The sequence below is a fragment of the Pteropus medius genome, unplaced genomic scaffold (genome assembly GCF_902729225.1).
Source record: "Pteropus medius unplaced genomic scaffold, Ma_sr-lr_union100, whole genome shotgun sequence".
Classification (NCBI taxonomy): Eukaryota; Metazoa; Chordata; class Mammalia; order Chiroptera; family Pteropodidae; genus Pteropus; species Pteropus medius.
In genome coordinates this window covers 1,226,377-1,357,599 of record NW_024349798.1, presented here as the reverse complement: position 1 = coordinate 1,357,599, position 131,223 = coordinate 1,226,377, and the positions used below count along the sequence as shown (strand labels likewise).

Sequence of the window (131,223 nt, the reverse complement as noted above, 5' to 3'; positions counted from 1 at the left end):
ATCCAGAGTTGCTACAATATATTACCTAAAATGTCCAGTTTTCAACAAAAATTATGAGGCATACAAAGAAAGGAAAGAAAAGAGACTCATACACAGGCAAAAAGCAGGCAACAGAAACTGCCAGTGAGAGGGACTAGATGTCAATTTAACAAAGATTTCTATGCATCCATTATAAATATGTTTAAATAACTAACCATGCTTAAAGAAATAAAGGAAGGCATGATGATAATTTCCTATCAAACAGAAAATATCAACAAAGAGATAGAAATTATTTAATAAAACAAAACAAAATAAAAAGAATCAAAAAGAAATTCTGGAGTAGAAAAGTACATCAACCAAAAGTAAGTATTCATTATATGGGCTCAATATAGGTATGAACTGGCAGAAGAAAAAATCAACCAACTTGATAAATCAAGATTGCGGAATCCAAAGAACAGAGAGAAAATAGAATCAAGAAAAATGAACAGATTCAGAGAAATGTGGGACAGCTTTAAACACACCAACCTAAGTGTAAGAGAAGGGAGGAGAAAAGCGTTTAAAGAAAACTTGACTAAAGACTTCCCAGATTTGCTGGAAAATGTTAATCTATATATCTAAGAAGCTCAATGAACTCCAATAAGATAAATTCAAAGAGATCCATAGCAAGACACAGAGTAAAAGTGCTGAAAGACAAAGAGAAATCTTGAAAGCAGCAAAAAAAAAAAAAAAAAGACGCATCATATGCAAGGGGATTACAATAAGATTAACAGCTAATTTCTACTCCTGAATAATGGAAACCAGAAGGCAGTGGAATGACATATTCAAAGTACAGAAGATTTTCATCATTCATGGTAGTTATATTCCATAAAATCACTGCAAACACTGAGTTAGCTAATACTGAACTATTGCTCTCAGGGGGAAATACAGGTACGTATATCTTAATTACTTGCACTCAGCTTGACACAGCCTCTAGTCACAATATTTTGGTCAACCACAATATATAACCTTGTTTTATGTGTGTTTCTGTTTAAAGACACTTCATTTAATAATATATTATTGATTCATTAACACTGAACTCATGGCCAACAGTACTATAACTCATGCCTGAACAAAGCTTACCTAGCACGTGCATTTTCTCTGTAAGGCACATCATGGCCTTCTTGCATTTGGGACAACCAGATAGCACTTCAGCACAATGCTTGGGGGCCATTTTAAACAGCAAAAGCACCAATAGAAAGCACCAAAATGCAAATTTGTGGTACTAAACAGACCATGACAAGGATACTTTATAGTGTAAGAGCTGAAAAAAGGAAGAAGAACATCACCCTGTTCAACTTCAGCTGGGAACAGGCATACGTGGTGACCTAAATTTCTGCTGCTCTGCACATGTCCACAAATGACTGTGAAAGCACTATGAGCCACGACTTGGGGGTTACAAATAAAATTTAGTGAGTAAGAATATTCACAAATATGGAATCAGTGAATAATGAGGGTCAACTGTACTAAAAAAATAAACAAAACTGTCAACTGAGAAATCTTATCTCCAACAAAACTACCTTTCAAAAATAAGGTGAAATAAAGACATTCTCAGATAAACTAAATTGAATCTGTTGCTAGCAGACTTGCCTTACAAGAAACACTAAGAAATGTGTCAAGCAGAATGCGAGTAAACCCAGCTGGAAATTCAAATCCACATGAAAAAACAAAGAGCACCAGTAAAGGTGATCATGTCATTATGTCAGTATAAATGCTTATATTTCTTTTCTTCTCTTAAATGATTTTTTAAAGAAATTGTATAAAATTATATATATATTATATATATGTATACACACACACACACACACATATAATTGTATCGTTGGGCCTATAATATATAAAAATGTATAGATTTGACAACAACAGCACAAAGGAGGTGGGTGGGACCAAAAGTTGTATTGGTGTAAGAAAATCACACCAGATGATAACCTGAACTTATAGAAAAAAACTAAGAGAAACAGAAATGGTGAAATAAATTAAGAATGTCTATAAATATATACTTGTTTTCTTTATTTTTGCAGCTTTAATAGACATAAAATTATATAGATGTATTGTTGGGTTTCTAACATGTAGTAATATGCATAACAATAATAGAACAAAAAAGGGGAGGAGGGACTACAGCTATATAAGCATAACATTCTATATATCAATGGAATTGTCATTATATATTTGAAGTAGATTCTAATAAGTTAATATGTATTTGGTAAGCCCTAGAGCAATCACTAAGGAAAAAGCTCAAAAAATGCAGTAAAAAAAACTAGTTAAGAGAAAATATAACGCAAGAAAATATGTACTTAAAGCAAAAGAAATCAATAAAAAAGACAGAAAAAAGAGATGAGACATGTATGAAAACAAAAATTTAAATGGCAGAAATTCAACTATATTAATAATATTGTATGTAAATGGATTAAAAATGCAATGAAAAGGCAGAGATTGTCAGACTAGACACTCTATAGGAGACACACTTTAGTTTGAAACATACAAATAGGTTTAAAGTAACAGGATGGAAAAAATATATCATGCAAAAATCAACGCTAAGAAAACTGAATTAGTTATACTAATATCAGACAAAATGGACTTTAAAAACGAAAAGTGTTACTTCAGATAAAAAGGGACATTTGAAAATAAAAAGATCAACCCATCAGGAAGATATAACAATTATAAACGTATATACACCTAACAACAAAGCCCCAAAATATATGAAGTGAAGTCTGACAGAATTGAAGAGGAAAATATTAAATTCTACAATAATAGTTGGATATTTCCATACTTCATTTTCAATAATGGATAGAATGACTAGGCAGTAGAGCAATAAAGAAATAAAAAACTTGAACAACACTAAACATGAAATAGAGCTAACAGACATCTACAGAATGCTCTACCTATCCTCCTCAAGTGCACATGGAACATTCTCCAGGATAGACCACAAAACAAGCCTCAGTAAGTTTAAAAGAATTGAAATCATACAAAATACATTCTCTGATTACAATTAAATTGGAAATTAATAACAGAAAGAAATTGAGGGAATTCACAAATAGAGGAAATTAAACAATACACTATTTTAATAACCAGTGAGTCAAAGAAGAAATCACATGGGAAATTAGAAAATACTTTGAGATGAATGAAAATGAAGATACAACACACCAAAACTTATGGGATGTAGCCGAGCAGTGCTTAGAAGGGAAATTTATAATTATAATAGCTATAAATTTGAGCCTATATAAGAAATGCCCATATTAGAAAAAAGGAAATATTTCAAATCAATGACCTAATCATCCATCCTAAGCACTAGAAAAAGAAGCTCAAGCTAAATCCAAAACAAGCAGAAAATAAATAATTATTAGATTGATAGAATACAAATGAGAGTCAAAAAATAAACCCATATATCTATGGTCAGTTGATTTTCTTTCTTTTTTCTTTTTTTGCTTTCCAAGGTGATATTTATTACCCTGACTATGGTGAACTGAGCACATTAAATATGTGCAGTGTTTTGTAAAAACTACACTTCAATAAAGCTGTTAAAAATATTTCTACCCCTTGTTTTTACTTTAATGTGGACATAAGAAAATACAAAATCACACACGTGGCTTGTGTGACATTTGTACTAGACTGCTCTGCTCTGCTCTAGATGGGCAATAAATGACAGCCACTGCCTGTTGAAAGCAGCATACAAACAACCTGGGGTTGGAAAATTTCCCCTGTGTTTCCTCCTGCTTATCAATGTGCTTTTTAAGAGGATACTTGTGGAATTTTTTAACAAATACAGTGAAAATCAACTTCAGTAGCAGTTATACCAGAGAGACTCAAAACCTTGAACCTTGGTTGTCAGGTCTTGGTTGAGAGCTCTAACAACCTTGCAAAAACTTCAGAGTAACCTTGTCACACCTTCACCGAACTAAAGTATATAAAGTTACATTTAGATCTCCTGTTAGATTTCCTGACCCCAAAAGCCTATAAAACAGTTTCACTTTGATGTTCAGAGCTGCCAGTTCTACTGTAAAATACCAAAAAACGTAAGGCACGGAAACAGTGCCAATAGTGTCACTGAGATGACGGTACAATTGCACTTTCTGTTGAGCATGGCTGACCACAAAGGGGTGGCCTCCCCAGCAGCAGAAAGAACAAACTGCCACACTTCACACACACCAATGGTCAGGTGATTTTCAAGAAAGGTGCAAGACAGTTCAATGGGGAAAGAATAATCTTGTCAACAAATGGAGCTATGATAGCTGGATAGCCACATACTAATTCATACCATATATAAAATAACTCAAAATGAATCAAAAACCTAAATGTGAGAACTGAAACTATAAAACTATTAAAAGAAAACATAGGCATAACCTTCACGCATTGCAGTAAGCAACAGTTTCTTAGATATGAAACCTAAGCACAAGCAACAAAAGAAAAAAATAGGTAAATTGGACTTCATCAAAATTAAAACATTTTGTGCTTCAAGTAAATGAAAAGACAATCCACTGAATGGGAGAAAATATTTGCAAATCAGATATCTGAGAAAGGTCTAATAATCTGAATATATAAAGAACTTTTACAATCCAACAATAAAAAGACTAACATCCCAATTTTAAATTGGGCAATGGACTCGAATAGACATTTCTCTAAAGAAGATATACAAATGGCCAATAAGCACATAGCCATCAGGAAAATGCAAATAAAAAGTACAAGATACCACTTCATATGCACATACTAGGATTGATATAATTTAAAAAGACAGATAATAAAAAGTGTCAGTGACGATGTAGAGAAATTGAAACCTTCATACACTGCTGGTGGAAATGTGCAGGCACTGTGGAAAACAGTATGGGAGTTCCTCAAAAGGTTAAACAGAGTTACCAAATAATCCAGCAATTCTACTCCTAGGTATATACCCAAGACAATGGAAGATATATATTCGCATAGAAACTTGTAGATGAAAGTTTATAACAGCATTATTCATAATAGTCAAAAAGTGGAAACAACTCAAGTGTCCACCAACTGATGAGTGAATATATAATGCGGTATCTTTACACAACCAAATATTATTCCAGCATAAAAAATAATAATAAAATACTGACGCATGCTACAACCTGGGTGAATCTTGAAAACATGCTAAGTAAAAGAAGCTAGATGCAAAGGGCCACAGATTATATGATTCTACTTATATGAAATGTCCAAAACAGGCAAATCCATAGCGATGAAAAGCAGATTAATGATTACTAGGGCTAGAGGGATGGGGGAATGGGCAATGACTGTTAATGAGCACAGGTTTCTTTTCAGGTGATTGAAAATGTTTTGGAATTAGACGGTAGAGATGGTGGAACAACTTTGTAAATATACTAAATATCACTGACCAGTTTACTGCCATGCTACCCTGAACAAGCCCGATCCCATCTGATCTTGGAAGCTAAGCACAGTTTGGCCTGGTTAGTGCTTAGATGGCAGGCCACCTAGGAAGACCAGGTGCTGTAGGCGTAAAAAATAAAAAAAATAAGGATTGTAAGCTGACAAGGTCTTTGCAATCTGTGAGGTCAACCAAGGGTTGCCTTGCCTAAAAATAAAAATAAATAAATAAATAAATAAATAAATAAATGAATGAATGAATAAATAAATAAATAAATAAATAAATGTCACTGACCTGTAAAATGGTGATTTTTGGTATATAAATTATATCTCAATTAAAAAGTTGACTGTATGATTTCATTTATATGAAATCCTAGAAAAAGCAAAACTAGAGTGACAGAAAGTAGCTCAATCATTGCCTGGAAGACAGAATCACTGGAAGGTGGATTTTTATTTTTATTTTAAATTAATTTATTTTTTATGGAGACATTGGTTAATGAAATCTGGTAAGTTTCAGCTGTGCATTTTAACAGCAAGGCTTATATACATTTATATTGTGGGTTCACCTCCCATAGTTAGATTTCTTTCTGTCACCACATATTTGACTCCTTTTATCCTACCTACCTACCTCCTCCCCACTATTCTCTGGTAACCACTAATATTGTCCATGTACACGAGTCTCTGTTTGTCCTGTTCGTTTGTTGCTTTTAGGTTTATATTCTACATATAAGTGATATCATATGGTTTTCAACTTTTTCTATCTGGCTCATTTCACTTAGCATGATTATCTTGAGGTCCATTCATGTTGTCACAAATGGCAGTATTTCATCTCATCTTATGGCTGAGTAATATTCCACTATATATATATACAGCTTCTTTACCAATCATCCATTTTAGTTTGATGTAGTCCCATTCATTTATTTTTGCTTTGACTTCCTGTGCCTTTGAGGTCAAATTCATAAAATCCTCTTTAAGTCCAAGGTCCTTCGGTTTAGTTCCTATGTTTGGAAGAGGGTTTTTTAGTTTGAAGAAATTGTTCTATATCCTGATTGAAGTAATTATTACATGATTGTATCCAATTACCAAAATTCATCAGGCTGTTTAAAATGGATGGATTTTTATTGAATATAAATATTATCTTAATTTTAAAAACAATAGAAATTTGATGTCAATTTAGGGAGGTATCTTTAATGATAAGAAACACGAATATCTGTATCTTTTGAAGTTTTAAGGCCTACATATTAAAAATCTCCAAAACTGTCTATGGCTATGCCACCCTGAGTGTGCCTGATCTTGTCTGATCTCAGAAGCTAAGCAGGGTCAGGCCTGGTTAGTATTTGGATGGGAGACCACCTAGGAATACCAGGTGCTGTAGGCATTAAAAATAAAAAAAATCTCCAAAACTTTTCTACATCTACCAACTTTGTGAAGCAAACAGAATCAGTTTTATTATCACAAATTTACATTTGATAAAACTAAAGTTTAGAAAAGGTATGCCACACACCCGGGTTCACATATAAAAGCTTTTAAATTTTAACATCCCTAGGAAGTTAGTACTATATCTTCTTTTTCAGATAAGAAAACTAAAGAAGTTAAACAACTGATAAGTGGTGACAGGGTTCAAACTCAGGCAGTCTGATTCCAGAGCTCGTATTTGTTTTGCTTGAAAGCGAAATGGTGTGGTCAAAGCAATATACATCTATAGGTTGAATATGGCTTTAGGCAACCTGTTTTCAGCCTCCCTGGAGGGTCAGATAGACATACGGAGTCCCAGTCCTGACACTTATCAAGTGTGTGGTCTTGAACAAGTCACCCACCCTTTATGCCCCAGCTTCATGTGTGATGTCTATTTCACAAGCCTAGTGCAAAAAGCAAATAAGGTCATGTACCCCTCCCAAAAAATCTCACACTTGGGAGGCGCTCAATTTCTCCCTTCAATTTAGCCCTTGCCTACCTGGTACAAAAGTGCTCAATAACAGGACTGTTCAAATAATATAATCTAAGCTTCTGCAGTTGATAGGGGTATACCTCATCTCTCCTGTGAATTCTGTGACAAACTGTGATAAGTTGCATGAGAGAAAAGAACTCCATGAGGGAGGCATATGAGCAGCATATATTTTAGAGTGGGATTCAGGGATTTGTGTGGAGGTGAATAAAATATTGGGCCAATACAAGGGAAGCAATACTCCTACTATACTCCCACTGGTCAGACTGCATATAGAAAATGGCATTCTATTTTGGATGCTGCATTTTAACAGGAACACAGTCAACCCTGAGCTCATCCAGAAATGCACGTTCCAACTGATAAAGGGTTTGGAGACCATACCGTAAATATTCAATTCCTTCACTCATCAAATATTTATTGAGTGCAAAGCACTACTTGATACTGGAGAGATTTTAAAAGTAAAGACACCAGCATCATGGCCTTCAAGAAATTTTACACTCTAGTAGGGAGGGCAAAATGAGTATATAGATAAATGTAATACGAATTTGACATTTGCTTTAAGACATAAGTATAGGCATAGTACATGCAGCTGGAGAATAACAGAAACACCTCATGAAGGGTGGTATTTAGCTAATCCTGGAGATGAAAAAGATTCCTTTAATTGAAAAACCTATTCCACATAAAGGGCATCCCAAATAACAGAAATAGCATAAACAAAGGTGCAGAAGCAGGGATATGTATGGTATGAAAGCCATAGAGAAATTCAGTTTGTCTAAGGCAAATGCTCATCTAGAAAATGAGCCTGAAAAGATAGATTTGGGTGAAAGTCGGGCCTTAGATGTTGGTAAAAGAATTTCATCTTCATTTGGTGGTCAACGGGAGGAATTTGGAATTTCTAAACAGAAACTTTATAATAGACACTGCTGTTTTGCCTGCTCAACACTTTCTGGGAAGAGCACCCCAATTTTCTTTAGAAAACCATCCCTCCCCCAGCCCAGTTTGTGTCATGTAAAAAGAGCTAACTAAACCTCCAATTCCATACTGATTGGTTCAGGGCTTTGTACAGGCTCCAAACAGAACCAATGACCAATGAGAGTCATATCTGGGGTTTTAGTTATAAGGAGACAGAGACAGACAGACAGACAGACAGACAGACAGACAGACAGATAGGAGCTTTTTCCTCTGCTGGAGTTACTAGAAAAAATAGCAGACATGAATTTGTAACTTCTAGCAGCCCTCTTGCCACCATGAGAGGAACCACCTGAGAATGGAACCCATTCAGAAGAAAGCAGAGTTCAGAGATGGGATTAAAGTCCTAATGACATTGTTTGAGTCCCTGTAGCCAACTGTGCCTTAACATCCACCTCTAAGCTTTTACATAAGCCAATAAATTTCCTTTCTTGTTTAAGTCAGTTTGAGCTGGGTCTTTGACCTCTTATTGCTGTACTGCTTAATATGAATCTCTTCAGGGCTGTGTTTTAAGTGTGTTTGAGGAGAAAGAAGACTGAAGAAAAGGAGAATACTTCATACAACAGTAATAGTACGATAAGACAGTAAATGCAAAGTGGAATGAGGAATCACAAGGAAACATCAGACAAACCGAAACTGAGGGACACTCTACCAAATAACTGGCCTGTAATCTTCAAAAGTGTCAAGGTCATGAAAGACCAAAAAAAAAAAAGAAAAAGAAAAAAAGATTACGAGAATATTCCAGATTACCAGAAACGAAGGAATCATAACAACTAAATGTAACGTGTTTCTGAGTTGTATCCTAAACCAGAAAATGGAGATTAGTGGGACAATTGGTAAAATTTGAAAAAAATCCATAGATTAACTCTATTAATGTTAATGTCTTGATTTTAATAATTGTACTGTTTATATAAAATCTTAACATTTAGGAAATGTTGATGAAGGGTATACAGAAATTGTTTGAACTATTTTTGCAACTTTTTGGTAAGTTCTGAAATTATTTTAAAAGTTAAAAAGTAAAAAATAAAAATACGAAATTAGAGTTTGATCAACGGTTGAGGTGATGGCTTCAGGAAATACTATGATGATAAAATGGCAAGGAGTTTGCTAGATACAGAAAGAAATGAAAAAATGAGAAAATAACAAGGTTCAACTCTGAGAGAATGGTGTTTGTACTGAAGCAAATAGAATCTGGAAGAGAAACAGGTTTCTGAGTGAGAAGGACAACTTTCATTGGGCATGCTGAATTTTATGTATCAGCTAGCCTCCCAATGAAGCCGTTTGGCAAACACTGAGACTTTGGAACTGGAACCAGGGAGAAAGGCAGTGGCTAAGGACAGAGATTTTACATAAAGGAAAAAGTTTGACCCCACAGGAATATGACATAACTAAGGGAGATGCTGTGGAGAAAGAAGATTCAAGGGGACAGCCGAGGGAAAGAGCCCAGTGGGGGCAGGCAGAGCTGATCACAGATTTCAGAGAAGGGATCAGCTGAGAAATGCTTATTCCAGAGGAGATATGTTGGGTCATAGTTAATCTCTAATATATGAAGGAGTATCACAAGAAAACTATAACGGAGGGTTTGTATGTTTGATTTAAAAAAAAAAAAGGTCAGTACTTAAATCTTAATAAATTATTGTGTTCTGATCCCTATTCCCGTACAGTTGCTGCCTTCTAGGTTGGTGCTGGCTAGCTGAGTTAACTGGCACTCTTGAAATGCTACTCGCTTGTGTTACCCTGGGCAGATTACCCAATGGCCTCTCCCTCTGACCTTGACATCACAAATAGATAAGTGGTTAAAGACTTAGTCTGCGCAGATCCATGAGGAGAGAGCTAAGCCAAATAGCAGCTGTTAGAAAAATCCATTCAGTGTAACGAGCTGTGAGGTAACAAGCTACCTGATGGAGAAGGTAATTTCTCGAGCTCCATCCAACTCCTTAGTTCAGTAAGCTTTTTTTTTTCCTTGTAAAACGTTCATAGTATCTACTTCATATGGCTGTTGTGAGGATGATAGATAAAGTACATAAAAGTGACCGGCACAGATTAGATGTTCAGTCTATGTTAGTTGATCGTGAATCTACGAAAAAGACAAAGAAATCCCAATCCAATCTCCAAGGAAGTACCAACCTCAGCCACTAGAGGGGAATCTCAGTCACAGGGCTTTAAGTGAGACTATGATACAGCATGAGGTGGCAGGCACCCGCTTCGGATACAACAGCCTTTCCTAAGCCAGGAAACTCAATTCCGCTTGGGAAACCTGGATCCATGCTGAACTCCATGGTGTCTTCTCTGAGTCACTATATTTCTCCTAAAGTTGCAAAATGATCTCTCAAAGGATTTTACTGCTTACTGAGTAATATCCAAACTCCTTGCCAGAATTCAAAGCCTTCCTCAATCCAGTCCCAACCTACCTCTTCAGCCTGAACATCCCTTTATCCTTTATACTGCAGCCACACTGAACAAATCATGCTCCTGCATCTATGCCAGGGCTCATGCTGCTCCTTCTTCTTGGTGCCTTTCCTCTATCCTGACTTTTTGAAACCCTACTTCTTTTTCAATGATGCAAATGCCACCTTCTCCATTACTCCCTCCTCATTTCTCTAGAAAGAGTAATCTCACCCACCTCTGAGCTCACACACCATATATTACATCCACTTATCTTGTATCAAATTGATTTATGAAGGAACCCTCATACACTGCTGGTGGGACTGCAAATTGGTACAGCCACTGTGGAAAACAGTATGGAGGTTCCTCAAAAAACTAAGAATTGATCTACCATATGACCCAGCAATCCCACTGCTGGGTATTTACCCCAAAGACTTGAAAACCCATATCCAAAAAGCTATTTGCACACCAATGTTCATAGCAGCATTATTCACAGTGGCCAGGAACTGGAAGCAACCGAAATGTCCTATGATAGATGATTGGCTAAAGAAGCTGTGGATCATATATGCAATGGGATATTACTCAGCCATAAGAAGAGATGAAATACTGCCATTTGCAACAACATGGATGGACCTCGAGATAATCATGTTAAGCGAAATAAGCCAGACTGAAAAAGTTGAAAATCACATGATATCACTTATATGTAGTATATAAACCTAAAAGCAACAAATGAATAGGACAAACAGAGACTTAGGGACATGGACAATGAACTAGTGGTTACCAGAGGGTAGGGAGTGGGGGAGGAGGAGAGAGATAGTTGGGATAAAGGGGGTCAAATATAGGGGAATAGGGGGAGGGCGCGGTGGGTAAAGGGGATCAAATATATGGTAGCTGAAGGAAACTGGACTTTGGATGGTAATCACACAATAGAATATATAGATGTCAAACTATAATGTATATCTGAAAATTATATAATTGTATTAACTAATTTTACCCCAATAAACTTAAAAAATTTTTTTAAATAAAGTGTTTATTGAATACAAAAAAAATAAAAAATAGATTTATATATGTGCATCTTTTCTCTTTAATAGATTAGAAACTCCACGAGCAGAGAGAAGCCAGTAGGTAATTTGCCCAGGGTAACACAGTGAGTTAAATGGCAAAGATGAGATTCTAACCTGGGCAATCTAGCTCCAGAGAGCTCTTGCTCTTAACCACTATCTCACACTATATAGTAATCTTTCATCAGCCACAGTGTTGAGCTCAGAGCTTTGCACACAGTGCCATTCAAGAGCTTATCAAATGAATACTTTAAAAACTTTTGATCTAATTGGCATCTCTTGAACTTTCACTGACTTGTGGACTATTGTGAACCAGCAACTTGGTCTCATTAATCTGAATTAGAGTGCCTGACTGTAGCTCTAATTATGAACAATTTCAGAATCATAATAACTGTTCCACTTTGTCTCTTGATCTATAATGCATATAAAGACCTACACCCAGCTTCTAAGGGAGAAAAAGAAAACGTGATTACTTACTGAAGCCCAAGAAATGTGTTTTTCTGAAGCTTCAAGCTCACATCTTTGCTGAGAAATGAGGGGTATGGCCTGGATGGTCTCCGAGGGCCCTTTCTTCAGTTTTAACAGTCTATGGTCCTGGGAGATAATTGAATTAAAAAGATCCTCTGCCTCTGCATCAGAAGGTATCACTTTGGGTCTCAGCTCCCCAACTCTGATTCTCCATCTGTAAAACTTGATTCATCCATTCAAAATATTTTCAGAGTACAAGTGCCAGGAATTGTACAGTAATGAACAAAAAAGACATGACCCTGCTCATCCAGCTAAGAAAATCAGATGACACCGATATTGTGGGGTTGTCCTAAGATAGAAATTGAAGTGGTCAAATAATTGTGTAAACTATAAAGTTTAGTACAGAATCAAAAGATGGAAGTCTTGACAGGATTCTAGTTTTGCCAAATCCAGTGACAGCAAAAACGTGACCTATGTTGCTGTTTTCGAGAAAAGCTTGATGGTGTATTTTAACTAAACCCAGTCAACATCGCATGCAGCTTTCTCGCCTTTCCCTTTTGGTCCATGTAAAGGTAAGCTTAGGTTATCTGTCCTTGCTACACATTTGCTGGCAGCGGTCAGGTCCCTAGCCCACTCCCCTCAGGCCTCTGATGAAAGCCATCAGGCTGCCAGTCCGGACCTGTCAGTTGTCTGAGAGACTCCAAGTCACCAGCTCCTGCTCAGACTTCAGTTTCCTCATCTGTGAGAGGCAGGCCACATCTGTAAGGAAGCCATCTCAGGCTACTGTGAGCTATGGACGGGATCACTCATCGTCGGGACGAGCGAGCCTGGGTCAGGGAGGCCCAACTCTCTAAAGGGCTGGTGAGGGTTCCCTTAAGGTTCCATCTCCAGCCACAGGCCGCTTCCTCCCGCTGCAGAGGCTCTGCCGGGGCCACTCAACCCGGCCTTGGTCCCAGCTCCAGCACACACTTGCTGGGTGGCTCTGGGTAAGGCCATCGGACAGCCCTACTGGTCGTTCTGCACTCGGCAGGAAGGTCTAGACTTTCTCATGACGGCCCAAGGAAGCCCCAGGGTTGACTGGAGCAGAAGGACCCTACAGGTGCCAAAGACCAGGGTACTAACGGTGGGAAAGCAGGGCGCGCCACCAGCGCGGGTCACGTGGCGGGCGCAGGGACGCGCGGGGGCGGGGCCTGGAGCGCGCGGCTCCGCGGGTGACCAGACGGGCGGGAAGGGGCGGAGCTTCGGGCGGGGCGCGGTGGGGGAGGCAGGCGGGCGGGAGGGGAGGAGTGGAGATGGCGGCGGCGGCGGCGGCGGCGGCGGCTCAGGGGGGCGGGGGCGGGGAGCCCCGGGGAGCTGATGGGGTCGGCCCGGGGGTCTCTGGGGAAGTGGAGATAGTGAAGGGGCAGCCGTTCGACGTGGGCCCGCGCTACGCAACTGCACATACAGCGAGGGCGCCTATGGCATGGTCAGGTGAGGGGCGTTCCGGGCAGGGGATGTATCTGGGGAGGGGGGCTGGGGGTCCAGGAAGGGCCCTGAGTACTTTCTGGGCAGTGGAGATCGGTGCGTCTCGAAGAGGCAGGGGCTTTAGGAGTCTGGGCAGCGTCCCAGGCAGAGGGCCTTTGAGTGCTTTCTGAGGGAGGGGGCGCTGAGTGCGTTCGAGGGAGAGGGGGCTCGGAGGCCTTGAACCGACCAATCTGTAATGAAGGGAAGGGCATCGAAGTACATGCCAGGGAGCTGTGGGGACCCTATAGACATGGGATGAGGTGAAGAGAATAAGTATTCTTGGAGAGGTAATATCCTTAGTGAAGAAGGAGTGAAGGACCCTTCTTTGGGGAGAAGATGCCTTCGATTCCCGCAGTGAGACTTGCCAAGCAGTTTGGGAGAGAAGAGCTGAGCTCAGGGCTCGGCAGGGTGGGGCAAGGCTTTGGGCCTGGGCCAGGGTCCAGTGAGCCATGAGGGGTCCAGGAGTGCCTTCCTGAGCTCTTAGGAGGAGTCTGTGAGTCTTCTCATCCCCACTGTGTGCTCTGGGCCTTTGTTCATTTGGGAACAGTTCTGCTGCCCAGGTACCTCTCCCAGACACCCCGGCCTGCCTTGTCCCTTCCCTCCAGTACATCCTTTGACTCCCTCCTTCTCACTGTATTTGCCTCACTGTTCGTACTCCACTCATCTCCCAGCCCCTGGACCTGTCTTGGCTTGAGGGAGCCCATCATAGGAAAGGGAGGATGAGGGGTCAGGGCAACTAGAATGGAAAGAGCTGAGGAGAGGGGAAGTCAGTGAGCGGTCAGTCTCTTCCTCTGTTTGTGAAGTCACTGAAGGGCTGCCTGGCTAGTCCCCAGCTTTCTCCCTGGAGAATCCAGGCCTTCACAGCAGGAAGGAACCAGCATTGTTTATGATTTTGCCAGAACCCTCTGTTGCTCCCTCCCCGCCAAGGCCTGGGTGGGGCCACCAGGCCTGGACTCCCCTTTGTAAGACCACATCAACATCTCTCTGGCCCTCAGCTCAGCTTACGACCATGTGCGCAAGACACGCGTAGCCATCAAGAAAATCAGCCCCTTCGAGCATCAGACCTACTGCCAGCGCACACTGCGGGAGATCCAGATCTTGCTGCGCTTCCACCATGAGAATGTCATTGGCATCCGAGATATTCTGCGTGCACCCACCCTGGAAGCCATGAGGGATGTGTATCCTTCACCTCGGCCAGATGGCTGGCCAGGCACAGCCTCAGAACTGGGCTGGGAGAACATTGGCTTTCTTTTAATTCCTTCTTCCCTGTCACCCTTCAAAACAAACCCAGTAAAAGAAACCTTCTAGCAGAAAAGAGGCCATAGAGTGTAAGAGGACTGGGGGGCCTCAGATAAATCCTGGCCTGCTGCAGACAGTATGGCCTTGGTCAAGTCTGTTCTCTATGCTATGCCTCTTTGTGGGGCTGGACAAGATGGTCTCTATGGGAGCTTTGTCTTCTGACATGTGCAATTCTGTGACGTGATCCAGCCTCTGGCCACAGTCAGTTCTTGTTTAACAGATGAGGATTCTTTCCTCTCTGGGTCCTCAGACTGGAAGGCAGGAAGACAGGAAGAAAACTGCCCTTTTTTGAGGGCCTACTATGAGTCAGGTGCAGGGCATGCCTAGGGCTTTCACGTTTCCAGTTCTACCTCCCAACTGCCCTATGAGATGGGTCTCCTCAGATCCATTTCGTAGATGAGGAAACAGAGGCTCAGAAGTCTAAAATAGTGCTTCTTTTGCTGTCTCCTCTCCTCCCCCAAATGAGATCCTGTCTGTCTTTCTCCAGGACTTCCTGCTCAGAGCCCCACCCTAATCACTTGTGGACTTGTACCTTGCCCAGGGAGGGACAGCCTTGCCTTTGTTGCCCTCCCCTCCATATCACTTTCCTAGTTTGTTGTCCACTTCCTGCCTGGCTCTGTTGTTAGCTTGTAACACCCATCACCTCTCCCCCACTGCACCCATCCCCAGTCAGTCCCAGTTCTTTAGCATGGGGATTTGTTTGCAGTGTCTGCAGCGCCCACCACAAACTGTGGGCAGGAAACCTCCACGCTCAACCCTAGTTGCTGTGTGACCTTAAGCAAGTCACTGCATCTTGCTGGGCCTCCCTGTCTATAAAACAGCAGGTTTGGTCCAGATGTTCTAAGAAGGCCGTTTTGAGGCTGATTCTAAAAGACAGTACTTTTAAAAGACAGTTATCTTTGCAGAGAAAGCCAAGTGACATTTATGTATATATGTATGTATGTATGTTTAATCTGATGTATGGCCAAACACTCTTTGAGTGGGAGTGTACTGTTGGGAGTTTCTCCTCATTTGTCTTGCACAAACCACTCCCATAAGGCAGGCATTTATTTTTAAGCAAACATTTATTGCATGCCAGATGCTGTTCATACATTATCTCATTTAACCCACTCAATGGCCATGTGGCTCAGGCATTTATGATAGCAATACTAGTTCATGTTTGCTGAATACTTACAACGTGCCAAGCACTGAGCCGGCTGTTTTATGTGGGTCTTCTCACCTCATCATCACAACCACTCTCGAAAAAACCATTCTTACCCCTACTTTACAGATGAAGAAATAGAGGTGCAGACAGGTTGAGGTCATAAAACCAGTGAGCAGTGGAGTGGGGATTTCAGACACCAGCAGGTTAACCCCAGAGCTGCTGTGCTTAACTGTGACATTCTCCTGCCTCCTATAGTTTATTGTTCTCATTTTCCCAGTAGAGAAACTGAGGCCACAGAACCAAAGTGCTTTTGCTTAGAGTCACCAGCCGAGATGCAGCAGAGGCCCCCTCGCCCAACTGCTGAGTGTAGGCCTTGTCCAGCTCGTGATATGGGTTGGCAGATCTGTTGAGTCCTAGGGGTGCCAGCTGGAGGGGATGTGAAGCCTAGTCACCAGAGCCCATTCTTCTTAACCAAGTTCCTCCTGCTACCCCCACCTGGGGGTCTCCGGTGCCATCCTCAGCTACATTGTGCAGGACCTGATGGAGACAGACCTGTACAAGTTGCTCAAAAGCCAGCAGCTGAGCAACGACCATGTCTGCTACTTCCTCTACCAGATCCTGCGGGGCCTCAAGTATATTCACTCAGCCAACGTACTCCACCGGGATTTAAAGCCCTCCAACCTGCTCATCAACACCACCTGCGACCTTAAGGTCAGAGGATTGGTTGCCTCTTCCCTCCTCCCTTGGGGCCTAGGGCTTCCAGGTGACCGGTAGTCCCCCGGAGTATGAGAGTATCACAAGCAAAGGGAACAGCATGGGCGGAGGCGTGGCATTATGATTGTTTGGGCCATGGAGGCTTTGACCACCAAGCTTAGCAGCCTGGGTTGGATTCCAGATCTGCGATTTTGGCCTGGCCCGGATCGCCGATCCTGAGCATGACCACACTGGATTCCTGACAGAATACGTGGCCACACGCTGGTACCGGGCCCCAGAGATCATGCTTAACTCCAAGGTAGGGGGCCATCCACCCCCAAAAGGAAAGTGGGTCCCAGAAAGGCCTGGAGCCACCTCTGAGCCCGGCACTGACGCCCATGGTATATGAAGTCTACCCCTTAGGCCATGTCACATGACTATGGTCCTTGGGATTTGGAAAGAAGCTAAGCATTAGCTCTTCTAGGCCTCTGCTCATTGTTTGAAGCTAGGTTGGGGTAGCGGCTTGGCCTAGACAACAGTGCCCCGTTGAGGCTGGCCCCGGAGCCCACCACTTTGTCCTCTTCCCCAGGGCTACACCAAGTCCATCGACATCTGGTCTGTAGGCTGCATTCTGGCTGAGATGCTCTCCAACCGGCCCATCTTCCCTGGCAAGCACTACCTGGACCAGCTCAACCATATTCTGGGTGAGGGGGCCTGGCCAGCTGAGTGGAAGGGAGATTAGCTTATTGGAGGTGAGATTTCTTTAGAGTCTGGTCAGTGAGTCTGCAGGAGTACCGCCACGAGTGGAGTCCCTACAGCATCTCACAGTATTTCAATGAGGTATAGATACTATCCACAGTTGATAGGTGGGAAAGGCAAGGCTACGCCCCACACCTAGGAAGGGCTGGAGCTGGGATACACCCTTAGGCTGCCTGAATCCAGACCTCTTGTTTCACCACTATAGTACTGGATGAGAGATAATTGTCAGGGCCTGGAGTGGGTTGCTGGGGCTCTTGTTCTTGGCTCCTTCTGTTCCCAAAAGGAAGAAAAGATCTTTCACCAAGTCACCTGCCCTATCCACAGGTATCCTGGGCTCCCCATCTCAGGAGGACCTGAATTGTATCATCAACATGAAGGCCCGAAACTACCTACAGTCTCTGCCCTCCAAGACCAAGGTGGCCTGGGCCAAGCTTTTTCCCAAGTCAGACTCCAAAGGTGAGAGACATGGAGGCTGATGTGGGGTAAAAATGGTGCAGAGAGGTTACATGGGTCCAGCAGCTGCCTGAATAGACAGGCCCCCTGGGAATAGAGAAGCAAAGCCATACTTCTGGGAACTCCCCACAGCCTTCCTTTTGACCCCCAGTTCCTGCCCTTCCCTAGCCCTTGATCTGCTGGACCGGATGTTGACCTTTAACCCCAATAAACGGATCACAGTGGAAGAAGCCTTGGCTCACCCCTACTTGGAGCAGTACTATGACCCAACAGATGAGGTGGGCCAGCCACCAGCAGCCGGACTGGAGGGTAAGTGGGTGGGTAGGCATCCTTCAGTACCTGGCCTGAGCCTTACTTCTTGCCACCCCAGCCGGTGGCTGAGGAACCTTTCACCTTCGACATGGAGCTCGATGATCTACCCAAGGAGCGGCTGAAGGAGCTCATATTCCAGGAGACAGCCCGCTTCCAGCCTGGGGTGCTGGAGGCCCACTAATGTGGACAGATGCCTCTGCTCCCTGGGGCCTGGTGAGTGCTCCCCAGCATCCATGCACAGATTCACCCTGAGATCAGGGTACCCAATACACCATACAGTCAAAAGCTTGCCTACGCCCATGTGTATAATCCATGTGTATACAGCAGAAAGGCCAGAGCCTGCCCATAGACCTGTGGTCCACCAGTCTTCATGTCCCTCCTCCTTTCCCCCAGCCCCAACTATCTCCCACCTGTCAGCAGCCTGCAATAGCCCCAGTAGCTGTTCTAGGCCTTCAGAGGTCATTGAGGGCCCATCTCACCCATCTGAGGAACGGAGCCAAGTTTTGCCTCTCCCAATATGGGCAGAGAGGCAGGAGGGTTAGTAATCGCTTTGGGTCAGCAGCAGTCTGACCCAGATGCCAAGCTTTTTCACACCTGGTGCCCGGGTCAGTAGTTCATACACCTGTGGGGCTTTCCCCAACCCACACTGCTCTTCTTCTTACCCCAGTCTCCTTTCTGACTTTCTGCCAGCTGCACCCTGACAGAAGGAGGACAGACACACCTGGGTTCAAACCCCAGCTCTGACACTTATCAAAGCAGTGTGACACTGTGTAAAACACCTCACCTCTATGCCTTGGTTTCCTGAGGACAGTCCTGATAATGAGAGTAAACACTTACAGAGCCCTAAGCATTGTTCTAAGAGGTTTATGAGTATGAACTCATTTAATCCTTATAGTAGTCCCATGAGATAGGTACTAATGTTATTCCCATTTACAGAAAAGGAAACTGAGACACATCCCATTCAACTGTGAGGATGAAATGAGAGAAGTTGAGGTCCGGGCTCTGTCCTGCGGCTCTCGTGGGTGCTAATGATTCCTTTCCTGCCTGCCTTTTTATTTAGGCCCTGCCTCCTGCCTGCCCCTCCTCTGCCGGACTGTTAGAAAATGGACACTGTGCCCACCCCAGACTCCAGCAGCCCAGGTTGGGGCAGAGGGTGGGCCTGGCCACCTTCTCTTGCTTTGCTCAGGCACCCTGCTTTAGGCAGGCCAAGGCTCCCTTCGTCCTGCCCTCCCCCCATTCCCAGGACCGGAGGGGCTCAGGTGGCCCCAAGAGCAGTTTCCCCTCCGCTGCTCTGCCGTCCTGTACCCCAGCTATCCCAGTCTCTGGCAGTTCTGGAATCAAAGGGCTTTTGCTGCCCCGTGACCTACTGAGGGGTGGTGGGGGATGGGAGACACCGACTAGGGACTCAGAGCCAGCCCTGCCCCACTCACCTCCCTAAAACCCCACCCATCTCCCTGAAGGAACATTCCTAAGGCTCAAGGGCTAGTATTCCTGAGGAGTAGGGCCCAGGCCTAAACCCTCCCCCATCCCCACGCCCGCCCCAAGCTGCCACATCTGGTGCCCCTGCTACTTCTGTGTGTGGGTGAACAGATGTGGAGGTAGGGGGCATGTGGAGAGCCCAGTGCCCCTGCCTACCCCCTGCCTGTATCTAATATATAAATATAGAGATGTGTATATGATGCCCTGGCTCTGTCTTTGTTCGCTGATGCTGCGTCCCTAACCATTGCTGCTCTGAGGACTGACCTTCAGCCCAGCCACTTCCCAGTTGTGGCTTTACCTGGCCCTAGTGACTTTTGACTCCCCTCTGGCCAGGGCTGAGTATGAGAGTGTAAGGAGCTCCAGGTTCCTGGACAGAGTGGGGTCAATTCTCCCTAGAGTCACTGTTCTCTACCCTCTCTATTGGCTTCCTGTCTAACTGGCTCGGGTGATTCCGGGGTGACTCAGGGGTACCCTACACACCCCAGATTCTCCGGAAATAGTAAGGAGCAGTGTGTTACATCCCTTGGCCACACACACCAGTGGGAAGGGGGAAGGCTGTAGCAACCTGGTGGTGGAGGACTTGACTTGCCCTGTGTGCCCGAGAAGAGAGGAGTACTGGGGTCTACGACGGGCCTGGGAGTGTGAGAGCCAGAGCCGCCTGGCCTTTCCTTCTGCCTCCATCCCCAGCTGAGCCCTGCAGCCTGGCTTCCAGCCAGCAGCAGGCTCAGCAGGTCCCAGGGGCGTGGTGGCGGCCAGTGGTGGAACCAGCCTACATCAGACTGGCCAGGCAGTCGGCAAGACAGCACAATTTATCAGGGACAGCTGAGCTCACAGCATTTGGAGCCCGGAGAGGCAGTACGGCCATGAGCCCTCTGCTCTACTACGCTCTGCCCACTCTGGGTAGCTATGTCCTGCTCTCCATCTTCTTACTGCGCCGGCCTCGCCTGCTGCACACGCCCTGGGTTCCAGCTTTCTGTCCCCGCCTGGGGGCCCACCGGGGAGGTGAGCCGGAGGGGGGGCGTGGCAGCTATTGAGGGTGGAGTGAGGATAGCAAGACAGGTGCCAGGGTGGACAGCAGAGGAGTGGGTACAAGGAGCTGGATGTGAGAGGGCAGAAACCAAGGTAGGAGAGCAGGGTAGTGGCGCAGGATGTGGAATGGGGAAGAAGAGGCTATTCAACCTGGGCTGACGGGAGTGATGAGGCAGTGGGGAAGGGAGAAGGAGGGACCCACTCTGGTACCCCACACAGGATCTGGAGAGAGGCTGGAGAACACCATGGAGGCCATGGAGAAGTGAGTGCACCCACCTGGCCCAGTTGCTGGGTAAGGTCGTGCCGGCCGTGTGCTGCATGATGCCAAGGGGTGCCATTTACTTCCTAGCCTGGGTGACAGGAGCCTCCCGGAGGTGTGCAGTGCACAGCCTGTACATTCCACCTTAAACTCCACCCACGCTCCCCTGAACTGTCCCACCAGCCTGCGGTCTGGCCCATCCCTATGTCCCACACCCCACTGATCTTTGCTCCCATAGCTCCATGGCTCAGCGAGCCGACCTCCTGGAGCTGGACTGCCAGCTGACGCGGGATGGTGTAGTGGTGGTGTCCCACGACGAGAACCTGTCGCGCCAGTCAGGCGTGAATAGGGATGTGGGCAGCCTGGACTTTGAGGTGGGTCTTGCCCCAGCTCCCCATCATACCCAGAGAGCCTCCACACATGCCTCCTGGTGACATGCTTTTGCTCTCCCAAGGAGCTGCCCCTCTACAAGGAGGAGCTGGAGGTTTACTTCTCACCTGGTAAGAGCATTGACTATGACTCTGGGCTGGTCCAGCCCATGTAGGGTGATAGCCTCAATGTCTGCTCTCCTCCTCTGGAACTTGCCCCTTATCCCATGGGTTCTTACCCCCACCCCACCAATCCTCCTCTGATCTCTCTTCCCACAACTTTCCCCAGGCCACTTTGCACATGGGTCAGACCAGCACATGGTGCGTCTAGAGGACTTGTTCCAGAGGTTCCCTCGGATGCCCATGAGTGTGGAGATCAAAGGGGAAAACGAGCAACTCATTCATAAGGTAGTGCTACAGGCTAGGTTGGGGGGCCAGGGCTGGAGAAGGCTTGACTCCCCATCACCTCCATCCCCTCCCAGATAGCCAGCCTGGTGAGGAGCTTTGACCGCAGTGAAATCACCATCTGGGCCTCAGAGAAGAGCTCAGTCATGAAGAAGTGCAGGGCTGCCGTGAGTCTTTTTCCTTCCTTGCTCCAGCGGCCCTTCCTCCCAGGAGCTGGAGTCCAGCCCAGCCTGAGGGGCCTAGGCTAGAAGAGCCTGGGGGGGTTCTGGAGGATTTTGAGAGGTGAGGTGATGGAGAAAGTATGTGAGCAAAGGCATGCTGGTGGGAGCAGGGAAGGTGCATTTAGGTCTTGAACGCTGGACCAAGATGCTGCTTTGATCCTACAGGTAGTAGGGCTTCCTGAATGTCCAGAACTGTTTCCCCTGCAGCCCAGGCCTCTACTCTGCTTCCCCAGGAGCAGACTGATCCCTCTCTCACCTCCCCTTGCTTCCCAGAACCCCGAGATGCCATTCTGCTTCACAATAAGCCGAGGATTCTGGTTGTTACTGCTCTATTACGTGGGACTGCTGCCCTTCATCCCAATTCCCGAGAAGTTCTTCATGTGCTTCCTGCCCACTATCATCAACAGGTACCCACAGGGTCCCCAACACCCTTCTTCATCCTCCCCAGGCCCCCAGCTGCTTCTGTCCTCAGAAAAATACTTCCCCCATCTCAAGCCCCATTGCATAGGGCCCCAAGCCCCCCAGATGCCCTCAGGATAACCCCCAGGGTGCTTTGAAGACAGTGGTTCTCATCCAGCATTCATGAATACTAAGGAGTCCAAAAACCCCCTGAAATTCTATGCAGATGTTTGTTGATGTGGATGGAGTTTTAGGACAAAGTGTTCATTTATTCATTCATCCAACAAATATTTATTGAATGCCTACTCTGTTGCAGGTGCAGTTACACTAATACATAAGACCAATATGGGTGGGGTAAGGCCCTCAGTGAGTTTACAATCTTGCTAGGAAGACAGATGTAAATTATAGCATTACTCTCTGATTCTCAAAAGGAAAAGCAAGTGTTTTCCCAGTGGGAGACATGGATTAACAAAGTAACAGCTGGGCAAAGTATCAGGAATTTGGATACTTCACCAGCTCTCAGGCTTGGCCCCTCCCTTCACTTTTGGGAACTTCTCTGTGGCAGCCCCAGTGCTTTCTGCTCCCCTCTGTTGTCCTGAGGGAAGCTCCCAGCCAGCCCCACAATCCCTGCTACAAAGACTCATGCTACAACTTTGTGTACATAACTTTTTATACAGGATTTACAGAGTGTTTTCATGTCCTAAAGGATGTTTAGTTGAGCTTTACCTTGTAGCACCCCCAGAAGGTACAAAAATCATGACTCAGTAGTACCTACGGAGAACCTGAGGCTCAGAGAGGTTCTATAATTTTCTCAAGGCCACACAGCTGAAAGTACAGAGCCCAGTTTGCCCTGGGTCTGACTCTAAAGCCTGCCATGGGACATTGTGAAGCCTCTAGAGTCACCCCTGGGGTGGGACAATTAGGGGCAAGTAGCCAACCCACTAAATGCAGTCTGGTCTCAGGAAGCTAGTCAGGCCCAAGCACTAGGACCTCCTCCAGACTGCATGTCCAGTTTGGAAATCAAGCTGGGTTCTGGTCCTGGCCCCACTACAGACTTGCTGTGTCACCTCAGGCAAGTCCCTTTAGCTCTCCAAGATTTAGTTTCTTTTCCTATAAAATGGTGAAGCAAGTGCACACCCTCAAAGCGTGGAGTCAAGGATATAGGATTAGGATCTCACTGAACAATGGGTGAATTGTTCAGCTCGCCAACTGCAAAGGTTCTTCTAGAGGGGGCGGGTTTCACTGGTCAGGGGTCACTGCCACCCAACTACCCACCTTGTGACAGAGAGAGACCCATGGGCTGACCACGACACCACCTCTCTGCAGGACCTACTTCCCATTCTCCTACTCTGGCCTGAACCAGCTGTGTGCTGTGGTTTCTAAATGGTGAGATGGGAGATAAGGCTGGGTGGAGTGTCTCCTTAGAGATCTGCCTCTGCCCTTCTTCTTAGTTCCTCTTATCATGGCCTTTGCCATCACCCCCCAACAGGCTCATCATGAGGAAAAGTCTGATCCAACACCTGGAGCAGCGAGGGGTGCAGGTGAGCCTCGACCACCACCCCCTCAGCAAGGGGATGGTTCACAGCGTGGGCCTAGCACTGCGTTCCAATCACAGCTCTGCTACTGACTAGCTGGGTCCTTCGGGCAGGTCACCTTCTGAGTCTTGGTTTCTTCATCTGTTAAATGGGGATAATGCTGTAGGTAACTCTTCTGGATATGTAACTGGTAGTTACTAAGGGCTTTATAAATGCTAGCCATTGTGATGTATTAAACTGTCCTGATCCCTGATGAGGGGGGCTGGGCAAAGACCAGCCTAGCCCAGCTCCTCCCACTCTCCTGAGCATCAGCTTTGATCAGGTCATGTAATTAGCAAACCTTCGTTAAGAATAAGTTCCAGACACTATTGTACTGGGGATGAAGCAGGGAGCTTACCATCAAGGGCAGAGGAAGGAAATGAAACAGGCCATTGCAGGGGCAACCAGTAGGCAGTAAGGAAACAGTGTAGTGGGCTGTGGGGGTCAGAGAAGGCCTTCTGGAAGAAGTGAGGGGCTGGCTCAATGGGAGGGGAAAGGGAAGGCATCTCAGGCAGGAGGCTCAGCATGTAGGAAGGCCCAGAGGAGCAAAAGGCCTTGGCAGTCTGAGGAACTGAGAGGGCTTCTACCAGGCTGCAGTCTGGAGGAAGCAGCACAAGGGAGCTGGAGAAGGCAGCAGAGGCTGAGGCAGGCAGTGTGTGGACCTCAGTAAGAAACCTGGACTTCGGCCCAGGATGGGAAGCTTTTGAGGGGCCCTAAGCAGGAGAGAGACTTGATCCAAGGTTTGTTGAGTGAGGTTCTCCATGTGGAGAAGAAATTGTGGGGGCCATTGTAGAAGCAGAAAGTCTTATGAGGAGGCTGTTGCCGCCACTGACAGAACTTGGGCTCTTGGGCTCCAGTGGCAGCAGTGGGGATGGATGGAAGGGTCAACAAAGCCACTGATTGAATGTAGGAGTGAGTGAGGCATGGGGATGATGTGGCTCTTACAGATCAGCGCCTTGCCCAGGATACAAATACTATCTCTACCTACTATCTCTATCAATGCCACAGGAAAGGACTCAGGAGGCAGGGAAGATGCAGAGTAGCAGTCCATAACTGGCTCTTCAACGGGGGGGAAGCACTCTAATTTGAGCATTAGATCATTTTTCTGGTGTTTATACTCCCACCTTGGCCAATTTCAGGCTACCAACATGAAGTCACTGAACATAGAGTTGGGAAGAGATGTGAGGTAGCACATCGTTATAGAGTATTTCCACTGTACACATTCAACAGACTGTGTACAGTGGAAATAATCTCCAGAGCATAAGTAATAGTAAAATGTAGTAAAATTATTAGGAAGTGGTGAGTTTTTAGTATTTATTACTTTGGTTTTTAATATAGTTTACTGAATTGCAAGTTTATATAATTTAATATTTAATAATGGCTGTGTTTAAAACCAGTTTGTGAAATTATATAATTTAATATTTAATAATGGCTGTGTTTAAAATCAGTTTGTGAAATTCCTGAAAACCTAACAATCAGCTCCCCAGCATACCACCACTCCACAGAGGGGGAGAGCCCCATTCATCTATTTATGAGGGGGGGGGGTTCCAGGTAAAGTTGTTTGAAACTACAAAGCCCCTCCCTCCCCACCCAGGTGATATTTTGGTGCCTTAATGAAGAGTCGGATTTTGAAGTGGCCTACAGCCTAGGGGCCACTGGTGTCATCACTGATTACCCCACAGCTCTGCGGCACTACCTGGACAACCGTAGAGCAGCTGCGTAGGCCTTCTGGGCCAGAGGCCCTTGCCTTCTCTCTGTTCCTTCCCTAATAAATATTTTCTTTTCAGTCATGCCTTTGTGTTTGGAGAGAAGGATGATTGGGGATCCTAGAAAACTGCAAAAATGGCAGCTTAGGACAAAAGAGGCCATCCTAAGGCCAACCAGCCTGACCCACTGGTTCCGTCACATTCCAGATGTAGAATAATGCCACACCCTGTGCCAGCCTGGCTTCCGCTCTCCTCAGGAATGTCCCTTTAGAGCCACAGATAAGGGTTCCATTCTCCTGAGACCATTTAAGAACACCAGGCACAGGGCAAAGGACTTGACTTGTCCCTGAGAGCCTCCTCGCCTGGCTGCGGAGGGTGGGAATGACTGAGACAGCTGAGTTCATAGCACTTCCATCTGCTACCTCAGCCATTCAACCCTCCACTCCCAAGTTTCCTACTCCAGAAGCTTCCCGAATTCTTCGGCCCTCTTTAGCCCCAGTACCTTATTCATTTAATGAAGCACATATTTCACAAACATGTATTGACTAGGCTAGGCTGGGTACTGGAGCTACTGCAGGAAACAAGCCAAGTTTAGTATGGCAGACACATGTTTAAACAGACGTTGGGATGTGAGAAAAGGGAAGGGGGAAGCCCTCAGCAGACACCAACTCAGCCTGGAGGGGCGGGGCACCAGAGGAGGGTGCCACCTGGAGAAGGCGATGCTCCACAGGAATTGGCTTGTTCCTAGCTCTGGCTCCCAGGGGTCTAACACAGACACCTTTAGCGGTTCCATTCCAAGAATCTGCCCTTGGTGCTATGGCAAGGACTGTGGAATCAGACCAAAGCGAGAACCCCAGCTTAGCCTCTTACCACCTGGATAACCTCGGGAGAGATGCTAGATTTCTTTGAAGCTAGTTTCCTGGTAAAGTGGGAACAATAGCAGAAGCTGCCTCATAGGACTGCTGCGGAGATTAAGAGAGTGGGGCACGGTGGTGGGTAAACGCTGATAATTATGACTATTATGTCCCCGAGGCGTGCATCCAGACACTGTCCGCCTCCTAACCCACACCAGGTCAGGTACCTCAGGTTCTTGCTCCTTCAAGGACCGCGGAAGGCCAGAGGGGCAGCTGGCTGGGTCGCGAGCTGCAGCCGCATTTCCGGGTAGGCGGGAGCTGAGAGCAGGGGGAAGGGTAGCCCAGGATTGCGCTGGCCGCTGTGTGACGCGCCCCCTCATTTGCATGACGTGCGCCTATTGGCCACCGCGACCGCCGGGACCAAGGGCCGGCCCCCTCCCCCTCCCGCCGCAGCGGCGGCAGCAGCTGGTCTCGGTGTAAACAAGTCGCGGCGGCTGCGAACCCGGGCCGGGGGGGACGGCGCCCACCAGGAGCGCCCCCCACTCCCAGGCCAGGCCACCCCGGCGGACCGGGCCCCCGCACGCCCAGGCGAGGTGAGGCCCGCATGGCCAGGGCTGCGCGTCGCCCTGCGCCCCCGCCCCGCCAACGAGGACAACCCCCTTCCCCCGGCGCCCGCCCCCCAACCCCACCCCAGAGTGAGTCCGGGGTCTCAGGTAAAGACTCCACGTGCAGGTAGACTCCTCCCGGCATGGGCAGGCCTCAACGTCCCCAGGTAGGCCCCTCCCCCTCGGTGACCCTCCATCTTCAGCGGGCCCCCCAGCCTTCTCCAGGTGAGGGACCCTTGCCCCAGGTGAACTCCTTGTACCTTAAAGTGAGTCGCCCCTAACCCTCCCCCCGCGGCTCAGATCCTAAAGACCGTCCAATTCCTAACCCCACCATGCAGCCGCTAAACAGAGCACTGACAGATCATCTACTCTAAAGCCCCTTCCTCCAGCTTCAGTTGCCAGCTCAGCAGGGGTGTGGCCAGAAGCAAGTGGGTGACTCATCTTGGGCTCCTCCTAGCCTCAGTTTCCCCACTGGTACAACTTGAGGCCTCTTCAGTGAGTCAAAACTGAGATGGCTCTGGCCCCTGGAGAGGCTGCTGGCTCTGGGGAGAGGAGACCGCAGCCAAGTGTGACAGAGAGAGTCCCCATGGCTCTGGGTGTGCCTGCATGTCCTGACAGTCCACTCGCTCCCTTTCCGGCAGGCACTGGGCTCCCTCTGCTCCCCGTGGGCTGCTCCCCGTGTGGGGCCATTGCCCCCAGCCCCCGCCATGGTGCGGATTTCAAAGCCCAAGACGTTTCAGGCCTACCTGGATGATTGTCACCGGAGGTATAGCTGTGCCCACTGCCGCGCTCACCTGGCCAACCACGACGACCTCATCTCCAAGGTAACCAGGTCACAGCTGGGACTGGAATAGGAGGCTAGAGGGGCTGCTTAGCAGCCCTGACTCCCTCCTCTCTCTCTCCCACTGTTCAGTCTTTCCAGGGCAGTCAGGGGCGTGCCTACCTCTTCAATTCTGTGTGAGTATTCAGCCTCCCTTCTTTCTTTCCCCAACCTCTATTTTGACCTGTGGTACCCCTGGCATCATGCTGAGACTCCAAGAGTCCCCTGGTTCCAGCAGGTTATGATCACCCTTCTCTTAGATGCTAAGGACAGACACAGTTGGATAGACGGGGCCTTTGTGATGGTGGGACCCTCCCCGGGACTGTCCCCATATCCCTACAGGGTGAACGTTGGCTGTGGGCCAGCCGAGGAGCGGGTGCTGCTGACGGGCCTTCATGCTGTTGCTGACATCCACTGCGAGAACTGCAAGACCACTTTGGGCTGGAAATATGTGAGTCAGTGACCTCTGACCCCAGGGTAGCCTTTGACCTGACCTCACATAACAAGCAGCCATCTGGCAATCTTTCAGCATACATAGGTCCAGCTCACACAAGTTAAACTAACTGTCTTTTCATCCCCTGACCATGTTTTCTTCTCTCACATCCCACAAGGGCTTTTAGAATTTTTCTCTTAACCCATCCCTCTCCTCACAGGCACAAGCATCCCCATTTTAGATATAAGTATATAATCAGAATTACCATTGATGAATGCTGTTGCCATGTACTGTTATGTGCTTGGCATATATTATCTCATTTAATCATTACGACAATCCTGTAGGTAGAGTCTGTTATTATCTCCACTTTACAGAAGAAAGGAAGGCCCAGAGATGTTAGGTAACTCGCCCAAGGTCACACACACGAGTAAATAACAAAATAGGGACCAGAATCCTACATTTGTTTTGTTTTTTAACTCCAAACCCTTAACCCCAGCTTCTGTTGCCATTCAGAGGATCAGAGAAGTTGCCCAAGACCCCGTAGCAACATGGAGCTTAGGTCCATGAGCCTCCTTTTCCAAGGTCCTTGTTGCCAGTGCTGCTGTCCAGGGTCTGATTTCACTACCTGAGTCGAATTTCCTTATCCGGCAGTGGAGAATAAAGCCACCACCCAGCACCCAAGATTGTTATGGGGATCAGAATAGATGCAGCAAAAAAAAAAAAAGATGCTCTTGGGAAACTGCAGTCTTTTGGAGCTGTGGTACCTCTGCGATGTGGCTGCCACAGGCAGAAACAGGCAGTCAGCCTTTACCTTGAGTTTATCCCTAGCCCTACCACAGATTTGCTTTGTGTCCTTGGACGGGTGGCTTGGCCTCTCTGGACCTCTGTGAAATAAAGAGGTGGCCTAATGTAGAGGTCAAAAACAAATGCTTGCAGGGCCAAGCAGATACTGTGCGTCTGCAAAAGGGGAAACATTCATGGGGGAGGAGCATTCTGTGACAAACCAGAGTGCGCATGGCCTGTCTATATTTTAGTATTTCAAAGTTATTTTTATTAAACTCTGTTGGCCAGACAAAACACACGTGTAGGCCAAAACTGGCCCTCAGGCTACCAATTTGTAATTCCTGAATCTTGTAGAAACTTCCATGTTCTCATTGTTGGAGCCAACAATAGTACTTTAAAAGTGAATTCTGTTTGTCTCTTTCATGAGAAATTCAGCCCACCCTCTTAGCTCTGTGTCTGTGGGCAGGTGGCTTGGTTTCTCTGGGTGACAGTTTTCTCACATGTGAAATGCAGCCAATCATATCCATGCCCCAGCCCCTATCCCTGTTAAGGCCCTTGCTCCAGGGATGTCAGCCTCTTCCCTCCTTTCAGGAACAGGCCTTCGAGAGCAGCCAGAAGTACAAAGAGGGGAAGTACATCATTGAACTTAACCACATGATCAAAGACAACGGCTGGGACTGACCCCGCGCTCTTGCCGCATGTGGCTCCAGCCCGGCCTGGCCGCCAGGGGGCGCCACTGGCTTCCGAAGGGCGAAATCCGCTGGAAGAGAGCTCTGGACCCAGACCCCCTGCAGAGGAAGGATCCAGCTCCTGTACATATATTTTATTGCATGCACTGTGACCTTGGGGGAAAATCAGAAGGTGGACAACACCCCCGCACCGCCCTGCGATCTGGCTGGCTTGGATCTCGTTTTTTAACCTATTCTTGCCCCGCCTATCCTATAGATATGACCCGTGTGCTGCTGTCTTAGCCCCAGTGCACCATCTGCCCTGTGAACGCCTTCCACCGGGCCACTCTCACCGCACTCGTGTCTGCTCCCCTTGTTCTGTAGCGTTTGTACATAATAAAGCGATGGAGTGGAGACAGCCCCAGGCTCATGTGGAATCGGGAAGTGGGGGCCCAAATGCATATTCCTGCCTCTGTAGACCTGTTCTCTTCTGAGCCCCAGTGGGGCAGGTGGGAGGGAGCCTGCACTCCTGGGCCTGGCTTCAGCCATCTTCTCTAGGGTCCAGGACGGGTCTCACTGCCCCATGATTGCCCAGCCCACTCTGGGTCCCTGGGCCATGACCTCGGCGGACCTGTATCTTCTCAGCCTTAGCATTTTGCTACAGCCCGGGGGCAGTTCTCCTGGGAGGCAACCGGTTTGCTGCCCTCCTTCCGACTACAACTTCCAGCAGTCCCAGCGGCATCTGTCTCTGCGCCAAAGTGGACGCTGGGCCTGCTGGGAAGTGTAGTTCCAAGGGTTCTCCAGCACGGGACCTTCTGGGAAACCCAGGTTGCCCTCCAGTCAGGGACTGTAGAGCTGTGGGGAACCTCTGAACTTTTGAGACTTGGATGAGCGGGGGAGGTTTTTCAGAATGGGAACCAGAAAAGACTCCTTGTTTCAGCCCTCAGCTGTGGACTCCGGTGCCCAGCGTAACAATAGGCTCAGGCTGCCTCCCTCTATCTCTGCTCTTTTCCCCCAGTCATGCTTCGTTCCTCCAAGCCCCATCCTCCAAGTGAAGGGTAGTGGGTGGGGAGAGGTCACCTGCCAGAAAAATGTGGGGTAGCAAGGTCTGCCCCAGGACTCCAGGCTCCATCCCAGGTTCCAGGCCCCGCCCCTCAGTAGCTTATCCCTAGCCGGGGCTCCCCCCGTGGGAAAGGGGACCAGCTGGCCGGAAGCGCCAAACTGCATCTCTGTCCAAGCCCTGGGGATCAATCAGGCCGAGGAGTTAATTATGTAATGAGGGGGCAGGGGGTTGAGGCTTATGAAGCCTGGAGGGGAGGGAAGAAGGGGAGGGTACCCAGGTATCCGGCCCCCTCTTGGACCCCTTCCAGGCCCCAGGGGTCTCCACCCCAGCCCAACTCCAGGGCCCCAAAGAGGGAGGGGCTGTGATCCTGGGTCTGGAAGGGGCTGAGCTGTGAGCTATAAAGGGGGCATTTCTTAGCACCGAGGGACTCTAGGCAGCGTGACCTGAGGCCAGACAAGACTACTCCATGTACCATCCACGAGAGTTGTACCCCTCTCTGGGGACCAGCTACCGCCTTGGGCCCCCTCAGCCAGGGGCCGATTCCAGCTTCCCGCCTGCCCTAGCAGAAGGGTACTGCTACCCCGGTGAGCTTTGGGATGAGCTCTTGTGTAGGAATTGGGGGAGGGGGGTGCTGTGGCCTTGGGCTGCCTAGTCATTCTCCCCCTATCTCCAGATCTGAACAGTCCCAAACTGGATTGCTTCCTCTCCGGGATTGAGGCTACTCCCCACACTCTGGCCGCTCCCCCACCTCTGCCCCCTCTTCCCCCAGCCCTGGGCACTGAGCCGGCCCCTGCAGCCGCAGAGGCCCTTCATTCACTCCCTGGAGTCAGCCTGAGCCTGGAGAATCGGGAACTGTGGAAAGAGTTCAATTCCGTGGGAACAGAGATGATCATCACCAAAGCTGGGAGGTGAGGGGGCTGGGCAGGGTCAGAGGACTCAGCATGTTCCTGGTGGGGGTCTCTTGGAAAAGGCAGAGTTCCTGGTGATGGGGCTAGGATTGGGTGTTTCTAGAGGGGGGCTCTAGCTCTAAGTTCGGAATGTGATTGTGGCCTGGGTCAGGAGTTACACGGTGACTAGATCAGGGGTCATGCTGTGGCAAGGGTTGAGGGTCAGTATGTTGAGTCTGTGGCTGGGTCAGAAAGTCTGGAAGGATTATAGGTTAGTATGTGGCTTAGATCAAGGGGTCAGTCTGCAGGGGTTTAAACAATGACTATGGTCAAAGGCCAGACAGTGACCAGAATCAGAGAAATCTGGTTAGGATCAGAGTTAGGGTTTGTCAGTATGGGACTAGGTCCGGGGTCACCCTGGAGGCAGGGATATGGTCAGTGTATGGTCTTGTTGGGGGTCTTTATCTAGGCCAGGAGCTCAGGCCCTAGCATGGTGAGTCTTCTGCCCCACTGAAGGCAGAACATTTTTTTTATCTGAAGCAAGTTTGTCCAGCAGCTGTAGATTCTGGTGCTGGAGATCAGGTGAGGAGACCAGGGTGGAGAGCAAGAAGGCTCCTGGCAAGATTTCCTGGAGAAAAGTGTGTCATCTGTGCTTCTGCAAATGGAGTTTGAAGGGCCAGGAGTTAGGAGTCCAAGCTCTGCTCCATCCTGCTGTGTGACCCTGATCAGATCTGTCCTGTTTCCTACCTGTAAAATGAGATAAAACAACCTTCCAGACCCTGACCTCAGTTCTACCTCCACCTTGAATGTTCTATAACAGAATTCCATGAGCTGGTGGCTCTGCTCCCTTGCCTGTTCTGTGCCCGCCTCTGGCCAGTGGGTAGCTCCAGGCCTCTCCCATCCTCTCTCCCATCCAGGCGCATGTTCCCTGCTTGCCGAGTATCAGTCACCGGTCTGGATCCCGAGGCCCGCTACCTGTTCCTTCTGGATGTGGTGCCAGTGGACGGAGCTCGCTACCGCTGGCAGGGCCAGCGCTGGGAGCCCAGTGGCAAGGCAGAGCCCCGCCTGCCTGACCGAGTCTACATTCACCCTGACTCTCCTGCCACTGGTGCTCACTGGATGCGGCAGCCTGTGTCTTTCCATCGTGTCAAGCTCACCAACAGCACACTGGACCCCCACGGCCACGTGAGGCCCAGGCTGGGACCCTAGGGTGGAGGCTGGGGGGTGGGGCCCAGGGCAGGGGGTCACGCCTGTTTCTTCCTTCCCAGCTAATCTTGCACTCCATGCACAAGTATCAGCCCCGAGTACACCTGGTGCAAGCCGCCCAGCTTTGCAGCCAACACTGGGGGGGTGTCGCCTCCTTCCGCTTTCCTGAGACCATGTTCATCTCCGTGACAGCCTACCAGAACCCACAGGTGAGTGCCCCTGCTTGAGGAGGTGGCAATACCCTATCCAGGCTACAGGAGCTTTGACTCTGGATGTGTGCCCCCAGATCACACAACTGAAGATTGCAGCCAACCCCTTTGCCAAAGGTTTCCGGGAGAATGGCAGAAACTGTAAGAGGTTGGTATCGTTCATTCATTTACTCGTTCATTCAACAAATGTTTATCAATCAACCAGTATGTGCCAGGCACTGTGCTTGACGCCAGGAACATAATGGTAAGTAAAAACATTTATTCACTGATTCGACGAATGCTTATCTAGTATCTGTTATGTGCCAAGCACAGTTCTAGGCACTGGAGATAACATCGGTAAACAGAATAAATCGATGTCCTGCCTTCATGGAACTGATACTCTGGTGGGCAGAGTAGACAACTAAATGAGAGAAATAATATACATTAGAAATAAATTCTAAAGATATAAGAAATAAATCAGGAAGGAAGATAGGAAAAACGAGTGAGTTACTGATTAGATAAGAGGCCTGGAAAGGCTTCACCGAGAAGGCACATTTGAGAAAAGACCTGAAGGAATTGTGGGAGGGAGCCATGTGAATATCTGGGAACAGCATGAGGTGGGAGCATACCTGTGGTGTGGCTGGAGTGGTGAGAGAGGTAATGGGGAGCCAGATTATGTTAGACACTAAAGGTTTGGTTAGGACTTTGGCTTCTATTTGGAATACAACCCCCTCAGGGCTGGCCCTTGCAAAGGAAACATACATTAATCAAAAGGTCACCCCAACAAATGTAACAGTGTAACTGTTGACCAATGTTATCAGGGAAGGCATGTGGTTCTGTGGGAGGTCAGAGTATATCCTTGAGGAAGTTATGCCTGGATGGAGACAAGAAGGATGAATTAGGCAGGTGAAAAGACGGAAGAGGGAGCTGGAAGGCAGCTCGTGGGGACGGTCAGAGCGAGCAAGGTGGGATGAGCCCGGGAGCTTGGGAAGAAGTTTCCATTGATTCTAAATGCAATAGGAAATCATGAGAAAGTTTTAAGTGGGGAATAAATCCCAGCTCTGTTTTCTAGTCATTTAATTATCTGGCTTTCAGTTCCTCCATCTGTAAAATGGGTATAATAATGGCACCTACCTGATAGGGTCCCTGGGAGGGGGAATGCCTAGCACCTGGTAAGTGCTATCATCATCATCATCATCATCATCATCATCATCATCATCACCATCATCATCATATTCCCCAGGGAGCGAGACGCCCGTGTGAAGAGGAAACTGCGGGGCCCAGAGCCAGTAGCCACAGAAGCCTATGGGAGTGGAGGTGAGTGTAGTCCTATTTGTAATGCAGCCAAGCCTGAGATGCTGATTCTCCTCAGCCCGACCTATCTCTTCTGCCTCCCCAGATGCACCAGGTGGTCCCTGTGATTCCACATTGGGTGGGGACATTCGTGAGTCAGAGCCAGAGCAGGCCCCAGAACCCCAGGAAGCTGCTCCTGCCCCAGCTCCTCCATGTGGTGGCCCCAGTGCTGAGGCCTACCTTCTGCACCCTGCAGCTTTCCATGGGGCCCCCAGTCACCTTCCAACAAGGTAAGCGGGACAAGGGCACAGAGCTGGGCTCTTCTAGGCTGGAGTCCCTCTCCCTTTTCTGACACCTTTCTCCACTTCAGGAACCCCAGCTTCCCTGAGGCTCCAGACTCTGGGCGCTCAGCCCCCTACTCAGCCGCATTCCTGGACCTGCATTCTGGCCCAGGAGGCTCAGGATACCCAGCAGCGGTGCCTCCAGCACCCTTTGCCTCGCACTTCCTCCAAGGGGGCCCCTTCTCCCTGTCCTACCCTGGGCCTGGGGCCTGCCTGGATGTGGGCTCTAAACCAATGTTCTGAGCCATTGTTGGACCCTCTGCTTCCCTGTCCTCCACCACAAATTTCCACTTCCCTTCCCCCAGGCCTGTACCCCTCTTACTTCCACTGGCCCCATCCCCCACACCAAATGGCTGCGTTGGGCCTCCCCTACCCCACTTCACACTTTGATTTCACTCCCACCCCGCTCTGGCTTCAAAGCTCAGGCTAAGCTGCTGGGAGTCCAGATGGGGCCAGCTTCCCCTTCCCGCCTCGCCTCTCGAATCTCACCTCCGTGTGAATGGAGGGAGGCTCTACCTGGCCAAATGGGGCCTCAGAACAGCACTGGCAACTCCTAGGCCTCATCCTTGGGCTCAGCCAATCAAACCCCTTACCCCAGTGAGAGCCACACCAGTTTGTTCTCAGGACCAGAGTATTTTTGTTAATAAAATTCAAAAGACATCAGTGCTCTGGAAACATTGGGCTAATGGTGTTTGATCCTGGGAGGGGGCTGGATGAGCAAAGGTTTTGTGGGGAGACCCTGGCCAAATCTAGACTTGTCATTTCCATCTGCTTGACACTGTGCATGTAAACCCACCTGCTCTGGGCCTGTCTTCAGGAAAATGGGGAATCAATGACCTGACAGGCATTGTTTTGAGAATTAAATAGAGCCACTTCTGAGAACCCAGCCCTCCACTTAGCACTCAAAGCCCTCAAGAGCAGTCACTGTCAGTGAATGGGGACCAGGAGGCTCTGGGCAAGTTGACTGGCTTGAGCCTCATCTTCCTGAAGAGATTAGGCTTCTGGGGCAGTCAAAGCCCTGATGTCCATGCCAGGACCCAGGCCAGCATCGCTGCTCATTCCCGAATATGACACAAACCCAAATACCATTTTTCTTCTTTTATTAGAATTTTTTTCTTTTTCTCAAAATTTTTATCTAAAAACAAACAAAAAAAGGAAAAAAAAAAACAAAAAAATTCTTGGAAACTTCATGGTTCAAGTGGGGAGAAGGGAGAGGAGGAGCATGGAGCTGAGGCTCTGAGCCTCTCCAGAGAAAGTCCTCACCCTCAAAGTGCCCTCTTTGTGGGGAGAGCAGAGCCGGGGACAGCCCCCCAATGCCCAGCCTCTGTCTGAAGAGGGCAGTCACAGTGGTCCAAGGGCCAGAGGGGCTGGAGGGGGACAGGGGCCAAAGGGGTCACAGGAAGTAGTCAGCCACGGGCTTCTTGGAGGGGATGCCCCGTGTCTCTTGAGGAGCGGCCTCGAAGATGATAAAATCTTTCTGGAGATGCTCATCTAGCTCCAAGATGGCTGCCACGTTCCCACAGCTGGAAGTCGGAGGGCGGCAGTTAGAGTGTATCAGCCTAGATCCCCACCCCCTCCTGGCCCAGGTAGCTCACCGGTAGCAGTAGTTGGGTGCTGACCACACAGTGAGCACAGTCTCATTGAAGTGCCACTTGTAACCTTCCATCACCAGTTGGTGGGCACGACAGATCATGTCAATGTCGTTGGCTGCATTGAACTGGGCCACCACATCACTGCCAAATAGGTAGCCAGCTCCACGGGGGCTCACGCCCCAGCCTGTTGTGTCTGAGGCAAATGAAGTTACAGATGGGGAGAGGGTGTCTTCAAGGCCTTCTCTGGTTGCCCACTGCCCTTTGAAGGAAAATATCCTGTTTCCCTCCCCCATTTGGGCCTGTGGGGCAAGAGCATAAGGTTCGAATGTGTTCTGGGGGTCTTGGGGGACAGGACAACAAATGTTGAAGCAGATAAGCTCCGAAGGCAGACATTCCTGATGCAGGTACACACGAGAGTGAAAGGAGGTGCTTGTAAGAACCACACTGGTACAGCACGTGTGAACAAGGGCTGCTCTGGGAATGGTAACAGGGCAGTCAAGTGTGGCAGGCAGTGCGAGCCCTGGAGTGATGCCTGGGAGACTTGGCTTTCAATCTCAGCTCTGTTCCCCATTAGCTGGGGAACCCCACAAAATGAGGGGTTCTCAAAGGTCTGTCATTCCAAGCATATGACCTCTGCAGAAGCCCCTTCGCAGCGAGGAAGCCAATGATTTTGTCCTTAACATCTCTGATATACAGGCCCCAATTCCCTCTCTGGGCTCAAAGCACCAGCTACCCACGCTCCCGATCAACAGTGCCAGCTGTCCGAAGGTCAAGCATAGACTTGAGTGAAAACCAGCCTGCTCTGCTCAAGGTACTCGCTTTAACCAAAGGAACCCCCTCGGTCTCTTGCCAAGCTAAGGGTAAAGCCCAGCTGCCCCTGCCCCACCTGTCTGCCCTCACCTTCAGGGTCAGACCAGAGCAGGTCACACATGGGCCCGTCGTGAGGCACCTCTTGCTTTCGGTCAATTGTCCGGATCTGGTCCAGGGTCTGGATGGAAGGGGAGAGGCCCCCGTGCACGCAGAAGATCTACAGCGGGGGAGCAAGATAGGAGGGAAGGGAGGCTCAGGCCCAGTCTCCCCCATCCCTCTCATCCCCATGGAGCCCTGCGGCCAGCCTACCTTGCCATCAATGATAGCTGACAGGCTGAGGTAGTCAAAGATCTCAGTGCAGTAGCGCCACACGGTCACTGAGCCATATTTGCGCAGGCACTCATCATAGAAGCCGTAGACCTGGGTGATCTGACGGCTCTCATGGTTGCCCCGTATCAGGGTGATTCGGTCAGGATAGCGAACCTGGAGGTAAGCACCAAGGCACGGCTGGAGTCTAGGCTCTCTCTCTCTCCCTCCTTGATCTCCTCACATCTGCCAGTCCCACTCCATCCTCATCACCACCACCCTGGCCCGGATTCATGTCATCTCTCACCTGAACAATGTTGCGCTCACCTCATAGGCTCCCAGTCCCTCCTCCAGAGGATACAAAGCTGGCCCCTCCCCCATCTCATCAACTACAAACCTAATGGCTCCTCTTTCACCCACCAGGTAGAGACCGAGTCCTTAGCAAGACCTTAAAGGCACTTTGTCATCTGGCCCCTTACCACCTGTCTCCAACCAGTGGATGCTGTATCCAGCTGAACTCAACTCTCACCACTTTCTCTGCTCCCCACTCTATGACGCCACCCCTCTGACCTCATCCTCTAGGGACCCAACCAGATGCCCCCGAGTCAAAGAAAGCTTCTCTGACCACCGCTGCCAAACAGAATCTGTCAGCACCAGCAGCACAGCTCAGAGTTGGGGGTGGACAGAGCAGGAGAGGAGGGTGGAAAGGATGCAGACAGGTAAGGCCTGAGGTAGCCCGGGTTTGGGCTCCAAAAGCCAGCAGTTCCCACCTTAAGTGCCAGCAGCAGGAGGAACGTTTCAACGCTGTAGAAACCACGATCCACAAAGTCCCCCATGAAGAGGTAGTTGGTCTCAGGGACGTCGCCACCCACCTGGGGGGAGAAACTTCTGCTTGGTCCTAAACTGTTCCCTACCCACTGTGGTGGCCCATTTCCAGTCAAATCGAAGCCCTTCTTTCACAAAAGGCCCATCAAACACCTAACTAGAGGCCTTATGCCCCTACTCCACTCACCAAATTCAAAGCTTTCTCTCTCAAAAGGGTCTTCCAGTCACCCCCCTGGTCACCTTCCCCAATGTTTACCCACACTCACTCTGAACAGCTCCTTGAGATCATAGAATTGTCCATGGATGTCACCGCATACCTGGGAAGTGAGAAGGTGGGTGGGAACTCACAGTCCAAAAGCCTTTGCTCCTAGGGGCTATCTTCAAATCACCCACCGTTTCAGTAGATCCTTATCACTTTTGTCTAAGCCTCTATTTCTCAAAATCTCTCCCACCCCAAGTTAGCATGGTCTGGAATTAATCTCCATCCCACACTGAGTGCCAACTGTTCTGTGGGCAAGGGCCAGAGCCAGGTCTTTCCAGCCAGACCTACAGCTCCTGGAAGACCTGACCCCTTCCTCGCCTTACTCCCTTCAGTAAAGTAACTAATAATACAGAACACGTAGAAACACGTGGAATAGAATCACTCACCAAATTAAGAGTCCTTCTGCCCTGGCCAAGAATATTCCTCCAAAAAATTAAGAGACCCTCCCTATAACACCTATTTCTTATAGTGAGATTCCCAAGGATAACGGGTAGATCTCTGGAGCCCACAAGACTATGAGGAATGTTCACGTGCCTGAAAGACCAAGCTAGGCTCCAGAAGGACAGAGGGTACTCACTGTGACTGGCGAGTCCACCCTCTGCACGTTGCTCTCTTCTACCAAGATCTCTCTAGAGACAGAAGACCAGGGTCACCACAGCCAGGCCAGCCCAGCCCAATTCCTGACCTTTTTTCAGGGGAGGGGAGGGGAGGATATGAGGTGGCCCTTGAACCTCTAGGGGGCAGGAGCAAGGCGTGCAATTTCCCCAGGATAAGCTGACCACTGCTTAACACCCCTCTGTAGCTCCCCGCTGCCAAAAGGCCAAAACCTAAGCTTTTGTTCCAGCTTTCAAAGCCTTTCCAAGTAGGCGGTTACTTTCCCAGCCTTGACCCTCTCCGCTGCTCTTGCACACATCCAGCACTCCCAGGAAATATCTTGCCACTCAGAGCCCTCTGCTCCTGCTGTGCCCTAAGCCTTAGACGGTGCCCTTGGCTGAGCTCTTACAGTCTCTCTCTACCCATCACAGGAGTCTTTGAGTGTTTCTCTCAGGCTGTCCAAAGGTACAGGGGGGTGCCCTAGGGAGGCTGGTCATCAATGTGATCTTCAAAGTGATACACTGTTGCTACTTTTTCATTATTTAGTTAGAGGAAGTGAGAACTTGGTTCTTTCATCTTTCCTTGCACTGCAGCCTACTTCTACTTGAATAAGCATGACATAAAACTACTGTCAGGTATAGACAACCAATTAAGTAGTATTCTATTTCCAGATCCTTTGCAGCAGTGAACATTCTATGTTCCAGGGCTGCCGGAACATGTTCCTGACACCATGTGCCAGGGCTGTAGGCTCTGCAAGAATGACGCATGCAATCAAATCACCACCTTCAAAGGCAGGCACTGTGATGATTCCTACTGCTCAGATGAAAAAAATGGCCTCAGTCATACAGATGAGACTTGAACCAAGGCCTTCTGGCTCCAGGATCTGGCTTTTATAAGCTACTCTGATTTGGCCCAGGTACCTGCTTAGCCCTCAGTCTTCTGCGTCTCCTCACTCTTCTCCCACTAGACTAGGGCTCTGTGAGCTCATAGTTTTCTATAGGTCCCTCACGGTACTCTGCATGACAAAGGAAGCTCCAGGGGCCATGCAGCAACCAGGCTCTCCCACCTATCTTGTGTTGAACATCCCTCCACATCAACTGCTTACAGTGAACTTTCCAACTGAGTTGAGAAGGTTCTTCTCATCTGACAGATAAAGAAACCGAGACTCAGAGAAAAAAGCAGCAGGATCAAGGTCACAAAGCTGGAGAGTGTCTGAATTCGAACCCAGGAGCCCAACTTCCTGAGAATTTCAGCCAGCCCCTTCCAGACTCTGGGTGAAAACCCCACCTCAGTGTTAACAGGGCCCCAGCATGGTCCGGGAATAAGGCCTACCGTCCCGCCCCAGCTCTGTCACTTGCTGCACATCACCAGCACCCTCGGGGCTCGCGCTTGCTCACCTTTACTTCCGCAACTAACACTGCCTTTACCAAGTGCTTATCAAAGTACCAAGGCCTGCCCTAGGATGTGTGGAATCTCATTTGAGCTCCATAATGATTTCAAAGACTTGAAGAGGTAAAGTAACTTGACCAGGGTCATATTGTTTATATGTGACAAAGCTAGGGTTCACCTTGAAGACCACCTGATTCAAAACCCTCTGCTCTTTGAACATGCTAACTTTTCAATAGGAGCAAGTTCAGCTCACACCTTCAGGCCTCTGTAGTTCAAAGAGTTTGAGTCTATATACCCTCTGAGCAAGCCAAAGCTCCTGACACTACCAGCCTTGGCCTGGGCCCCTGGTGAATGGCTAGGTGCTAGAGTTGGCCCTTCTTCAGTATGGGCCTGGGATGACAGTGGCCAACTCGGGCCTCAGTCTAGGACCTCCTAAATCTATCTCACTTTCAACTTGGCAGGATCCTCCTACCCCTCAGTCCTCCGTAGCTCCCTGCTGCCTCTCACACAGTTTTAATGTCTCTGCCTGGCTGTCCATGAGCATGGAGTATAGAAAAAGACCTGGAGCCAAAACTAACCTCCCCTCTAACTAATGTGAGACCATGGGCAAGACATTCTCCTGGAAACTCCACCATGCTATCTAAGCATTAGCTATCACCACCACCAAATTGGTCCAGGACCTATGGGGAGACTTTTATCATGACATAAAGAATAGAGCCAGACAGCAATTCGTTTAAGTCTCTAAGAATGTCAGTCAAGACAGAAAGCAGGCAAAACATGTGAGAGCCATAGACAAGCATTTTAAAAGCTTTGCCTATTCTCCAAACCTCTGCAGGCTTTGTCTGGCTGCTATGGGTCTCTCTGTGTGGGGCCAAGCAAATAACCTGATGGCCACAAGTTCAGAGCCCAGTTCTGCCACTTTCTCTCTGGGTGACCTGTCAAGTCGCTAGGCCTGTAGGAGTCATGGCTTCCTGTTATGTAAAACGGAGCAAACAATTCCAACCTCACAAGATTACTGTGGGGAGGAAATGGATATAAATTCTTTGCCAGTACAAGGCCAGACTAGCTGCGTTGTTCAATAAATATAGGGTAGTTCTGCTGGCTTTTCTCCCACAAGTTCTCCAGCTTGGTGGAAGCCACAGTCAAACAGCCCCTCAAAGGAGGCAGGTAACTGGTATCCTCACTGTTGTCCACACATCTCAGGGCTTTCACCTACTCTCATCCTGCTTGGAATGCATTGCTCACTGGCACTGCTCTCATCACCTATCCAAATTATTTTCATCTTTGAAGGCTACCTTCTCTTAGAAGCCTTCTCTGATGACAGCACTGCCCTCTTCTTACACAGTAATAACATGTAAGGAGTGTCAAGGTCTTATATGGTACCAAAGAACTATGCTGAGCTCATCCCAAGCACCAACTTACTGACTCTCCACAACCATCTTATTAAGTACTATTATTCCTACTTTTTGGTAAAGAAAGTTTCTGAGACCTCAAGATCACCAATACAGCTAGTAAGTGGCAGATTCTAACCTACAGCCATCACATTCCAAAGTCTGGCCTCTTTACCACTACATCATCCTACTTCCCACAGAACTCTTGAGTTGGGCCTCTCTTCATATCATGCTTATTTGCAGCTCCCACACTGAATATGAGTGATCCAAATCCACCTTCTTGCATTATGGCCTGAAAAGGGACAGGACACGGAGAACTGGCTTCAGACTGCATTCCTTGCTGGTTGACTCCGAACATGAGAGTCCTCACCCATAAAATGGGGACAATACCACCCACTTTAAGGGATGGTCTTGGAATTAAAAGAATTTCATAAACCACAGAATCTTTAGCTTTTCTGACTCGAACTTCTGTTCTTGCTGACACTCCCTTTCATCATCTTATTCTTCAAGGCCTACTCCCAAAGTTCAGTTCCTCCAAGAAGCCTTCTCTGTACCCCCAACAGATTGGGTTGTTTCCCTGAGCTTCCTAAGTACTTCCTATAACTAACTCCACTGAAAACACATCACCTAATACTTTAAGTATCTTTATCCAGGTCTGCCTTCCCCCAACAGTCTGGTTGCTCCTCGAGAGAAGTGGTCCTATTCTGTTCTTTCCCTGGAAAAGTTTCTAGGATGAACCAGGCCCAAAGTTCTCAGTTGGGTATGCCCCAGGCCGGAACTACTGGACAGCGGCGGGGCTTCCCTTCCCCAGGGCCAGCGGGCTCACCTGGCCTTAGCGCACAGGGCCTTAACCTCGCTCTCCTTGATGAGCTCGCAGCGCCGCAGCTGCTCGATCTGCCGGTCCAGGTCGCTGATTTCCGCCATGGCCCACCCCCCCGGCGCGGGTCAGAGCCAGGGCCACCGCCCCCTCCGCACCGCACAGGGGTCTCCTGGGAAAGGCCAAGACAAGGCCGAATCAGTGTCCGTAGGGGGTGCCAGGGGGTGGGCAACTCCATTCTGGAGCTGGCTCGCCACCCCCACCTCCCCTCACATCGTCCCACAGCCCTGACCGCCTCCTGATAACTCCCGTCGAATCCCGCGGTACCGCACTAGGGACAGTGGCCAAGAGGCACCCCTGACTATTACCGCTGCTGCGACTTTGGCTCGGGCTTTCAGGGTCCCTGCCGTCCTCTTTCCCTCGGCTTTGGGCCGCCGCCACCGCCGCTTCCACTTCCGGCCCCGCCGCGGAAGCAAAGGGAGGCCAGTTCCGCCGCACGCCGGATGTGGCGTCATACACACCCTCCCCCTCCCACGCCGCGCCCTTAACCCCACCTCGGGAGCCTAAGAATGAAAATGAACCGAAGAAACCGGATGTCAGCCACGTGCGAGCGGAAGTCATTGTGTGCCAAGCCGATTGGCGCAGTGTGGACTGTTAGAGACCCCTGTTAGAGAAACAAGCTGAGGCGAGGCTCTGCCTTGTAACATTATGTTACACGGTTTTGTTTACCTGGTTTAGTCGGCCTCTCGCATTTCAGTCCCCGAGATGGAACTTTGGTTCACCCTTGCAGCCCCAGGGCTTAGAACAAGGCCTGGCACAGTCGGCATACATGCGGATTTGTTTAATGGATGAAGGAATCCCAGCCTATCTCTTTCCATGGCCACAGACAAATCTCTGCCATGGAGGACCTCTTAAGTTAAAGACAGAAAGGAATCTACCTTCCCTACACCAAGCCTGTGTCTCAGTCAACATGACCTCCCTGATTCCAGAAAGGTCCCCTTGACACCATTCAGTTACTTTGTTGTCTGCAAGTTTTATACCTTTTTTTAAGAGGAGGAAACTGGCTCACAATGGTTAAGTTCATGGTTGCATAGCTAAGAACTGGCTTTGAAATCAAGGTTGAAATTGGAACCCAGGAAAGCTGTGTACTAGTTTCTCCTCTTCTGAAACTCACTTTGTCGTGAGTCCAAAACCCATCCAAAGTGGTATTTGAATTACTCTGCTTCCCTAGTCTCTTGCTGCAGGCAGAGAAAGTGATTGGTCCCTAAGCAAACTTCGTGGTGTCTGAGCTTTTGCACACACTGCTCCCTCTTGAAATGTCCTTTCCACTATCTTATACTGACTTCAATTTTTATTTGCTTTACCTCAGATTTTGTTCCAGAGTTGGGGGTAGGCACAGAAGGTAGAGCCAAAGTTTGGTGGGGCTCTAGGAGCAAGTTTGGTTTTGTAGGTAGGCAACAGATAAAAATACGCAGAGGAGAGGACCAAGTTCTTAATCTTCTCGAAGGTCCTAGGTAAGTCAGTTCTATACAGATTACTACACACATTTAGTAGGTCCAGAGAAATAAGAAAGGTCAAGATTTTTTTTTTCTACAAGGGAGCTCAGACAGGAAAAAGTTACTATTAAGAAATTTGGGAAGTGGGAAGACTAACTAGTTATAACTAGGATCTTTAACAGTGAAGAAGACCTGGTGTATTTACTGCTACCCCCCAGCCTGGGTGATTGGGGAAGGGTCCATGGCATAGCATAGGGTTAAGTGCAGAGCCCTCATTCTGGCTTCGTGGAATGCAGTAGAGGCTCAGTTCTTAATCTGGAACCTGGGCTCCACAGCTGTGTGTGTCCACGTTGTTGAGGGGGTGTTGGAGAGAATTCCAGGTTTTTCAAGGGGTTCCACAGCCCAAGAGGACTAAGAAACTAGTTCTAATCCCATTTCCTATTAAGATTGGAAGATGGACAAGCTGGACAGTGTAGAGAAACATACATTAATAATCTTGTTTCCACCAAGAAACAGTGTGTACTCCTGCGGCGTAGCCTTAAGCATAAATTGGGACTTACAGCACCTACTCATATAGAACATTTACCTTGTTGCCTGGCTTACAGACACAAGAAATCTTGGCTTTTGTCAGTGCGTTTTTGTCACAGGGGCCTTCTGCACCCGTGAGTTCTGGGCCTAAAAGTGAGGCTGAGCCTGTAGCCTCCTAAGACTAGCAGTTACATACATACTCCCCAACTATGAGCCTTATCTGACTCCTGTTGGCAGGAGTCATCCTTGGTGGTTCAAAGAAAATGTCACAAGCTCTCCTCTCGAAGCCCTGGGCAATCATAAAAAGAAATAGGAAGGTCCTACCCCATCCCTTTTACCTTTTTCCTGTCCAAGAAGAAAGAACATAAAACAAGGGCTCTTTCTTCTGGGCTCTGCCACTTCCTCAGACCCTCCCCTGGCCAGATACTATAGACACAGACAACAAACTCCCCCTTAAATAGTTGTTTATTGGCAGTGGGCTGGAAAGGGCGATGGAGTTAGCATTCACAGACAACACCACGCACCAATGTCACAAGGGAGGTAAGAGTGATGGGAAAGAGGAGCCTGGAGCCCCGGATGAGGCCCCCTCTTCAGGTGTGTGGAAGCGGGCAGGGCCTGGAGTGTTGAGGCGGCCTTGGAACACCTCCGCTTAGTAGGCATGGTTAGATATGAAGAGGGACTGGCTGGCTGCAGCCCCGGCCTGACCACTTGGGGTGTACTTTCCTTGGCAGGCGAGGCTGTTGGCCTAAGAGGGAGAGGAGCCAGTGAGAAGTTCTGTTCTCAGAATGCCGTCCACCCCAGCACTCTGCCTGCCTCCCGCCCCATCCTCACCAGTGCTCGCTTGACATATTCCTCCTGGGCAGCCTTCAGGTTCTCCTTCTTTCCACCCCAGGCCTTCAGGGCAGAGGCCTGCAGGGCTCGGCCATAGGAAAAGGTCAGGGCCCAAGGCTTCAGCAGGGGGCACTTGTTGATTGCATTGAGGTTGATGGATGCCTCCTCCTCACTCTGACCTCCAGATAAGAAGGTGATCCCTGTAAAACAAGGGGTGAAATGTGAAGAGGAGTCATAGTCAGAGACCAGTAGGAGTCCCTAGCAGCTGACCTGGAAAGCAGACCAATGGGCATAAGGATTATGGGTATAGTTTGTCTCCCAGAGGGCAAAATGAGGGCTTGGGGTTTACCAGGGACAGCAGGGGGCACTGTGCGGCGCAGCGCTGTGACAGTTGCCATGGCAATCTCCTCGTTAGAAAATTTCTGGGTGCAGGCATGGCCTGGGGTGACCATATTAGGCTTCAGCAAGGTGCCTTCCAGGTAGATGTGATGATCACTCAGAGCCTTGTAGACAGCAGCCAGCACCTAGAGTAGGGCAGGACCAAAGTGAGATGAAGTACGGGAACAGGCGTCAGACCCAGCTGCCTAGCCCACCGCACTGCCCAGGCATGCAGGCAACCTACCTTTTCAGTTACATACTGACAGCGCTTCAGGTCGTGGTCCCCATCAGGGAGGATCTCAGGCTCCACGATGGGCACAATGCCATTCTATGGGGTGAGGGATAGGGTAGCCATGAGGCCTCCTAACCCAGAGCCTTACTGACAGCTCTCCACAGACATTAGCCAAGGTCTTATCTCCATAAAGACAGAGAAACTCATGGTTTCAAAGCCCTCAGCTTTGTAGGGCTGTCAGATCTCCTCAGATCTACCCACAAGCCCTGTCCTGCCCTTCTGTTCAGAGTCTTCGAATGTCCTCTACAGGCCCAAGCCTAATGCCTGGTGAGGATCTGGAATGGCTGCTTTGGGGGAGGCAGAAATCTTGGCAGATGGGTGGCAGGCTACCTGATACTCTGGAACCAGCTGAGGTGGGAGCTGGCCTGAAAGGGACACGCAGGCCTACCTGCTGGCAGATGCTGGCATAACGGGCCAAAACATTGGCATTTTCCATGATGGCAAGGGCTGAGGGAGTGTGTTCCCCAATCTTCAGCACACAGCGCCACTTGGCAAAGTCAGCTCCATCCTTCTTGTACTGAGCACAGCGCTCAGACAGCCCATCCAATCCTGGAGAGAGGATGGAAAAGTCATGGCATGGCAAAGGAGGCGGCAGGTGGTACCCCCTCATCCTGAGCACCGAGAGGGGCACCAACCTGAGTGGGTTGGTCAATATGGCAAGAAGCCAAACAGTTCTCACCTTGGGTGGTAGTCTCGCCATTTGTTCCTGCCAGGGGTACCACACCCTTGTCTACCTGTTGGGGTTGGTCAACAACATAAAACAGAGGAAGTGACCTCTAGGACCCTTTTCTCCTCTAGGGCCCCACTCCGCCCCCAACTTTACTTAATCTCTCAAGCTGCATCTCTTGTTCTGCAAATGTTTTCACTTAGTTACAGTATCTGATCCTGTCAGACAGACTACATGGGGATACTATTTGACAGAGAGCCTGGGCTCCTACCACTTCCTAATTCTGTGAGCAAAACACTTTGCTGCCTTGAGCTTCTGGTTTTTCATCTGTACAAAGAGGGTAATAACTTGCTCTTACAACTTCAAGGATTAAAAATGCCAAGGAGGACCCACAGTTCCGACCTTTCCTTACACGTGATCTGGGGCAGACTCTAGGTGCCCAAGTCTCCTGGCACCTAGCCCAGTGTTCAAACCAGAGCCTATTACTCTGGATTTCCTTCTTGTGGACCAATCTCAAATCTCACATCATGAGGCCCAGCCTCCTCACCTTGATGCCCACAACACCGCCCTTGGATTTGATAACTTGGGGGAAGGGACGCCCATCATCTGCCTTCTGATAAAGCGTCTCATGGAAGAGGATGACACCCCCAATGCAGGGATTCACACGGTCATCGGCAGTCAGCAGCAGCTGGCGGTAGAAGCGACGGTTCTCCTCGGTGTTCTCAGTGCCAATGGACTGCAGCCGCTTGGCAATGCTCCCTGGAAGGGACCATCACATGGTAATAAAGGGATCAGCCTGTCACCCCCAACCCTGGGCCTTCCTCCTACTGTGTCCTGTCCATACCAGTGGACTCATCTGCAGCCAAGATGCCTTTGCCCGGAGCCACAATGCGGTGAGCAATGTCAGACAGCTCTTTCTTCTGCTCCGGGGTCAGCGCTGGGTATTGGTAGGGCATGGTGCCTGTCAGTTCCTGGGCAAAGGAGACAGAGCGGGGAGGACCAGTTTGCTAGGTCTTTCTGTGGTCTCCCAATGAGCAGGGCCCCTTACCTGGAGGTCAGGGCAAATGTTCCCTACCTCCTCTGCCCCACACCCAGTAGGTCTTAGATCACTTCCTGTCCCCAGCTCTCCCCTACACCCGACTTCCCTAAACTAGGCCTGCCTCTTGTACCTTTCCTAACTCTGTTTGTTGCTGGGTGTTGCCCAGCTGAGGGTGGGGTTGCATACTGGCATCTGGGGTAAAGGAATAGGCCAGAGCCATGGACAGATGGCTCATGTAGAAGCTGGACCCTTCTGGCTTGCGCCTTGCCATGGGGTCACCTTGCCTAGAAGCAAAATTGAACCAAAGTATTTTAGAATTTAGAGGTCATGCATAAGGCGAAGGGCCCAACCCCCTCATTTGAAAGGACCCAGAGAAGGGAAAGGTCTTTAAGTCACACAGCAACCCAAGGGCCAGAACTGAGATAAGAACCCAGATCTTCTGACTGCCACTGAGGTGTCCCTTCCAATCCACCCAAGATCCCAGAGCTGGGACAGGCATCAACACCTCAAGGACATCCCAAGGTCAGGCGTTTGGAAAAGGGTGTTAAGGAAATGGTGGGAGGTAATCAGAAGCCTAGGAAAGGGCAGCAGAGGAAGCCCTGCCTGAGGTGGAAGGGGGTGAGGTCTGTGGATCTCACTGCTCATGAAGGGTAAAGAGAGTGGAGGAGAGGCAAGCGCCCCACCCCTTCCCTAAAAAAGGCTCCTGTCTGCTCGCAGGGCTGCAGCTGCTCCAGGCTCAGAATCAAGGTCATCCGATAAGGAAAGATAAAAAAAAGTGTTAATGGGGCATCAGGCGCTGCCAAGGAGACTCCCCTCCTCTCCAGGGGCGCCAGTCTCCCGGGGTAGGGGCCAACCACATGCTTTCAGGAACCCAGAGGTAGTATATGAGCCGGCTCCCAAACCCTCGCTGCCTCGGGGCCAGTATCCTTTGCACCAGGGGTCCCAGCAAGAAAATGGGAGGGGGAATGGCCCTTCATCTCGCATGCTTCCTCCCCCGCCGTGACTCAGCGCGCAGAGCCGCCGCATTGCGCAGTAAACCGAGGGAGCTCTAACTAGAGAGGATTGGGGAGCCTGGGCTGGGAGCGCGTATGTATGTGGTGATGGTGTGTGTATGGGGGGAGGCTCCGTGCTGACGCCCGACCCGCCACGGCCTACAGGATCTTTCTCCACGGTCCCTGACCTTCGCACGTGGCGAAGGGCGCTCACCTGGCAGAGTAGAGGGGCTGGTTTGCCCGGTGCAGAGGTGGAGGGCAGCGGGTTGGCGAGTGGACTGAGGGAGCGAACGCAGCGGTCGTCACCAGCACCCCGGTTCTGCGGCGCGTTCCAAGCGGAACGCGGCCTATTCAGCTCCCGAGGGGGCGGCACAGGGGGCGGGAAGGAGGCGGTATCAAGCCATATAAGGGCAGAGCTCCGCCCTCTGCCGGGGTTTTTTTCCTTTACTGGAGCCCGAGGCGTCCTGGTGTCCAATTGCAGGCGATGAATTGTGGGAGCGGCCGCCCCCGAAAGGCGAAGCCGGTAGGCGGCTCTTGGGCGGGGACAGTGCAGCCAGCACGCGAGCCCTCCCCCATCCCCTTAGGACGTGACTCTGACCACATCCCGCGGTCTCGGCCCTCCCTCTCTTCTCCGCCTGGCGCGCTGAGGCTCGGTGACTCAGCCGGTTTCTGGCACCGGAGATGGGCGGGGGAGGGGGTATAGGAGCCCGAGAAGATGGAGGCTCAGCGTCCCCTCTCAGGCCCGGCCCACCCCAGTTTCCGGCCTGCGCTGATGCAGTGTGAGTCTTTGCCACCGAACCTAGAGCTTAACCTCCGCCGGCCTCACCCGCAGCCTGGACTTGCGGGCTCTGGGGCGCGGGGCCGCTTCTCCCTGGGTCACTAGCCCAGGCATAAGCGGTGGGAGAAAGGGCGGTGAGTGGACGTACAGCAAGAGCAAGGAAGCAGCTGGGATGGCAGGGGGCAGTGGTTCTGGGAGTCCCACCCAGGCGGGTGTGTCCCTCATGCTCCGGGGGCCTCTAGAGCCAGCCTTGCCCGTGCTCCGTCCGGGGCTGGACTGCCTGAAGTTCGGCCGCCTCGCAAAGCCGGACCACGCGGAAAGTGGCCGGCCGCGCTCGGCGCAAGCAAGTCTGGGGATGGGAGGCCAGAGTCCCTGCTAAACGTTTCACTTGTACCTGACGTCCCACTCCAGAATAAAATCTGGCTGCCAGCTGGTCCTCCTCCCCCAGACAAGGTCTCCCCTTCTAATCCGGACGCCTCTGGCCCAACCCCACCCCCGCTCGGTCCTACTGGCGCCCACCTGAGGAGGCCGAAGGAGCGGGCAGAGCCTGGTCAGCAGCGAGTGAGCCACGCCACACCCGGCTGGGTTATAAAGCAGTTTCCACCCTCCCCCCAACCAATGTCCCCAACCTTCTCCAGTGACTCTTGCCCTTTCCACGCCACGGATCCCCTGGCAAGGACCTATATTTAGGGAAACCTGAAGCCCCTGGCATTCACGCCAGCGTGGGGCCTAAAGTGAGGGAAGAGAGAGGGAGCTGTGGGCCTGCCCTATTTTGAGGGTCAGGGGAGGCTCCCTGCTCACTCACCTGTGCTTCAGAGTAAATTTCTTCCTTGAAAATCCAGACTGAGGCCCTCAAACTGTTGTCAAGAGAAATACATCTTTGGATAGAGATCTGTGGAGAAAGAGGGGAGAGAAAGGGGACTCAGCCCATGTGGCCTCCCCTGCCTCCTCTGATCCTTTCCCTGACTGGGCTCTGATGGGGGCTGTTATGATTCTCCGGAGCCTATTTCTTTAGAGGGAGAGCGGATGCAGGCACTACACTCACATCTCAAAATAACCAAGAACGAGCCCGATCCTGTCTGATCTTGGAAGTTAAGCAGGGTTGTGCCTGGTTAGTACTTGGATGGAAGACCACCTAGGAAGACCAGGTGCTGTAGGCATAAAAAATAAGGGATTGTAAACTGACAAGGTCTTTGTAATCTGTGAGGTCAACCAAGGGTTGCCTCGCCTAAAAAATAAAAATAAAAAATAAATTACCAACCAACCAACCAACCAAGAACCCATGGACCAAGTGTGCTGAGGTGCCCCTATATCCTGATGCTCAAGGCTCAAGTTCCTCCCATAATGCTGTCTGGTGAGCAGTATCCCCACCCTCACCTTCAAACATGAGTTTACTTGGGGAAGGGAAGAAGGGGCACCTGTCAGAGCACTAGTCCCTCTCCCTTCTGGCCCTACAAAGGGGCTGCAGTCCAGCCGCCCAAGGGCTCTTTGAGTCCTGCTCTGCCAGGAGCCAAGCTCTCTCCACAGCTGGTTCCCAGGCCAGTGAGTTGGGCTGGCCACTTGTGGTTCTAGTGGCCTGGAGAAAGGTGTCCTGAGGCCCCTCAGGGAAGAGGGCATATGAGCCCTGGGGGCTGGCCGCTCCCCAGAGGGCAGGGACTTTGGATCCTCATCGGAGCTTGATCTCAAAGCAGAGACAGTTGAGGCTCTGGCAGTCAGGAAGTTGGCACGCGCAGGCACAGTCGCAAAGTGGGCAGCAACTAGGGCAGCGAGGGGCCCAACCCTGAGGGAGAAAAGAAAGAGGTGGGCAGGAGGAAGGGAGACCAGAACTTGAAGCTGGTACCCTCTTGAGGGAGAAGGGAACAAGCCCAGAAAGGCCCGTGTGCCTAGTGGAACAGAGTACCATCCACTATTCCTGATGAACAAATCAATTCCCTGTGCTGTTGAGAAATCGGCAAGGAGGTAATGTTCCAAACAACTGAGTTCAGGATCTGGAAGAAATTATTCAGGCGGTTCTCTCTTTCTTCCATTTTATGAGCAAGGAGACTGGAGGACCAGAGAACAACTGGCCTGGTCCCATGCTAGAATTTGGGTGTCCCAATGTTCAGCTCAGTGATGGTTCTACCGCATCATTGCCCCATGCAATTAAAAGTCAACAGACAGGGAAAGTAAACATACATTTTCTGTCCATGATGAAAATAATTTGCCGGTTTTGTGGATTTCTTGACATGAGACCAAACTGCAGGATCTCATTCATCATTCATTTCTGAGCACCTACTCTGATCAAGGCACAGTCTGCATTTATGCATGGATTTTTTAAATCTTTCTAGTTTTCTTTGAAAATGGTAATTTGCATATTTAAAAAATTTTAATGTCCTCAAAAGAATTACATCTATTTTAATTATCAGAACCTTGAGTAGGGCGCCTCTTTAGCAAGAAGGAAGTGGAGGCTCAGAGAAGGGAGTGACTGCCTAAAAGAATGAGAAATACAACTAGAGAATGCTGCTGCGAGGGACCTGCCTGTCTGCTTCCAGTCCCGAGATCCCCCTCAACCCCACTGCCTCCCAGCACCAGGAATGGCAGCTTCTTTCTGGGTCTGCAAGGGCAGGGACAGTTCACCACATGTCTCCACTGAGTTAGCATGGGGACTCAGGCTCAGCAATGAATGTTGAATGAATAGATGAACCAAAGCACATCATTTTTCCCTCTTTAAGCAAAGAAGAGAAAAGAGGGCTTCGCAGTTCCCAGGGGAAACAGAAGGTCTGCCTCTTAGGGAATAGGAACAGCATGTCCTCAGAGACAGGAAGGGAGAACAGCCTCCTCCAACCCACTCCTCTCCTGCCCTGGGACTAGGGCAGAGATGATCTGAGACTGCTTCAGGCATGGACTGGAGTCAGGCCAAGTGGCTGGAGTGGGACATGCCCAGGATATGTGACAGAAGATTGGCTCCTTGAGGCCTGAGGCAGAGCTAGTGACAGTCACAGTTGCACAGCTCAGACACCGGGCCAAGCCAAGAATAGGGGAATGACCTTTTGAGCAGCTGAGGTTTCTGGGGTGCAGTGTCAGATGACTGGTGAGATCAGATAGCACTAGGGGCTCCAATGAGGGGAGGGGATCTAGCGGCTGCAGAGAAAGGGGTGTGAATTGGGCTGGAGCTACTGCCAACAGAAGTGGCTCTCAAGGAGGAGACTAGACATGGTAGAAGGGAGAGAGAACAAAGTGGTTTCCTTCCGTTGAATGAAGGTGTGGTTTGGAGTCTCTGGAGAGTCCCAGTTTGGGAATGAAGTGGGTTCTGTGGGTTTTGGGAGGACCACACTGTGCCCAGAATTGGTGGCTGAGAAAGGCTCCTTTGCCTTCACTTCAGAGAAGGTATTAAAAGCTCTTGGCTCTGTCCATTAGATGGGTTTAGATCTAGTCATTAATAACTGGTTAATGGATATCTTGACTCTCACGGGCAGCCAGGTGACTTCTGGAAGGAATCTGCTGTTTAAGTACATTAAGCAAAGACTCCACAAGAATGTTAACCCTTGTGTTTCTCTAGGCTCTGCAGTTTTTCACTTTGATTTCTTTTGCTTTGATTTTGTAAAGGCCATCCATCTTTAGAGCTCAGGCCCAGCTTCAAATCTAATTCAGGCCCAGGTTTGGCTAATTCATGTTTCCTCATCTCAGAACCCACGTCATAAGGTCACTGTGGGGAATTAACAGGAAGAAGTAAGCATGAAGCCTGGTGTTTGGTGAACACTCAATAGATGGGAGCTATTCTCACTGTCACAGCCCGTTCCTCTTAGTGGTTCTTTACCCTGGTGTGGGGCAGGATCACATGAGAACTTGTTAAAAACTCAAACTCCAATCTAATCCCAGACCTGCTGAGTCTGGGGCCTGGATGCCTGGCTGTTTAAGCCTCATACCTGCTTCTGATCACACACAAGGCTGAGAACCAACCACTGCACTCTATCACATTATTTCTTGCACTGTTATAATTGCCTTATTTCTCTTTGTCCTTCACTGGCATGTAAGCCCTGCGAGGCTGGGACCACGTCCATCTTGTTCTGCTGTGCTCCTAGGGTCCAGCACAGTGCCTCAACAAGACTCCATAAATCTTTGGTTAAGGGAATCAATAAGTGAATGAATGAACTAGATCCTCCTGACATGCCTGTGATAGAAATAGAACAGGCAGGTTTCTCCCCCCGAAAGAAAGAGAAGCCTGGGTTTGTGTCTTGGCCCAGGCCTCAGGCAAGTCACTTGAGCCTTGTGAGCTTCAGTTTTTGCAGCTGTGAAGTAGGCAAGAACTTTGTAATATTTGTGGTTGTTATTGTTACAAAGGAAACTGAAGAACAGAGACTTTAATGCACCAACTATAGTCAGCCCAAGTTATGAATTTGCTTAGTCTTTTATCCTTGCTCTTTCCTTCTAGGGAAGGTCATCACTTCAAGGACAGTAGCTTCTGTCTAAATTGCTGAGCCCCAAACAGTTATTGCCCAGGAAGATGGCTGATTACACTGAACATCTTTAAAACCAAAAATGCAAAAATGGCCTGTTCTCCGCAAGCCAGGCTTCTCCCTGAGGACTGTTCCAACACACTATGTAGCAATTTCCTATGCAAGACTCTACTGTGTAATATTGGAGAAGCGACTAAACTTTTCCAAGCCAATTGATTCCCCTGTGAAAGGAGAGTATGAATACTTAACCTATCTACATGTACAGGCATGGATAGGTGGCCAAGGTGTGATGTCAAGTTAAAAAGGGCAAGTAGCAGTTGTGATGAAACAGTCTATGTGGTATGACCCATTTTTACCAAATAATAGTAAAATACAGCAGTGACAGTACTGTATATTAGCATATGAAAGACATACACAAAACATAGCAACCTTGGTTAGAGAGCTGATTTATAAAGTACCTTGTACTTTCTATGTATTTCTACATACATACTTTGTAATTAATGCTTTTTGTAATCAGCAAAATATACATACAGGTTTTTAAAAAACACCCAGCTCTCTGGGTTGTTGAGAAAGTAATAATATCAATAAAGTGGCACAGCATCTGGAACATACTTTTCACTCAATAAACAGAAAGAGCTCTCTGAGAGGTTCTGTTTAACTACCATTTGCAGAAGTGATTATATGCCCTGCATGTTACACACATCGCTTTTCTCCAGCTGCCACCCTGTTTTCTTTTCACCCTGCCTTCATTACTAGAAAGTATCTGATATGTTATTCATGTTGTTTTTTGCTGTCTCCACCTGACCCAGTACCTGGAATTGTGCTTGGCCTAGAATAGGTGCTGAACAATAAATGTTGAACAACAAACAACAAAAAAAATGCACAGATAGTGCTTGTACCAGGGCTCAGGAGGTCAGGAGATAGGGTGAGAACTCACAGCTTCCGTGGGCTGGGGGCAGCAGGCATCCAGGTAGTGGGCTGGGCTAGGCAGAGGGAAGTTGCAGGCTTCTGCACAGGTCCAGCAACAGTCTTGGGGCCTGGAGGCGCCTTGCTTCCTGCAGGGGAAGCTGCAGCCAGTACAGCAGCCCTGGGCCTAGGAGATGACAGGGCTCAGAATCTGGGCCAGGTGGCAAGTAGAGACAGCCAAGACAAGGTTTTGGGGAGAGGGGCAAGAGGAGGTTCAGCAAGTAACAGCAGAGGAGGGACTTTTTTGGTCTCATGGAAGGGACAGATGTGGGGACTAAATAAATGGCAAGGAGTCTCAGGGTAAGGGCATGCAGATGAGGGCACAATTTACCAGGTTCCTTTTCCCCAGAGCCCACTCTTCAGCCCCCACGAGGCCCCTCACCAGCAGGCAATGCCTAGTCAACAGCACTAGGCCCAGCAACAACAAATAGATGCCCACTGCGATGAAGACGATGGCAGGAATGGGGAGCAGCAGGGAAGGACTGCTGACAGGAGCTGGGGCTGGATTCCACGGGCTAGAGGAGGCCTGAATGAGCACAGGAGGAAGGAGTGACAAGGAGCTGGGAGGGGCTGCAGGAACACAGAAATACCAAGAGGGACACGGAGGTGGCTGGGAAAAGGAACAGCCACCAGATAGTGGGGAGTGAGTCAATAGGACTACACTCTCTTGCCCCCCAAACCTGCCTTTCCCCGTCATCCCCATTTTAGCACCATCAGGGTGTGTTGGTCATTCTGGACTTTACCAAGACTTACTGAACTTCTTTTCAGAATGTTTCTTCAAAGGACCTCTTGTCTCTGATTCATTATGATTCCTCAGCCAACGTTACTGACCCTTAACTGTTTTCGTCCCTTTCCACACCAGCTGTCCTTGTGACTCTCTCCTTTCCTTACAATCCATCATTGGCTCCCAGGGACTCAATCTAAACTTATCTCAGTGGCAAAGGCTCCGTCTAGCCCTACCTGCCTCTCTCACCTTCCCCCTTCACACTCCAGCCATACTGAAGTTCTAGCAGTTCCCCAAATGCCCTATCCTCTCTCACACCCCCCAGGTCTCTGCCCTGATGTTCCCTTTGCCTCGTCCATCTTGTTCTGCTGTGCCCCTAGGGTCCAGCCTTTTTCTCCTTGTTTTCTTGGCAAACTCATCTTGCCAGGAAGAGTGGGAAAGTGCTCTCCTGCACCAAGTCCATCCCTGGCATTCTTTCTCAAAGCTCTTGTCCTGAGCTGCAACGGTCTATGTTGAGGAAAGAGCCCCCTTTCCAGTTCCCGAAGGCAGGCAAAGTCAGGGTGAGTTTAGGGCGCTGAGAGGGTCTAGGACTCACGTCCATGGGGCAGGACAGCGCCAGTCAGTTCAGGAGCTGCAGAGGAAAGAGTCGAGGGCTTCAAAGGCTGAGAAGGGCCCCTAGACTGGGGTGCCCACTCTCTTCTTCCCACTTCCGGTTTGGGGAAACTGAGGCCCAAAGATGGCCCCTAGTCTGGACAGTGAGGATCCGGACGGATTCGAGGGTGACGCCTCCCTCGCAGACCTCAGCCCGACCCAGGCCACCGATGTCCCAACACCCCGGCTCCCTCCATCGACCCATCCGCAGCACCTGCACCCTCAGGACCGAGGGCAGTTCGCGGATTCCGCGCCGCGTAGAGTCCAATTGGCCATGGCGGCCGTGCTGTCCAGAAGCCAATCGCGGTTTCCTGCTGTTGTCATGGGGACAGAACGCCGCTTCTACGGCGGCCGCCGAGACCCAAATCCCTTCTCCCCACCTCGCTTTCGCAGCCAGTCCTCTACGTCTACCAGTTCTCTGTCGCAGTCCTCCGCTGCCACCCTCCTGGGTAGGATCCTGGAATCATATGCTGGCTCCCGCTACAAAGGGAAGACTAAACCTCCAGCCCACTCCACCAACTTGCTGTGACTTCGGGCGAGACACTGAGCCTCGCTGAGTCCATTTCCCCCTCTGTAAAAGGAGGACCCGCCTGCCTCACAGGGATGTTGTAAAAATCAAAGCTACGTGCGTGTCTGGATTTATCCTTAATATTTTTTCAAACTGACTCTAGTCGTTTTCATTGATAGTGCCGGAATTTAAGACTTCATCCTGATTTCTTGAACTTTCACATCATTGTCCAAAGTGACTTCCTCCCACCCACAGTAGGTCTTGTTCCTTTTCTATTTTTAAACCTCGGAAAGCTCACCACTGACTCCAGGATAAAGCCCAAATACTTTAGCTGACTGTCAACACCTTCCAGTCTGTGCCTTGCCTATCTTCCATTGATTCAATCCCAAACATCCCACTGGGTGCCAAGCACTGCTCTAGGCTCTGGGTCTGTAGCAGAGAATAAGGCAGACAAATTTCCTCTCTTGTGTTGCTTATATTCCACTGGGAGAGGGGGAAATCAGATAATATGTAAACAAATAAGATTATTTTGTGTCCCATTAGTTCTTCCCAGGCTCCACCATAAGATCTGTTCAAGGTTCCTGAACCAGTGCCTGTGGTTCCACAGCTCCACACCTTTGCAGATGCTGTTCCCTCTGCCTAGGACACCCTTCTCATTTCCCCCCTTAATGAACTACTTCCTTGTTCTCCAGGCATCTGCTCAATTTTGCCGGAGGGAGGTCTTCCTGCCAGCCCCAGGCAGAGGAATCTGCTTTGGGCACCATATATATACAGCTTTTCTGATACTTTACCACAAGATATTTGAATTCTCCACTTCAGTGCCTGGCTCCTCAATTAGAATGTGAGAGCCTGGGACTGATTCGTTGCCATATTTCAAGCCCTAGCACTTGGCCTGGCCTTGGGGGCCTCCAGTGAGTACTCGCTGATTCTATGAATGAATCAAATCCAACTCTATCCACCAAAGAAGTGTTGTTATCTAGATGCCTGGGTCTGGTGGCTCTCGGGGAGCCAAGGCACTCGGACCTCCTGCTTTCATTCCTGACCTTTGTGGTTCTACACAGACATGCTTACATTTCCCCCTGAAAACACTGTTGCCATTTACCTACTTTTGCTCATGTTCTCCACCCCATGGACCTCACCACAGCTACTGCCCCTGGGGATTGCCTATACCATGAGACAGCCACAGAAGTGGCCGGGGCTGTGTCCCTGGGTCCTAAATCTCCCTCTGACCTTCAACCACACTAAGAGGTCCCAGCCACCCCTGATACCCAGAATGGGCTTCAAGCCCAGAAAACAGAAGTCTAGCTGTCCCCAATGTTACCATCACTGATTCTGAGGCAGGGTCAGCTTGCTTTCTTGAGGCTGTCCTCTTGTCTGCCCCCATCTTCTTTGCAGAATCCGAAGGCCCAAGTTGAGGCCAGCCCCAGGAAAGGCCTCAAGTGACACATACTCCCTCCCTTCTTCAGCTCCTGCCAATACAGAGACGTGAGCCTTGGCGAGGCCTCTGGACAGGTTCATGGCCTGCAGTGGTCAGTCTCACCGCTGATGGTATTCTGTTCCTACCATGAGCTCATACATTATGCAGGAGGGTAGACAGTGAACCAGGCCTGATCATTGCAAGGCAACCAATAGGAAGGGTGATGTATGCACCTCACTTTGCCAAGGCCCCACTTCCCACATTACGCCATTTGTTGGAGGTGGGGAGAAACTTGTTTCGCAATAGCTGAGAAACCATCAGGTCTCCCTCTACCTACAGTGCAAAGCTGAAGATGTCAGATATCATCCCCTGTAGTTTTGCACCGCCCCTGGGGAAGAGCGAAAAGGGATATGTGTCCTCCCAATCATCATGGGGTGGATGGGAGACCTGAAACACAGAGAAAGCCCAGATGAAAGAAGCCTTAGAGGGCCTGGGCTTGGCTGTGGGAAGGAAACCTGGCAGTTCTGATCTGATCTCAATACTTTCAGCCCCTCCTATGGACATCAGACAATATTGCCTCCCAGAGACTAAGATGAGGTTTAGCAGCCTCCTCATTATGAAAATGAAAGGCCTGTGCTTAGATGATAACCCTAGGGAAGAAGAAGCTAAGCTGCGCTGAGCTAGAGCAAGCATCATTAGAGGCCTCTCCACAGACTTTATTTTATTTTATTTTTTCACGGACTTTATTTAATCTAGCAGTAGACCTGAGTGGCGGAAATCATTTTTTTCCATTTTATAGATGGAAAAGAATTATGACCCAGTTGACAAAGAACTCTAGAACTGAGAAAGATCTAGATTTGAATTCTAGTTCTGCCAACTATGTGTCTGTGTGACCTTGGGCAAGTCAACTGAGTTCACTAAGCCTCAGTCTTCCTCATCTGGAAAGTAGGGATTATGTAAGAAACTGTCAAGGCTTATTGTGATGATTACAGAAAATGTAGGCAGAGTACCTGGCATAGAACAAGGGCTCATTAAAAAATATAAGAACTTTTAATGAACAACGTGACGAGTATTTACAAAGTGCTACATAGGAACAGTGCTTTACTCGTATCTAATTCGATCATCCTAGCAGCTCTGTTTAGAGATACCACTCTTGTCCCCATTTTGTATATAAGAACCCCAAGGCTCAGAGGGCTTTAAACCACTTATACAAGTTCTCCTGGCTAGTGAGTGGCAGAACTAGGATTTGAGCCCTGGCAAGGCACTTTGTATACATACAGCTGAGGTTCAGAGAGGTTGACACTTGACCAAGGTCACACAGCCAATCTATGGTAGAAAAAAGGGCCTGGGGCCTTAGTTTTCTGACTTTAGCTTACCCATCGTGCCCCTCAGTTTTTTCTATTGTACGGCTAAAGGGTGGGACTAGACTTGTTTGGAAGAGTACCTAACCTGGGACAGGTACAATTAAAGCACTAAATAATAAATGCTCTGGCACCCTGGCCAGGACTCTCCCAAGAGCACGGTAGGGGGAACTGGACCCTTCCCTGAGTGTCGTGTGGGAAAAACTTCTGGCTGCTTATTGTTTACTTATTCACAGCCTTTGATGATAACACACCTGCGTACCTCTGAGGCTCCGGGGCAGCACTGCACCCAGGTAAAGAGGATGAGCAAGACAGTATTTGGATGGAGGAGCCTGAAGTAGCAGGAAACGGTAAACTTCAGGCCCAGGGTGAATGTGTGTGACAGGTCTGTGAGGACCATGCTGGGGAGAGACTTCCACCTGGAGATCCAGGCTGGGGCCAGAAGGCAGGCTAACACTGTGTGGGTCTGGACGGGTGATTGGGCAGTGCCATCCCAGGGTGTCTTTCTCCATGAGGACACTGCTGGCTGCCTGCCAGAGGCTGCATCCCTATTCCAGAACTGGCTAGCTTGTCTCCCTTCCCCTGGGGGATGTTTGGACACTCCTAGAACGCCCGGACAAGGGACCACCGTGTGTGGAATGCATGCCATCTTGGGTTTATTTTAGGTGGTACACAGATCAGCAAGAAAGCATGCACACAAACGAAAGCTATTCTTTCCAATTCTCTTTCAACACTTCTGATTATTCCAGGAGAAAGTCTCATTTTGCTGCCAAAAGCCCTTTAACACCTCACTATCCTTGCTTATCTTGTCTTTTAGCTAACAGAGAGCAGGCCTCTAGCTCCAAATTTGGAGTAGGTGATAGATAGTATCGAGCTAGAACATTAGAATAAGTTTTGTCATTTTATTTATTGTTTTACCTTCTATTTACAACAAGTGATACTGTTTTTTCTAGTTTCGATAGTGATAAAAAGTTTCTTTTTAAAGTATATGGTTTAAAGCAGGTACTCTGGAAGTCACACTATTAGGTTCAAATTCCAGCTGGGTCACTTACTACCTGTGTGACTCTAGGCAAGTCACGCAACCTCTTTGTGCCTCAATTCCCTCATCTGTAAAGGGAAAGTAATAATGGAATCTCCCTTAGTTTATTGTGAGAATTACACCAGTTAACATATGTAAAGGATATAGATTGGTACCTGACATCTAGTAAGCACTGTGTGAACATTTGCTATTACTAAGGTCAAACAGGGAAAGACCAACACCACAGAAAGCACTTCTTTGGACCAATCCCACAGTTTTCCACACAAGAAAACAAAGTTTTGGAAAAATAATTAAGCAGCTGAACTAGGATCTTGCTAGGTCTCTCGATTCCCAATCCATCTCAATCCTCAATAATTCATGTAACCTCTCAGCCTTGGTTTATTCACCTTCAGAACGGGACTAAGATGATCTAATTGGATGTTGTGATGGTGTGTAAGGGCTCAGAAAATGAGCTGGAATGATGTCTCTAATGCATTCTCAACAAGGGGTACTATGGCCCCTAAGGGGGCACAAATTGGTTCTTGGGTGGCGAAAAAAATCTTACTTTTTTAAATATATAAAGCACAGATATACAGTTTATCTGTCTTACCAAAATTTCATGAGGAGTTGTGATTAGGGAACAAAATGTCTAAAAAAGTTTCCTTAGGAAAGCAATACTGAAAAAAATAAAGTTGAGAGAATTTGCTCTAAGCCAAGATTTTTCCATCTTGGGTTGTTACCCACAATGGTTTGTGCAATCGGCTTAATAGATCATGATCAACATTTTGGGAGAGCAAGTGATGTAGGAAATGCCACAGTGCACTACACATAAGGATCACTAAGTATTACGAGAAAGTTTGGGTTCAGTTCGGCAGGTGGGTGCATAGCTGAGTGTAAAAACAAAGTTGAAAGCCATTGCTCTAAACAATTATTTTCCTTTTTCTCCCTTGATCCTTTATCTCTCAGACAAGACCATGCAGCTGTGGACTGTTGGAAGAAACTGATAACGAAGGAAGGAAATGTAAGAGAGAGTCCAGATTTTAGTGAAACTGGGGCTGAACTTTACTAGCTCATGGCCTTCCTCATTCTTCCCTTCCTCATTCTACATTCCAGGGTAAGCCACAGGTACAGGGGAAAATGACTGTCCCTCAGCACCAGAGGGGAAAATGTCTCCTACTTTGCCGCCCTCTCCATTCCTTCCTCTGCTTCCCTCCTTCTTCCCTTCCTTTCTTTTCTCAACTTAGAAGGCAGCAAGTCTGATCCAAGTCTGAGTCCTGTGTCTGCCATTTACTATTCGACTTGGGGCAAGTCATTTCACTTCTTTGAGCCTGTTTTCTTAGCTATAAAAGGGAGAGATTATTCATAAGATTTTAGTGATTTTCAAATGAGAGAATGTATGTAAAGTGTATTAATTTTTAGTGCCTTGTATACTGCAGCTGCTCACAACAACAGTAGCTAACAGGCCCAGAACCCTGTGCAAACTAGTTTATACACATTATTTTTATTTAATCCTCACAATGAGCCTGAGAAAGATCTGGGAAGGTAACAGGGCAGACTCCAGACAGGATGCCTGGTTTCAAACCTCGGTTCTGTATCTTTTCATATGTTTAAACAACATCTATATTCCTCTGTGACTGCATTGACTCCCTTTTAAAAAGGAGCTTTCCTCATAACTCCACATAGACTTCTGCTTACATCATATTGACCAAACCTCTAATTGTAAGGGAGGTTGAGAAATATAGTTTTTTAAAATAGGCACATTTCTGTCCCCAACAAAATAATAAAGGTGATGAGAATGGATACTGATTAGGCAACTAGAGGCCTCATCTTCAACAATCTTTAATTTAACCTTTAATTTAATTTTCAGAGGTCTATCCAGAAGGGGAAAAATGAAGTAGCTAAGAAAGTAAGAACTAATAGTAGAGATAAGCTCTTCAAATGTGGCTGATATGTCTAAACTGTATTCGATGTCTTCTTTTTTCTTCTTCTTATTCTTTTTTAAATTCATTCTCTTTAGGAAAATGAATGTATGAGTTTTCTATATCTGCTAAGTATTATAGAGACCAACATGTTCTCTATGTATTGGTGGGATGGGAGAAAAAATGGGAAAAAAATTCTACCTCATATACTTCTTGACTGTATAACTGTGGACAAAGTACCAAACCTCTCCATGCCTCTGTTTTCTCATCTGTAAAATGGATACCACAATAATCCCTACCCACTATGTTGTTTTGAGAAAATGGCTTAATGTTTTTAAGCCCTCAGAGCTGTGTTTGGCCCACAGTACATGCTAGTTAAATAGCATTTAATGAGCTGGTATTATTATTTTCCCAACTTCACAGATGAATTGAGGCCCACAGAGATTGGCCCACCGTATGAAAAAGCCTACATTTGTTTAACATTTTTTAAATTCTATGTGCACAAATCTTAAGAGTATGCCTTGAGAACTTTACATGTGTATACAACCGTGATCAGTATAAGGACATTCTTTTTTCTTGGGCTCAGAAGGCTGCCCGGGGGTCTCCTCTCAGTCAAAACCCTTCCTCAACTTAAAAGCTGTTTCGATTCTTCACCAAAAACATTTTGCCAGTTTTGAATTTCATCCAAGTGGAGCCATACAGAATGTTTCTTTTATTATCCGCAGAGAATTTGAAGCCCGGATGGTCCCACCCTAGAAACTGCCGTCTAAACTGTTATCCTATACTGCCTTTTAAAGCAACAACTACTAACACTTATTATCTCCGCCCTTCCTCTTCCATTCCCCTCCTTCAGCTCCGCCCCTGAAACGCAGCTGTCCATCAAGCCGTCAACAAATTCTAATTGGCCAATTCCGCAATAGCCGGTCCCGCCCTTCACCCCCACCTTCTGCCAGGGAACTTATGATAGGGCACATGTGTCAAGAGGTTGGCCAATGGGAGGATGGCATAACCCAAACCCTCTGCCAGTCCACCAATGGGTGGGCGATGTTCCCGCCGCCGCCAACTGCCTCAGGAGAGCTGTCTAGGCCTCGTGCCTCTGCAGTTTGACACCTTCCTGGTATCTTGAGGCGGTCACCCCAAAGATGCTTAAAGAGTGCAGGATGGCAGGCTCCGACTCCTTACATCCGTTCTGGGTCTTCCTCATTCCGCCCCTCCCTGAAGGGGACGGGAGGGGCGGCTTTTCTGGACAAAAATAATTTACATGTAAATATATGTTTTCAGGGTTCTCTCTCTCTCTTTTTTAAGAGGATAATGCTTTGTGGTTTTAAATTTCAAATAACTTTACAATTTGAACACCCCGCCTCCTTTTTCCAAGTTCTGGATGCTGATAAGAACCAACTTCCCTCTCTAGCCTCCACTTTGCCCCTCGGAGCAGAAAGGAGAGGAACCAAAAAGAGCTTTGGGTGGGGGTGGGCAGAAGATGGGATGGAGTGGAATTAAGGAAGAGCAGGCACATCATCAGGGTCGAAGAAGAAAGAGAAGGAATTTTAAGGTGCGAGATGGACTGGGAGGTGTAGACCAACCAGCTTCAGGGGTTAGAGGGAAAATGAAATTGTTGGAACTGGGTTAATAACAGGTATTTTAAAAATATTTATACCATTATCCATTATCTTTTTAAAAAGATACCATGAAGTTGCCCTGTATGAGGGATATTTAAAGTACAATATGATCCCAAAGATATCAGGGAAAAGCTATGCCTGGTGGCTTTTGATGGTTACAGATGAATGGATCCCATGGGTCATTGAGTAATTGGGGTTAAGGGGTTCTCTGTGTCTGAAGGACACTGTGCTGAGGTGTTCTCACAGCAGTCTTTTTCTCATTTTCTCTACCCTAGACAGGCATGCCCCTGCTCTTTGTACTGGGCTGCATCTTCTTCCCGTTGATCTTTGCTCTCCTCTGCCGGGGCCTGCAGAATCACTCCAACCTGCAGATGGAGAGACCGGAGGCTGTTCTGGTGGCATCCAAGTAAGAGGACAGGGTGAGGGCATCCTTCCGGGGGCCGGGGCTGGTAGAGCTGATCTCCTACTTTCAGGAAGAGTTAGTGGTGAGAGCAGAAGCACAGAGTGTGTTTAATGGGGAGGAGGGTAGGGGATCCAAGAGTCAAAAGACACTGGCTGTGGGATCTTTTGCAGCATCTCTGAACTTCAAAGCCCTCATTTGTAAATGGTTTAATAAGAATGCCCCCCTTCCATTCTTCATGGAGATGTGAGGGTCAGGGGAATTCGTGTTTATAAAGTAGAGTTTGCAAACTCCAGGGGATGTAGGCTCCATGGGGACTTCCTAAGCTGGAGGACTTGTGTTTATCCTATTGAATGAGGGCAGCAGCTGCTCAGCTCCAGCCAAACATTATGGAGTTAGAATGTGGATTCAACATCGTCTGATTTTTTTTATTCTTTCTTAAAAGAAATTGGGCTTTTAGGTGAAATCTCCTGATTTTCATACACTGACAAATCACTTAGAATTTAAGAAAATACTATACTGGCAACACCAAACTGGCCAAAAAAACCCCCACAAAAAACATGTTTGTAGGCTGTATTAGGCCCTGTGCTGCAAATTTATGACCTATTTGACAAGCTTAACATACATGTGAACTATCATCAAACCTTAGGTAGGAGAGAAAGAGGGCAAAAGGGCAGAATTTACCTGGGATTTTTGGTGAGTTCTTGGAAGAAAAAAACTGTCTATTTTAACCCACATCATCCAAAGTGAAGCCAGGTCCTCAATGCAGCATCGTGGTGGCCTGACATCACCCTCCTACCCCCGCCCTCCCACCGCACCCCAACTCTGTGCCTTTCTCTAGCTTTGCTCATCTTGGCTTTGGAATTATGCAAATATCGGTTTGAAATCCAGCTTTGCCAATTCTCATAGCTGTGTTATCTTGGGCAAGTTTTTTTCTTTTCTTTCTTTCTTTTTTTAAATAATCTCTAAGCCTCAGTTTCTTGTAAAACAAGCATACTACCAACGGGAAAGATTAAATAAGAATGAACATAAATCATCTCGCCCCATGCCCAATGTGTAACTAGGAAGTTGGGTCCCTCTTCCCCTTAAGTGAAGCCCTGAGGTCAGGAAGCTATTTAGAGACTGTCGTCTCTAAAATTGTCCCCGACTCCTTCTGCCCAAGGCCAAATACCTCTCAGGGTCTGTTCCTGCAGTAGGCCACTAGAGGGCAGCATGCAACTGCAAATTCCAGTCCCTTGACTTTGAGGAGGTGATGGAACTGGGCTTTGGACAGGCAAAAGCAAATTGTAGGGTTAACTAAGGCGTATCTTAGGGCAGGCCTGGAAACCCAAGGTTTGGGTAGCAGGTCCCATGTCATGCAGAAGTCCACAGGACTATTGGTTCAGGATGGGAAAGCAGCACGAAAGAGTTAGAAGCAGCGCCACGGCAAAGGCCCGTCTGGTTCTGACTGGTCTTCTGACCTGCAGCGTGACCCTGGCCAAGTCACTGGGCCTCAGTTTCCTTACGGTTGAATGAGGGGCGTGAACCAGCCAATCCTTGGGTCCTTTCCCACTCAGAAATGGCTGTTCTATGAAGTCGCAGAGGAAGGGGAGCCAGGAGCATAGTAAACCTGGAGAAAACGAGAGTGACAGGTGCTTAGGGGAGGCCAAGAAAAGCCAGGAGGCTGAAGGACAGAGGCACAGGCACCCTTGGGCTTGAGGCGGGTTTTCTGAGAAGCAGCTTCTCCCCACCCTCTTCAAACCCTGCAGCCACTCTGACACCTCGTATGAGAGGGATCCTGCCTCTCCTTAAATATGTGTCCTTGGCAGGTCACTGAAGACCTGGGGACCAGGTCTTGACCTGTAAAAAAGGGACAGGTGCCATTACCTCAGTGATGTCACAACAGTTAGACAAGATCGTGGGACAGTGTGCAGCAGAGTCGGGACCTAGAGCGCCACACACACACCTAGAGTTTCCCACTGGGGTGAAGGCTTGGGGGCCTCTGAGTCTGAAGGAAGCTGTGTTAGGGTGTTTTTATTCCTACTCATTCCTTCGGCTCTTCCTTCTCCTGTGAGGAGATGGCAAGATGCACTCGCTTCTCCCCCTTCCTCCAGGGAGTCCTCTCTCCCCGCTGCTGGAGTGGACACCCCTTAGTTGGGAGCCCCCATCGGGCTACTGAAGGACACGTGTTGGGAGACACTGAAGAGGAGGAAATGGCAGGTGTTAGCAAAACGCTGGTGGGAAACAGGGGGGGACTCAGAGTCTCCTCCCCGTTGGCCAAGAAGTCCTGAGCCACCTTCTTCCCCAATAGGAAAGCCTCCCCTGCCCTGGCCCTTGTCCCCAGCAGCCCCCTGTGCCACCGCTGCTGTCTCTTTAAGGGCCTCCCTCTCTCTCTCTCTCTGCTCCCCCCATCTCTGTCGCAGCCACTGCTGTGGCTCAGAGCTGCATGGGAAGACGCTGCTGCAGGTCCGGTTTCTTGGTGTCTGGTCGGTGCCATCATTTCCCCACCCCTCCTCCACCCTCCCCAAGCTGGTGACTCTCCCTCCCCTCCCCCTCCCCACCAAGGGGGCAGGGGCTGGGCACGGACTCCCTATAATGCCCCATGCAGCATTTGTGCCAGGCAGCGGGGACTGTGGCAGCAGCGACTGTGGCAGCAGCGAGAGGCGGGAGAGCGGTGCTGACCGCTGACCACTTGCCCGGCCACTCCTCTGTCTCCTTTCCCTCCCACCCTGTCCCCCTCCCTCCCAGGGCTGGTACCACAGTCCCACCCCTGCCCCCCCACCCCGCCTCCCTCAGGCCTCCCAGCCTCCACGTATTTCCCCTCCCACGCCTTGCGCATAGATGTCTTCATCTCCTCTACACAAATCGCGTCCCCATACATTGCCTCTCATACTCCGTCCTCTCACACGGTCTCCTCCTCGTCTCTTCACTCCTCTTGGTGAGCTCTCTCATATCCTGTCACCCGGATCCTCCTCTTTTCTGGTCCACATCAACCTTACGTCTTCTTTCGCTCCTGTCCCGGCGGCTATCTGGTCCGGGCTTCCTGCTAGCATCGCTTTCCTTCCTTTTTTCTCCTTTTGTGCGCTATAACCATCTCTCTCTCTGAGGCTGCGTCAACCTCCTCCTGACTCCTTCGGCTCGACTGCACCACCAATGCATAAAACAATAATATTTCTCCCTGTCCGAGGCCTGAGCCACCATGCTGACCCCAATGGTGGCTGGGGGGGTGGTGTTCCCCGGACTCTTCCTCCTCTCCAAGAACACGCTCCAGCGGCTGCCCCAGCTGCGCTGGGAGGAGGCTGACGCGGTCATTGTCTCAGCCAGGTAAACTGCATCGCTTCCCCTCAGCCCCCTTCCCCTTTCCAGGCTCTCTGGGGATGGACTCTTGGTCCGGTGGGGTCTGGGGGCTCCTGAAGTGGTCAGTAGGCTTTACCTCCAAGCTTCCTTCCCTCCTTACTGCCTTACTCTCTCCCAAGAGACCTCATCCAAACCCAGCCATCTGGTCTACTCATATTCAGACTGCTTTTCTTTCCTTTCCCCATTCACCCTCCCACCCTCCAAAACAGGACCAGTATGTGACTAAAACATTCCTATAAGGTGTTAGGGAACAAGGCAAGGGGCAGAGAGCTGTGCATTATTCAAGGCATGTGTTTGGGGGGACAAGGGACAGAGGAGTAAAAGGTAGAACTCTGTACAACCCCAGAATAATTCGCTCGAGTTGGCGAAGGGAGCATGGTGGCAGTTAAGGAGACGACAGCATATAGTGGCCGGGGGAATGTGGGCTCACTGAGGGGCTAGTTGATGACCAGCGGGATGACTGGGCAGCTGAGTGGTGCAAGAACAGGCCCAGGGCTTCCCCCTGCCACCCTGTGCTGTTTCTTCCCCGCCCCTCCCCGGGAAGGGGCGTTGTTGTCAGCCACACATTCTCAGCATCGTCTCACCTCAGGATGACCTCCCTGGTGTCCTCCTGAGAGGAAGGCACTCAGTGTCCGCAGCTGAGAGAAGGAAGCCAGCAGCAAAGAATGGGGCGCAGAGTGGTGGCCGCTGGGCAAGTCCAGGAGCCTGAGGTGGAGGGGGTGAGCCCTGGGCAAGGCAGCCTTGGGACAGAATGGGCAGAGAGTGTCCTGAGAAGTGACTGAGTCCAAAGCACAGTAACTGGACAGTAAAGAGAAACAGAGGGGTGTGTCTCCTCCCCCTACCACTGCTCCCTCTTCCTCCCCAGGCTAGTGTCCTCTGTCCAAGCCGTCATGGCCTCCACAGCTGGCTACATCGTCTCCACCTCCTGCAAGCACATCATTGATGACCAGTAAGTGCCATGAGACCACCTTTGCCTAAGTCCCAGCAGCTTGTGTGTGTGTATGTGTGACCCCTGAGATCTCCTAGGGGACCCCTTCAGTGGCCTGCAAGTCCTTCACTCAGGCCTGAGTAAGTTAACTGCAACTCAACACCCAGGGATAAATTTATCTGAGTCCTGTCCTTAAAGGTCAGAACCAGCAGGAGAAGGACTGGGGACCGAACGGGATTCTCAAAGCAGCTCTTGGGTTTCCTGGCCTCTTGTATCATAGTAGGTTCTGAATGTTGTTTCCTCCCTTACCTCTTCCCACCCTTACACCCCTCAGACCCAATTCCCAACCAGCTCCGAACTGGGGTGCCTTCTTCCTTACACTGGGCTCACCTCTCACCTCCTCCCAGAATCCAGGTGTCCGGCTCCAGCCCCATGCACAAGGGAGATGAGAGGAGAGAGATGACACAGACAAGGCCACTAGTGATGTGTGTGTGTGTGTGTGTGTGTGTGTGTGTGTGTCCCAGCCATGTGCAGAGCCAAAATTTTGGCACTGGCTGCACCTGCAAGGTGCCACCCAGGTGCTCTATAAAAAGCCCAGGAAGCCTGGGAAGTTGGGGCAGGAGGAGGGGACTGAGGAAAGAGGCCCTCATCCGTGTTCACTTGACGGGAGAGCTTTAGATGACCCATGGACTGCAGCAGAGTTGCCTGTAAGGGTGCCGTTGACACCCTTACTTAACTTCTGGCCCTGCTCCTCTTCTATGGTGGCCGTTGAACCCAAGGGACACTGTGTGGATGATCCTGCACTGAGACACCCCCTCTTCCCCTACAGACGAGCTCCCTCATCTGTGGACTAAGGTTCATTGCTGCCTGGAAGGGCAGCTGTGAGAAGGAATTGAGTTGTGTGTGCCAAATGCCTAGAGCAGTCTGGTTCTCACATTGTGGGTACTTAACTCTTTCTTTAGACCCCACCCCCATGACTTGGCTTCCTCTTGCCCGCTCCTCTTCTTCCCCACCCCTGGGTCCAAAACGAGCCTGGACCCCCACATATTTCCTCCTGCCTTCTTGCAGAGGTCACCTTCCAACTCTTACGCCTCCTCCCCTCCAGCTCTGTTCTCCCTCCCCTCTTTTAATCCTCAGGTGGGTGAAGAGGATCAGGGTTAATCTAGGGGCAACAGCTGTTCCTACTTCTGAGCACCTAATTGCTCAGAGGGTGGGTCTGGTTTTAACCCTTCACATTGCAGCCCAGGGCCTGGTAGGTGGTCCTGGTCCCCCTAAAGCCAGGAGTCCCGATTCTTACCATGTGTGTTGCAGCCGGCTTTCCTGGCCATTCCTGCTTTAATTTCTCTGGGGCTGTTAGACCCCTTTCCACTTTCTTGCCCTCTGTCTCTAACCTGGGCCCTTGCTCCCTCTTCTCTGTCTCTCTGTCCTGGTCAAATGCTCCAGCATGGGTCTCGGCTTCTCTTTTCCTGAAATCACTCCTGCTAGCATGGCCTGCCTGTCCTTTTCCAGGTCAGACTTCCCCCAGGGCTTGCATTCTGCGTCCAGCTCACCCCAGTCTACCCCCAGCCAACTTCTTGGCCTCCGCTCCAGGTCTCACTCCCTCCTTCAGCAGCTCCCCGCATTTGGTCTCAGCCCTTTTTCCGTGTCCCTTCTTGGATGACTTTGCTTTTGTTTCTCACTTACTAGCTGGGTGAGTTCCCCGAGGCCTGCCTCTTTGCCCTCCCACCTCTACCTCAGAGGATTTAAGTGAAAGGGCTCACTCAATGTGCTGACTCGAGCAGGAAAAAAATGCAATGTTGCATATTCATGCACTTTTCATTTTTGTTCACTCTCAAAGTACACAGAACTTTCTCTGCTCTTGGCTCCTTTTCCTCATCTTTTTCTCCTTAGTGCTGGACTGTACCTGAGAAAAAAAGAGAGAGAGAGATTGGGCCACATTCAGGCAGAACAAGCAGCACTGACAGCACCACCAACTCCCCAACGAAGCCTGTCTCTGACACTTGTCTCGAATCTTCCAAGGGACAGTGGGGCTGAGAGTGGAGGCTATGGAGCCAGACTTCTCATGTTTATTCTTTGGCCAGCTTACCTAGCCTCTCAGCTTCCTTCTCTGTAAAATGGGGATAACTATACTATTTCTTATAGGGTATTCGTGGGTGAGTAAATAAGTTTATGCATGTAAAAGATTTTAGAATATTAGAATAACATAGTATGTAACTAGTCAAAGTTAGCTGGTATGCTCTCTCCCCACCACGCTCAGCCCTTCTGCTTCAATTTGTCCTAACCTCAGCTGTCTCTCATACCTTGCTTAAGCTTGTTTTCTCACTCTATCTCTGCCCTTTGGTCTGTGCTGTCTTTTCTCCTCCCCCCTCCCCCACCCCCCAAATTGCAGGGAGGGGAGGGAATGAATACATGAATATGAAAAATGGGTGGGTTTTGGGGTCAGACAGTCTGGGTTTGAATCCCATCACTACTACTCACCAGCTGCGTGATTGCATAACTTTGGGCAAGTTTCTCACCCTCTAACCTGGGGTTCCATCGTGTAACTTGAGAGCCCACTTCCCTCTCAGGGTTGCTGTGAACATCACTTGAGATCTGACTCACGTGATGCATCCAGCACTGACCCCGGCACCTCGCGGCTGCTCGGTCCATCTCCTTTCCTCCTGACGCCCTTCTCTCTGCCCAACAGACACTGGCTTTCCTCTGCCTACACGCAATTTGCAGTGCCCTACTTCATCTATGACATCTACGCCATGTTCCTCTGTCACTGGCACAAGCACCAGGTCAAGGGGCACGGAAGTGACGAAGGGGGGGCCAGAGCCCCGGGCAGCACCTGGGCTGTGGCGCGAGGCTACCTGCACAAGGAGTTCCTCATGGTGCTCCACCATGCCGTTATGGTGCTCGTGTGCTTCCCGCTGTCGGTGGTGAGTAGGGGTGCTGACAGCCAGGGCCCCCATGTCCTGCTCATGCCAGCACAGCAGAAGCCTGGGGAGCCCTGGGTCCAGGTCTGTAGGGTAGGCCCAGGATGGAAGGCCCCCACGGAGGATTTACTGAGCACCAGACCAGCCCCACACAGCAAAAGGGTCTGGGGTAGGCCTGGCCTGGCTGGGCCATGCCCGGCTGTGATGCTTCAGAGCTGCTGTTACGTGTCTCTGAGACTCAGTTTCCTCATCTGTAATATAAGGCATACAATCTTACCTGCAGGATGCTGGAGGGATACAGTGAGGTCATGCTCCCAGCTTTGCTACTGTGTTCATGTTCAGACTTTCAAAGTATCTCCAAAAGTGACTGAGGGGAGAGCAGGAGAGCGGGCGCTGCCCAGGAATCCAGGGTGAGCCCAGGCTGTTTTCTTGCTCTCCTCTCAGGTGTGGCGTCAGGGCAAAGGAGATTTCTTTCTAGGCTGCTTGCTGATGGCGGAGGTGAGCACACCCTTCGTCTGCCTTGGCAAGATCCTCATCCAGGTGAGAGGATACCTGAGGGCATATGAGCCTGACCGGAGGGCATGGGAAGGGCAGGCACTTTCAGGGACCTGCAAGAATTCTTTAAAGGACAGGCGAAGTGTCATGTCTGGGAGCGACTACAGGCTGGGGTAGAGGGGAGGCGGGCGCTGGGGCCTTTAGCCTGGCCCCTGCTCTGAGTGAGGAAGGCAGGGAGGTGGGCGGAGGGGCGGGGCCCACGGGCGGGGCAGGGGCGTGGCCAGGGGCGGAGGCGCACGCCCTGCTGCCCCTCACTCCGCCCTCGCTCTCTGTCCCGCTCCCTCTTCCCGTCCCCGCGGCAGTACAAGCAGCAGCACACGCTGCTGCACAAGGTGAACGGGGCCCTGATGCTGCTCAGCTTCCTCTGCTGCCGGGTGCTGCTCTTCCCCTACCTGTACTGGGCCTACGGGCGGCACGCAGGCCTGCCGCTGCTCGCTGTGCCCCTCGCCATCCCGGCCCATGTCAACCTGGGCGCCGCGCTGCTGCTCGCCCCCCAGCTCTACTGGTTCTTCCTCATCTGCCGCGGGGCCTGCCGCCTCTTCCGGCCCCGGAGCTCCCCGCCGCCCTCTCCTTGTCAGACCCAGGACTGAGGGGGGGCCAAGGGACCCTCCCCACCCGTCCCCAAGTCCCACCCCTATCACCGCGGGGACAGGGCTGTGGGGCCGCTGGGTGGGGGTTGGGAGCCAGGGGCCTTTTGCCCTGACAGCCCCAGGACTGACAGATGGACTCCGAAGGGGTGGGGACAGATCCCCCTCAGGGGCTGAGTGGCGGGACCAGGTGAAGTGGAAGACAGGGCGAGGGGACCCTCTTCTCTCCACCGTGCTTGAGCTGAGGGTAGTGAACCCCTTCCTGCATACCCCCTTCTATCACAACCGTGGGTCCCTGGAGAATGAAGGGGAACCACTTCCCATCTGCCTAGGGCTTGAGGGCCGTGGGGAGACTGACAGACACTCAAGGAGACCAGGAGTCTAAGAGGCTCTGCTGCCAAGGCCATCCCAGCCCCCTTGCTGCACACTCCTCTCAGCTCCCCACATCTGGGAGGAAGGGGACACCCTGACTAATCCCCATGGGCCTCCCTCAGTGCTGGTCGCCCCTACAGCCCTCCTCCAGGGGAGGCCAGCCTTCGGAATCTTAATTTATTTGCCCCAATTCAAATTAGTTTGTTGGGGTGGGGGGAGGGAGGTGGCTGCTATCCCCCAGCCTTCCCAGTGCTGAGCAATTCCCAGTGCAGATGGGGGGCACCTGGTCCCTTCCCCATTAGGCTGCACATCTTGCCCTCGGGCCCTGGCATGTCCCTGGTGCTATAGACCTCTCAAGGCTTCCTCCAGTCTGGGGTCGGGGGACCCTGGGAGGTGCTTTACAGACCGCTAATAAAGATGATCTGCGTGAACGCCATCATGGCCCTCTTAGCCCAGTTCTTTGGGGCTGGGCAGAGGCTGGGATAGAAAGCACAGATGACCACAGGACAGAGCAGGACCCCCTGTCTGGTCACTGAGTGGTCAAGGAAGAAAAAAGCAAAGACCTTTATTCATCAGCAGGAGAGAAGGTGGGTCTGGGCACTCGGGGCAGCATCCAAGGCCCTCGTGTGGCCCTAGGCCCCTTTCTGGCAGCTCCTATGAGGTATGGACATCAGAGGTGGAAAGCTACCCCTGGGTCCTTCAGCCTCTCCCAAGGGAGGCTGAGGTGGGTGGGGCTGGGGGTGGGAGGGCAGGCCTTACATGTGTGTGCAGAACTGGAAAAGGAGGTAGAAGGCGGCCACTATCAGAGCACCCGCCAGGATGTGATGGAAGAACCTGGAGTTGGAACCTGCTGGACAAGGAGGGGGACATGGGGACTCTGGACTCGTCTCCAAGCCCCTGGTGAGGAGGAGGCCCCTTCTTAAGCTGGTTCATACCTGAGTTAGCAAAGCTGATGGGTTTCTCTCCAATAAACTGGGCCAGGGCCAGGAGCCTGGCTTGGTCTGAGTCTGGGTAATCAAAGAAGTCAGGTCTGTCTATGAAGAGCGGAGACTCTGCTCCCAAGGCCAAGACCTTGGCATTCTCCTGGCTGGGTGCTGGGGATCCAGAGCAAAGTCTGTGACAAGAGCCAAGCAGACTCCTGCCCCCTACCCCAAGAGGCAGAGGCAGACCCAGGGCCCTGCCAGGCCACAGAGCCTTAGCTTGGCTATGGACGGGCTTGAGTTTGTTCTAGGAACTTCTCACAAATCAGCTGAGCTCTCCACGAGAAGGCCCATTCTGGATGGGGAGGATGGAGAGAAGCATGGAGGGCAAAGGGGTGGAGGCTTGGCCTCCCAGTGCTGAAGGGGGCACTGACCCTTTCCCCCCTTGCCTTCCTCCCTCCTGCTGCTCCCAGGCCACTTCCCACCTGTTTCTATGGCCCCCAGCCCAACCAGCCACAGCCACAGCCACACCCACTGCCACAGCCTCATGACCCCTCCACTTCTGTGATGGGGCGGGGGGTGGCGGGGGGGCTCTATGATGTCACAGCCTGGAGCCATTCTGATCACACACTGGAGTAAGGGGAGAAAAAGTGCTGGAGCTGGAACCTTTCCCCCCAACCCTGCTGGAATCAGAAGGGGAGAGGTTGGGACCTCCAGAGCTTTTCTTTCATTCTTCGGGCTGAACAGTGGCAGCCCCAGGATTTAGAAACAGGAGAAACTTGGTGGGGCTAAGGAACGCTGCGTTTGTATAGAAGGCACAAATTTTTTTGAGGGGAGGGGCAAGGCCGAACATCTTCAGTTATTCCTTAGATTAACTACTTAGCATTTACTGGGCACTTATTACTATACTGAGTACATAGGTTGACTCACCTAACCATCACAACCACCCTATGAGGTAGGTACTACGGCTCTCGTTACACAGATGTAATGCACAGATGGGCAAAGCAATACCAGCAATGCACACTTCCCAGGGGTGTGCATTTTCCTCCCTGAGGCTCCCCCTGGCTTTGCATCTCCAAATTCAGAGCACAAGTGTCTCCCCCATCTGAAAACCGCATCTCATTGCTGAGCCGAGGATGACCCTAGTGTTAGGAACCAGAAGAAATAACAGGATTTTCCCACTAGGTGGCAGCAGTGTCCATGCCTGCCTGCCCTCTTCTGGCCCCAGGGAGACACATCTCCCCAACTCCAGGCTCTTCACCGCCCTCTTCCCACAGGTTACATCAGGTGCTGCAGGAGAAGGTATTGCCAGGGAATGGCAGGCATGCGGGTTGTCAGAGAAAGCCCCCGGGCCCATCTCTCAAAGCAGGTCTTTTGGTCATGCAAAGAGCTTTCGTAGGCTCCCCTCTCTTGGTGGGTTCCCCTCCCCCCCCTCCCGCCCCGAGCCATCCCATTTCCCCTTTCTATTCCCTAATTTCCTCTTATTGGTCACTTCCCATCAGCTACTTCCACTTCAAAGAGTTAGTTCCCCTCTGATAGGCAGGAAGGCCTGTCTATCACCTATGTGTCCCGCTTTACCCAAGCCCAAGGACACTTGAGGGTCTCCTGGTTTTACTACACAGATGCCAGGTCAGCACCCTCTGGCAGTCTCAGTTCCATGACTTCCCGTGAGTCCAATGTGTCTGTAGTGTGTCCTCTGCCCTGCGGATGGAGGCTCCTTCCTCCACTGGATCCCCACCCCTCATTTTACCCGCCTTCAGGGACTGCTCACCCATTCTCATCACAGCAACACTGCGAGGCACTTGCCATGGTCAGATTCCTAAATAAGAAAAAAGCGCAGAGAGAAAAGGGGAGAAAGGGAGGGAAACTAACTTTTTGGGAGCCTCCTGTGGGACTGGCTCATACGGGCCTCTTCTCCCTACACTCGTCTCTTCTGAGAAAGAGAAAGTGAGTTACCCAGAGTCACGGGGGCAGCAGGGACTCAATCTGATCCCTGGCTCTGGGCCAGGGCTCTGGCCCCAGCCTGGGGTGCAGCTGCTCTTGGGGTTTAGCTGGGAGAAGAAGGAGTTCAAAGCCCTTAGCCTTTAGAGTGGATTTTGCTGTTTCCTCAGTTACCTCAAAAGAATACAGCTGCTCTCTCTTCCAGAAAAAGCTATTTTGACCCAAGCAGTGAATTATCCACTTATTTATTCATCCAACTATTAAATAAATGTATTGAGCTCCTACTATGTGCTGGGCTCCATTTGTGGCTTAAATAGAAGTTGCCAGGGCCCGCTCTCTGCCTTTGGGGCCCACAGGGAAAGAACTCATGGATGCACATCATCAGAGTACAGACGAATAAGCCCCAAAGGGCTGGCTACACTTGCTGTCTCTGTTCCTTAGCCTTGAATGTATTTTTCAGCCCCTTCGGACCTGGTTTTGGCCTCATTACTCCACTGAAGCCACCTTTGCCAAGTCCACCAATGACTTCATAACTTGAAAACTGTAATGGTTACTTCTCTGATCATTCTGTCTCTCAGCATTCTGAGCTTGCCTCTAGGCTCCAGAGCCATGCTCACCAATTTGCTCTAAACAGCTCAGTCTTGGACCTTCTCTTTTCTATCTATACTCTCTCTCCCTAGGTGATCTCATCCAGTCTCATGGCTTTAAATATCATCTATATGCTGATGACTCACAAATGTATATTTCCAGCCCAGCCCTCTCCCCCGAGCTCCAGACTTCTCTACCCAACTTTCTGCTTCATGTCTCTGTATGTCCAAAAACATCTTGAACTCAATAGACCCCAAATGATTCTCCTACCCCAAACCCACTCCTGCTTTCCATTGCAGCACATGGTCTCATGGTCTCATGCCCTGCTCAACATGAAAGCCCAGGAATCATCTCAGATCCTTTCTTGTCTATCTCCTGACAAACCCATTAGCAGGACCAATATAAATCTCAAATCCATCCACTTTCTCACCCCTCCAGTGCTACCCTGCTCTTTCAAGCCAACCCTATGTCCCACCCAGCTTATTGAGACAGCCTGTGAACTGGTTGATCTCCATTCACTCTTCCCCCAGTGAGAACAAACCAGAAAATGAAGATACACTACTTAAAACCCTCCAATGGCCTGCCATGGCTCTTGTGTGAATTCTGGACTTCTTACCCTGACCTGTAAGTCTCTCGTCCGGCCCTGTCCACCTACCCTCCTCAGCTCTTCTCAGGCTCTCTCCTCCACAGCATACTCCAGCCTTGGCACACACCTCTGCCTAGGACACTCTTGCTCCACACGTGATCTGGCTAACTCCTCGCCTGCCAGGTCTCAGCTGAAATGACACCTCCTCTGGGACAGGGCACCTGAGCTCCCACGCCTTGTGACCATCCCCAGTCACTGCATCAGTCTCACTCTGATCATGGAACTTGTCTGTGTATTGTCTATCTCCCTACAAGACTGTGAAGCCAGAGATCATTGATTTTGGTCATAGTCGTAGCACCACAATATACAGTAGGTATTCAATAAATATTTATCAACTTAATGGATAGATGAAAAATCTTTCCGCTCCTTCACAAACCAGGGCTCAACACTGTCCATTTTGCCCTGCAACTGGCTTGAGCTCCAGCTCATTCTCACCTTCAGCAAGGCTCTTTAGGGGGCGCTGAGGAGGATGCAGGTCTCTAAGGTTCTGGTCCAGCTTGCCCATCTCCTCACTGCAGGTCAGGTGTGCCTCTCGCCATGCCCACCAGCTGTGGTCCCGGATGGCATCTCCTAGTCCTGTTTCCTTTCTTATTGTGGAGAGCCCTGAAGGAAACCTAATGGTTGATTTTAAAAAATACATTCTTTTAAGGTAGTCTTTTGAATAGGTAACATATGCACAGGGTACAAAATTCAAAAGGTACTAAAAGATGTATGTTGAAAAATAACTCCTTTCCTGACTTACCCTGCCTCACAGCTACCTCCTCAGAGGTCACCGTAGTTACCACTTTCTTGTGCAGCCTTCCAGAAATAATTTATGTACAAATAAACACATATAAACTCTTTTTCCCATTAAATGGCAGCATTCTATACATGCTGCTCTGCACCTTATTTTTTTCAGTTAACATAAGATTGTGAAGATGATTGTGTAGAAGTACATAAAGGACCTCTTTGTCATAGCTGTATACTATTTCATTGTATACTATTTTCATTGTGTCATAACTGACTGAATGGTCCCCTGCTCATGGACATTTAGGTTGTTTCCGGTATTTTGCCATTGCAAATAACCTTGAACTTCTATTATTTTGCTCATGGGCCAACATATTTACAGAATAAAATCCTAGACATGACATTTCCGGCTCAAATAGTCTATGTATTTGTCCTCTTGGTATCCACTCTCAAGACTGGCCTCAAAGAGGTGGTGTCCATTTACCCACAACAACATCAACATTAACAGATGCTTTGAATTTTATCATTTGATAGATGACAAGTGCTTTCTCAGTGTAGTTTGACTTTTCATTTCTCTTTTTAAAATATGTATTTAAAAAAGTACACATCACAATATATATCAGTTCAGTAGAGTTAAGTATACTCACATCGTTATGCGACTGCATGTTTTTTACTTTTAAATCACAATATTTAGTGATGCTGACTTAGTACCAGGCCTAACTGGGGGCAGCCTCTGCTTCCTGGTAGTGGTGGTTAGGAGACAGAAATGTAAACAGGTGTCACTAGAGCTGAGCCTGAGATAGCTCTGAAAGCTAGGGGCAGAGGGGAAATGCTCCAGGGAGGCTCCTAGAAAGAGGTGACCCAGAATGACCCCTGAAGGAAGGGAAGGTCCTCCAGGCAGAGGAGCTTATGTGAGCAAAGGTCCAGAGGTCTGAGAGATCCAGGTGTGTTCTAGGAACTGCAAGTAACATTCCTAAGAGCTAGTGCCACGAACAGGGGTGATGAGATCAGAGAAGTCAGGGCCTTGGACTTAAGGGCCTTGGAGGGTACGGTAAGGACTTTGTGTCTGGGGGACCGCAAGGCTGGGGCCGAGGAGAGCAAAGATCAAAGCTAGCGTTAGACTGAGAGGTGGTAGGGTTCAGGTGAGAAAAGGCGAACTGCGGAGGAAAGATCGCAAGGCTCTGGGGCATTCTGATTGAAGCTCGATGTCCCACCTCACCTCAGGGACAGAACTGGAGGGGATAGGGGATGGGGCGAGGGAGGGTGGATTTCCAAAGGAGATGCCATCCCTGAGGGACACCAGCCCTTCTAGGGGCTGGGCTGGGTCACTAGTAGAAACTCCTGAACAGCCAAAGGGAGGAGGCGTGGGAAAGCCACAGCCTTGGACCTCTGTCTCCTCCCTCAGACTGTGAGGTTCCCCAGCTGGACTCCCAGGTCAGCGACAGCAGTAGGATCAAACCTCCTTGCCCCGTCTGCCCCTGGGTCACTGCGGATCTCCAAGCTCCGCCCCACAGGCCCCGCCCCTACAGATAAGGGGAGGGGAGGGCCAGACGCCTTCTGCACGCTATCTGCGGGGGAGGGGCGTGCGGAAGCAAGGCGGGGGGGGGGCGAGAGACCGCGCGCCAGAGAATGAGCCTGCGTCGTCATGGCAACTAAGCGTCCGGTCTTGGAGACCCAGGAGGGAAGGAAGGAGAAAGCGAGGGAGGGGACACCATGGGCTAGGCGCGGGGGCAGGCGCGGGAGCCTGGTCTCCGGGGAAGAGTTGGGAAACACCAGGCAATTCTCACTCTCGGTTCCTGGTGGCGCAGGGAGCTCGTGTGTTTGCGAGTGTGTGTATGCGAAGTTGTCTGCGGTGAGTGTGTCAGCGCGTGTCTTGGGTTTGTGCATGTGTGCGAGTGTGCGCACGTGGGCACGCGAGTGTGGGCGGAAGTGCCCGTGCAAGATGCGGGTGCCAGCCTGCGTGCCCGTGTGTGCGTGCACTCGTGTGCGCCCCTAACTGTGCCCGGGCGGGAGACGGCGGGAGAGTCCCGCCCCCTCCTCAGCCCCGGCCGCCCCTTTCCAACGCCCGCCGCAAGAGCCTGCTGCCTCCGCCCCTCCACCCCGCTCACCCCCTCCTCCCGCACTTTCTCCTCCTCTCCCTCCTTCTCCGCGCGCACAGCCGGACTCTGCGCTCTTCTCGCTGGCCATCCTGGGAATCGCTGGCCGCCACTGCCCAGCTGGCACTCGCCGTCCCCCCAGTGCTTGGGCACCTGTTGGAGGCACAGAGCAGGTGCAGGGGGCTGGCCCGCCGGGGGCGTGAGGGTGAGGGTGTGTGCATTAGCCTGCATGTGCCTGCGGGATGTGTGTGTGGGGGGGTAGCTCTCCTGAGGCTGCAATTTCTGGCTCTTCTGGAAAGCCAGTCTCAGGAGGTGGCATCTGAGGCGGGGGTCCCCAACTTGGGCTGCAGATGTGGGGAACCAGGCAGTTGGCAGATCCTGGGGCTGAATGGACAGTGGGAAATGAATGTCTAGAGGGGTGAGTGAGATCAGGACCAGACAAGCCTGGTGCAGAAGGATGGATGGGGCGGCTTCAGGGAGTAGGCAGGGCCCAGGGGCAGACACGGAAGCCCAGAGTGAGGGGCTGGGAAGATGACAAAGGGATAATAGAGGTAAGTAGGCAAGGCTGAGGTGGAGCCAGGACCTGTCTGGGGGTAGCGGACTGGCAGCCCAACCCCTGTGGAGCAAGGGTGAGGTTCTGGAGGGCCCAGGCCTCCTGCCTGCACAACAGCTGGCACAGGCAGATCTCTCTCTCTTGACACCAAGGGAGGCCACAGACCAGGGAGGTTGCCCCCTGGCCCTCAGCCAGCAGATCGTGAGTACAAGGAGTCCATGGGCTCACACTCTTTCGAACCTCCCTCCCCCAGCCAAGGGTGCTGCATGAGGGGCCGCAGGGGTGATCGCATGACCATCAACATCCAGGAGCACATGGCCATCAACGTGTGCCCTGGGCCCATCCGGCCTATCCGCCAGATCTCTGACTACTTCCCCCGCCGGGGACCTGGACCTGAAGGGGGCGGCGGCAGGGGCTTTGGGGAGGCTGCTACTCATCTGGCCCCCCTGGCCCTGGCCCCCCCTGTAGCCCTCCTTGGGGCCACCACGCCCGAGGATGGAGCTGAGGTGGACAGCTATGACTCGGATGATGCCAGTGAGTGTGGGGGCTTGAAGGGCCCAGGGTGCTAATGGGGACCTCCAGGCTTGTGGGAAGGGGAGGGGCCTGCTGGGTGTGCGTGTCACGGGGAAGGCAGCAGGCACTGCCACCACAGCTGCAGTCAGTGTGGAGATTATAGCTTCAACAAAGCTCAAAATTCAATATTTCTGCTGAGACACTCAACCACCCACACAGTCCCAGTTGCAGCCCAGCGAGGGACCCAGACGCACATACACTCACAGGCTGTCAGACTCAGATACACTCTCACACCTTCACAGTCTGCACACACTGCTGGCCTGCCCACCCATCTCTCACACACACCTGTCTTTACACACTGACACATCACCTCTTCCCTTTTCTCCAGCCGCTCTGGGCACACTGGAGTTTGACCTTCTCTATGACCAGGCCTCCTGCACTCTGCACTGTAGTATCCTCAGGGCCAAGGTGAGCACTCCTTACCTCCGGAGCCCCAGTCCTGTTTGCCTCCCACCTGGGAGGGGTGGGTTTACATCCTCCCTTCCCTTTCCCCTCCTCTCTCCACCCCCATTCCCAATACCCTTTTTTTGCTGCTCTCCACATTCCAAGGATCCACTCTGCAGGGGGAAGGAGGAAGAGCTGGGAACTCATAGCCCTCTTCCCTACCCCCTCTCCAGGGCCTCAAGCCCATGGATTTCAATGGCCTGGCTGACCCCTATGTCAAGCTGCACCTGCTGCCTGGAGCCTGCAAGGTGAACAGCTTCCTCTTTCCCCCAGCTTGATCCAACTTGTGGGTCCGTCTCCAATCTTCTCTTGCTTTCAGCCTCTGTGGGTCTATGGGGCGTATATTGAGAACACTTTTGTCCCAATACCTCAGGCCAATAAGCTAAAAACTAAGACTCAGAGAAACACGCTGAATCCTGTGTGGAACGAGGACCTGATGTACAGTGGAATCACGGATGACGACATCACTCACAAGGTGCTCAGGTGAGGGACCCATGCTCCCTGCAACCAAGGATTCCAGCTCAGCGCCTCCTCTGGGACAGCTGTCATTAGAACTTCCTTTGGTTGGTCTACCTCCCTTTAAGCCCCTCTCAGGTGTTCAAGAACAATCAGTAGCTCCCTATCCCCTTGGGCAGCAGGCCAAAATACTTCCCTGTCATTCCTACTCCCAAAATACCTCCTACAGTTCCTCCAGCAGAGGTCTGCCTTCTTCCAGCTGGTCAGGCTCATTACTCCTGATCTTTGCCCGTTGTCTCTTCTACCTGGAAAGCTCTCCCAGCTTTCCTTCTGCCACCCTGAACTCCACTTATCACTTGAGGCTCTGCTTCCTCCTAAAAGCTTTCCCTGGTCACTGATACCCCTTCTCAGAGCCCCTGACTTAAGTCAGATCTATGTAGAAGTCTGCCCATTCTGTTGCCTATGTCCTCCTAACATCTCTAAAGAGTGAAGTCTTAAGGGGCAGGAAATTTGCTCCGTCATCCCAGGAGGTAGAGCTGTGGGGAGTAGTCCCTGGTGGGAAGTGAACGGCAGCAAAACTAGGCCCCTGAGAGAACTTCTCCTTTGTTCAAGGCTTTGCATCAGGGCAGGGGCATGGTCAGGGCTGTTTTAGAGAGATCACCTTGGTGTTGGGTGTAGGGTGGGCTGGAGGGGAGGACAGAGGCAGAAACCAGAAAGGCTGGCCCCATATTTCAGATGCTAGAGAATGAAGCTTCACTCACTGAGTGGTCATTGGTGCCCAGCCCTGGGCTATGCATTTTTACATTTCTTCATGTCACTTGATCTTCATAATAGCTTTAGGTAATCATTATCTCCATTTTATAGATTGGAATTGAGACTTAAGGGAGGTTTACTTGCCCAAGGTCACACAGTTGCTAGTAAGTGGCAGAACTAGAAATTGAACACTCTTACATGACACAGCTACTCAAGAGTGTCGCAGCAGTAGGAAGTGCAGGGGGCTGCAAAAGGGGATGATTACATGTAAAAGCAATCATTTCTTAATCTCTGGGCTCACAAGTCTCTCCCAGGCTGGCTCCCTGCTTCATGCAGAAGAGGCACGGATAGAGAGGGTCCCCAAGATTTGTGAGGGCTTCCTAAAGTAGCTGAGCAGGTCCTGATGGACCAGGGACAACCAGGGCAGCTGCAAAGGGGCCGAGGAACAGGGCAAATCAAAGTGTCCTTCTCAGGCATCAAGCCTGGTGTTCACCACATAGCCTGTGAGACAGACCATTTTACAAGTGAGGTGTATTTAGGGCAGAGCTGGGACCAGCCTCAGGTGCTCAGGGTTCCATCAGAGGTCCTTTCTCCCACACTGGGGTGGAGCTCAGGGATCCCAGGGGCCCTGACCTTGCAGTTCCCTGCCAGGATCTCCGTGTGTGATGAGGACAAGCTGAGCCACAACGAGTTCATCGGGGAGATCCGCATACCTCTCCGTCGCCTCAAGCCTTCCCAGAAGAAGCATTTTAATATCTGCCTCGAGCGCCAGGTCCCGGTCTGTGTGGGGCAGAAGGGGACTGAGGGGAGAGGGCCCTGGGGAGGCCAGGTTTCCAGAACTTTCTCTTTGCCCCTTCCCCAGCTGGCTTCACCCTCTTCCATGTCGGCAGCACTGAGGGGCATCTCCTGTTACCTGAAGGAGGTGAGGCAGCTCAAGGGACCAGTCTGGGTGGGAAGTGGTGAGGATGCATGCTGACCTTTGTGTCTGCCCTGAAGCTGGAGCAGGCAGAGCAGGGACCTGGGCTGCTGGAGGAGCGTGGGCGCATCCTGCTGAACCTCAGCTATAGCTCGCTGCGCCGGGGGCTGCTGGTGGGCATCGTGCGCTGTGCCCACCTAGCTGCCATGGACGTCAATGGCTACTCTGACCCCTATGTCAAGACGTGAGCTCTCGCCCTGCCCTGATGCCCCCCTCCCAGGGACCCTGCCCCATCCTCCTCCAGCCGGCTTGTCCCTGCCCACCACACTCCCCCACCCCCACCCCACCTCCTTGGCAGGTACCTGAGGCCTGACGTAGATAAGAAATCCAAGCATAAAACAGGTGTAAAGAAGAAGACCCTCAACCCGGAATTTAATGAGGTAAACATGGCAAGAACCAAAATCGAGGGAGAGTGGGGATTGGGGGCTGGGGGGCAGCGCCTCATGGAAGGTGAGGCTTGCCCTGTCCCAGGAGTTCTTCTATGAGATGGAGCTCTCCGCTCTGGCCACCAAGACTCTGGAAGTCACAGTCTGGGACTACGACATTGGCAAATCCAACGACTTCATTGGTGAGGGAGAAGCCCGCTGGGTGGCACCGATGGAGGGGACACTGGCAGTGAGCTGGGCCCTGATTTTGCCTCTACTGCTCCCCAGGTGGCGTTTCCCTGGGGCCAGGTGCCCGGGGAGAGGCCCGGAAGCACTGGGGTGACTGTCTGCAGCAGCCAGACACAGCCCTGGAGCGCTGGCACACCCTGACCAGTGAGCTGCCCCCTGCAGCCGGGGCTCTGCCTTCAGCCTGAGTAGGGACAGCAGCGGCTCATCACAGGGCCCCCGGGGCCGGGTCCAGTACCCAACATTCGCACGAGTGTATTGCACGTTTACATGGGGTGGATGCCCCGCCCCGCCCTGCACTACCTGTCTTATTTCGTGAGAGTTTCTGTGACTGTGGGTCTGTCTTGTGAGGGACTGTGGAGATCTATATTCACATATGCAAACTTCCTCTTGCCTGACTTGCTACATGCAAATATGCAAACCACCCATCCTGTGCACACCTGCAGGGGGAGTCCTACCAGCGCCCCCTCCCCCAAGGCTCCCCAGCTGCTGCTCCTCTCTCCTGCCTCTCCAGGCTGCCCCGTCCCCTCCACCTATAGGGAGGAGGTCGGATTAGGGGGAGTTCGGAGGAGGAGAAAGTTTCCAAACAGGAAAAGGATAAAAAAACAAAAAAGAGCCACTCCTTTAATACAGAATCTTCGTTTAAAAACAGAAACACCTAGCCCTGTACAGCTGCCCTTTTAAACGGTGTGGGGGGAGGTGGGCACAGTAGGGTCTCTGCCTCTCTGAGAGGTGACAGATGCTCCCACCACTCATTTAAATAACTGTCCCCTGGATGGGGCCGAGATGTGAGGGCAGGCCCCTGCCCTCCTTGGTGAGGGGCCCACTTTCCAGGGGACATCTGTGCATGTTTACGCCTCTTCTGATTGTGTCAGTGGCCGCAGCATGGCAACTGGGCATTAATAAAAGTCTCTGCGGAAGCTGGGAGCTCATGTGTGCTGACACAGGGCGCTGGGCAGGGGCTTGGGCAGAAGGGTCACTCTGGGATGTCGATCACCAGGTCATCATCCCCATCCAGGGCATCATCCCCGCTGCCTGCATCGCTGAACATCTGCCGAGGAACTGCGCTCAGGATCGTGGGTGGGGGCATCTTGGGGGGGGGCAGTGGGGCCAGGGCTGCCCCGCCCAACCAGCCCCAGAACCCCGGCCAGGAAAGGTCAGCGGCCCTCCCACAGGGCAGTCGGGGGGTCCCACCGACATCTGTAGTGGGGGTGGAGGAGGAAGGAAAGAAACACAGGGAGGGCTTGTCAGGAAGGACTGAGACCTCCAGGAGGGTGGCACTACCCCTCGAGGCAGTTCTTGGGGATGGGGAAGGGGCAAAGGCTCATTCAAGGGGTAGTGGACGCAGCTGGGCCAGCCACGCAGGATTCAGGTGGCTGGCCCCACCTCGGTCTCTTGAGTCTCAAACCAGTAAGTGCCTGGGGGTGAGGGGCAGTGATGGAGGCGATGATGAGGGTGGTGTGGGTGGGTAGGTGGGGGGCGCTTATAGGAAACCAGGAGGGAAAGGCTGGGCCCTGCTCTCACCAGGGAGGCACTTTGGCAGATCCTGTGATGGCAGTTAGGGCCAGTCAGCCTGGAGTGCCTGCCTGCCTGCCTGCTCGCCTCTGGACGTCTCAGATACCACTTGCCACTACTGGCCTCCTCTCCCTCCTACTGTGGGACTCACTGGTTCAGTGGAGGGTGTCCTAGGTCTTCACCCCCCGCCATGTGAGGCTTCTTATATCTGGGATGGGCCCCTCCTTGGGATCCCCACAGCCACTGGCCAAGGCCAGGCCCTCCTCTCAGCTCACCTGGACTACGGTACCAGCCTCCTAACTGGACTCCCTGCCTTCAGCCTCTCCCAGATCCAGCTCCTCCTCCACACTGCAGCCAGAGTGAGCTCTCTAAAACACAAACCTAAGCGTGTCATTCCTCCACTTGAGGGCCTCAGGCTCCTTGCTGCTTTGGGGGCAGGCAGTCCTGAGATGCGTGCCTGAGAACAGGCGAGTCCCTCCACCTGAAATATCCTTTTCTATTTGTCAAAAGCCCTGCTTTGTCCTCTGAGGCTGGGAAGTGGCCTCTGTCCTGCCCAAACCTCCAGCCCCATCCCTGCCACGTCCTTACAAACTTCCCTAGAGAGAGCTCACGCTGTGGGCCTCATGCTTTGCCTGTGGGCACAAACTGAGCACTTACTAATGGTAATTTTCATTAATGATCTCTGCTCTGACCACTCTGGGAGGAGATCCTGGGTCAGAGGAGAAAACTGAGCCTGCCAGGTCCCTACAAGGCAGTGTCCAATCTGGCCCTCGGTGGGGCTGGCATGAAACGCCTGTGTGTGGTCTTCAGAGTGGCCCTTCTGATTGCTTTCACTCATTTGGCCCTTATGGGCTACTTGCTGCTTCTCAAGGAGCCCCCACCCTCACTGCTGTTCCTCAGGGTCAGCACCTCTGAGTATAGCATTCTGCTAGAACTGATGACAGACCGGATGCCCAGCTCTGAACAGCACCTTTGCACCCAGTACCAGGCACCCATGTGTATACATAGGAGCAGACACACATGCATAACTGAAAAGGACAGTGGGATAAGACTGTCCCCATCCTCTGGCGACCACCTCCTGATCCCCACCTAGCCCTCATGTCCTAAACCTGCATGGATGTACTCAATGACCCCCTCAGGTGACCAAAAGCAGCTAATGTTTATCTATGGCTTACTAGGAACCAGGCACTGGGCTAAGTGTTTTCTCTCCTTCAATTCAATTTTATTCTCACAGTGATCCCATGAACAAAGAAGAAAGCTGAGGCTCAGAGTTCAATGACAAGCCCAAGGTCACACAGAAGAGTTGGGATTCAAACCCAGCTAAGTCTACTTAGGCCCAGGCTCTTCACTGAGCTGCTGCAGTCTCACAGCTTTCCCTCCTCGCCTCAGACTTGCTACCTCCCGTCTCCTCACACCAAAGTCACCCAGAAACTTCAATGACCCCCTACTCCCTTTACAGCTCCTCCTGACTCTGAGTGTCAAGGCCTTCTATGATCCCAATGTCTTTCTTTCCAATGTTGTCTCTCTCTCTCTCTCTTTTTTAATACCTACAGCACCTGGTCTTCCTAGGTGGTATCCCTCCAAGTACTAATCCAAGCTTCCAAGATCTGACGGGATCAGGCACGTTCAGGGTGGTATGGCCATAGACCGTTCTGCCGTAACACACTCCTGCTGCAGCCCAAATAACACTTTTGCCTCAGCCTGGAATATCCAAATCTCACTTATCCTGGGCTCAAATGTTACATCTTCTTTGAGTCCTTCCCTGGTTTAGCCCCTTCTCCAAACACAGCAGTTGATTTCGGCCTCTCCCCCAACCAACATTTTCTCTCCTGTATGTCCAGAACTTAGCTTCCTGATACTCCTCTACTTTAGGACCACACCTCAGAAAGCCTCTAACTGCCATGACCATGCCACACCACACCTCTGCCCATCTGCTCCAGGCTACACTGATGCTTGCCGTCTCCACCATCCTACTCTACAGGCCAGAAGCAAAAACCCTGCTAAGCAGAGCGAAGGGTCAGTATATCACCCATTACCTACCCATTTTTCAGGCTTAAGGGCCAAGGTCACACGGGGAGTAGTGGCAGAGCTGGGATATGAACTCTAGAACCCACACTCCTAACCAGCATAAACATGGCCTCCCATTTCACTTCTGCCTCAAGCCTTAAGTCTATAGTCCACTCAACTTGAGAGCTGTCCAGTTCAATCCCTATTCCATTGTGATTCAGAGCCAGAAGGGCATTGTGCCTTCTGTGTCATCTCAACATCGAAGGACACACTCCATGAGCCCCAGGCTCCCGTTATCCAGTTGTCTCATTGGCATTTCCAGACAGCATCTCAACATCCCAAAAGCAAAGTCCTCACCTTATCCCCAAAACCTGCTCCTCCCAGTCCTCACTTCAGTTGCTCAGGCCAACAACCCTGGAGTCATCCTTGACTTCTCTTCTTTCTCGCAGCCCACACTGGTCTTCCTGTGGCTCATTCTTCACTTTTCATCCTCAACTGCTACTTGGTTTACTGCAGTAGACGTCTCTCTGGTCCCCCTACTTTCATCCTGACCCAAGAGCAATTTTGTTAAAATGTAAATCAGATTGGATTTCCTAATCTCTCCAACAACTCCTCCATTCATTCATAGTACAAGCTAAAGTCTTTACCACGCCTATAAGGTCCTATGCATTCCTGTCCCTCAGTTACTTCTCTGACCGCCTCTCTGATCATTCTCTCCCTCTCATTTTCCTCCTGTCACACTGGCCTCCTCCTCTCGAACAAGCCAACTTCCCCTTCCCCCAACCTGGGCCTTTGCACTGGCTGTCCTTCCTGACTAAAACACTTCCCCAGAGAGCCACATGGCTTGTTCCCATTTCCTTTAAGTCTCTGACCAAATAACATCCCAGACCACCCAACCAAAAGAATCGGCCCCCATCCACTCTGGTGCTTCTCATCCTCTTTACCTGACTCTATTTTTCTGCACTGGTACTATTTATCTTGTTTACTTTCTGCCCATCTTGCTAGAACATGAGCTCCACAAAGGCAGAGATTTGTCTGTTCTGTTCACTACTGCACTTGCAGCACCTAGGACAGTGCCTGGTACATAGCAAACATTCTATAAACACTTGCTGATTACATGTAGTTTGATCGCTTACTTTACAGATACAAAATCTGAGACCCAGAGGGTCAAAGAGCCCTGTCTGAGGTCCTGTGGTTTCAGCTGGTGCAGCCTTGACTTGATTTTAGATTCCACAGATCCACCCCTCATCTGGAAGTGCCTGGCATCACAGAACATCTGTGAAAATGATCCTGGCCTGACAGCCACACTGCAGCAGTGTAAGGGCAGGCTCATAGGTGTCTTCACTCTGAGTCCCCCAAGGCTGGTCCTGTCCCTGATTTATCTCCACATAAAACCTGTGAGCCAAGACTTCTCTGACCCAACCCTCAGTACCTAGACCTGGGCTGAGCCCCCAGCCCGTCTTGAACCTCCCTCAAATGGCTGTCCTTCTGCCATTTTGGCCCCTCCCTAATGTCCCCAAATCAGGGTACCTTGAGTTTCCGGGGCAGGCGGGGCCGTTTCTCCCGCTTGGGCCTCAGGGGGCTGGGCTCGGGCAGCTGCAGGGCCAGGTAGTCAGAAGGGAATGGGGGGTAGGGGGGGGAAGCCAGCTGCAGGCAGGAGTGGCGGGATGGAGATGGGAAATGAAATGATTGGGTGGGAGGTGAAGGGAAGAAGTGCAAATAGGAGGAAGAATGGAAAAACAAGAGATGGTGATGAGTGTGGCTTCTGAGAACAGAAGGGGATGGGACAGCAGCAGGACTTTGTCCTGGAGTCTGCTCTCCTCAGTCACATCCATCCCCCATTCCTACAGCAGAGGAACTGGGTAGCCCCAACTCACACCCCTCCAAGGGATGGTGGCTGGCCACACCCAGAATGATGTCCCCAGTGCCGGGCCGGCTTCACTCTGAGGCCTGGCCCCTCTGCCCAAATGATGCCCACCTTATTCCCAGACATCTTTGTTACCACTTCCCACCCTTTACCCCAACTCACCGAACTCAGGTATGGGGAGGGGGCCCCGGAGGCCTGAAGGGGAAACCCTGTTGAAGGAGGCAGGGAGAGGCTGGAAGGGGAGGGGGTGCCCCCAAGCGGAGGGCTTCTCTTCCTGGAGAAAAGGACAGGGGAGGAGGTCAGAGGCAGCTAGAAGGCCCAGATGCCCCCTTATCCCTCATCCCCAGAGAAGAATGATGGCTTCTTCTCACCTCTTGGAGGATGGCGTGTCCGATAACTTGGGTGTACCCTCTGTCTCGCTGTTATCTGAAGATGCAGTGGCATCTGAGTCTGTGGGGGAAGGTTGGTCAGTGAAGGGTGGGGTGAGGTGTTCTTGTCTACCTCAGGGATATACTCTCAACTCTGAAAGGGCTCCAGGGAATCTGACTCCCTATCTGGCATGCACACGTTATTCTGGGGAACTCACAAATTCCCCAGTTTCTTAGAATGTCCTTTACAATCAACTTCCTACCGATGCTCCTCCATGGTAAGAAATTTGCCAAGCACTTATTACTTGCTAGGTTCTGACTAGACACTTTACATTCACTGCCTTTCCTTGTCTTCATAACCATACAGGGAGGAAGGTAAGGGCCTCACCTCCACTTTCCAGATGAGGTCACTGAGGTTGAGAGTAAGGTGTGGGGCTGGACTTGAACTCAGATCTCTGACTCCTTGACCATTTCACACCACTCTCTCCTTCTTCAGCTCTAAGCTGCCTTCGGGTCCTGCCTCTGCTCCACTCCCAATATCCAGGGTCCTGTTAATCTACCCCTCAAATCTCTCCTACCTTTATCCACTACCCCCCATTGCAAATGCCACCAGGTCAAGCCACCACTATGTCAAAATCAACTACGCAGTCTCACCTCTCCTGTAACTCCAGAATGACCTAAAACATAAACCTGATCATAACCTTCCTGATGACGTCCCCCACGGCCTGTGAGCATTCAAAATGCTTCTCAGTGTGGCCTCAACCTTTGTGGTCTTCCAAACTGTACTGATCACATCATGCCAATCAATTTCCTCAGAAACGAAATCTATTTCTCAGATCTGCCTCCACGTAGAAAGCCCATCACTCATTTAACAAATAACTGCAACATGTGATATGTGCCTTTCTGTTTTTCAGCTCAGATTCTTTAAGAAGCGAATGAACATAAACGTCTAATCACTATGTTGTATACCTGAAACTAATAAAATATTGTACATCAACTATAATTGAAAAAGAAAAAAGAAGCAAATTAAATGCCACCTGAGAATTCTTCCAGAATCCCTCAGGCCCAGTTAATTGCTGGCTCTTCCATACTTTCTCTCACTTGTCATGGCTCCCCTTATACCGTGCTAAGTGGTTATCATATGTGGGTGTCTCCGTGATCAGACTGTGGGCTTCTCCAGGATACAAGTGGTAGCTTACATTGCTGGCTCTTGCTCCTCAGATTTATCCCACTCTGACCATGAATATGTCGGTTCTCTCATGCCTCCTATAGGCCATGTCTCAATAGAATGCTCAAGAAAGGCCATTTTCAGGGATAGTGTTTGAGCTGGGACCTATAGGAGGCATGAGAGAACCAACATATTCATGGTCAGAGTGGGATCCTGAGTCCTCCAGAAGTTAACTGGAGACCTCATGGAAGGAAGAGGCAGGCAATGATAAGCCAGAATAAAAGCCAAACATTTTACCATGACCTACACGAGCTGGCTCCTATCTATTTCTCTGACCTCATCTATCATCTACCTGTCCTCCTATAATACATAAATGAATGAGTGTTGTGCATTCCAATAAAACATTATTTACAAAAACAAGCAGCCTGGCTAGCTGACTCTGCTTTAGATCAATGTTTAAAGGTGCCACAGAGAGTGGTGAGTGTATGTAACATGGCTTATGAGGGCTCCCACCTTGGAACAGGGGCACAAATGCCAATCTTAGGGCTTTTTCAAACTGTGGGTCTCAAACACACTAGGTCATGAAGTCAGTGCATTGGTTTGCAACCAGAAAAAAGCAGCCTAAAAAGTATAAGAAAAAATTGTGTATAATGGTCTTAATGTTTTGTTAAATTTTGTTTTAAAGTATGGAAATGGGGAATTGGTCACAATGTAAAACATACTGATTGTAAATAGTGCTCAAAAAAAGTGTGAAAGCATTGCTTTATAAAGCCTTTCTGCTCTTTAGACAACCTAGTCTGTTCTTGCCTTGGAGTACCTGCATTTGTCATTCCCTTGGCCTGGAAATCTCTCACTCGTTATCTTCAGCTCTTCTCATCTAGGTCCCAGCTCAAATACTATCCCTGAAAATGGCCTTTCTTGGGCATTCTATTGAGACATGGCCTGCCATCTACTTTTGTATGGTCTGCAAACTAAGAATGGCTTTTACATTTTTAAATGGTTGAAGAAAAAAATCAAAAGAAAAATATTTCATGACATGTGGAAATTACATGAAATTCAAATTTCAGTGTCCAAAATAAAGTTTTATTGAGACACAGCCATATTCATTTATTTACATATTACCTGTGGCTGCTTCTGAATTACAACAGAACTGAGTAGTTGTGACAAACTGCATGTTCTTCAAAACCTAATATATTTGTTATCTGCCCCCTTACAGAAAAAGTTTGTCAACCTCTGCTCTATTCCAATCACTATCATATAACCCTGATTTTATTCCTTTTAAATCTGAAAGTCTAACATCTTGCTTACTTATTACCCCTCCCCCAGAATACAAAAGACTTTGTCTACCTTGGTTACCACTGTATCCACTGTGTAAAATACAGTGCCTGAAACACAGTGTATGTTCAATAAATACTTGAGTGAATAAACAGTAGAGGTGGAGGGTAAGCAACTAGGCTTGAGAATCACTGGAAGCTGTATTAGCCTCCACAGTCTAAAAGGAGGGGCCCAGGAAGCTTGCTTAAGTGCCAGGAACCATGTCCTCCACCAATTTTTCATGACCTTGCTCACCAGAAGAGTCTTCATCCACATTTTCGTACTGCAGAAGTCGGTCTAGGAGGAAACTGAGACAAAAGCGGGAATAAGAGCGTTTATCTCCACCTCATCAATATTCTCCCGGGCCCTTGTCCCTTCTAGCTGGCCTGCTGGATCCTCGCAACAGCCCCCAAACACATGCATTTGTGACCCCATTACAGGATGGGGTCCGAATGTATCCACAGGAGCCACATCACCCGCAGGCCTCCCTTCTCTCCCGGAGCATCATGTCTCACCTTTTGTCTCGGGACACCTTCAGCAATTTCCTCTGTGCCTTCCTTAGTTCCTCCTGGAAGCACTCGTGCTCCTGTACCACAGTCAAGGTGCGCGCTGAACCAATGGCGGTTCGTCAAGGAGCCCGGAACCCGGCGACAGCTCGCCCCAACTCCTTTTACCCGTGGGTAAACTGAGGTCCTACCAGCGCCAGACCTCACCCCCGATAACCTCCCTACCCCAACACTCACGTAGATGAGGAACTTTAGTTTCCGCTTCAGGTTTCGGTATTTCTTCTTGTAGTCCACTTCACTGTCCGCCGGCCCGTTCATGACTGGCCCCGGGAGGAGCGCCCCACACTAGTCGGGCTTTCCAGATACCCCAAACCAGCCCAGCCCGGCCTCTCACGCCTCCACTTCCGGAGACTGGGTGAGGCTGTCCGCTGGGACTACAACTCCCGGCGTACTTCGCGCCCCAGGGATCGCAACCAGGGATCGGACCTCTCCGGGAATACTGGGAAAGGAACGTTGCTTCGAGAGGTTACGCTGAAGATGGCGTCGCAGGGACGCGATGACGTCACAAAGATGGCGGATACTGGAGGGATCCCTTTCTAAACGTGTTCAGCAATTGGAAGACAGAAGACTTTCCCCTAGGGATTCCTAGTCTTCAGACAAAGATGTCCTTCTTCTTCTGTCTTTCGAAATCACAGTGGCTTTGCTGGCCCGTGACCGGCGGGGGCACCGTCGCGGGTTGAGTACGTTACACCCAAAGGTTGCGGGCGCCGAATCGGTTTCTAACGAGAACTTTAAAAATAATTAGTTCTAAGAAAAGGAAGGAACCGCGAGACCCTCTAACTGCCGGGGAAAGTAGGTTTTGTTGGGCAAAGTTCTCAGTAGAAGCGGCCCGCCACCGACACCCAACGGTCCCTCCGACACCGCGCGTGCGCAAGCTCCTGTCAAAGCGCAGACGGCGGCCGAGAAGAAAAAAAGGCGGGAGCCGTCAATCCCAGGTGGAGCAAAATGGCGCGGGAGGATGAGATGCGGGAGTTCACCCGTAGTTTCTTCCGAGGCTGCCCGGACCTCAGGTGCACTGGAGGTTGGGGTTGGAAAGGGCAGGGGTGGGACGGGGACTCCGCCTTGACACATGTCTCTGCAGCACGCTCACGCACTCCACCGTGCGGCGGCACTTCTTGGCTTACGCAGGCCGCGACCACCTAGAACCCGAGGAGAGGCAGGCGCTGAAGCGGCTCGTGGAGGAGCAGCTGCTGAAGATGCAGGTGTGGGCGCGAGCCTAGGCCACGGGAAGCGGGGTTCGTTGTCGAAAAGTAGGGGCCTGAGAGGGGGGTGGGGCACGCCACCTTAATACCTATTTTGCCCTCTTGATGCGCGCACACACAGGTGAATAAAGCCAGTGCCAGGGAAGAAAGTCTAGGTCTTGCCAAAAAGGCAAAGAGGCCTCCAACCCCCTGCAGTGATCCAGAGAGAAAAAGGTTCCGTTTCAATTCGGAGTCAGGTTAGTGCCTTCTGCGTAGTCGGTTCATTCAAAATGTATTTATTGTGCATGTATTATGATGTTCCAAGGCACTGGATGAGGGTGTGAGGCCAGTGAGTCAGGAACAGGGTGGACTGATGGCCCTGTTTCCTGCTGTGCTTCCCTTCGTCAGCGCAGGATTCAAGGCCATCTATCCGAAGTGGAGGGAGAAGGGACAGAAGGAACCTGTCTCAACCTTCTCTTCTCTTCACATTCCAGAGCCCACCTCTGCAGCCTCCAGTCCAGACTGCTTCAGCCCCCGAGCAAAGAATGGGATGGTGGTAGCAGCAGTCAGTCCGGTGGCAGAGAGTCCAAAGCTAGCCTCAAAGAATGCAATTGAGAACAGCCATGAGGAAGAACAGCAGAGGGACCTGGCTGCAAAGATTGTATTAGAGAAGGAGGTGGTGAAGGAGAGCAGTAAGGAGGGGGGCACTGCTAAAACAAGTAAGGTCTGCAAGGAAGAGAGCAGTGAGGAAGAGGAAGATGGAGAAAAGGAAAAGGAGGTAGAAATGGAGTTCAAAGGCAGAACTAAGAGGAAACCTGTGACAAAGAATAAGCAGGTACCTTGCAAGACCTCAGCCAGTAGGAAGCAGGCCGCAGTGGAGAGTGAGGGCAGTGAGGAGGATTCTGCCCAGAGAATGGGAAACAAAGGAGCTACAAGATACCAGGATAGTGAAAATGAGAGTAAGGAGGAGGAGACCCTAGCCAAGAAGAAAGAGAACAGAGAGGAAGAGGAGGAGGATAGAAAATCTAGAGCCCGGAGCAAAAGAGGGAAAAAGTCAGCTTGGGAGGAGAGGAGCAGTAAGCAGAAAAGCAAGGCGAAACTGCTGGGAGACCGCGGGGACAGAAAGGAAGAGGAAAAAGCAGCAGCAGACAGCGGGGATAACAGTGGAGATGAAGAGCCCCGAGTGCAGAGGAATAGCAAGGACAGGACCCAGTGGAAGGGTGGCAAAAGGCAGAGTGGAAGCAGTGAGGAGGATGGAGAAGACAGCTGGAGGAAACTGAAACTAGCTTTTAAAGATACTGGAAAGACAGGCCAGGTGGAAAGTGGAAAGATAGCCAATGGTGAAGCAAGTGACTCGGAGAGGGAGGCGAGTGACAGTGAGGCAGGGGGGAGCCTCAAAGAGGAGAGAAAGAACCGCTCTTATAGGAGGAGCTCCAAGAAAAGCAGGACACGAAGCTCTTCCTCCTCTTCTGCAGATGGCAGCCCAGAGCTCAAAGGCAGGAAGGTGAGGGTGAAAATGGGATGGGAGGCCACAATTAAGGGAAGATGGAGACTCTGATTGCAGCCCAGAGGGCCTGGCCTCAGCTGTCTTTCCTTGCCAGGCCAGCTCTGGTCGTCGTGGTGAGGATCACCCTGCTGTGATGAGGCTAAAGCGCTACATTCGGGCCTGTGGTGCCCATCGCAACTACAAGAAGCTGCTGGGCTCCTGCCGCTCACACAAGGAGCGCCTTAGTATCCTCCGGGCCGAGCTGGAATCTCTGGGCATGAAGGGTGAGGCCAGGTGTGTCTTGGGGGCTGCAGGAGAGGGTTTTGTCTTCTGGGGAAGAGAGGATCACCAGCCTCGTCTGCCCCAGGTAACCCTTCCTTAGAGAAATGTCGGGCCCTGAAGGAGCAGCGTGAAGAGGCAGCTGAGGTGGCCTCCTTGGACATCACCAATATCATCAGTGGTTCAGGTGAGGCTTCCTCTCACTCCCCAGAGATAGTTGGGGCTTGGACTTTCTTAGACAACTAATCTCCCACTTCCCCCCAGGTCGGCCACGCAGATGCACAGCCTGGAACCCTTCGGAAGCAGCCAACCCTGGGGAACTATACCGTCGGGCCTTAGACTCAGAGGAAGAACGGCCCCGTCTCCCACCCCCAGACTGGTCACATATGCGTGGCATCATCAGCAGTGACGGCGAGAGTAACTGAGCTCCTCCCAGCCCCTAGGAGGGACTGTCCACTTTAGACAGCACGTACATATATGTATCATGTACATACATATGTATATATATGTATGTCACCGCCTCCCCCAACCAATTCTCCCCGTATAGAGAGAGCAGCAGCTTTCTCCAAAGACTTGCAACCCCCCGGGACACAGTTGTTGTGATCTTCTCAGCTTTATGTTCTGTTTAAGGTGTTTACAGGGATTTATTTTTTAAGACCCAATAAAGCAGTGTTTGAATCACCTCACTGAAACTAGTTCCCCACTCTCACCCCACTGTACTTTGGGCTAGGAGGCTAAGAGGAGTAGCCACCATCCTCCTGCCCCCAGTCTGGTTCCCCCAGGTTCTCCAAAGAAGTCCCAGCCTTCAGAACCTGCCATTTCATCTGCCACGAGGCTCTATCAGACTTCTATCCTCTTTCCTCCAGCCTGACCAGTGGGCCCCTCTGATCCCCGTTTTAGCTGTGTCTGATAACCTAATTAGGAAACCTAGTTGGGAAGATCTGAGTAACTAGTTTTAAGAACAATGTGAAGCTTCATAATTTGGTGTCAGCTGGTGTTTGTCTCCCCCCTCATATGGAAACAGCCACTTTTAGTCCATGGCTGACTTTTCAGCCTGAAAAGGGTGGACACAAGACCTTCACCTGACCCATCAGCACCACCTCAGATCTCTGGCTATAGATGGAGGCAATAAAGTCACTTTAAAATTTTGCTGGGATTCTTGCTGTTGAGGTTGAAGATTAAGATGTAAGTTTGGAGCTGCCAGGGGCCTGAGCATGAAGTGAACTTTCTGAAAAATCTTTGAAGCCAAAGCAAAGGGAAGCAGAGGTCAAGAGACTAATGACCTCCTTTGAAGCTCTGGATCCAGTCATGCCCAAAGTCATTAAAACCACTGAAATTTTGTTACACAGCCCAATAAACTCTTAAAATACAAGTTTACCTGCCACTGAACAGTCCTTAACACACACCTTAGGCAGAAAAGGTGAGTCCTGGGGTCTGTTAGAATAACCAACAGTTTATTAAAAGCTTGCCATGGGGCTCTGTGCCAGCCCCGTAGCTGGGAGGGTCTCCCATGACTGCCCCCAGACCTGAGAGCAGCCCATTCCAAGGTCCTTCCCATGTTCCCCTGCCCCAGCTCTGATCTCACTAAAAAAAAAAAAAAAGACAAGACGGCACAGGACGTCAGACAACAATGGGAGAATGGAGAGACCCAGGCATCCTGACCCCAAGACCCCATACTGATCCTTCTTTCCTAGGAAGCCCTTTCCCTCTTGTTCTCCCCACCTTAGGCCCCAGACTTGCTCTGTCACATCCAAGGTCTGGGGGCCTGGTGTCCCCAGTCCATGGCCCCATTGCAGGGGGTAGTATAGTTCTCTGAATATAATATATCTAGACCCACCCTTCCCCTCCCCCAGGGGACTAGAATAATATTTGACACGCACATCTCCCTCCTTTCCCGAGGCCGTGATGGAGAGAGACCCTGGCACCATGGTGGGGAGGCAGGGGCTCCTGGTCAGCCTTCAGGGACCTATGCCCAAGCTGACTCTGGACCACTGGCTAGCCCAAGAAGCTCATGAGATGAGGTTTGAGGGGAGCTGGAACCAACAGCCTGTCCCCCACCCTTGGGTGGGCCTAAAACTTACAGCCCTCTAGGATCAGGCTCCACCCACCCCTGCCCCTGCCCCATTCATCCGCTCATCCACCTTGCACTTCAGGAATAGAAGTGGGAGGAACCATTGAGGATGTGGGAAGCGACACTGGTGCTGCGGCTCAGAGGCCCAGGCACTGCGGCAGCAGGTGGGCCCACGTTGTCACTGCCACTGCCCCCTGAGGCTGCCCGCCGCAGGGGCTGGGGGCTGTTTCTTAGCAGCAGCAGGGCTCCACCACGGGGTGTCCCACTCTGTGCTGGGGGCCCCAGCCAGTTTGGGGGACCTGGGGGAGCCAGCAAAGAGGGCTGACGCCAGGCTGGGGGGGGCATGCCTGGCGGAGGAGGACCATGGCTCCAGTGTGCCCCTGAACGGGGAACAGGACGAGAGGGCCAAGCAGGGGCAGGGGGTGGAGCAGGATAGCCCTGGGCAGCAGCTTCAGCTGGGATGCCCCCCAGAGCCATACTGGAGAAGCCCAGCCTCATGCTCTCAGCATCGAAAGCCTCGATCTCACGGGCCTGCCGCTCGAGCAAACTCCGGATTCGCTCAGAGCGCCCTGTCTGCAGGGCCAGCAGCTCCTCTTCCACCTGGGGCACCCAGAATAGAGATCAGAGAGTCCAATGGGGGTGGGGGGATTAACCTCCCCACCCCATCCTGGAGGCAGAGCCCTCTTACCCGCTGCTCCAGCAGTGCCCGTCTCAGAGCTACTCTCTGTTCCAGCTCCCGCAACTCCCTCTCGTGTTGACTCTCCGTGCGGATCTTGATCTTACTCTGGTAAGCATTGAGCAGCTCCAGCTCCTGTTGAAGCTGCTGCCGAAGGGCCTGGAATTCTGCCTCTTGGGTTTCATCAAGCCGCAGCTGGAGAACAGGAAGATCTAGTTTTAGGGGCCTCCTTCCCCACCCCCACAATCCTCCCCTGCCCCAGGTAGGCCTGGGCCCTAAGGTTTCAAGAAGCAGCCAGTCTCAACATCTATCAAAATGAAAGGTCATCATACCCTGTGACACAGCAATTACACTTCCAGGAATTTATCCCCCAGGTATACTTGCACATGTGCTTGAAGGTGTTCACTGAAGCGTTGTAATAGCAAATATACTGGAAACAACCTAAATGTCCACCAATAAGGGATGGGTTAAATAAATTATGGTACAGCCATACCATGGAAAATTCTATGCTGTTAAAAAAATGAGATAGTGTACTGATATGAAAAGATATCCAAGAAGTATTAGGTGGAAAAAAAAGTTAGAAAACAGTGTATAAAGTATACCGTTTTTGTTTAAAAATTTTATGTAACTTCATATATGCATAGGAAAAAAAATTTAGTACAAGGAATTATTAAGTTACTTCTGAGAGGTGGGATTGCATGAGAGAATGGCAACGAATAGGAGTATTTTTATTTTTAAACCATGTGCGTATTTTAAGTGGCCGATTCCAGTGTTATGTGTGATCACTTTTAGAATAGCAACCTTTGAAATCCTCCAGAAGTCTGAGTAAGTCAGCCTGAAGGTTACAAGTATTTTGATTTGCTCCCTGTTCACACTTTAAACTAACTCAGGCTCAAGAAGAAATTATAACTACTCTTTCTTTGGTGGTTCTTGATAGAGTAAGCAGGCTGGCTTTGTCAAGACCTTAAAAAAATACTTAAGAGACATAGTAAAACCGCTGTGGAGAACATTAACAGTGGGAGAGTATCTAGGTTTCCCAGGAACAAAAAGCCCCATCTCTGTCCACACTTCCCACTTCCGTCGCCCATAAACTAAGGTGGAATTAGAGGCCAACCACCACCATACTCCCTCCCTGGATCCCAGGCCTCACCGCCTGTGAGCTGAGCATCTCTGAGATGGACTGGTCGTACTGCTCGGCTAAGATTGCCAGCTTGCGGGTCTGTTCTTCCTTGAGCCGCTTAAGGAGGCTCTTGTGCTGAGCTTTGGGTGTGGTCTCCAGCAAGTGTGCCCGCAGAGCCTTGTACTGCCGAGTCTGGATCTTACACGTCTCCTGGAACTGCTTCTTGATCTGCAGCTCCTTAGACTATGCAGTGGATGGACCGAGGGGAGATGGGGGCAGGGGAGAGGAAGAGGAGGAGGAGGAAGAGGAAGAGGAGGAGGAGGAACAACCAGGGGAGATGGGGAGAAGAGAGAGGAGGAGGAGACAGAAGCAGAGACAGGGAGAGGGAGAGAAACAGAAAACATGTTAGACAGAGGGGGCGGGGGGAGCTGTATACAGACAGAGAGATGGCAATGTGTTGAGAGATCAGGAAGATTCTAGATGGGCGAGAGATGCAAAGAAAATAAAATAGTTTCCAAGAGCATGTTCAAAAGAAACAAGAGAGTTCATGGACAGGGAACTGAGAATCTTTAGAGTGCTGAGTGCATATAAGAAGTTTGACCATGCAAAAAGGGAGAAAATATGGCCTAGAGATAGAAGCATGTGAGCAGATACAGAATGTGCACAAGAGTGAGAAAACCAAGTCACACAATACACCCATGGGAGAGAGCAACACAGCTAAGACAGAGGAAGGCCCAGGTTCAGAACCTCAGGGTGGGAGGGAGGGAAGGAGAATAAGCACCAAGCTGAGAAATAGATAAGAAGGGATGGCCCTATCATGGGCCATGTAAGGGAAAGGGGTAAAGGAAGTGGCCAGAAAAGGTCTGACAAGTTCAATGGGCCAGCAGCTACCACCCTGACCAGATCTCCGCATTCCAGTTGGCCCCTTACACACTCGGCTCCCACTCCGAACCCACAACCAATCCCATTTCCATGGCCCCCACACTCTCCGCCTGGCCCCCCAAACTTACCACCCTCTACTGTGGAGGGTTTCCAGTCCCATCCCCCAGCCCTCTAGGGTAATGCCTGATGTCAGGAAATTCAGCTCCCAGAAAAAAGGGAACCACATAGGGAACAGGTTGGGAGATAAAGCAAGGGATGAGGACGAAAGGGCCCAGAACCTAAGAACTCTCTGGAAGGAATCCACAAACAGGGGAACTATGGGGCCAAGACGTTCTGTGGAAGCTCAGCAGGGTCCAGACCCCTGAGCTGGTGGTGGTCATGATGCAACGAAGCTATGAAGGAAGAGAGGATGAGGCTGAGCAGTGAAAGGGGTTGAGATAACGTAGATGGGGATGAAGAGGTCATGGAACTGGGACCAAGGCTCCAGATTGGGGGCAAACCGGAAAGGCTAGGCGGCAGGACAAAGCAGACAGAGGCAGCCTGGGCCAAAGGTACAGTTCCGCTCAGATATTTTATTTGTGTTTGTCTTTTTCTTTTTTTGGTGGGGGAAAGGGGACAGGTTGGAAGGGAGACAGAAAAACAAAATCAGAGAGAAAAAAAAATGACTCTTCCCACCCACCACCATCCCTGGCCCCAGGCCTGAGTCGATGAGGGTGAGGATGAGCACACACACAGTGGGAGAACAGCAATAACTTAGGGGGGGAGGAGTGTCAGGAGAACACAAAGTGTAACTTCCAGACTCCATAACGGAGGAGGCTGCCTGTCTAGAGGTCCAAAGGGCTGGGGGGGTTGGATGGGGAGGTGGGGAAGCATTCTGAGGAAAAAAGGGAAAGAGGGAGAGGAGGATTCGGACTGGAGAAGCTTCACTGAGTAGTGGGAGATAAAGTGCTCAATGCTCTAGATTTGGACTGGGGAAGAGCTACAGTTGGTCACCTCCAGGGAGGCAAGGCCCGGGACTGGCGGGTTCGGGATCTCCGCCCAGCTAGAGTCCCTGGTGGTGGCTGGCGGGAGGCAGGGGGCCCCGGTCGACGCTGGCTCCGTGGCAGCAGCCGGGGGATACGGCTGGGCCGTTCACCACGAAGCAGGCCCCAGCTGGCCAGTGTGTGGATGGCCCAGGGAGGCAAGTGGGAGGCTAAACCCTGGCTGGCCCGTGCCAGGCGCCAGTTCCAACCCTTGCACAAAGCCCAAAACCTTGCCAATAGGGCTAGTGGGTGTCTGGCAGTGCGGGAATTAATCCGCCGAGGCCCAGGGACAGGCAGACGGCTGCGGAAGCCATCCTTATTGGTTTTGGGGTAGAGTGCAAACAGACCCCGGTCCCCCACAGCCCCACAACCCTGTAGGGCACGAAAGGCCATGGGTGATAGACGCAGCAGAGCCCATAACCAGAGCCGAGAGATGCCCCGGCGCATCCGAGGGCCCTGCTGCCGCACCCATTTACCACCAGCTGCCATAGCTGCCAGAGGTAGAGCCAGGCCTGGCCAGGCTAGGAGCCAGGCAGCCCCAAGGCCCAAAGGGACACCCATAAGGCCTCGGCGCCAGCTTAGACTCAGGACAGCTCCCAGTGCAGTGCCCTGGGCCAGGAGTAGGAACAGACTAGGGGGTAGGTGCAGAGCTGTACAAAGAAGTAAGTAGGAGGCACCCAGGCCCACCAGCCCTACCTCAAGGGCCAGGAGTGCAGCCTGCAGGCCACCTCCACCCTGGGCTGCCAGCAGTGGGAGCAGCAGTAGAAGTAGCAGGGGCAAGAGGCCGGAGTATGACCCCACTGCAAAGGAGAGGCCGGCTAGGAGGCCATGGGACAGGAGTCCAGGGAACTGGCTAGCAGGGCCTGGCCTCAGATGTGTTGGAGGAGGTTCAGGGGGGATGTCTGGTGAAGGACAGCCATCTCCAGGATCCCTCGGGGTCCTAATTGGAGGCCCCTCCTCCTCTTCCTCTTCTTCCTCAGGGACTGGTGTCAGTGCTGGACCCTGGACCCAGCCAAGCTCAAATTCCTCATCCAGGAGGCTTCCATCCTCCTTCCCCCACAACCTCCATGCCCCGGCTACCTCCTGGCCCGTAATGCTCCTTTCCTCAGGTGCCAGGGATGAGATTCTGGGTTCCTCTACCTCTTCCTCAGGAAGACCCCAAACTTCCTCATCAACCAAACTCCTATGTTTTTGTGGACTGGGAATAGGAGTTCCTGATTCTTCCCCCAATATTCTTTGCTCCTCTGGTTTCAAGGTGGTCCCTTCCTGTCCCAGAATCCTTCTCTCTGGAACTGCTTCCTCCTCCTCTCCCAGAATTCTTTGGTCCAGGACTGCCTCCTGGCCAGATGAGCAGGGTTGCTCTTCTCTAGGGGTGCCTGTGCTGGGTGGTCCCAGAGCCCCAGGAATGGGGAGCAAGAGGCCCGGGGGACGCTGGCCTGCACGTACTTTGAGGCTCTTGGGCTGCTGGCGAACCTGGGCCGCGTGCTTCTGCCGCAACTCCTGCTCACGCCGCTTGTTGTACTCCAGCTGGTTGCCCAGCTCTGTCTGGTGCTGCAGGCGGGTGAGCTCTGCTCTTGTGCGCTGTACGGCCTGGAGCTGCCGTAGCTCCAGCTCCCGTGTGGCCTCATGCTGCCGCAGCAGCAACGCACACTCCAAGTCCTTCTGTGTCTGTTTCTTGTTCAAGTCCTGCGGCAGAAGGGAAGCAGGGCCCAGAGCCTAGTCAGGAAGCCTTGTTGGTGTCAAGGAAGTGAGAGCCTCAAGACTCCTTGGCAGAAGGAGCTGAGGAATGTAGATGAGGGGTGTAAGGGAGCCAAGCTCCTGGCTGGCCTGGAAACAGAAGCCTAAGGGAACTCTAGCAGAGTCCGATGGGCATGAAAAGCAAAAGGAGTGTTCAGGAGAAGCCAAGCCATAAAATAAAAGAGGGCACAGGGGAAAGACTACCGCAAGTGAGGCAAATAGTAAAGGGCAGGTGCTGGGATCCAAGAGGGGAATGGGGGATGGAGTGGCCTACCTCTCGCAGCAGGTCCTGGTCCAGGCTATGACGAGCCAGCAGCATCTTGCGCTTGTACTGGCGACACTGCAGCTCAAAGTATTGGCGCTGCCGCCGTAACAGCCCTGCCTCTTCCTCTGCCTGGCATTGCTGTAGCTGCTCCTTCTGCCGCAAAAGCCACTCAGCCTTCTCCCGCTTGGGTGTGCTGGGGTTCTCCTGGAGCTCCTGGGGAAGGGCAATGGGGAGAAAGCAGACTGGTCAGGACCTGCCTCGCCCACCACTGGGCCCCACCCACTACTGCAGCCTATCCCACCTCCTTTAACTGCTCTTTCCGAAGTTTGTAGGTTCGCTTCTGTGCCTCCAGCAGGGCAGCCAGCTCCTTCTTCTGCTGCCCAAGAATGTGCTGCTGGAACTTACGTTCCTCGGCCTGGGCAGCTCGTGCCTCCTTCTCACCGATTGCCTGGTGCCGCCGTGACAGCTTTTCTGCCTCAGCCCCAAAGCCAGCCCGCTGTGCCTCAAGCTCCCGTTGCAGCCGTGCACTATGCTCCTCACGTTCACCCCTCAGCCTCGACTCCAGGGCCAGCAGTTGTTTCTGGTGCTGTCGTCGCATGCGCTTATAGCCACTTAGCTGCTCTCGCAGAGCTGAGTCCTGCTCATGCTCCTGGATCTGACGGCTGACCTGGGGCAGGAAAGAGGATGAAAAGTGGGGCTTAGCCCTGGCCACACGTATTTTATTATGTTCTATAGAGGGAGAACATGGGTTTTAGACTCATGGGTTTAAATCTCATTTGGTAACTTCCTCATACATAACTTCTCTGAGCCTGCCCCCTCAACTAGATAATGGAGATACAATCTGCTTCACAGGTTGATGTGACTGAATAAGACAATAAAAGGTGCTAAGCACGAGTCCTAGTATAAACGTATGAACAATTCCAGATTAGTTCCAAAGAGTAGAGGAATCAGACAAACCTGAGCCCAAATCCCAGCCCTGCCACTAACTAACCATGTGATCTCAAGGAAGTTAAGGTTGCTAAGCCTCGGTTCCATCATCTGTTAAATGGGACAATAATACTGCCTCATTGGAGCAGTGGAGATTAAGTTTGGGCCGTGAGATGTTGGAATAACAAGAACGCTGGGTCTGGATGTCCCCATCTGAAGTTTGACTTCAAGTCCCATTGTCAAGGGGCTGTATATCAGTGGATAACAATTAGTCCAGGTAGTCAATCCCCTGGAAGTTACAGACCTCTCTGCATAGAACCACAAGGCACCAAGCATCAGAGGATCTGAAGAGTTGTCCTAGCAAAACAACGAGCCACAGAGACCACAAGAACATACTAAACCAACCAGTAGTCTCTAAAAGAATTGTTGATGCATGCAGCTAAACAAGAATGTAATCTAAAGATTAAAAGCATGGATGAAAAACTGTTTTATGAACAGTCTACCCACTTTTTCCTGTCAAATGAGAAAAACATTGCTATGACTTAATTTTAGGAAAGGACCAATATCCTGCTTATAGAATTTGAGAACTACCAAAGGTACTCTGGCAAGTGCTTTGAGCAAGCAGCTCCTCTGAGTCATAGCTGCCATCTGTAAAATGGGATCATACCCTCTTAGAAGCCAGAAAGATTAAATAATAGGCGTGTATGGGCCTGAAAGCCAGTCATTGGTATGAGGTGGACACCTGAACACCACCCGTCCTCCAGGAGCAGTGAATCCAGCATACCTGTCATAATGCTGTTCAGGAGCACCATATCACAGGGATATGAAATACCTGGACGGCCAGGAGCCTAGGAAGGCACCCCAGGAGATGCTATTTTAGCCCAGCCACAAAAATGGAGTGAGTTTGCCAAGGCAGGTACACCCACAACAGTCTGCTAGAAGGGTAAGGGTGGAGGGAGAGTCGAGGTGAGAAGGTGAGACAGCAACTGAAAGTGAGGGTGGAATCAGGACTTACTACTCATGTGTCACAGGGAGAAAATCATTTATGGACTTAGATAATTTGGGGCCTCCAGGCCGAGGGAGGATGGCTACACTTACCAGGGAGGCAGTACGAATGGTGGCAAAGTGGTCCCGGTTGCGGCAGTAGGCCCGGCGGCGGGCAGAAGAGGTGGTAGAGGTGGGAGCTGGGGCTGCAGGCAGCTGGAGAGGGCCTGGGGTCATCTCTGGCTGATAGGGGTCATCATATAGGTTGTCAGAGCCCTAAGAGAGGGAAGGTGGAAAGGATGTCCCAAGGTTCAGGAATCACTGGGCCCAAAGAAGTTCTCTGAAGACCCAATCAGACTTAGAGGAGAGGCCACCATGTCAGGGAGGGAGAACAGAGAACCCAGATGATTTCTAAGTGGGAGAGCTGGGGCTGGGCCCTGCTGCTCTCAGGCCTATTCTGCATACCGGAAGCCGGTGGATGATGGAGCTATGGGAGGTGACTGTGTGCTCCCCCTCCTGCATCATGGCCATCTCCCGGGCTTCAGGGCCTTCCTCCTCCTCTTCCTCCTCTTCCTCCTCTTCTTCCTCCTCCTCATTGTCTGAGGCATCTGCTAGGCTGTTGACTGAGCTGCTCTGGCTGGAGGCGCTGATGGACATGCTGGGCACTGAGTGGCTACTCTCTAGACTGGTCAGCGTCCCAGCCCGGTGCATGTAGGGCTCCGCCTCCTGTAGACAGGGTGTAGGCTGTTGGGCAGGGAAGGGGAAGGACAAGGGGTGCGTATATGGAGACAGTGCAAGGAGACAGTTGGTGTGAGGAGAGGTGAGGAAGGGGGACCAAGCAACTACTACGAGGCAAGTACAACATGGTGGTAAAGAAGGGTGGCAGGGTAAACTGGGTCACCTCCTCCTCCTCTGGGGCTTCAGCACCAGGGCCATTGGGTGCCTCTTGGAACAGTATCTTCTTCATCTTGCGGTACTGCAGGTTGTCCAGCTCTCGCACAGCATCCTTGGTCCTCTGAATTAAGTCCATAATGACTGTGGGTGGCCGCTCCCGGAGCACAAAGCGGTGCTGAGGGAAGAGAACATTGAGGCCTTCTGCTAAGTATTTCCTGGCCCCTAATATCCTATGGGTCTTGGTATTCCCTCTGGCCTGAGGCATTCCCCTGGGACCTGCCCACCATGAGTTGATGCTGGCCTTGTCCCAACCCCTCCTCCCACATTAAATTTTACCACCTAATCTCCACACCCCAGTCTTTTGTTCCTCTAGGCATGGCTGACAGGCAAGAATAATCAGGAGATCTGGATTCTAGTCCAGGTCTTCTATCAAAGTGCTGCGTGCCCTGGGACATGTCCCAGGCCTCTCTGGGCCCTGTAAGATAGCCCACAATCATAAAACAAGTAGGTCAAACTAGACAACCTATGTCAGTTCCCAACTAGGGCTCCTTAGGCCCCCATGGAACTGTGAAGGGAATGGGGCCCCTCTACTTTTAATAAGTCAAAAAATACCTAAGGGAAATCATACATTTACCCATGACAAGACTACACAGGCTTTTGGCTTGAATTACATCAGATCAGTGTGGTAACCCTGGTTATTGCACGCTGACCAGAAGCTCTGGCTGGCAATTATATACATCTTTGATTAATAAAAGATGGGGAAAACAAATTATTAATAAATAAAAGTAGTCTAATAGACAAAATATTCCAAAATACAGAGTCAATGGGGCACTGGGATGGGGCTGGGGGTTCATAAATGAAGTTCTTGTTGAAGGAAGAATTGGGAATCACTAATTTCACTGAAAGGTTTCTTGTGGCTCTAACAAGTTACCTAGGAGAATGCTAGGCTAGTGAGCCCTCACCTTCAGAAGAACCTCTGAGGTTGGTCTGTCTTGAGGGATTTTCTGAAGACAGGAGTCAACAAAATTCCGGAAGTACTCAGACCTAGAAGTCACAGCAGGGTGAGAAGGGCTGTGGAGGGCATGCACCAGTCATCCTTACTTTATGGCCTAAACCCTTGGCCCAGGAATCCCTGTCCTTACCAGTGTCCTGATTGAAGCACAGGGGACTCATTCTGTGCAATGTGGTATAAGGCACTCATTGCATTCATGTTAAACAGTGGTGGTTTCCGTTCCGCTACAGAGAAAGGACAAAGGGAGAAAGTGAGAGGTGGCAAGTGGGAAGAGAAGACTGGGATGGAAATCAGAAGATTCCAGCTCTCTGACCTCCTTGCTGCATGACCTGGAAAAATTCACATAACCTTGATGTATTCTCTCTAAAATGCAATACACTTGTCCTCTCTCCTACACACAGTGGAATGGGAACAAAGAAAAGAATACATGCAAAAGCACTGAAGGCAGAATAAAGCACATTCAGTTATCAGCTGACCTAATAATTTATTAGGTGCCAAATGAGAGCAAAAAACTTGCTTAATGTTATGGATGAAGATAAAGAAAAACAAGAGATAGGCCTTGTCCTCAAGGTACTTTCAGTCTAACAGGAAAGATTAAATAGGACTGAACAAGTAGTATCACTTCCAAACTGTTAACCGGAATAAGAGGGAGACAGGTAAATAGTTGGGAAGCTAGGCGTGTGGTGGGCCTTCAAGCTGATACATTTGCAGGAGATTCAGGGAAGGTCTTTTGGAAAAAGGGATATTGGAGGTAGACCTTAGATTAGAAGTTGCAAACCAGGAGCCCCTTATGGCCCAGACGAATGTTCTGTTTATTTATGTTTTTGGTCTAAGCAGTTATTTTTTTATCAAATTCTAACATAATTAAATAATAACAATCTAAATCTCCAGTTTCTCTTAAAAAATTAGATCTAGTGAATCGAAGCCTACATTCCTACATATCAACGGGCTAGAGCTAAGCATCAGCAACCTCCAGTTTGCCGGTCTTCTCCATATTGTTCTCTAAACCTGACTATGAATTGCCATTTATAATCAAGACTGATTTTCTTCTTAATACTAGAGAAATATTTCTCTGTACCCACGTCTCCACTCAAAACAAAGAATAAAATGGACAGCTTTAAATTTTTCATAAATCTGGCCTGCTTCACCTATCTGGTCACGTCTCAAATAGTAAATGTAGACATGCAGAGATGGCGGGAAAGGGCATATTCAAATCTCTGCCTTTGCACACAGGACACAATACAAATCAAGGCAAGAAAGTGGAAAAGTTCACAGCACACTCAGGGGTGGAGCTCATGAAGGGGAGAACCAGCCTTTAGGAAGCAGAGGCTTTAGCTGGTGTAAGGAAAGATGAAGATAGCTTCAGTCTTAAAGGCAACGGGGAGCCAGTGATGAGTCTGAGGGGGTGGTGAAATAACACAGAGTTTGGGCAGATCTCTGTGACATAAGAGAGAATATAGTAGAAGAGGCTGGAGGTAGAAAAGCTCACTGCAAGTTGTTGATAAGAGTAACTAATAGCATCTCTTTTTTGGACAACTATTCTGTGCCTGGCACCATGTAGGAGGCCTTACAAACATCTCACTAAACAGCTGATGCAATAGGATAGGCTGGCAAAGATGAGAACCTTGACATGGCTTCAAGGCCTCATGAACTCACTCAAGGCTAACTCTCTGGCCTTATCACTCACTGGTCTTTGCATTACTGCAATATTCCAAACCACTGAAGCTAGTCTCAGCTCCCCACGCCTGCTCTTACCTGTCTGGAACGCTCTTCTCTACAGACTTTGAAAGCTAACTATTATTTGTCTTGTGGTTGTTTAGAAATCTCTGCTACAAAGAGACTGTCCTCAGCCTATGAACTAGGTCAAGTCCCTTGTTTTAGAATTGTACTATTTCTGTAACTCTCTCATTCAGATTTTATCACATTGAAAGAAAACATGCCTGTTTCTCCAACTTGAATATAAGTTCCATGAGGGCAGGAACTTCATTCACTGCTGTACCCCAGAAACTACTAGCATAGCACGTGGCACAGTGGGAACTCAAAAAAGATTTAGGACTAGAGTACTGGAGATTAAGAGATGAATGCTATGAAATCTTAGATATAAACACCGAAAGAATTTGACAGCTGCCTATATTGGAGATCAATGGTAGAGTCAAAATGGGTAGGGGCCTGGAGACCTCTAAAGATGGTATGGTATGGGGATAGTAAGAGAAAGAGAAAAGGATGGAGAGAAAAGAGGATGAGAGAGGAGAAAAGACGCCCTTACCCAGCTCGATGCAGGTTATGCCCAAGGACCAGACATCCACCTTGCCATCGTACTGCCCCTCATCCATTGCCAGGATCACCTCTGGAGCCATCCTGGGAAAATGGTAAGGAAAAAGAGGGTAATCACTTGCCCAGACCCTGCAAACTCCTACTCCCAACATCTTGGGCGCTCTCTCCACCCACCATCACTCCCACTCACCAGTACGGGGTGCCCACAAAGGAGTTGGCAGGTGCCATGATGGATGCAGAGCCGAAGTCCCCCAGCTTCACCAAGCCTGGCTCTGACAGCAAGATGTTTCCAGCCTTCACATCCCTGACAGAAGCAAAGCACAGGGACAAAACATGCATCTCCGGAAGGCTGGGCAAGGGCTTTAGCACCAAGTTTCCAAGAAGGCTGTAGCCCAGCTGAATGAGGAGTGGTGTAGAGAGCACCCTCTCCCTCCCAGCCATCATCAGTGCTGCTTGTACCTATGGATCATGTTGTGGGAGTGCAGATAAGCCAGGCCCTGAAGGGCCCCATGGGTCACAGCTGCAATCTCCACCTCCTGAAGGGGCTTCTTGTGCACTAGGGAGGGAAAAACATCAAACTGAGGGAGTCCAAGGGTGGGACTGGACTAAGCTCCCATTAACCCTTCCTATACAGCTTCTCTGCTCTTCTCCCTTCCCCCACTTGTTGGACAAAGAGTTACTTACCTTCTAGAAGGTCAGAAGCTGAGCCCAGGCAATATTCCATCACCAGCTAAGGAAGGGTCAAGGGTCAGAGATCAGCAGAACTGGCCACCCCAGCCCATCTCTCACAGGTAGAGATCCAAAACAGAGAGCTTCCTTGCTCTAGCCTCCACTCAGGCAATGCCCCCAGGTTAATGATAGGGAGGAAGGACAACTGAGAAAATGAGTGGGTAGTGGGAGAGTCCCTAGAGTCAGGGCTTCCCCTAGAAAGAACCCGAGACATCACCACCACTCCCATCTGAAACCCTTCAAAGCCCTTTTCAATCTCCATTCTCCTCCAGCCCATATGCCCCTTTTCCAACTGCTAACAGTCTATCTCACTCTTCAAACCAGCCTCTCCTTCTAGATGGACACTACTGCTCATGGGTTTGTCTGAGAACTAAAGAGGTTGAGAGGGACTTCCTTCTTCCCAAGATCCCCAAAACGGCACTCTGAACAGGGCCCACCTAATAGACTAGACCAGGATAAGGATGGGCTTGGAGCAAAGAGACAAAGATCAGGCCAGAGTCAGGGGGCCAGCTCACCCATGCCGTGTGTTCCCTCAGGTAACAGCCCCGGTACTGAATAGTATTGGGATGCCGGAGCTTCTGTAGAAACCGAACCTCCTTGATGATGTCCTGCCACTTCTGGGAGGCCGTCAGGGGAAGGAGAGGCTTACTTAGCCTGCATCTTGAGGCTGGGGTCTCCTGCCCCCCACCTGGTCTTATCAAGCCCAACCGACCTCATTTGACTGCTTCCCGCTGTACGACATCTTCTTGATGGCCACGACCTCACTATTCCGGACATCCCGGGCCTAGAGGACCAGACCAGAAGGTGGTGAAGGCTCCAGTGAGAACTGGGAAGCAGAAAGACTTGCTGGCACGGTAGGAGAGGGCAGGAAAGGCTGGTGTGGCAGACTAATGTAGAGGGTTGTTTGGAGGTACACAAAGAGAGAATATAGTTCCTATCCCTAGCCCACCCTCCCAAGCTCCAACTCACGAAGTACACGGCTCCAAAGCTGCCATGGCCAATTTCTCGGAGGTCAGAGAAGAGCTTTTCGGGGTCATCCTTGAAAAAGAGCTCAGCCACATCGGGGTCCTTCAGGCTCCCGGCCCGGCCCCCAGCTGGCATGGTGGCCCCTGAGGGCCCTGAGAGTGGGGCCTGACCTGGAGAATAGAGATGGGACCTTCAGAGCAAGGACGGGGCACCCTCAGAGGGAGGAAGGGGCCCCTCAAGTTTCTGCCTTCTCCTCTCCTAGTTCCCTGATGAGGGGGAGGCACTGCTGAAGAAGGGCAGGGGGAGATTAGGAACAACATCAAAGCTCAAAAAAAAAGAAGTTGCCCTGGCAACCAGAGCACGGGGGCCGAGTCCCTGGAGTCCCTAAAACTGCTAGAAGACTGAGAGCTAAGCATCCTCACCACCTCCCGCAGCCTTCAACAAGCTTCAATTCTCTACAATCCTTACTTCTCAAGAATAAAGGATTCTGTCTCGCAGCCAGAACCCCAGATCCCCAAGTGTCCTATCCCACAAGTCCCATTCCCCAAATATTTCCAGGCATCTTTTTGTTCCCTTGATGTTGAGGCCCCCTCCTCCCTCAACCTCTCACACTCTAAGAGAGCAGGAAATGGCCAGGCCGGAGGCAGTGGAAATCCGGCCATTGTTAGAAGTGGGTACTAGCCCAGAGGGGCCAGAAGACTCACTCTCAAACCTGTGGCGGGGAGATCTAGAATGGGAAGGAAAATGACAGAAATGGCATCTGGCTTTGGGGGCCTCTCTTGTGATCTGGACTACCTTACTTGTCTAGTCCAATTGCATAGGCTTCACATACAGGTACAGAACATTTGCCGTGTACAAATAACATTTACTGAGCATGTATAGTAAGCACCTTACATGCATTATCTCTCATGCAATCCTCACTAAAACCTTATGAAATTACTATTAATACTATTTTGCAGAAAGGAAAACAGGCTCAGAAAGGTTGTGACCTCCTCTAAGCTGGTCTTCTACCAACTATACTTTCAGAACAGCCCAATGAAATAAGCAGGGCAGGATCATGATCATTGCACAGATGAGGTCACTGGGGCACAGAAAGGAAAGAGGACTTCTCCAAGGTCACAGAACAGGAACTTCTCTCCAGTTAGGCCTGTGTGCTCATTACACTCTCACCAACTCAGTCCCCTTCTGTAAGAAGCCTGCCCTGACCACTACTGGGGGAAAGCTCCTAGAGTACCCAGCCAAACACCTAGAGAAAGCTCTTGTAGTACATCAGAGCCCAGACCCCCGAGGGGATTCCAGGCCAAACTCCTAAGTACTTATTGGAATTCTGGCACAATGGAACCTTCAACAGAGCTGGACTCCTAGGGCAGAGTTCTAGCTCCTTAAAAGCGGCTTACAATTTAGCATGTAATTATATTCTGTCCTGCATTGTTTCCTATTGTGTTGTTAATTTTGTCTCCTCATACCAACTGGAAGCTGGAGGGCAAGGAGCAAGCCCTGCTCTCCAGTGGGCCCCCAGGGTGCAGAGGGCTCAGAATAGCCTGGGAAATTGATTGATTGCCCTCAGCAGCTTCCAGGCTGCTCAAAGCAGGTTTTTTTCTCCATTCTCCTGCCAGCAACCCTGTCGAGCACCCCTCACCCCACCGCACACCCACACACAAAGGCAGGTGCTCACAACTTGCCAAAGGAATCTTCTTGACCTCTTTACCAGCACCCAGCCAAGAAAGCCAACCCAGGACCCTAGGCCACATGTAAGGGATACCAGCAGAACATCACATGGGGCCTCTTCCTCAAATAACATCAAACATTTGATCGATGGCCAAGGTCTATGCTAAATCATAACCACCTTCTAAAATGAACCACGTTATCTCTTTTACAGATGAGGAAACCCAAGTGTGTCTGTCTCTAAGCTACACTACCAGTAGTACATCTCATCAGCAATGTACAGCAAGAGAGCTATAAGTTCCTTATACTTGGTCTTCTCTTCAGTAAATCAGATTACAGCATAGGGCTGCTGTGAGATTTTTAATGGGATCCCATACTTAGGAACACTATGCAGACACTCAGCATATGGATTTTTCCTTTCCTGCCTCCAGAGTCACCACAACAATGCTTTAATACTTGGGGGATCATCCTACCCCAGCAGGTTGGCTTTAACTGTGAAGAGACACCACTGTGGCTATCATTTGTCAGGAGAAAAAGCCCTCTCAGGAACCCAGGCCAAACACGGGAATCATGGTAAAGATGAAGGTCACAGAGGAAAGAAAAAACCATGAGACAGAAGGCAAGAGCCAGAGCCTCCCATCAGGAAAAGCTTCTGAGTACAGCCCTCCTAAAAAGGAAGCTCTTCTCCCTCCCATTCTTAAATTTCACTCCAATTCAAATTCTGATTCTGCCACTGACTGACCTTGGGCAACCTCTCAGGGCCTCAATATTCTCAACTGTAAAATGGGAAGGTAGTGATAAAAGAGAACTCCCACGCACAGGGTAAATGGCTGGGGAAAGGGGGTCAATTGAGAGAATGGATGTACACTTTGTAAATGACAGATCACTCGACAAATGTATGAGATTATTTAAATCATCACAACAAGAGACTAGAAGGTATCTACACTGCTGGGGAGGAATAATGCCAGACACCCTTAAACACAAATGCACACACACATTTCCTTGAAAGGACAAGAAACTCACCAGACCATGCCTAAAAAACAGATAAGCAGACCCACCATGGGGGCCACCATGCCTCTGCATGGGAATCAACGCCCCAGAGCCATCAGGAAAAGAGTTATAATCATGAAGAGGTAGCTGTGAGGGGCAAAGTGAACAGAGATCAGAAGGGTACAAACCCATCTGGTTAGTTCAAGCATCTAGGGCGTGACTGCCAGTGACATTAGAGACCCTGTCACCTGAGGTCCCATCAACCAGCATTACGAAGAGAAGAGAAAGGGGAAGAGGGTGGCAGCACAAGGCAAGGCTAGCCAGAGGCTGACCACTGGCCCAGCTGGGCTTCCCCATCCCGAGGGGAGGGCCTACCCAGGCCCAGCTTCTGAGAAAGGAACACCCTCTCTTCTCAATGCTAGACACAGGGACCCGCGCCCCTGCACCCCGTGTCTCACCTGGTAGGGGTCACTATGGTGCCCCAGCGCTTCCGACTTCTCCTGGGGTCCTCCAGCGGCTCTGTCAAGCAGGGAGAGGGGCAAGGAGACCTTTCCCCTTGCCACCTCTTCCTCAGCTTTCGCCCTTCCTGAGGGGCGGGCCCGGGAAACCTCCCCTGGAGGGGAGGGGGTGAAAACCTGATCTGACCTCGCGGTCCAGTCCTCCTCCTCGAGTGCGACAGTTGCTGAATCCCGGATTTCTGATTGTGGGGTCTGAACCCCAGATATTTGAACGTGGGAGGCTGAGTCTGATATTTGAACTTGTGGGGACTGAACCCCAATAATGGTGAACGTAGGGGCCTGAACCCCAGATATTTGAAATTCTATAAAACAGAGCCCCAGGTTTAGAGAGGTTGAAATCCGAGCCCTGGATATCTGGAATCTGTGAGGCTGATACCCAGGTATTTGAGAAGCGAGTGGTCAAGCCTGGAAATTCGGGACCGAAGGGCCTGAGCCCTAGGTCTTCGACCACCGACAGGGGGCCCACCCCTAGGACGTCCGGCCAAACGGCCCCTCTCACGTCAGGGTCTGAGGGTGACAGCCCCCACTCCTGCCCCAGCCTCCTCCCTTTCCCCTTTTCTTTCCTGAGGGTGGCTGAAAGATTGCAGCTAAAGGCGGTCCCGGCGCACTCGCTCCCTGTCCCCTTCTTAGTCTCAGCCTCTCTCCCCACCACAACCCGGGTCTCGTCCCGGTCTCCCTCTCCCTCTTCCTCCCAATTCCAAGATGGAGACCGGGCGGGAGCGCGCAGGCGCGGCAGAAACGCCGGTCCAAAGGGGGCGGGGCCCCAAAAGAGACAGCCCCGCCCCTCTCTCCTTACTGCCGCGGCCAGAGATGGGCATCCGCTGAGCCAGAGTGCGCGCGCGCCCCGCCACGCGGACCCTGGGTAAGGAGAGGCGGGCAAAAGGGAGAGGCTTGGAGGGGGAGGAGCACCGCGCACTGTCCAACTGGCGGTAGAGAGGACTGCGGCGCATGCGCCCGCCCCGCCTTAGTGGTGAGCCCAGGCTTGTTGCTAGGGGAAGCAGTGAAGGGGCGAGGGTGGAAGGAAAGAACTCGTGAACTGCGCCTGCGTATAGGATAGACGTTGGGAGGGGTAAGAGGAGGCTGGTGCTGGGTGCGGAAAAGGCGGGAAAATGGACTGCTGTGATTAGTAAGCAGACAGCCTGGACGTGGGCTCCCAAGTTAAAGGAATCTTTGCTGGGTAAACTCAATCTGTCAAATCCCTTAAGCAAACTGAGGCCTTTCACAGTTGCATGACCTGCCCAAGGTCATACTGCATTAAGTCAAAACATTGCCATGACCAAACCCACCTATCAACTAGCTGAAATCGACGATTTTATTTCAAAGAAGAAAATAAGACATAAAGTGGCAGAGGTGGGATCAAAACCAAGTGTTTTCCAAAGTCAAGTTACAACCATGGGAAGGGCTGCAGTAACCCATGCCCTATGCCAACCTCTATCTCAGACTTAAGAGTCAGCAAGGAAGCCCTCCAAACCTCCCCAGCCGTCTACCCTAAAATTCTCAACTCAATCCAATCCCCAATAAACACCCTGGGCAACATTGGGCATGAAAAGCCTTTTATTTCCCCCCACATTCCAGCTCTCCACTTTTGGTAACATCTCTTCAAACTCAGAAACAAGGCCCAGAAACTGATTCACACCTGGAGAGAAAGAAAATAAAAAAACAGAGCAGATCAGAGGGCCCTTAGGGGAAGCTCTGGGATGGCTGCAGAAATTGAGGAAGCAGTAGAGGAAGTGACGACCAGAAATAGGTATAGGCACTCATCCCAACTAGTATGGCCTCGGGACCCCTGGATTTGCCTGAGGACAGAAAATATTCCTTTCCCAGTCTGCTCAGTCAGATCTAAGAAAGACCGAAAGGGTTCCATCATTTCCTGTCTCATGAAGATGGTTGGAACAGTCAGGCCTAGCCCTAAGCAAAATAAGCAAAGTTGATCTTGAACATCCAATTCCTCTGGCCCTACCCTAGGCCAGAACTGTTTCTGCTTCTCGCACAGCTATTTTCTAGGGCACAGCAGCCAGCTGAAGCTGAGAACAATTTAAGAGCTGGGTACACAATATAGAACTCTCAAATTGTATGAGTCCCACTTGACAGGGTGAGAATTTTTACAGAAATATTTTTTTCCGTAATGACCCGACACACAAACTAGTTAGCCATGTCTCTCACCCACTGCTACCTTTGTGAGGCTGTGTCCCTCCAAAGATCCTGTTAGCAGAATCAACTTTTTCTAAAGGCAATGATGACTAATGGAAAAGAGAAAGTGCATGTAAACTGGGCTCATTTTATGTGCCTAGTAAATGGGCATCATAACTCAATTCTTTTGAGCCGTTCAAAATGAATTTCACAAATTTGTGTCATAAAACTGGAAATTAAAATTTTGGGACAAAAGCAAGACAAACATGATTCATACCCAGGACACATCATCAAATTTGAACCCTCTTAACTCATTGTTACCCAAAAGCTTCTTGGATGTGAACTAGATCTATGGAAGAATCTTAAAAATCAGAAAGTTAACCGAAAGAAGTCAGTCACAAAAGAATATGTAGATTCCGTCCATATAAAATTTAAAAATAAGTAAAACCAAACCATGTTGTTTAGGAATGACTCTGTCTCAGTTACAATTGCTACTCCTACCCCATCCCCTATTCCTACAGGACTGGGGCAAAGAACCTTACCTGAGAACAAGACAGGAACTAGGCCAGTGTCCTCAGAGCCGAGTTCTAGACCAGTAGGACTCCCGGCGCGGGTGGAAGCACAAAGCAGTGAGAAAGCAGAGAAGGCCACAGAAGAGAAGCAGGAAGGAGCCCAAAACCAGCAGCCTGGAGCCACACAGAGCCAGCTCCTCCTAGGGTGGGCACAGGAAGGGAAGGAGAAATTAATGAGACAGGGGAGGGTGCAGAATCTTCCCTCAGGAAGACATCTTACCCCTAGCCCAAGGCTATAGAGAGAAGCCTCCATTGGAGAGAGGGCTCTCCACATCTGGGGAGCAACCAATGGGGAAATGTTATCTCTATACAAGCTAATGGTCTCAATGATCTACAAACTGCTTTCTTGACCAACCATCAGACTGAACCCCCAAATAATAACCCCTATGAGAGTTTACTCTTATCTACATTTGAAAGATGTGCAAGCAGGGTGAGGTCTGGAAAACAAGCTCTTCTCTGATTCCAAGCTTCCAGGTGATGCTCCTCACAAGGTCTTTGCAAATGTGAGGGAAGAGTATGCAGCGGCCTCCTAAGTGGACTCTCTCCTCCACTCGGCCAGTCTCTTCCACTCAGCAGAGTGGCCCCCATGGCCTGCAGTGTCAAGTCGTACCATCTTAGCCTGGCATCGCAGTGCCTCACGATCAGGCCCCTGCATCTCTCCTGCCCCCTCCCCTAAGCCATTCCTGAGCCCTTCATCATGGAGTGTCCCCAAAGGCTGAACACTTTTCAATCTCTAGGCCTGTGCTCATGTTGGTCACTATGCTTGGAATGAATTTCCTCTTTCTTAAACCTACTCTATTGTATTCTCTGCCCAAATCTTCCTTATTTTTCAGGATCACACTGACAGGGCAGAACAAGTCTGGGACTCAGAGTGAAAAAGCCTAGGTTGAAATCATGGGTCTGCCACTTAACCACTTGTGTGGCCTTGGGCAATACAATCCCTCTTTCTAAACCTGTTTCCTCATCTATAAAATGGGATAATAACAGCTACTTCAAATAGTTATTTTAAGATCAAATGAGATAATGAATCTGAAGCACTTTGCACGTTATAAACCACAGTATACAATTCTCCTTCTTAAATGCCACCCTTTCTGTGAAACACTCTCCATAAATGTTCAAGTTAACTGGTCCTTACTCTGTGCTTGAATAACACTTTGCTCACATCTCTATGACAGAAATTAACCTATTCTGCCTTAGTCCAGCTTCTGTATTTGAGGTAGAGATCATGCTTTAAAGACAATATTTAGTAGTAATAGCTGTCATTTATCAAATATCTATTATGTACTAGGCATTGCACTAGGCACTTTATATTCGTTCTTTTATTCTTTGGAATTAGGACGTAGTATCTTGTTTTCCATTTTATAGGTGAGGAAACAGGCTCAGAGACTCAGTTGTTTATTCAAGGTTACATATCCTCTCAGTCAGGATTATAAAGCCTGTGTTTTATCTACTAGGTAAAATTGCTTTCGAGACATAGCATGAGTATGGCAGTCTATGAAACCCTGACAACCTGTGGCTCTTACCGAAGTGAGCAGTTTGGTGAGCGCAAGGCCTTCCTGGCTCCAGACCTTGACACACTCCTCAGCCATCCTAGGGCTCAGGGTGGCATTTCCTGCTCCCTCCTCTGAGCAGGATATGGGTGGCTGGCTGGAGGGCAGGAGTCCTGGAGCAGCACTGAAGTACAGGCAGGTTCCTGGGGTCCTTTCTGTAGTCACCCTGGCTGTAATGAGGACCAGCTCTCCTGCAGAAGGCCCTATGAGAGGCACGGGAGAGGAGATGGAAGAAAATGAAGAATTGGGTGAGAGCCATCTATTTTCAGACTTTTAGTTAATAAAGTACTCTATGTACCGTCATTTACATCATTGAGAAATAAAAATAACTGCATACCAATATAACCAAAAATTAATTAGAATTAGCTTATAATCAATAAAACAAACACACCATTACTCATAAAGTTACAGTGAAACTGGGGTAGGTACACATTGCTGATGCAGTTTGTATAAACTAGCTCGTCCTTTTTTAAGAAAGCAGTTTTCCACTAGGTACCAAAATCCATTAAAAGGTTCACACCCTATTTTAAATTAGGGAGAAAAGGTTGGACTATTCAGTTAAGGGCCTTGGAACAATTTCCGTTTGAGAAAAAAAGACTCTTATCTCGTACTATAAAATAACGTCCAGATGTATTAAAGACCTATACAAACAAACTAAAACAAAACAAAACAAAAATCTAAGCAGGTATTAAAAGAAAATACAGAATAATATTTCTAATTTTAAGTAGGGAAGACCTTACTAAAAAATACACAAAATCTAAGAGTCTGAGTAAAGAACATAAGCAATAAACTTAACTTTATAACAAATTAAAGACTTCTATACAATGAAAAATAAGTTTAAAAAACAAGTAACAGATTGGTTGAAAATACCTATAATAGATTTAATTGGCAAAAAGGTTTACTATCCAGAGTGTATAAACATCTTCTAAAAATTAAGAAGCTAAAGACAAATAATTTAACAAAAATAAGCAAAGACTATAAACAGGAAATTCAGAGAAGACATGAAAATGGCCAATAAACTTATAAGAGGCTTAACCTCACTAGCAATCAAGAGAAAGTAAATTTAACAATCAAGTAATTCTTCTGCCCATTAAATTGGTTAAAATTAAAAAGAATTATAATAACAAGAGTTGTTGAAGATGTGGTATCACTTTTTAGAAGACAATCTGGCTGCATCCATTGCAATTTTATTTTATTTTAATTTTTTAGGTGAGGTAACCCTTGGTTGACCTCACAGATTGCAAGGACCTTGTCAGCTTACAATCTCTCATTTTTTAAATTTTTTTTATTTTTTACTCCTACAGCACCTGGTCTTCCTAGGTGGTTTCCCATCCAAGTACTAACCAGGCCTGACCCTGCTTAGCTTCCGAGATCAGACGGGATTGGGCTTGTTCAGGATAGCATGGGTAGCATGGCTGTAGACTGTATCCGTTGCAATTTTAAATGAGTACAAAGAGGGACAAAGAGGATGCCCACCAAACTGTGGACTCTGCAGGGGAGGTAGGAGGGTATTACATCTGCTTTGTATACTTCTATGTGGTCTGAATCCACAATAAAATGAATTTGTCTATTAAAAAAGACAAATAGTCTTTGACTCGGTAATACCATTTGTAGAAACTAATCCCAAGGAAAAGATTCAAAAGAAAAATATAAAGTATACCTAAATGTTTATTGTGATTTCATAAAAAGTATCAAAAATAAACAATAGAGATATTTAACAATAGAGAAAACAGTAGCAAATGATGGTCTAACCACTCAATGGATCACTTTATACCATTAAAATAATGCTTTTGTTTTTTGCAGTAATACAAAAAACATGATGTAATAAGTGAAAAAAGAGAAATACAAACCAGTATATACATCATAATTACAATTGAGAAATGTACCCATAAAATTCTGTAGGAGAACTCCCTTTTTTTCTATGTTCCCCAGATCAAATCAGTCACCAAGTCCTTTCAATCTCACACTTATAATGTCCCCTTCAAATCGGTCCCTTTCTTTCATGGCACTGTCTTAGCTCAGTTTTTCTCATCATTTTTTTATTGCTACCATCTCCTAACTGGTCTTCCTGTATCTGGACACATTTCTTCCAAACAGTCAGCCAACAGAGTGTGATCTTTTAAAAACAATATCAACAACAACAACAAAATCCTACTGTTTTCCTGATTAAAATCTTTCGGTTTGCCCTATGTACTATATAAAGTCCAACCACCATGACTTGGCACACGAGACCCTCCATGGGATTCTGCCTGATTCTTCAGGCCCATTGCCTCACAATCAAAAATCCTTCCCTTGCATCAGTCAAATTGAATCCCTGGAATTTCCTAAACATGCCATCACGGTCCTCATGTGCATGCCTTTGCACATGCTCTTTTGTCTGGCTGGAAGGGCACATGCCTAAGCCTCCCTCAAGCTTCAGCTCAGTTACTGTATCCTTGGAAAAATCTGTCTTCACCATTCCTGCTTGACAGACTTCCGAGTATTCCCACTGTACCTTGTTGTGTTTCACTTCAGACATTGAAAGGTATTTTCTTCTGTTCGCATCTGTATCTTTTCTAGACTGTGAACAACTTGAGGTGATGGCCCATGTCTTACAGAGCACTGTATTTCCCATGCTTGGTACATAGTGCTCATTTTTTATTTGTCCAAAATAAAATAATTTTTGATGTTATTACTTTGTTTCTAACCATTATATATATATGTATGTGTGTGTGTGTATAAATAAATAAATAAACAAAAAACGAGGCTTCTTTGCAAAAGCAGAAATTGACAAGCTGATTCTAAAATTCATATGGAAATTCAAATGATCCAGAATAGCCCAATCTTAAAAAAGAACAAAGTTAGAGGACTTATATTTTCTGATTTCAAAACTTACTCCAAAGCTACAGTAATCAAAACAGTGTGGTACAAGCATAAGGATAAACACACAAATCAATGGAATGGAACTGACAATCAGAAAGAAATCCATATATCTATGGTCAATTGATTTTTAGTAAAGGTGCCGAGACTATTCAATGAGGAAAGAAGTCTTTTCAACAAAACATAATGGGACAACTGAATAGCTATCTGCAAGAGAATGAAATTGGACCCTGTCCTCACACCATACACAAAAATTAACTCAAATGTATGTAGACTTAAATGTAAAAGCTAAAATTATAAAATTCTTAGAAAATATAGAAGTAAATCTTAGTAACCTTGGGTTCACAAAGTCTTCTTAGATATGATACTAAAATCACAAGCAACAAAAGAAACAAATAGATAATTTAAGACTTCGCCTAAATTAAATATGTTTGTGCTTCAAAGCATACCATCAACAAAGTGAGAAGAACCCAGGAAATAACAGAATATTTGCAAATCATACATCAGATAAGAGTCATATTTAGAAAATATAAAGAACTCTTACAACTCAATAATTAAAAGACAAATTTACCCAATTTTAAAAATGGGCAAAGAATCTGAATATACATTTCTCCAAAGAAGATAATACAAATGGCCATAGGTACATAAAAAATGCTCAATATCATTAACCATCAAGAAAATGCAAATAAGAATCACAGTGAGGTACCACTTCACACTTACTAGGATAGCTATAATCATAAAGACAAATAATAGCAAATGTTGGTAAGGATGAGGAGAAACTGGAACTCTCATATATTGCTGGTGGGAATATAAAATGGTATAGCCACTTTGAAAACAGTCTGGCAGTCCCTCAAAAGATGAAACATAGTTACCATATGACCTAGCAATTCCACTCCTAGTTATACACCCAAGAGAAATGAAAACATGATCACATATAAACTTGTACATTAGTGTTCATAACAGCCAAAAAATGGAAACAATTCAAACATCAATCGAATGATGAATAGGCAAATAAAATGTGGACTATACAGTGAATACTATTAAGCAATAAAAAGAAACAAAGGACTGATATGTGCTACAACATAGATGAACCTTGAAAACATGCTAAGTAAAAGAAGCCAGTACAAAAGACTACATATTATATGAAATGTCCAGAATAAGTAAATCTACAGAGATAGGAAGTAGATTAGTGGTGCCTAGAGCTGGGAGGTTAGAAGAAAAAGGCAAGTGACTGCTAATGGGTACAGCATTTCTTTGTCTGGTAATGAAAATGTTCTAAAATTGATTGTGATGATGGTTCACATTTTTGTGAATATATAAAAAGCCATTTAACTGTACATTTTAAATGGGTGAATGTGAATCATATATCAGTAATGCTGTTATAAATTAGATACATTCCTTTATTCCTGCTCTTTGATCACACACACGTATACCTGGAAACACAGAGACCTACCCCTCCCCCCACATATATGTGATTCATAGAAGAATCTTAGAATGATAGTATTGAAAAGGACCTTAGAAGTCAGAGAATTCACCCGTCTTTCCTCCCTCTTCATCTCCTAATTTTTTAGATAAGGAACCTGAAGCCAAATTTCACACAGGAATTAATGGAACCCACTAATTCTCACTCATCGTATTCCCAGAAGACTCTAAGTGCTTTGGGAATGGATAATGTCCAATTTTTTCTGTATCCTCCATAACACATAGTGCTGTGCTAAGCGCATGGCAGGCACTAAAGACAAGAGTTTAACTGAATAGAACATGCTTCTCAGACATCCCTGAGGAAAAACAAGGTGACTCTATGAGAAGGTGCAGGGATGAAGAAAGAGCAAAAGGTCAAATCTAGCCCATCTCATCATACTTTTAAGGATAGAATCAAAGAACCTCAGAGCTGGAAGAGGAGAGAGAAAACATTTATATAGAACTAACATAGTGGGCATCATGTTGTAATCTTTATTATAGCAGAAGTAACTGTGGCCCAGTGGTGTGCCCAAGGTCATCAGGTTGGTGAGGTCAGAGGCAGGGCCCACCCCTGCGTGTTTTGATGTCCAACCCCACCATCCTCCTTGATCTCACCTTTCAATCCCATCTGACTACCGAGGACCGTGGCTTGGAATGTCTGGGTCTTGTTCCTGTCTGGACATCTCCAAAGTTCAAGGTGGTTAGCAAGCCCACGATGTGAGACCCATGCCACTTCCCTGTAACTGTCCCAGTTACGGGACACAGGGTCAGCTGGCCAAAAGATCTCAAGAAGGAGACCCAGTCCTGTGTGCAAAAAGGAAGGTAAGAGAGAAGTGAGAAATTAGCATCAAGAGCAGGCCTTCATGGGAAGGATGAGCAGGAGGGTACTCACCTGTGGGATGTCAGGGCTGCGTAGGCCAGTCCTGTGAGTGAGGAGGAAGCCACCAAGGCCCAGGCCTGAAAGGCCAAGAAGCAGCAAGATCAAAGTAGCACAGACCAGAGGTGGGTGATGGGCCAGACAGAGATGCAGGTTGTGCCCTGCCTGGCAGCTGCCCATGGGGAGCAGAGGGGTCTGGGCCTCCACGGAGAGCCTGCTGGAAGACAGGAAGGGAGAACTGGACAAGGTCCTGTCAGTCAGAAAGCATTTACCCATTTTATTCAAAAGGAAGCTAAAGCATCAAGAAGACAAGGGACTTGCCCAAGCCCACAGTTAGTTAGTGGCAGAGCCAGGACAAGAATCCGAGTGTATTGACTTCCAGTGCTCATCTCCCTGCACCACTCAGATGTTTGCTGCATTTCATTTCTGAAGCAATCAAGGCGGAAGCAGAGCAGAGCATGCTGTGCTGAAAAAAGGAACTTGAAAGGGAGAATTCTCAAGGGTAGAGAAATTCAGGAAACAGCTGTTCTGGGGCTAGAGTTTGGCTGAAGAACAGTTCCAGCCAATAGCCCAAAGGGAGTGTCTGACAAAAAAAAAAAAAAAAATCCACTTTAAAGTGCTCAATTTAAATCCTCCTCTGCTACTCACTGGCTATGCAAGAAAAAGTCACTTTGTGAGTTTAAGAATCTGTGAAAGGGGCATTCTAAGAACACCATGGAATGAGGGCTAAATGTGGCAGTTTGCATAATACTTGGCCTTGCAGAAACTCAACAAATGTCCATTCCCTATTTTTCTGAGTCATATTGATCTTCAAAACCAAGTGAGGCGAGGTAAAAATACTGTAGGGAAAACTGAGGCTCGTGGACTTTCACATAGGAATGTTAGGGCCAAGGTCTGAAACCACATCTCCTGCTTCCAAGTGAAGTGCCCCTTCACAGGCGAGAAGCGACGGCCTGATGAAAAGGAACATCGGGAAGAGGGTTGTGGGGGGAGGGGGAGAGCTCCAGGAAAATACAGGTGTCACAAATGCTCAGCCACTGCCCTGCCTCCCGTCCCGGCACCTCTGGAACTGGAAAAAAAGCAGGAAGGGGGAGGGTAGAGCCTGGGGGGTCAGCTGCTAGCGGTACCCCTTGGGCCTCCCCTCCCCACCCCCAGTCCTCCCAGCAGGAATGCTACACCCGCATCCCTTCCCGGTCTAGCGCGGTCGGGTCCGCCAGCCGCTCGCTCTCACCGCTCGGAGCCGGGCGGAGGCCAGCACCCACCCGACGTCACGCGTGGAGCCGCGAAGGGGCGGGGTCCGTGATCCCCCTCCTAACCCCCCACGGCGGGGTTCGCATGCGCAGAGCCTAAGCGGGCGGGGCCGCCTTGCCTCAAATCAGGGTGAGGGCGTACCAAAAAAGTAACCCAATGAAGGGGCAAAGGGGAAGAAATAACTCCTCAGGAGGTGAGTTAAAGGGAGAATGGCAGGGAAACTAATTCTAGAGACGTCGTTAGAAATGTAAAATCTCCCTCTGCGGAGGCTGTGGGGTCATTTCAATGAGAATCTCGTCGCAGACATTTTTCTGTTACACGGCTCCTACCCGCGCCAATAGCACAGCCCAGCCGCGCCCAGGTTCCGGGTAGAGAACCTGAGGTCTGCCGTGGGGCGGCGCGGGGGGGAGGGGTCCCGCTATAGGAGTCCAAGCTTTATGGGGGTCGTTCAACTCTTCTCTGCAACCTAATCCTGTATAACGTCTGCACCTTACGCCTGGCCCCTGGCATATAGTAACTCCTTAATGCATAGGATCCTACTAGCTGCAAGGTTGGTCAATAGCTACCATCACATTTCACTTCTGTAAGGTGAAGTGTAGAAATGAGAGCACTAGGGTCCATCTTACCTGAAAATAGCAGGATACAAAGCCAGGAACCCAAGTTCAGCCTGCCCCTGCATAAGCCATACCTTTGCTTCTCAGGAGACTGAGTTTCTGAAGATCATTCTTTGTACCTCACTGGTTGGATGGGAACCTTAGACAAAGCGTGGGGAAACGGCACCAATTCTCAAGAGCACACAAATAGCACTGTACAAATACTGTTTGAAACAGACTCTGAGTATTCAACACCACTGAGGCTTCCTTAAGACAGAGAGACTATGTCATTTCTGTACCGTCACCTCCAAAAGTTTATAGCACAAAATATTCTCATATATGGCAAAATGGTATTTGACAAGAGTGCCAAGACCATTCTATCAGGGGAAAAATAGTCTCATTCAACAAATGGTGGTGGGAAAACTGGATATCCACATACAAAAGAATGAAGTTGAATCCTTACCTTATACTGTATACAAAAGTTAATTCAAAATGTATGGAAGAACTAAATGTAAGAGCTGAAACTATAAAACTTTTTAAAGGGGAAAAGCTTCATGAACTTGTATTTGACAATGATTTCTTGGATATGACGCCAAAAGCACAGGCAACAAAAGAAAAAAATAGGTGAATTAGACTACATCAAAATTTAAAACTTGTGCGCATCAGACACAACAGAATGAAAAGGCAACCCATGAAATGGGAGGAAATAATTGCAAATCATGTATCTGATAAGGAGTTAATATCTAGAATACATAAAGAGCACTTCTACAACTCAACAACACAAAAGCTCAATCCCATTAAAAAATGCACAAAGGACTTGAAAAGGCATTTCCCCAAAGAAGGTATATAAATGGCAACAACACATGGAAAGATGCTCTATATCACTAATCATTAGAGAAATGCAAATCAAAATAATTAGATTCTAGCTTACAACTATTAGGATGGTTATTACTAAGGAAAATAACAATGGTTGGCATGGCTATGGAGAAAGTGGAACCCTTGTGCACTGTTGGTGAAAATGTAAAATGGCACAGCCACTGTGGAAGACAGACTTGTGTATCTTTGAAAAAATTTAAATAGAATTATCAGCAATTCTACCTTTGGGTCTACATGCCAAAGAATTGGTAGGGTTCCAAAGAGATATTTGTACACCCATGTTCACAGCAGCCTTATTTACAAGAACTGAAAGGTGGAAGCAACCCAAGTGTTTATCAACAGAGGAATGGATAAACAAAATATGGTGTATTCATGCAATGGAATATTATTTAGCCTTAAAAAGGAAGGGCATCCTGACACAGTGAAATAAGCCAATTACAAAAAAGACAAATATTGTATGATTCCATTTATGTGTGGTACCTATAGTAGTCAAATTTATAGCAACAGAAAGTAGAATGGTGGTTTCCAGGGGCTGCAGGAAGAGAGGAATGGGAAGTTATTGTTTAATGAGTTTAAAGTTTGAGTTTTGCAAGATAAAAAGTTCTGGAAATGGATGGTGGTGATGATTGCATAATAAGGTGAGTGTACTTAACCCTAAATGTACTAAACCATATACTTAAAATGGTTAAGATAGTGAATTTTATGTTATGTGTATCTTGCTACAATTTTTAAAAAATTTTTATGGCACAGTCTCCTAGAGTATAGTGTTTTAAAAATTCCATTAATTGACTTAATTGAAATTCCAAGCATAGGAAGAATTTTTTTCTCAAAGGAAAAATAAAAGTGTGGATGGCATAGAATTTTAGAATCTAGGATTGGAAGGCACTTAATAACTGAACAAGGTCAACAAAACATACATGCCCCTTTGTTTTCCAGATGCTAAAATGATGTCTGAAGAGGTTAAGGGACTCACTGCAAGTCCCCCAACCAGTTAAGCCTTGGCCAAAATGAGAGCCCTGGTGTCCCAACACCAAATCCAGAACTTTCCCACTAAATTCTCCTTCAGTCCTGCCAAGAGATCTGTCCTGAAAACCTGCAAGTCTCTGCCCATTCACTCTCAATCACAATCTGCTCAGTCTGGGCCAATGAGGTAGATTTTCCCTGGTCTTGGTCTAATCTCTCCAGCCAGCTCCTCAGTTTCTGGAATAGTAGGTTCTTGCAAACCCCAGGTCTTTCCATAGTTTGAGCATATAATATTCACTCAGTAAATAGTGCTGATTGATTTATTAAAAATAGCTTCATACAAACCAGTTTCCCTGAGAACTCATCAATTTTTCAGTCTTATTTTATGTTTGGAAGCACATCTGCTCATGCTCGAATGTTTGTGAAGTTTATGTTAAAACACAAAAAGAAAGTTTATTCAGTCAACAACTATTTTTTACTGTCTACTACGGTCCAGGTATAAAACTACTATCCTTACAGCAAAAACTTTGTCAATGCTTCTAGTTAATAACAAGTCTAATTTGTAGGGTAAGATAAGGCACAAGAATGCCCAGTATAGTGCTGGTATGCAATAGAAGGTCAACAAATGTGAATTTTCCCCCATTATTCTTGTGCTGCAGAGTAATTAGGCATATTCGAACAGCAGTTCCTATAAATGACCATAATTGATATTTACTTATATAGCCAAACCAAGCAAGTTTATGAACCAGTAGAGGCAAAGTGGTTAGAGAAAGGAGCTGCCGCAAGGCCTGGACATCAGGGTAAATGGATGTGAATAAATATCTTACATATTTTTTTTAAAAAGTGGTGGGAACACAAGAGGACACAAAGTTGGTTGTGCATTGTAATGCTCCAGCATTATACCAACATTCTGACTTAATCCACTCATCAGGCTCTCAAGGTGAATGTTATGGTGAAAACCTGGTCCTAGACAGCTTAGATAATTTAACCAAGGACACACAGAAAGTAGATGGCAGAAGTTGGCTTATGAGTCAAGCCTGACTGCAGTCTATCTTGTGAGAATCAGAAAGCTGATTGAGGAGGGAATCACCCAGTCTCCTGAAAGGAATAGAAGGAACGGTTCCTTGATCACTCCATGGTGATAAATTTCTCTCAGAACTCTGGCCCAGACAGAGCTTATCTCGGATATCTGTTTGATTTTTTTCCTTCAAGATTATTGAGTCTTAAAACTTTTTGGAGTTAAAGACCACTTTGGAAATCTGATGCAAGCTTTCCATTCAATCAATTGGATACTCATTCAATAAGAATCTCTGAGTTGCCAGGATCTGCTCTTCAGGCTAAGAATACAACGGTGGACAAGGTACTTGGATTCCTGGCCTCCTGGAACTACAGTCTGCCTATAGGCCCTCTCCCTGGAAAAAGGTACTTTCACCTAAACATATAAATGCAGTTTCAATCTGTGGAAACTCAGTCCTCCTGAAACCCATCCTTGGACAAGAGCACCTAATTTAATAAGGTTCCTTCTACCCTGGTTGGACCTCAGTTTTGTGTTTAGTTTCATATCAGAGCTGCTTGATAAAATTACTCCTTCTTTCCCCCTTCACCACTTGGTTTTATCCTGTGCTATTCATCCATTCAATCAATCAAGTCATTCATTCATTCATCAAATATTTGAACATCTGATAAATGCCAGGCACTTGGTTAGGCACTGAGGGAAGTGAAGTGAAAATCCTTAGTGACAGAAGCAGATACACAAAGAATTATGACAAAATGTCAAATACCATAATAGATAGATAATAATATAATATATATTTAAATAATAGCTACCTTCTACTGAATGAATTCTAAATGGGTCAAACATTTATGACATATTATAACATAATGTTATCTTGTTCAATCATGTCAATAACAAAACAAAATAGGTATTATCCCTACTTTACAGATGAGAAAACCAAGGCTTAGTAATGTTGGGAAACTTGCTCATGGTTTCCAGCTAGTCAACAGCTATATGTAATATACACATACAAGCACACACATGCATACATATACATGATACAAATATTGAAAAAAAAGAATATATTTATAAATCTGGAATAAGAGATACTCTCTAAAGCAAGACATAAATATGGAAATGAAAATGAAAAACTGATCGACTTAACTATTTAAAATTAAAAGCCTCTATATGATAACAGACTCCATACAAGTGAGAATTAGGAGAAAATAACTGAAATATATATTAATAGTCAAGGGATTAGTGGTAACTAATAATGTCCTCCCCAGGTAAAATTTATATGTAGTAAAATGCACAGATCTTAATTGCAAAATTTCGTATGTTTTGATAAATGTAATGCCCATTACTACAATCAAAATATAAATGTCTCGCTAGAAGAAAGAGTAAAACGTTTCCATTACCCCAGGAACTTCCCTCATTCCCCTTTCCAGTCGCTCTCTACCTCCGCTGTTCAAAGTCAACCACAATTCTGATTCTATCATCAAATACTTGATTTTTTTTTTAAATGTCCAAATTCTCTTACTAGATTATAAGTTTCTTTAACAGAGGACCTGCTTGAGTTTTTTCTTAGGTTTGTGTGTGTGTGTGGTAAATATATAACATAAAATTTGCCATTTTAGTTACTTTAAAGTGTATGATTCAGTGGTATTAGTTACATCTACAATGTTGTGCAACATCACCATTATAT

The 131,223-nt window shown here is 49.4% G+C and overlaps 14 protein-coding genes and 3 pseudogenes across 33 annotated transcripts; 9 read left to right on the top strand and 8 right to left on the bottom strand.

The window, feature by feature from the left end:
- The first annotated feature begins 5,365 nt into the window (after positions 1-5,365).
- Positions 5,366-5,484, top strand: LOC120620683 (uncharacterized; annotated as a pseudogene).
- Positions 5,485-6,611: 1,127 nt separating this feature from the next.
- Positions 6,612-6,730, top strand: LOC120620579 (uncharacterized; annotated as a pseudogene).
- A 6,731-nt stretch (positions 6,731-13,461) lies between these two features.
- Positions 13,462-20,022, top strand: MAPK3 (mitogen-activated protein kinase 3). The gene is given in 10 exon segments (XM_039884588.1): positions 13,462-13,608; positions 13,611-13,650; positions 14,679-14,861; positions 16,648-16,837; positions 17,022-17,138; positions 17,409-17,523; positions 17,903-18,034; positions 18,200-18,309; positions 18,402-18,556; positions 19,404-20,022. Coding segments are annotated over 9 exon segments (1,146 nt in total). The 5' UTR covers positions 13,462-13,472; the 3' UTR covers positions 18,525-18,556; positions 19,404-20,022.
- Positions 20,023-20,164: 142 nt separating this feature from the next.
- GDPD3 (glycerophosphodiester phosphodiesterase domain containing 3) lies at positions 20,165-25,863 on the top strand. The gene is made up of 10 exons (XM_039884589.1): positions 20,165-20,824; positions 21,071-21,113; positions 21,349-21,484; positions 21,565-21,610; positions 21,768-21,886; positions 21,961-22,050; positions 22,378-22,511; positions 23,830-23,889; positions 23,993-24,044; positions 25,672-25,863. The coding sequence occupies exons 1-10, from the start codon at positions 20,686-20,688 to the stop codon at positions 25,798-25,800; spliced, it is 948 nt and encodes a 315-aa protein (XP_039740523.1). The 5' UTR covers positions 20,165-20,685; the 3' UTR covers positions 25,801-25,863.
- An 812-nt stretch (positions 25,864-26,675) lies between these two features.
- On the top strand, positions 26,676-30,365 carry YPEL3 (yippee like 3). Its single transcript, XM_039885562.1, has 6 exons — positions 26,676-26,705; positions 26,949-27,230; positions 27,884-28,066; positions 28,156-28,199; positions 28,405-28,513; positions 29,870-30,365. Exons 1-6 carry the CDS (start codon positions 26,676-26,678, stop codon positions 29,957-29,959), a joined length of 738 nt encoding a protein of 245 aa, XP_039741496.1. The 3' UTR covers positions 29,960-30,365.
- A 126-nt stretch (positions 30,366-30,491) lies between these two features.
- On the top strand, positions 30,492-35,996 carry TBX6 (T-box transcription factor 6). Its single transcript, XM_039884587.1, has 8 exons — positions 30,492-31,593; positions 31,683-31,917; positions 32,814-33,081; positions 33,165-33,311; positions 33,389-33,459; positions 34,534-34,607; positions 34,690-34,873; positions 34,954-35,996. Exons 1-8 carry the CDS (start codon positions 31,476-31,478, stop codon positions 35,165-35,167), a joined length of 1,311 nt encoding a protein of 436 aa, XP_039740521.1. The 5' UTR covers positions 30,492-31,475; the 3' UTR covers positions 35,168-35,996.
- Positions 35,997-36,010: 14 nt separating this feature from the next.
- On the bottom strand, positions 36,011-43,439 carry PPP4C (protein phosphatase 4 catalytic subunit). Of its 2 annotated transcripts, XM_039884590.1 has the most exons (9): positions 43,279-43,439; positions 42,920-43,082; positions 39,297-39,348; positions 38,724-38,774; positions 38,403-38,504; positions 37,636-37,809; positions 37,417-37,543; positions 36,520-36,709; positions 36,011-36,447 (listed from the first exon to the last, which is right to left on the bottom strand). In XM_039884590.1, the coding sequence occupies exons 2-9, from the start codon at positions 43,015-43,017 to the stop codon at positions 36,318-36,320; spliced, it is 924 nt and encodes a 307-aa protein (XP_039740524.1). In that variant the 5' UTR covers positions 43,018-43,082; positions 43,279-43,439; the 3' UTR covers positions 36,011-36,317. The 2 variants fall into 2 exon arrangements, with proteins under 2 accessions (XP_039740524.1, XP_039740525.1); XM_039884591.1 differs by lacking the exon at positions 38,403-38,504 and having other exon boundaries at positions 36,094-36,447.
- Positions 43,440-45,381: 1,942 nt separating this feature from the next.
- ALDOA (aldolase, fructose-bisphosphate A) lies at positions 45,382-50,798 on the bottom strand. 4 transcript variants are annotated; one of them, XM_039884572.1, is made up of 10 exons: positions 49,348-49,511; positions 48,272-48,425; positions 47,947-48,073; positions 47,650-47,861; positions 47,115-47,169; positions 46,824-46,984; positions 46,388-46,471; positions 46,115-46,289; positions 45,766-45,965; positions 45,382-45,679 (listed from the first exon to the last, which is right to left on the bottom strand). In XM_039884572.1, the coding sequence occupies exons 2-10, from the start codon at positions 48,410-48,412 to the stop codon at positions 45,584-45,586; spliced, it is 1,251 nt and encodes a 416-aa protein (XP_039740506.1). In that variant the 5' UTR covers positions 48,413-48,425; positions 49,348-49,511; the 3' UTR covers positions 45,382-45,583. The 4 variants fall into 4 exon arrangements, with proteins under 4 accessions (XP_039740506.1, XP_039740505.1, XP_039740508.1 ...); XM_039884571.1 differs by lacking the exons at positions 48,272-48,425; positions 49,348-49,511 and adding an exon at positions 50,717-50,798; XM_039884574.1 differs by lacking the exons at positions 48,272-48,425; positions 49,348-49,511 and adding an exon at positions 50,431-50,561.
- On the top strand, positions 49,647-74,337 carry TLCD3B (TLC domain containing 3B). Of its 4 annotated transcripts, XM_039884575.1 has the most exons (7): positions 49,647-49,912; positions 61,959-62,106; positions 64,806-64,936; positions 69,132-69,215; positions 71,881-72,115; positions 72,557-72,652; positions 72,970-74,337. In XM_039884575.1, the coding sequence occupies exons 2-7, from the start codon at positions 62,065-62,067 to the stop codon at positions 73,255-73,257; spliced, it is 876 nt and encodes a 291-aa protein (XP_039740509.1). In that variant the 5' UTR covers positions 49,647-49,912; positions 61,959-62,064; the 3' UTR covers positions 73,258-74,337. The 4 variants fall into 4 exon arrangements, with proteins under 4 accessions (XP_039740509.1, XP_039740512.1, XP_039740511.1 ...); XM_039884578.1 differs by lacking the exons at positions 49,647-49,912; positions 61,959-62,106; positions 64,806-64,936 and adding an exon at positions 67,340-67,395; XM_039884577.1 differs by lacking the exons at positions 49,647-49,912; positions 61,959-62,106; positions 64,806-64,936 and adding an exon at positions 67,341-67,375.
- On the bottom strand, positions 51,358-57,036 carry LOC120620117 (keratin-associated protein 10-10). 4 transcript variants are annotated; one of them, XM_039884579.1, is made up of 5 exons: positions 56,903-57,036; positions 56,633-56,668; positions 55,645-55,839; positions 55,285-55,440; positions 51,358-51,691 (listed from the first exon to the last, which is right to left on the bottom strand). In XM_039884579.1, the coding sequence occupies exons 2-5, from the start codon at positions 56,636-56,638 to the stop codon at positions 51,578-51,580; spliced, it is 471 nt and encodes a 156-aa protein (XP_039740513.1). In that variant the 5' UTR covers positions 56,639-56,668; positions 56,903-57,036; the 3' UTR covers positions 51,358-51,577. The 4 variants fall into 4 exon arrangements, with proteins under 4 accessions (XP_039740513.1, XP_039740515.1, XP_039740516.1 ...); XM_039884581.1 differs by having other exon boundaries at positions 55,696-55,839; positions 56,903-57,033; XM_039884582.1 differs by lacking the exon at positions 55,645-55,839 and having other exon boundaries at positions 56,903-57,034.
- CUNH16orf92 (chromosome unknown C16orf92 homolog) lies at positions 74,210-78,320 on the bottom strand. Of its 2 annotated transcripts, XM_039884583.1 has the most exons (4): positions 75,032-75,922; positions 74,562-74,720; positions 74,386-74,473; positions 74,210-74,280 (listed from the first exon to the last, which is right to left on the bottom strand). In XM_039884583.1, the coding sequence occupies exons 1-4, from the start codon at positions 75,162-75,164 to the stop codon at positions 74,259-74,261; spliced, it is 402 nt and encodes a 133-aa protein (XP_039740517.1). In that variant the 5' UTR covers positions 75,165-75,922; the 3' UTR covers positions 74,210-74,258. The 2 variants fall into 2 exon arrangements, 1 of the variants encoding a protein (XP_039740517.1); XR_005657745.1 differs by lacking the exons at positions 74,210-74,280; positions 75,032-75,922 and adding exons at positions 76,318-76,365; positions 78,157-78,320 and having other exon boundaries at positions 74,361-74,720.
- A 1,771-nt stretch (positions 78,321-80,091) lies between these two features.
- Positions 80,092-85,829, top strand: DOC2A (double C2 domain alpha). The gene is made up of 12 exons (XM_039884567.1): positions 80,092-80,299; positions 80,606-80,716; positions 81,350-81,630; positions 81,998-82,077; positions 82,287-82,361; positions 82,487-82,596; positions 83,974-84,100; positions 84,185-84,244; positions 84,319-84,482; positions 84,597-84,678; positions 84,770-84,866; positions 84,952-85,829. The coding sequence occupies exons 1-12, from the start codon at positions 80,283-80,285 to the stop codon at positions 85,095-85,097; spliced, it is 1,350 nt and encodes a 449-aa protein (XP_039740501.1). The 5' UTR covers positions 80,092-80,282; the 3' UTR covers positions 85,098-85,829.
- Positions 84,644-94,114, bottom strand: INO80E (INO80 complex subunit E). Its single transcript, XM_039884568.1, is given in 8 exon segments — positions 84,644-86,035; positions 86,038-86,109; positions 89,962-90,078; positions 90,461-90,572; positions 90,670-90,748; positions 93,404-93,456; positions 93,664-93,734; positions 93,892-94,114. Coding segments are annotated over 8 exon segments (735 nt in total). The 5' UTR covers positions 93,973-94,114; the 3' UTR covers positions 84,644-85,885.
- A 113-nt stretch (positions 94,115-94,227) lies between these two features.
- Positions 94,228-97,809, top strand: HIRIP3 (HIRA interacting protein 3). 4 transcript variants are annotated; one of them, XM_039884564.1, is made up of 7 exons: positions 94,228-94,724; positions 94,843-94,916; positions 95,038-95,152; positions 95,390-96,399; positions 96,497-96,665; positions 96,749-96,847; positions 96,925-97,809. In XM_039884564.1, the coding sequence occupies exons 1-7, from the start codon at positions 94,673-94,675 to the stop codon at positions 97,083-97,085; spliced, it is 1,680 nt and encodes a 559-aa protein (XP_039740498.1). In that variant the 5' UTR covers positions 94,228-94,672; the 3' UTR covers positions 97,086-97,809. The 4 variants fall into 4 exon arrangements, with proteins under 4 accessions (XP_039740498.1, XP_039740497.1, XP_039740500.1 ...); XM_039884563.1 differs by having other exon boundaries at positions 94,796-94,916; XM_039884566.1 differs by having other exon boundaries at positions 94,230-94,649.
- A 284-nt stretch (positions 97,810-98,093) lies between these two features.
- Positions 98,094-116,095, bottom strand: TAOK2 (TAO kinase 2). 6 transcript variants are annotated; one of them, XM_039884561.1, is made up of 19 exons: positions 115,333-116,095; positions 112,223-112,389; positions 111,966-112,037; positions 111,769-111,870; positions 111,209-111,254; positions 110,984-111,080; positions 110,715-110,828; positions 110,517-110,608; positions 108,381-108,474; positions 108,201-108,282; positions 107,246-107,413; positions 106,810-107,070; positions 106,459-106,620; positions 104,735-105,100; positions 104,443-104,646; positions 103,878-104,117; positions 100,558-100,770; positions 99,420-99,602; positions 98,094-99,331 (listed from the first exon to the last, which is right to left on the bottom strand). In XM_039884561.1, exons 2-19 carry the CDS (start codon positions 112,352-112,354, stop codon positions 98,810-98,812), a joined length of 3,150 nt encoding a protein of 1,049 aa, XP_039740495.1. In that variant the 5' UTR covers positions 112,355-112,389; positions 115,333-116,095; the 3' UTR covers positions 98,094-98,809. The 6 variants fall into 6 exon arrangements, with proteins under 6 accessions (XP_039740495.1, XP_039740494.1, XP_039740496.1 ...); XM_039884560.1 differs by having other exon boundaries at positions 106,810-107,088; positions 115,333-116,061; XM_039884562.1 differs by lacking the exon at positions 100,558-100,770 and having other exon boundaries at positions 106,810-107,088; positions 115,333-116,063.
- Positions 116,096-116,928: 833 nt separating this feature from the next.
- On the bottom strand, positions 116,929-126,206 carry TMEM219 (transmembrane protein 219). Its single transcript, XM_039884569.1, is given in 7 exon segments — positions 116,929-117,028; positions 118,065-118,234; positions 119,618-119,847; positions 124,580-124,645; positions 124,648-124,768; positions 124,857-125,058; positions 126,104-126,206. Coding segments are annotated over 5 exon segments (720 nt in total). The 5' UTR covers positions 125,022-125,058; positions 126,104-126,206; the 3' UTR covers positions 116,929-117,028; positions 118,065-118,096.
- On the bottom strand, positions 120,940-121,056 carry LOC120620660 (uncharacterized; annotated as a pseudogene).
- Positions 126,207-131,223: the final 5,017 nt, after the last annotated feature.

Coding starts and splice junctions, on each gene's coding strand:
- LOC120620117 (XM_039884579.1), bottom strand. Junction 55,441..55,644: donor CTCTGGGGAAAAGGAACCTG/GTAAATTGTGCC, acceptor GTCATCTCCTAG/GCCCAGGGCTGCTGTACTGG. Junction 51,692..55,284: donor GCCCCCAGCCCACGGAAGCT/GTGAGTTCTCAC, acceptor TTTCTCCCTCAG/GGTTGGGCCCCTCGCTGCCC.
- TBX6 (XM_039884587.1), top strand. CDS start 31,476: ATGTACCATCCACGAGAGTTGTACCCCTCTCTGGGGACCAGCTACCGC. Junction 33,082..33,164: donor CACTGGACCCCCACGGCCAC/GTGAGGCCCAGG, acceptor CTTCCTTCCCAG/CTAATCTTGCACTCCATGCA. Junction 34,874..34,953: donor CCCAGTCACCTTCCAACAAG/GTAAGCGGGACA, acceptor TCTCCACTTCAG/GAACCCCAGCTTCCCTGAGG.
- TAOK2 (XM_039884557.1), bottom strand. CDS start 112,354: ATGCCAGCTGGGGGCCGGGCCGGGAGCCTGAAGGACCCCGATGTGGCT. Junction 111,871..111,965: donor GCGGGAAGCAGTCAAATGAG/GTCGGTTGGGCT, acceptor ACGGCCTCCCAG/AAGTGGCAGGACATCATCAA. Junction 108,475..110,516: donor CATAACCTGCATCGAGCTGG/GTAAGGGCGTCT, acceptor CTTTCTCTGTAG/CGGAACGGAAACCACCACTG.
- ALDOA (XM_039884572.1), bottom strand. CDS start 48,412: ATGGCAAGGCGCAAGCCAGAAGGGTCCAGCTTCTACATGAGCCATCTG. Junction 47,170..47,649: donor GCGGTGTTGTGGGCATCAAG/GTGAGGAGGCTG, acceptor CAACCCCAACAG/GTAGACAAGGGTGTGGTACC. Junction 45,680..45,765: donor AATATGTCAAGCGAGCACTG/GTGAGGATGGGG, acceptor TCTCCCTCTTAG/GCCAACAGCCTCGCCTGCCA.
- TLCD3B (XM_039884575.1), top strand. CDS start 62,065: ATGGCCTTCCTCATTCTTCCCTTCCTCATTCTACATTCCAGG. Junction 64,937..69,131: donor GCTGTTCTGGTGGCATCCAA/GTAAGAGGACAG, acceptor CTTCCTCCCCAG/GCTAGTGTCCTCTGTCCAAG. Junction 72,653..72,969: donor TTGGCAAGATCCTCATCCAG/GTGAGAGGATAC, acceptor TCCCCGCGGCAG/TACAAGCAGCAGCACACGCT.
- CUNH16orf92 (XM_039884583.1), bottom strand. CDS start 75,164: ATGGCTCCAGGCTGTGACATCATAGAGCCCCCCCGCCACCCCCCGCCC. Junction 74,721..75,031: donor GCTGGGGGCCATAGAAACAG/GTGGGAAGTGGC, acceptor CTGGATCCCCAG/CACCCAGCCAGGAGAATGCC. Junction 74,474..74,561: donor CATCAGCTTTGCTAACTCAG/GTATGAACCAGC, acceptor CTTGTCCAGCAG/GTTCCAACTCCAGGTTCTTC.
- DOC2A (XM_039884567.1), top strand. Junction 82,597..83,973: donor ATCACTCACAAGGTGCTCAG/GTGAGGGACCCA, acceptor GTTCCCTGCCAG/GATCTCCGTGTGTGATGAGG. Junction 84,245..84,318: donor TCTCCTGTTACCTGAAGGAG/GTGAGGCAGCTC, acceptor TCTGCCCTGAAG/CTGGAGCAGGCAGAGCAGGG.
- PPP4C (XM_039884590.1), bottom strand. CDS start 43,017: ATGGCGGAAATCAGCGACCTGGACCGGCAGATCGAGCAGCTGCGGCGC. Junction 38,505..38,723: donor ATCTCAAGGAGCTGTTCAGA/GTGAGTGTGGGT, acceptor TTCTCCCCCCAG/GTGGGTGGCGACGTCCCTGA. Junction 36,710..37,416: donor GCTCTGGTCTGACCCTGAAG/GTGAGGGCAGAC, acceptor CATTTGCCTCAG/ACACAACAGGCTGGGGCGTG.
- YPEL3 (XM_039885562.1), top strand. CDS start 26,676: ATGCTAGATTTCTTTGAAGCTAGTTTCCTG. Junction 27,231..27,883: donor CCCCCGCACGCCCAGGCGAG/GTGAGGCCCGCA, acceptor CCTTTCCGGCAG/GCACTGGGCTCCCTCTGCTC. Junction 28,200..28,404: donor GCCTACCTCTTCAATTCTGT/GTGAGTATTCAG, acceptor ATATCCCTACAG/GGTGAACGTTGGCTGTGGGC.
- GDPD3 (XM_039884589.1), top strand. CDS start 20,686: ATGAGCCCTCTGCTCTACTACGCTCTGCCCACTCTGGGTAGCTATGTC. Junction 20,825..21,070: donor CCTGGGGGCCCACCGGGGAG/GTGAGCCGGAGG, acceptor TACCCCACACAG/GATCTGGAGAGAGGCTGGAG. Junction 21,485..21,564: donor TGGGCAGCCTGGACTTTGAG/GTGGGTCTTGCC, acceptor TGCTCTCCCAAG/GAGCTGCCCCTCTACAAGGA.
- HIRIP3 (XM_039884563.1), top strand. CDS start 94,660: ATGGCGCGGGAGGATGAGATGCGGGAGTTCACCCGTAGTTTCTTCCGA. Junction 94,917..95,037: donor AGCAGCTGCTGAAGATGCAG/GTGTGGGCGCGA, acceptor GCGCACACACAG/GTGAATAAAGCCAGTGCCAG. Junction 95,153..95,389: donor CCGTTTCAATTCGGAGTCAG/GTTAGTGCCTTC, acceptor TTCACATTCCAG/AGCCCACCTCTGCAGCCTCC.